Source organism: Haemaphysalis longicornis, unplaced genomic scaffold (genome assembly GCF_048455015.1).
Source record: "Haemaphysalis longicornis isolate Haplotype H1 unplaced genomic scaffold, Haemaphysalis longicornis Haplotype H1 scaffold_3, whole genome shotgun sequence".
In the NCBI taxonomy this organism is placed as follows: Eukaryota; Metazoa; Arthropoda; class Arachnida; order Ixodida; family Ixodidae; genus Haemaphysalis; species Haemaphysalis longicornis.
Window position 1 is genome coordinate 198,741,697 of NW_027526335.1, and position 144,179 is coordinate 198,885,875.

Here is a 144,179-nt window from a genome sequence, read left to right on the forward strand (position 1 = left end):
TGGGATCCGGGGTCACAACTTGGCCTAAGTAGATATATTCGCATACCTCTTACTCTGCTTTGCTCCCTATCTCAAACCGCTGTGCTGTCCCGAGGTTATTGAGCATTACTTTGGTTTTCTCCGTATTAATTTTCAGACCCCGGTTCTACTCTATTTGTCCAGTGCGGAAAGCATGCTTTGCCATTCATCCCCCGAGTTACTTAGCAAGGCAACCCCATCAGCAAATCTAGATTACTGAGGAACTCTCCATTAACCCTTACTCCCACCTGTTCCCAATCCAGCGTTCTGAATACTGTCACGACGCCGAAGACGACGCAGTGGTCTAAGGAAAGCAAGTTTATTGGAGCGAACTCGTGCTCCCCTAACAACTCAAAGAAGACACAGGCGGAGAAGCAGCAGTCAGTTGACTGAGGTACGCAAGCGAGCGTCGGCGATGGGAATCCCGCGGCGTCTGCTCTGCAGGCTTTTATGTTTCGGCGCGAGTGTTTCTCGAACCGTCGATCTACATCTGGAACGTCGTAGATCAAAGAAGATTATTCCAGGCTAGTGACATTACGGCGAAACGCTCTCCGTATCAGAGTAAGATAACCCGTGCGGCATAAAAATAAAGAATGGAACGCACGCTTCGCTTCCGACACAGATAACATAGCCTGGCGCGGCTGGGGAGGAAAAAAATTCCCGCATTTCCCCGAGGGGAAGAATGTGAAAGTGCGAATGCACGAGTTGAATTTGCGCGGTTCGGTAATGTTCGCGAAAGAGAGATCACACACACACACACAACTACAAAGAAAGAAAGATGCATTTATTCACAGACACCTATTTGTGTTGTCGTTGTACTTGATTGCTAGAGCGGATCTCAGCTTTGAAATTTCGTGTCAGTACTCCTTTAAGCAGGTGCATTAGCCCTTCTCACGCCCGATTCTTGGCCAATCCCCCACGTGGGTATGTGCCATGTCAGCGGCCAGGCAGAGCGCGCCCATCTCCCCCCGTTGCCAAGGAAGACGAGGAGATTCCTGGCCAATCCCCCACGTGGGTATGTGCTATGTCAGCGGCCAGGCTGCGCGCGCCCATCTCCACGTGCGCGGACATCGCCGGTGGATGCAGGTTCAGGGTCGCTTAAGAAGTGCATTGCACTTCAAACAAAACATAAACAAACAAACCCAATGCCTAATTCACCGCAATACTTCTAGTAAACACGCTGTGAATAACATTGGAGAGATCGTGTCTTCTTGTCTGACGGCCTTCCTTATAAGTATTTTACTGCTCTCCTTATGGACAATGATAATAGCCGATTATCCATTGTAGATATCCTCTAGTATTCTTACATAATGCTCATCTACCCCCCGGTTCCGTAATGCCTGCATGACTGCTGAGGTTTCGTCCGAATCATATGCTTTCTCATAATCTATGAAGGCTATATATAGGGGTTCAATATACTCAGCAGACTTCTCTTTCACGTGATTTACCGTGTGATTATGGTCCATTGTTGAATAGCCTTTACGGAACCCTGCTTGTTGTTTAGGCTGACGGAAATCTAAGGTTGCTGAAATTTTGTTAGCGATTACCTTGGTAAGAATCTTGCAGACGACTGACAGTAAGCTGATCGGCCTGTTTTTTCAAGTCCTTCATGTTGAATTTCTTATACATTAGGATGATTTTCGCGTTCTTCCAAAATCCTGGAACACTTGCGGTCATTAGGTATTGCGTATACAGGTTTACCAGTTTTTAAAGTACAATTTTTCCGCCATCCTTCAAGAGGTCTGCGCTGTTGTCATGGGGGAAAGAATACTCAGGAGAGGCCCCTAGCACCCCAATGCATTGCGAAAAGTGTGGAGGAAGTCACGTGAATTTTCTTGAGCCCATAGACAATGTTGCTTACTTGTTTACAACTGCGGCGGCCAAATTTTGGGCGAATAGAACGGACAAACTTTTAAGGCGCTTGGTATGACGCTGCCTCGCTACGCTTGCAAACCAACGCAGTCGCTACGACAAACGTTTTCAAATTAGGCCAGTTTGCAAACTCTGCCATCGGAGGAGTCTGCGTTCGCCATCCCGCGAGCCTGTTGTTGTGACGACGACAAACGCTACTTTGCCAGGCTTAAGAGCTGAAAAATCGTCCTTCTATCTCAAAAACGAAGGCCGTTTCTTGATTGAAACTTTAGGTGAGGGTTAGAGTGGGCAAATTGAAAGCGAAATCAATAGGTTAGAAGATGACATCGCACCGAGGAATTAGCGGCGAAGCTGTTTTCGCTTCGAAGCGGGAGGGCAGGGCGACGCCATGTTAGTCAAATGAAACCAGAGACAGCAAAGGATGATGGGATAGAGTGCTGGGCTCCGTGGGCTCAAGTCATGGCGGGACTCGGCTTCACAAATGTGACGTCAAGGCCTCTCCTAACCTTTTCTTTCCTCGATGGCTGTTGTCAACCTGTGTTCATTCTTACTGAGAATTAGGTTCCCGACCTAAACAAGATTGATGTAAGACAGCAAACTCCAAAATCATTCGTACACGTGATCTGCTTGCTTTTTCTCGACTTTTGCTTAATAGGTAACTTCTTGCATGCAGTTTTTTTCATATCAGCTGTGTTTACTGCTACCTATGCCAAGAAGCTTGGAGTTTCTTGAAAAAGCGCCCTCTGGCGACTACTTTTATGAATTGGTTATAACAACACCTCGTAAACATCTGGCCACAAGTGTTTATTCACTAGTGATTGCATATTATTTAGTTTAATTACCTCCCTAAATGACTAACTAAGACTGTGCAAAACTATTCACCCAATCACTGCAATGGTGTTACTCGTGGCGTATGTATCAGAACTCTGGTGAATACTAAATCATGTTATCGCATGAGTGCCTTTGAGGAATACACTAATATCACGAAAGGCGGTAATCTGTTGCCTAAATTGCGATATAAATCAACAGAACAATAAACAACTTTCTTCCCACATTTGTAAGCGAGACCGGTGCCACACACCTAGTTTTTTTTGGTAGAGTATGCTCACGTAGTTTCAGAGTTATGTGTAGGGTTCACGTGCAATAAAAAGGCCACGATGTCAAGGATTAACAAATAAAATCATTTTTATCTTACGCGAGAACTGCTAATTAGAGGCTATAAAATACGAATAATTACGAGCACCTTACAACTGCCACACACTGCACTCCAGATAGTACTCTTCACGTGAGTGTGTTACGGAATTCAAACCGGTTAAACACCAGTAATCAGAGGATCATGTTGCTACATCTGATTTGGCTCACTATAGAGAGCCAAGATTTGAACCAGGAAAAGTATAAGTCAGAGAACTCAACAGTCTCCGCATGGAAACGTCTCTGAGTTCAGTATAACTTGTAACCGTAGTGGGTGCTTCCTTCTTGTATTCCTTCCAAACACTTAAGAGCGGCTTCTTGGAGTCAATGGAGTTAGGTCTACGCGTAATAACCATTTATCGGCGTTCGTACCCGCACCACGTTTTGAGGTAACACTAGCGTACAGATAAAGTAAAACGTCGTTTCTGTCAGTAGTAACCGCAGTTAATTAGGCTTGCCCAGAAGACTGGTATAAATGATTAGGTGATGGTCAGTGGTGGGTGGTAGTAAAAACATTTATTTGAGCTTTAGGGGAGAGGGAAGGGGAAGTGGTCAGCCTCCCATGTCCAGGAGGCTGCGAGCCTGCGCCAATTCCAGAGCTCGTTTCACCAGGGCGAGTTGCTGCTAAGGTGCCGATCTGGTCAGAGCGGACACCCACTGCTCAAGGGGGGGGGGGAGTGAAGGGGGGTTGGGTGCTGCGGGCAGATGAAGACTAGCTAAAATGTGGTAAGAGGAAGGTCACATGCTTGGCAGTTATAGGGGAAGAGGGATTGGGAGATGTGTGAGAGAATCGTGTGATTATAGAAAGTTTCTGTCTGAAGGCGGCGATAGACATAGGTTTCATGTGGGGTAACGGATTGGTGAGGAGGAGGGTACCTTCTTCTGATTTTGTACAGTGGGAAAGGATGTAGCCAAAGGCAGAGTCCAGCGGTGTTAAGGGGTGCTTGCAGAATCTGGATGTCCTGTGGTATCTAGCCTTGGAGAGGGGAGTGCCCAGTTGTGGAAAGCGCAGGCTGCGGCATGGGCCGCTTCATTCCCAGCAAGACCAGAGTGGCTACGGTTCCAAACTACTGTTATATCTATTTCTTCGGGGGACACTGAAAAATGGGAAGAGCTCGAGGGGGTACTAGGCAAGCTTAATACCACCAGCATGCTTGCTGAGAATCGGTGATGATGGCCAGGTAGGACTGTTTTTGGTGGTGGTGGTCGCGTGAGCGACGGCGAGTGGCTCTGCTGTGGGAACTGGTAGCTGCTTGTAAGTGGCTGCAGTGGAGAGATGGCCAGTAGAGTCCAGCGTGACGAGGGTGGTGTGTGAACCGTTGGGAGTATGGGCGATATCCGTGTAGCCCGTTTGGGCGTCGGTTTCATATTGCCACTCTTCAGATCTACTGATGAGAAGTAACGAGCACACCGTAGTCGATCAAACGTGTCGTCCACACGGGGTAGAGGATACACATCTTTCTTAGTTACGCGGTTCAATCGCGTGTAATCGACACAGAATCGTAGTGTCCCGTCCTTCTTCCTCACCAGCACTACTGGCGCAGCCCAGGGGCTGTTTGAGGGCTGGATGATGTCATCTCGTAACATTTCTTGTACTTGTTTCTGTATAGCTTCTCGCTCCTTGAAAGATACCCTGTATGGCGATTGATGAATGGGATGCGTGGAATCTTCAGTGATTATTCTGTGCTTGGCAATGGCAGTTCGATTGACACCTTCTGTATTCGAAAAACAGTCTTGAAACTCATCTAGTAGCCTGGTCAAATCGTCTTTCTGTTGCGACGAAAGCATTGGGTTTACGTCGAGCCCCACGAGTCCAGTCGAGCTTGCTCCTGGTGAACCTGCCTCTCCTATCACTGGTGAAACGTCCGAGAAATCACTGATGTCTTCGACGTAGCCTATTGCCATACCTTTCGTGAGGTGCTGCGGTTCGTCCCGAAAGTTCGTCACAAGAACTGTGGCACGACCATCTTGCAGTTGTGTGACACCCCTTGCGATGCCAATGCCTTTTTCCAGGAGAAGCTGAGTATTGCATTCAACCAGGGCTTCGTGGCAAGTACTTGCATCAGTGCCAATAAGCAAGAAAACTCCCGAACGTGGAGGTACCCTCACATGGTCATCTAGAACTCGTGCCGTCGTGAATATCGGCCGCCGGTCTTCGGATGGCGCGGCAGGTTTTCGAAGCGTCAGGCTGCCCTCACCAAGATCGATTATAGCACCGTACTCACACAGAAAGTCCATTCCGAGTATGACGTCTCTAGAACAGTTCTGCAGAACGACGAAATTCACGGGGCATGCCTCGCCATTAATTATAACACGAGCGGTACACTTTCCGATAGGTGCTATGAGATGCCCCCCGGCAGTCCGTATTTCAGGGCCATCCCACACAGTCGTCACTTTCCTAAGACGGCGTGAGAAGCTCCCGCTAAGGACGGAATAATCTGCTCCAGTGTCGACGAGCGCAATGGCGTCGTAGCCGTCAATCATCACATTGAGGTTATTTGACACGGAAAAACGCATGCCGTGTTGAAGACCACCTTTACTTGACTCACTGCGTCCCAACGCCGCTGGAGGCTCTTCGCTAACTTTGCCGGCGGCAACCCCACCTCCCGGGGTTGCCGTGCCTAGTTTTCCCGCCGGGGCAGGGGAGAGGGGCTCTCACGGCGAAGTTGGCGAGCAGGAGACGCTGGGCGACGGGGTGACGGCGAACGGGATTCTCGGCGCTGAACCAGTGGCGGAGACGGCGGGCGGCGCAAATACTCGGCGATGTTCCGTGGATGCTGGCCGTATCTTGGACACGGGTCGTTCGGCCGATATCCGCGGAGTCCAAGTTCGCGGTAGGGGCAGTGGCGGTAGACATGATTGGCCTCTCCACAGTGGAAACACAAAGGTTGGTTGTCGGCCGTCCTCCACACGTCGCTTTTCCGGGGGCCGCGATGGGTTGTGGGTGCGTATTGTTGCGATGGAGGTTCCCGTCGTGTTGGAGCCAGGTATTGGCGAGGAATTGCGGGAGGCGAATTTTGGACTACGGCTGCATACGTCAAGGCTGGCTGCTCAGGGACAACCTGGACAGGGGGTTCTGGCACAAGGGAGCGTCGCACTTCCTGCCGAACGACTTCCGCGATGGAAACGGATGCTGCGCGTTCAGAGGATGGAAGCATCTTCGTCAATTCTTCCCGGATGATGTCGCGAATTGTGTCTCTAGTGCGTTCGGTGCCGCCAGTGGTCACGTCCAGTCGACTATCGGCCACGGAAGCCACGCAGGGGACGGCGGCGTTAAGTTCTTCCCGGATGATGCTACGAATAATGTCTCGAAGATTTCCGGGCTCGGCGGCAAGCGTTTCACGGTGGTTGTGCGCCAGTGTAGTGACACTAGGGCCGCCAGTGAGCCTGTGATAGTGGCTAGCTCTTGCCTGTAGCGCCCTTTCAATGTTTGTTGCCTCAGTAACAAACTCACTCACTGTCGTTGGGGGATTACGAATGAGGCCACCAAAGATGTCACTCTTCACACCTTTCATAAGAGTTTGCAATTTCTTTTCTTCGCTGGCCCGCGGGTCGGCGCGGACAATTAGGCGGAGCACTCCTTCCACGAAGCTGGTGACGGTTTCATTTGGACCTTGGACCCTTGTCTGAAGGAGATCCTCGGCACGCTGTCGTCGGTACGGGTTCGAAAATGCCCGCTTTAGGTCGTCTTTGCAGATTTCCCACGATGCAAGTGAAGTTTCGTGGTTTTCGTACCAAGACTTGGCAGTCTCTTCTAGTGAAAAGTAGACGTTCTCCAGGCATTGCTTCGGGGTCCATCCGTTGTGGCGGGCGACCCGTTCGTAATACTGGATCCAGTCTTCCACGTCTTCAAATGGCTCCCCACGGAAGGGCATCGGCGCCCGAGGGGCGATGGGCATGTAGATGATTTGCGGTGCACTGGCTTCCGTCTGCTGGCCTTGGGAAGTCATGACGAATTTGGCCTTCGTCCTCGTTCCGTCGTGCAAGAGTCCAAATTCGGGCGGTTGATTTTGTAGACGTCGGCTTGTACGTGGCTGGTCCTGATCCAGGAAGGCGCGCCGTCCGGGGCTCAGAATTGGGCTTGCTGCACGGCGTGTCGGAGGGGTACGCTGCATGGGTTGCGATTACCCCGCACCTCCACGCCACACGCTCCGACAAAGCGTTCCATTTTTAGTGAGAGCGGGGAGTGCCAGCGACCACCGGAACAGCGCCGCATCATGCGACCGCGTTCGAGAAGATTCTGCGCCGGGTAGGACGCGCAAGTGTGCCGAGTGGCGTCCAGCGCACAGCTCGCGGACGCACGTGGGGAGGACTCGACGAGGAACGCGTTCGCCGTGCAAGAGCGCTCTCTTTCTCGACGGCGGCCTCCCTGTTCGCGTTTCTTCAGTTCGGTGGGCACAAGTTCGCCTAATTAAAACAGTTGTTTTGCCTTACTCTATCCATCTGTCGTCTTGTCATCCGTGACAATATCACCTTGTGAGTGTTTTACACGAGCTTCTCGCCTTCCCCTATTTAACGTTGGATGCATATGTTTTGGGACTGGGCCGACCCTAAGCCGCTGGCGAATGTGAATAGCTATGCGTTGAAGTTCGTGGGTTGCATACGGGGTGGACCGGCCAATGGTGCGAAGCACGCTCCTGCCAGTGGGAGTAAGGGCCAACCGTTATAGCTGTAAGGTTCGTTGGGTTTCCACAATTTCGCTGACGGTATTACGCAGCCCACGTTGTAGTGGACGGTCATTAGAGGTAAATGTAGGGAGGCGCAAGACAGCCTTGTAAGTTTTGCGGAATAGGGCGTCCAGCTTGCTGCTTTCTTTGGGTCTGAGATTCACAAACGGGGATCCGTAGGTGAGATGGCTCACCATGAGGGCTTCGACAAGTAGGCAAGTGTCTGGCTCTTTTACACCGTACGCCGATCCCCGGATTCGGCGTATAAGGTGGATGAGCTGAGAGACTGTTCGGTGCAGTTGGGGGAGTAGGGTAGAGCCTGAACCCTCCCGGTGGAAGGGAACGCCTAATATCCTGAGCGTGGTAACTTGGAGGATAAAAGAGCCAGCTATGGTGACCTGTGGGTCAGGGGGGGCCTCTTTTGCCGGGCGGCCTCTTTTGCTGGCGCTGAGGACCAGTAGGGTGGACTAAGATGGCTAGCAGGTCAATCCTCTGGGTTGAAGGTAAGCAGTAGTGGTGTCGACTGCTTGCTGAAGGATGTCCTGTTGTTCACCGCTAGAGCCTTGGTGGTCCACAGAATGAGATCATCAGCGTAGAATACGTGGCGTAGGCCGGCAATGGCTAGCAGTGTGTCAAGGAGGTGAAGCAGAGCTATATAAAGAGAAGAGGCAAAATAACCGTTCCTTGTGGCGTGCCCTTTGCCGGGGTGTGGAAAGTAAGCAAGAGTTGTGGGCCGAGTCGCAGTGTATCTGTTCTTTTCTCAAGGAAGGCTTTTACAAAGCGAAAGGTATTTATACCGCAGTTCGTGGTACTGAAATTTTACAGTATGGCTTCGTGGGTGACGTTGTGGAATACACCCTTGACGTCGAGCGCTAAGATTGTTTTGAGAGAGGTGCGGCTCAGGTGGTCGACCACCTGTTGCTTGAGCTACAGGAGGACGTCTTGAGTAGATAGGTGTTGCCGAAAACCAAACATTGTGAAAGAGTAGAGGTTGTGGTCTTCTATGTGTGAGTCGGTGATGTACTAGGTGTCGGACGAGTTTACCGATGCAGGTATTTACGCCGCAGTTTGTGATACTGAGGTTTTCCAGTATGGCTTCATGGGTGACGTTATCAAATGACCTTTGACGTCGAGCGCTAAGATTGTTTTGGGAGAGGTGCAGCTCAGGTGGTCGACCACCTGTTGCTTGAGCTGCAGGGGGACGTCTTGAGTGGGTAGGTGTTTAGGTGTTGCCGAAAACCAAACATTGTGAAAGGGTAGAGGTTGTGGTCTTCCAGGTGTGAGGCACTGATGTACTAGGTGTTCGAAGAGTTTACCGATGTATGAGGCCAGCGAGCTTGGTCGAAGAGTAGTAGGCGTCAGTGGCTTGTTGGGTTTTGGGATCAGTATGATGTTCGAGTGTCGCCACTGTTCAGGTAGACTTCCCCCCTGCCAGTGATAATTGTAAAGTTCGAGGAGGTCTTGGAGTGTGTCCTCGTCGAGATTGTGGAGAGTGCGGTAGGTAATATGGTCCTTTCCTGGGGTGGTGTTGCGGGTGAGGCGGGCCAGGACAGCTTGAAGTTCAGTGAGGGTAACGGGGGCGTCTACTGCTTTGTTAGCTAGGCCCGTATAGCATGCATAGGGGATGGGTGGGTAGGTAGTAGGGTCGCCAAAAAGATGGTCACGGATCAACTTCAGGAGTTCTTTAGAGGGGAGAGCGCTGTTGCGGATTAGTTGATGTATTTGATAGTTTGTGTATCTCTTAGTATTGGTGTTGTCGAGAAGGGAACGGAGGAGATGCCACATTTTCTTTATGTGGACAGTGCATTGGAGCTGATTGCAGAAAGAGTGGCAATTTTGTCTCTGGAGATCGGCGGCATATGCTTGCGCCTGCTGGGTTAGGAGGGCTATGCGTTTTTTTAAGTTTACCTTTATGCTTTGTGGGGATCGCGACTTTCACACGCACCCCATTCTGGCTAGCTTCCCATCGGAACGGCGCACAACGCGCCTCGCTCGCGCGACGGGAATCATACGGGAGGGCGCCAATGACCGGACGGTTTGTTGTCGCCCTGGTGAAGGCGTTGACCCTTTGGTGGCGCTAGTATCGAGGAAGAACCAGTTCTTCCTCGATACTAGCGCCACCAAAAGGCGAAGTGTGGTGGGTTGTCGGATGACGTGAGGAAGGCCTCTTGTCTTGGGGATCCGGTAGCGTGCGGACGTTTCGGCGCGCTTGTCCTGACCTGGGGAACGCGCCACAACGGGACGCGTCCGGAAGAGCTGGGAGAATGCAACCGCGCTCGCACTCTGCCGCACTCCGCTGCTCCGGTATGCCATCGGTGAGTCGAACCATCTCGATCTCTAGCGTTGTTTAATGTCTCGCTCCCAGTGTTACCGTTATGGCCTACGAGTAGTCTGAATGCAGTATATTTGATTTGCACATTGCAATAAATGCTGCCATTGATGTTTTGCCCTCGCCGCCTCCTGCCTCTGTCTGTCTCCGCAAACAACGTACCCGTCCGCAGCCGGCGCTCGCAAGGCATGTTTGCTGAGCGCGGATGGCTGCGGGGTGGGAAATGACTAGTGTGTGAAATGTAGAATATGTAGAACTCTTACACAGACACACAAAAAGTCTGGACACGAATACGAAAACTAAAAGGACAACAGACACACAGCGTGCCCCTGGTTAGTACAACAGGGGACACACTGGAATCCCAGGCACAAACACTTTCATGAAACACAAAACATCTGTAGAAAAGAAGTCCCTGCGTGATCGCAACAAGTCGCACACTTCTTACAATTCTCCTTTTTCAATTCATGAGCTGAAGGTTGCTCTGAGCACATGTAAGCCATCAGCTCCAGGTGCAGACAAAATCACATACACCATGATACAACACCTACACCCAGACACTCTTGAAACACTCCTACATCTATACAACAACATATGAAAGAGTCTGGTGAAAGAGTCGGGTGAAAGAGTCTGGTGGCATGTCCTGCCACAGGCGGTTGCGAGTTGAGTGTCCATCGTGGCTGTGGAAGGCACCATGTGAATTCGTGTTCCTTGGTGGCGCCGGGCACCTACCGGAAAATAGGTACAAGCGACTCTCCGGTCTGGCGCTCGGCCCTTGTGTGGGACTACAACGCTTGGGAAGTTCACCCGGCTTGCACGGGAAATCGCCCCCATGGAAAGGGGCGGCTGCAAAAACGCAGGAACTTTTTAGGGACAACGACGGTGCGGACTACGGACGTCAACGCGGGTGACATCGTGAGTTACTGAAATGCTCTGCATTTAAAACAACGCGGCACTGCGAAATACACGAGAATTCATCCCTCACATTAAGCAATTGAGACATAAATGTCTAAAGGCTCTCAACATTCTTAAAATCATGTCACACCAGTCCTATGGAACCGATAAGCAACTCCTCTTACGTATTTTCACAAGCCTAGTCTGGTCCCGATTGGAGTATGGAAGCGTCAGTTATGGGTCGGCAACAAAAACGGCACTGAAAATGCTCGACCCAGTGCTGCATCTGGGTCGTCGCCTTGCATGTGGTGCTTTTCGCACTAGCCCAGTCGAGAGCCTCTACGCCTAGTGTGATAAATGGTCCCTATATCACCAGAGGATTTACATGGATTCGTTGTATGCCACGAAAATCATGGCCCTGATTAACCACCCTTTTAATTCCACCATTAATAATACATCCTCACAACAACTGTTCTTAAATCGTCCATCCATCTCTCTGCCCTTTTCACTTAGGGTAAGAGAGGAAGCCTCTGAGCATGAGGTACCCTTTTTAGACATTCACAAGACACCCATCACTGATTTTATACCACCATGAAATCTGCGCCCTGTGCTCTGTGACCTGTCTTTTACGCATCTTGATAAGAACAGGGCACCAAGAATTGCGATCCAGCAGCATTTCATGTATCTGCAGGATAAATACAGGGCTGCAGAGTTCTTCAATGATGCTTCCAAAACGTTCACTGCGGTGTCTTGTGTTGCTCATGGACCCAATTTTGAAGGAGGTAGAACCATGAATGCAAAGACAAGTATTTTTTCTGCAGAAGCATATAGCATCTTTCTGGCTGTAAATCAGTAACTCAGTTAGCCAAGCACCCGTGTCGGCCCCCTGGCTGCGACCCCAGGGTCAGCAAAAAACACATGTGTTCTTTACGAAAATAGCCTTAAACCTACCATATTCCTGCAACATAACTATTTGTAGTTCCGTAGTAAATGGTTCATAAGTGCTCAAACAAGAACCTACGCAGACCCTTCCTTGACGTCATTTTCTTTTCTCGTTTTGATCACTAACAAAAGCAAAAGTGTGCTTGTGAGGTTGTCCGAATGGCAAGATGCTATTCGCACAATAATAATAATAATAATAATAATAATAATAATAATAATGGAATAATAGGTTCAAAATCAGTAGAACCTAAACAACAATGACACAAAAAAGGTTTCGTCGTTGTTATTTATTTATTGCTGACCTCTAATATTACTCTTCAAATGGCGGCAACCGTAGCCGTTGATTTTGGACAGTTCCTCTTCCCCCTGTGTGAACGGTAGGGCCGGTGCGCCCCAATACGTCATTGTGCCATATCTAGTCAGTGCGATACGGTGGTTGAAATCTGGAAGAGTCGAGGATACAAATTTGAGAACTGTTACGAACAACTTTCGAAAGCAGCTTCATTTTGATTTCAACAGACCACAAAGACATCATAAAACTTTCTTCCCATGGTAAAACTGGCCCCTTGTAGTGGTACGTTTGGCAATTAGGTCGATTACGCTCTGTACAATTTTTAGTGTTGCCTGTAATTGCTTTAAAATCCATGGGGATAACACGTAGTCCAACTACAAGACGTGCTTTTCACGCACTAGGTAATGGTTTCCGCCGATTTATCCTTGTTTGCGAAGTTCAACGTTTGGAATATTGTATTTATTACTCAAACGAAAAATAATTTGTGCACTAGAAAGGAACGTAAACTTCGCAAATTGCGCCTGCAAGCGCGTGCTGATAAATAAATCGGAAGAGCACGCAAAAAGCGTGCCGGAATCTTCTAGTGCAATAGACCGCTCTTACAGAGCGATCGGATGTATGACGGGCTCATCTTTATGGTTGTTGGAAATTTGTCCGGTTGAGTAGTACCGGTCAAATCATCTACAGAAGCAGTTTCTATCTCAAGCTGCGGTGACGGTAGTTTTTATCAGGCTAAAATTGTGTGGCTTGAGAAACAACAAGCTATCATCACCATTCAAAAACTCTATTTTGGGTTGTCAAATAATCGAATCATTCCAACATTGAAATACGTGCTATCGCCAATTATATTCAGCAATTTTGAGTGATTCAGCTGCTATACGTTCAACATATACGTACGTCCTAAATGCTTCGGCGCTGTGTTTCTTACACGCCTACAGGGCAAAGCAACCGAACTACATAGTGTTGCATCAATGTAAGTGGTGTTGAGGTCATAGGCCACCATAGGATGCAATTGGAAGAGAAAACAAGCTTCAGGCAAATTGTTATTTCTGGGAAGCCGAAAGTACAAATTCTTCCGTCGTAAATCACGCTTTCTGTGACGGATGTGATAAGAAAATTGTAAAGAGACTATAAACTTTTTAAAATTTCCGCACTGTGCCCTGTGTTTATAGTTATAAAATCATAAAACTAGACATTACGTCAAAAGGTATCTGTATTTAGATAACCAATTTCTCCGAATGAATTCCTCGCAATTCTAAGAAACTCCATCCTCCACCCGGACTGCGCAGATGTAAAAGCCTCGCCCACAATACAGCGCTGCAACCGTCCACACTCTTCTGAGGTCTTCCTTCAGACCTGGTGCAATTCGTCTGATATATAGTGTCAACTATACTTAGGAAACGGCTCACCTGTAATTCAGCGTGCCTTGCTATATTGTTGAAACCAGTTTGCTGACATCCACGTGCTCTGCGAGCTCGTCACTCGTTTGAACCAAAATGACGGCGTAAGTGATAACGGAGCCAGCCATCTGCAAGCACGAATGCAGTGCGATTAGATCGGCCCGATTCTGGCCATACTACGCCAGCTTCTGATTACTGATCTTTCGTAGCGTTTACAAACCACGCGAACAATCTAGAAACAGATCTTGGCTAATTCCGCATGTTCTTCTATTTCAGCCGCACACATAATTTTGCGGCGTGGGTGGGCAGAGAGTCAGCTTTTAAAGGCTGGCGTCTTTTGGGATAGATATGATACAATAGAATAATTTATTATTTATAAACTTTACAAGGTTACTGGGAAAGAGAAGTAAAAAGTTGCACATAAGTAACTTGGCTAACGATAACAACCCGTACTAAAAATGGGATAGTATTTGGCTTCTCAGGAATCTGTTAGCGTCACTGGTCGAACTCAAGGTACAGTACCAGAACCTCGTTAATGCCACTGAACAATAGAATTCTTTTGGGTCCAGACCCTTAATTCGTGCTACCTGTTATAGTTTTGAGCGAGAACTAGGGCATTTTATTTTATTTCTCGCGAACTGATTCCGGCTCCTGGTTTGTGGATAAAATGTCCTCGATAGAATTTACCCCCTGTGCTTTCTAGCAATTCAAGAGCTTCACGACCACTCACCTAGCGTTTCTAGAGAGGTCATGGGGGCAAAATACAGCATAGCTAGAATCGGAATACTGGCGCAGTGATTTGCATGCATTGCTTCTACTGATCAATATTAACCTTAATACATAAAATACCGCCATTACTCCAACTCGGAGCACGTACATATTTGCGGGCTCGTTTATAAGAATTACCGGGGAGAGGAACACAATAATTTATCACTTCATGAACCAAATATGTATTATACCATCCTTGTACGAAAAATCCGGCAATTACTCCCTCTAGGAACAAATACTGCAAGGCTCGTTGAAGGGAATAAAGAGGATGGAATTAAATGTTTTGGTTGTACATGCGACAATACATTATTATAACCTGTTAACCGAAATAGGTACCTGTGTGACTTCACATTCTTTTCCCCTTTTCCTTAAACGTGAAATCCCAGTAGTTTTACAGCCCCATCAGCGCATCATCCATAATTCGGAACGCAGGCGGCCCAACGTTGTACTGTTAATCCCCTGTTGGGCTGCCTACTACACAAAGGAGGGAGACCTAAACATGACACGTCCCCAAGGTTTCGGGAGCGTGATTTGCGCTTTTTCTATACATGGAATAATAAAGCCACCCCCCCCCTCCGAAATGGTAACCGATACAGTAAAGCCCGCTTATATCGAACACGGATAAATCGAATTATTGCCTATATCGAACCCTTGTAGAATTATGAAAAATATTACAATCTTAAAGTTTTTATATCGAACGTGATTTTGCGAAAATTCAATATAGTATCGAACTCCCCCGCGCCGGATTTTTTGCTCTCCTTAGGCATGCGGTAAGCTTTTCCTCAATACAGCGGCGCGCAGCGGTGGCTCGGGTGTCGCTTGCGGCTCCCGCGCCACTCGCCACCCGCACTTGCTTCACCGTTTTTCGTTTGTATCCATGCTTGTCTGAGTTTGTCTCCGCTCTGTCGTGATGGCTGCCGTGGCCATCGTGAAAAAACGAGCGACACTGACGTTCGAAACCAAACTTGAAATTATTAGGCTAGTTGAGAAAGGGGAAAAGAAGTACAGTGTCGCCGATACGTACAAGATTTTGCGGGCAGCGGTCTTGTGCTTCTCGACTGTTTAGATACCGTGGAGCAAGCAGTCACAAGCAACACGTGCGATTCAAGAAGCAGGCTACACTCATGCAGTTTTTTCGCCCCAATAAATGATTGTTTTCTTTTCGAGGAAGTGTCGCATGGTTGGTGAACTGCAGGGTGGTAAGAGCTAAGCGTTAGCTCGTGACTCCGACGGCAGGATTGCTCTCAGGTAAGTTTTTTTGCCTCACTTTTTATATCGAATTTTCGCTATATCGAACTATTTTACAATCCTCGAGATGTTAGAAATAAGCTGGCTTTACTGTAGCTAAAGAACCAGAATACGACGTAAAGGCGTGCGAAAAATTTTACAACAGCGGGAGCTGCAACGTATAGCCGTAATTGGTTGAAGGCACTGAACGAAATAAACTGCGCCCGCGTAAAACCATCCCACGAGCGATTTACAGAAGAAAATGTGGTTTAATTGCAATATATATTAACACGCACTAGAGGAGTGCCTAGCAGCAAGGTTGCAATGGTTAGCAAAATATATTTCTGCTCAATTGTAGGTTCACACATGAGAAAAGGCTGCGCTCAGGGCCGCAGAAGACGGATTGTACAATGCGGTAGATTTGCTTAGGTATTATATTTACGTCTTTGTTTAACAAAGCTCTTTCCTTCGCCTGACATAGATGAATATGTGCCGGTACTTACGGATACCAAAAGAGCCTTGTTAAGACAGAAAAAACCTCCCCCACTCAAGCACATGATGTCCGGTTCAATGGTGTCGTGAAGGTACTGGATCTGTTTTGATATAAAAAGACACAGTCACTCAAGCTGACACAAATACATTGTCGCATGACGTTTTTTGTCACCTGTCTGTTGTAGACGTCAGCGGCTTCCATCATGTTGACAAATCTCACAGCGTCCTTCAACTTCTGGGCCTAAAAAAGAAGCACGTGTCCAAGTACGAAGCCCTAACAACACAAAACGTTGCCGTTTAGCGTCTTCCCTCCTGAATCATTGGCGTGAATTGGTTAAGCAAAATTTTTTCATTTTATATCTCTGTTATCGCAAACATGTGCTAGCACTCAGCCTATGGTTATGTTTTTCTCAGCGAATCAGCCGAATAAAATAACACAAGCAAAATTCGACAAAATCGTTCTTGCTTTTCTCGCTCGTATTTTTTTAGAACAAGGTGCTGCAGTCAGTAAATAATATTGCTGCAGACTATTAATCGTGTGGCAAGATTGCGTTTAAATGTAAACGTAAGGCCAGAGGGTTCAAAGTTGGGGGAGCACCTTTTTTTTTACATATATGTAGAATGTCGATGCCCGGCGATACCCGACCGTTATTATACAACGGGTATAAAACATGCTGACTTATCCGCAAATCGCGGAATTCGACCTAAATGAAAATTCGCCCCATTTTTTATTGTTCCCTAGAAATCTCAAATATACGGTAGACAACTGTAAGCCTAACATGCTTATGCAAAAAAACAGTTCGAGGTGTGCACGGCCCTACGAGGTAATTAAATTATGTTCCACGTATCCGGAAAATCTAACAGGAGAAAGAAAAAATATGAATCAGCTAGAAAATTCAAAAAGAGGGTATATTCGGGGCTGAAATAACGAAGATCGAAATAAATGACAAAAAAATGAAACATGCATAAAAAGTTTAAAAACAACAACCCAGTAGTGCCCTGCATTTGCGCCAAAATGCCCAATTGGCACAGGTAACAAATTTCATAATATACGATTGCGTAAACGGACACAATTGGTCAAAGTAACCCTCAAAAAGCAAAAGTTCAAAAAACTGTAAATGTGAACCAATTAAATAGAATATGGGTACCGTGTACACGGCCCTAACAAACCAACGGCAAAGTTAAAAGCACGAAAGAACAACTCCGATATGAATATAAAAATCGTTAAATCCGCCACCCGCGTTTGCACAAAACTGCGTAATTCGTGAAGTTAACTTATGCAGCCGCTATAATAGAGTAAATAAAGGTACTTTGTTGAAGCAATTTTTTTAAGAAGAATACCATCAAGGAAAACTATGAAATGAACTCACAACATTAAAAAAAGGTATTTGCTGCAGCTCCCTCAACCAGGGTTAAAAAAAAAATTGGCCGCGTATCTGCTCCTTTTGTTGCAAATGCCGTCAAAAGACGATAGTCTTTATCTGCTTTTGCGAAGTAAATGTGCTTTACCGCTGACCTGTCATGTTGTTCCTCTTGCGTCGCGCTCCTCCCAATGTAAAGACGCCAAATGTTTGCTGAAATCATTTTAAATTTCCCGCGTTCCACAGCTCCAAACCGGGTGTCTCGATGCGAACGCTGCCGTACGGCGAAGACGCGCGTTAATCGAGGCACCCTACTTCAACGTTTATAGAACCGCGTTTCCCTACTCCACGTGCGTTGCAAGCAGAACGTGGAAACTATCTAGTGGAGCCTTGCGTAACTGTTGGTGGTTGATTTCTTAAAATGGCACCAGAAGCTATAGTGGCGCGGGCGATAGCAGGCGACGGTGGAGTGAATTCTTTTTCTGCAGTTGATGAAGTATTTAATTTCGCAAAAGTCAAGCATGTTTAAATTTTTATAAAGGAACACTGCAAATATCACTTCTGTATTGATTTGTTGTTTCATATTTGCGTAATGTCTTGTTCTTCTTCAACAATGTTCACAAGTATGAACCTTACACCGGACATAGACGGGTAGATTTAGCTGTGACTTTATAAGACTATTGCGCAGGCATTGTTTTGCTTTGGCCGGGTGGCTAAATCGAGTCACAGACAGACATACAGACAGACCAAAATTTCTGGTTTTAAGTAGCCCAAGAAAGACTATCGTCTTTAATAAAAGCCGCTTTCTTAACAAACGGATAGTTAGAACACGAAACTGCTTCCCCGTGTCGTAATGGTACAATCGCATAGACGTCGACTTTACCACGCGGGGTCCCAGGTTACATGTAATTCGACCACGGGAAGCGTTTTTTAGGTGCGTGATCTTGCTTCGCTTATCATCATCTACCTTTTGTGAGAGTCATTGTGCAAAGTTTGCTTTCCTCAAGTTCATTCATTGAGGTGTAAGAAGCTTCGCTTTAAAAATTCCGGAACAACGAATTCCAGCTTTACTGCACTGCAGTGGCTACACACTACATTCTATATTACCTGAAGTGAAGGTGAAACTCACTAGGTCCACAAAAGCGGCAGAGAGGCAGGTGGCGCGCCGGGCTTTCAGCTAACGTCACCATTGCAACGTCGTCCTAGTTGGGAGGTCATCTCCCTCAACGTGGTCTCTTTGTCCTGCGCTCTTATGTGGTTGGCTCTGATGAAGTATCGGCGAGACTCCGCGGAGCCACGCATGCGTTATGCCGGCGTGCCCCATGCGTTGCACGTAGAATAAAATATGGGGTTATATCCAAGGTGATACTAATTCAAGCTGGTTTCAATTCATTTCTTTGTACTGGGATGCCCATTCGAACAGCGCGCACAAAAAAACATCGTTTAATTTGAGCTCTATCAACCATCGGACTAAGCTGGACGTACCAGGTTCGGGTATAAAAAATTACCCTTAAAATAAATCAGTCTAGCGACAAAAATATTGTGCGGCGCCAAAAATGTTCACACTGGTGATTTATACACGCGCGCAATCGGGGGGATAACGCACATATCCGGCATAATAAACTTCGAATAATGTTGTGCTTAGGTTTTATTTTTTTATTTATTTATTCAGTACTGCAGGCTTGACAGCCCAAGCAGGAGTGGACAAGAAACTACAAAATACAAGAATACTTGAGTCACAATTGCAAGGAACAATACAAGGTATAAAGATAAAAACAAAAAAAAAATACAAGAAAGAACAATGCAATTAACAAGGGTAAGGCATGAGCTCAGCACAGTGGCATTTACGCTAAAATAAGCTTCGAGGGATTCAACAGTAGAAAGTGCAGAAACGGGTAACGAATTCTATTCTTCAATAGTTCGGGGAAAAAATGAAAATTTGAAAATGTTAGTCCTAGCAAAAAATGGGGTTAGAGATTTGTCATGGGTGTGACGGGATCTGGTTGAGAGTGGATTCACATACAAACTACTATCTAATCCGAGCTTTTTATTAACCAGTTGGTCTGAGCTTTTTATTAACCAGTTGGACAGTAGGTTACCTGTGAGTAGAGACATGCTCTGTAATAATTTGTGCCTCCTGCCATTTCCTCTGTGTAATTCCCAGAAATCATTCCATGTGTGTCACAAATTCCACGCACATACCTAGATAACATGCAGCAGAGAAAGAGAAATATGCAATGAACCACTCCCCGCCATTATATTGTGCTATATTCCAAGGCTTCACAAAATAGTTACACTTTTTACTTACAAAATGTCTCCCCTAGAAACTGGAGAGACGAAGTAGTGTGGGGACGCACCGAATGTAAAATGCTTTCCTCGAAAGAAATGTTTTTTGAAAAACAATATGCCGGTTTGCCTCCAAAGAACATAATCCGTACGTTCTTCCCAATATCTTCTAGCTCAACCTTCTGCACTTCTTGGCCCCTCTAAATGGTGCCCTTGAAAGCAAAGATTTGTGTTGATATATTAGGGTATGCAGATTGGCGATTTTGGTTTTCAGCGCCCCATTTGAGCAAGTTCGTTCAAAGGAAGACTGTGCTTTCACAGTCTGGGCTAATCCAGGGCTAATGTGAGTTCCGGCTTGTATGAAAATTTTGAAAAGGTTGGTGAGCGCTTTATGCTGACAGCGGCTCTGGTAAAAATGCGTTTTCCACCATTTTAGCATTGCTTATTCAAAACTCGAAGTAACGAATCGTGAGTGTAACCATTCGGGAATCTCTGAGTAAAGTGTGACACGGCGGACTTGATTTACATGTGAAAAGAGCATCGAAGGACTCGACAGCTATGGGCGGTTAGCGCACAACTACGGACCAGAAATCGCCTGCGGAAAAACGAAACGGCGACAACACCTCGGGAGACGACTCTCCGGTGGTGAAGAATAGAAGGACAGTAGGCGGTGGGCGTCAAATTTCGCTCAATAGAGTGGAATATTGAATGAACAGGAAACGCAACCTACGTGCTGTGTCGTACCGCCGAACCCGCGACAAAAAACGTATTTTGGAAGCTGAAGACTGCTCGCAAACGTTGCAAAATGGTTGAATGAGGAATTGTGGAGCTCGAAGACAGTCGTTGGATGATTTTTGCAAGAAAAACTGTCTCAGAAATTGAGAAAGAACCCCAAAAATTGGCATGCGTGCTTGACAGAAAAAAAACAAATAAACGCAGCTATTTTTTGGAAACAGCGTAGTTAGACCAGAAATGCGGTTCCTCCAAATTTGGTCGAAAAAGTAAAAAAAACGACTTAAGAAGACAGCAATAAACGCAGCAGTATGAAACAAGGAAGGTTTTGCAAAATGAAAAGAAACAAAAGAAAAAAGGAAAAGCAAGACAGCCAAGAAAGCGAAGAAAAAACGATCCCAACAGACGTAGATTACGAGGACGGGAACGGTGAGTCTATTCTACCATACGTCGACAACCCAAGCAAGATCAACAAACGCACACAGTCTGAAAGGCAGAATGACAACAAATATAAACGAACTGCCCCCATGCGCTACGGCCACGGCCCAGGGCCAGCAGGACCAGGAAGGTGAAAAGAACACGGCAGAGGACTACCCACGCTTGCACTGCTCAGGAGGATGTGAGTAGGTTTCCACTATAAAGAAGCGACTTGAAGAAGTAGAAAGGGGAGTCATGAAGAAATTCGTTGAACATGGGTCTAGAGCAACAAAAAAACAAAGATGTCGTCGTTAACAGATTCTTATTAGACGACTTCCTCAGCGTCAAAAAGATGTGTCTCGACATGGTTGAGAAGAACTGTCGATTTTGAGGAAAAACGGAAGGACGTACAGAGACTCTGGCAATGAAAGGTCGAAGACACACTACGGAATACAGGAAGGCCTTACGGAAGCCCCCGCAGTCGAAAACTTCAAAACAGAGAAAACGGCAGAAGAGCAACCCATGGGGGCACTCATTCTAACTGGTCCCAACTTTAAACGGGCTGCACTAGGGAACTTGAATAAAAGGACCGTCGACCCTTGTCAGATTGGTCTCAGTAATGTGAAGCTCTGACAGAGCAAGGAAACAATGATTGGGTCCTGCACATCAGCAGAAGGGCCGAAACGACTTGAAGGGCACATAACCAAAGACGAGAACTTAAGAGACGTAGCAGCAAGAAAGCCACGGATGCAACAACCGAATTCAAGATCGTGGGAATCGAAGCGAACATCGAAGACCAAGATATCGTCGAAAGGATAGTGGGATAAAATAACATCGATGCTGCAACAGAGAACATCAAACTCATAAAACCGTGGAAGCAAAAGCCGGATAAACAGCGGCGATCAAAACCGGAAAGAAAGCATACGAGTAAATGAAAGAAAGGAAACATATCAACATCAGTGGGACATGCTGTTCGGTCTGCGATAATACGTTTGAACCAAGGTGTGTGAAGTGTGCAAGGATCAGACACACGGTAATCCACTACCCGGCCGACAAGGCAGACTTTCACTGTGTGCGGTGCGCAAGGAGACAATACTATAGACACTGCAACGCAGCGGAAGAGTGCTCCTGCCTTGAGCTGCCGGACGTGACCGAGGAGGACGCCTACAATACCACGTCTTTCCACTCCCCGGTGTACCCCAAGAAGAAGAAAGCGAGTCTTCAGCGTATTTTGGTTCAAATGGACCACCCAATGCGGAGACCCGACTACAACTAGCCGCGTAACCCGCTTTAAGTCTCATGTTCACCTGTGGCACACCTACCTACAGGAATCGTCTACGTGCGTTGCAGTGCTTGAAAATGTTTGTTTCGTTACAATGCGATCCTTCTAAAGTTGAATTGTTCTGGCATTCTAACTGTTTTCCAAGTATGTCTGTCCCTAATGATGTCCTACAGTAATACTAGTGTCTTTAATACGTACAATTCTTGAGTCCAAAATTACTTACCTGCAACAATTAGGTAGTGACGTGCATATTACAAGCTAAGAATCTGATTCCACAATCCGGTAGCACAAGCTAAAAAACCGGTAACTATGAGAACATAAATGGTTTCAACGCATAATTTTCGAACTATAACTCGTTGGCTGGTATGCACATCAATATGATCAATATGACAAGTCTTAGAATTATTGTAGAGGAATTGAATATGTTATCACAATAAATTACATGTGAATTCGGCACCTTATTTCTTGTTGAAGTTTGGTTGACTGGGGGTGACCCAATACTCGACGGATACCGTTCATGCACTTGAGAAGGGAAAACAAAAGAAGCGTAAGTGTTAGTGCATACATAAAGTACACCGTTAGTTTAACGGGTATTGAAGAATTTTCGGAAATTACCCGTGATTCCGAATGCGTAGCTTTTCACGTACGGAAAATGACTATCTGTGTTATCAATAGACGTCCTACGTGTAACGAAGGAACATTTTACACCTTCTTATAGCTATTATTGACATATGCTTGTTTGCGCAATAAACCATGCTATATAACGGGTGATTTAAACATTGACAAGAACTTGGTAGAAGGAGGGTCTCTTGAGCTGAAAACCTTGTTTATCTGGTCATGGTTGTGTGAATCACATAATGCTGCTAACTAGAATTGACACAAACAGTGCCGCATTTTTGCATGTCTGTGATATATATACATGAGTTCTTACTGTGGGTATCAGTCAATATTTGTCAGTTATCTATTTACCGAGACTTATTCTGCTATATATGAGCTTTCCCCTCAACAGTGGTTCCTCCGCTAGGTCAACAACCGCACAATTGAACATTTTCGAGAAATAGTACAATTGTTTGATTGGGAAATCATCTATCGAGTGGGCTAAGTGAATGCCGCTTGTAATGGTTTCCTGCAATCTATAGGAGAATGCTACGATGTAGCCTTTCCTCCCCAACTTGCAAATAAAAGAACCAAAAATGTGCACAAACTCTCGGTGTATCGATATCGGTATGAAGTATAAAAAAGAAGAATTCTAAATTACACAATTTCATAAAAGCCAAAGTCTCCGGAAAAACGGAAGGCGTACAAAAAGTTTAAAAACACTGCACAGAGTGATTTAAAGAGAGCGCAAAGAAAACATTGCGAACGGCTTTTGTTTCACATACGAGGCCAGCAGAAGAAAATATGGGACACTGCAAACAAAATAACAAGTAGAAAAACCGTAGCACGGCCGCAATTCACGCATTAATATGGAGAACCGGTAGAGAGCCTTCAGTGAGGCAACTGTATGAGTACTCATCTTATCCATGCCGGTGCGCACACACACAAACTGATAATTGTTGCCATGGCGCGACTGGCAATCCCAGATTTCCCAGTTCTATTTCTTTGGAACCTACGAACGATGCCAGAGTACGGGACCTTATCGGAAAAATGAATAATGAAGCAGTGGCAAGAGCTGACGGGTTTTCATGGAGTATGATTAAGTGCGTGGCACTAGACGTACGTTACGTCTTAGCGCACATTATAAAAATGTCTCTCCCCCCGTGTTTTTCGAGAAGAAGAAGAAACTGCTGCAGTGACGCCGATTCAGAAAGGTGGAGGACATGACAATGTATCACATTACACGCCAATATCTGCCCTGAGAGTTCTTTTCCAAGGTATTTGAGGGAGTAATCGGTAATCAACTTTCGACTTTCTTTCTTGAACACAATGTAACCTCAAAATATCAATCTGGTTTCCGAAAATCTAAATCAACAGATCAAGCATTTTTATATATAAAATATAAAATAATTGCAAACATCGAAAGGAGGAAGTTCACAATTGGACTGTTTTTGGCCCTTAAAAAGCATTTGATTCGATCGCTCATAATATTTGGTAAATAAATTGGAGAGACATGGAATACATGGTATGGCAGGTAACCTTTTAAAAATCTATTTGAATCAGAGAACACGGTTTGTTAAATTAAACTCCATTGGGTAAGATATATATTAAAGTTAAAACAAGGTGTTCCACAAAGCTCCAACTTAGGTCTGTTATTGCTTATAGTTTGTTGGCACGGCATTACGAATATATGTGGACCGCAAGAGCTTGTAATGTATGGGGATTACACTAACATTTTCTTCACTTCAGTTATTATAATTAATCTTCACTCAACAGTAAATATTTACTTGGAACAATTATGAAACTGGTTATTTGATAACCAATTGCAACATAACGCTACAAAGACCACTTACATGATATTGAAGACGTGCTACATAAACGTCGAGAAAAAACTCCGGATTGTATTTACGGAACCAAGTTAAACCGAGTGACCCAAAGTTCTTAGGTGTTCGGTTTGAAGAACGATTTTCGTGGAATACGCATATTGCTCACCTGTCCACCGAAATTTAGTGTTTGAAGTATATGTCGATATGTTCCCCTAAAGGAAGAAGCGAAGAACATTTACAGACTAAAATAAATTATTACGTAGTTGTGACGTAGAAGTGCTACTGTTCGATGTTAATGCGTACCGATTGCTGCGTTTATCTGTACATCATTTCTTTCAGTGCATTTTAGACTTATGCTTTGCATAATAAATTATAAATATAATAATGACTTCGCTTTCGTGTTATTTTTCTGTTACGATTGTGCTGTTATGTTTAAATTTGTGGAGAGCCCTTTTATTACGTACACTGCGAATCGGGGACAGACGCTGTTAGTCCCAGCCTCCCTTTGCTTTGCCAATAACAAAAAAAAAATAAATGACATCCAAAAATAAATCAAATATTCACAGGTAGGTATAGAAGGACAACACCTCACCTCGTCTTGCATCGCTTGGCTCCCGACAGCAAGGTCCAGGAAACTCGCCGACGAGCACAAAGAGTACGCCAGAGAAAGCCAAGCATCGGGCTGTCCGAATCCGTCGTCGAAGACAGTGTAAAGAGTTACGCACAGGACGAGCATCAAACATGCCGACGATGAAGCCATGGCTGGATGCCACATTTGCTCCATGAGTAGTTTCAGATTATTTATCTTCGACAGGTTAAGCCTAATCTGTTCAAATTGGTTGGCGGAGTGGAGCTCACAGTTCGCCGGCTGTGCTTTCATGCACGTTGTGAAAGACACCAGTTGATGGTGCACGTACTCCGTCAGAACATCTGAGGAGCAACTCAAGACGGCGTACAGCGTAGTATCGTGCAGGACGTAAACGAAGAGAGAAACGAAGCCTATGATTTTGAGGATAGGGTTGGAGACTTCCTTATTACCACTCGCCATAAGGGATGTGAAGAGGTGAGCACAGGCTGCATAACAAAGAACCCAGGCGACGACAATTACCAACCTCCGAAACCGCCGTAACCATCCGTTCCTGCTGATTTTTGGGTCCTTGTTTGGCACGAAGGACGTCGATTTTTCGTAGGCCTCCGACTCCCGGAGAAACTTCAGCAATGTGGAGGAACCCGTAACCATGCATAAAAAAGTTAGAAAAATTTTGACCGTTACGACGGTGTGTACAATGAAAATTAGCGATTTTGTCAAAGAATGCGATAACCCCGATCGCATGAATGCTCCCCCGATTATAAAAGCGGCTTGATACCCCATGCCCACCCCAAACCACAATACGGAGTAAAAAATATATGGAGCAACTTTCACTTTGGCCATCCTTACAGATCCCTTCCGAATGCCCGAAATGAAAAGGCAGCCGAAGAAGCGATAAAGCAGGGCGAATTTCCAGAATCGCTTCACCATGTGGCAGCACTGCTCTTGGTTAGTTGGTAGAGCTCTTTGACGAGGTTGAACCACGAAGACGGTGTCATATACCTTATACTGTTTCCCTGAAAAAGAAAAAAAAAACAAAGTTTTGCTTTTCTTCTATCAACACCAACGGTAAGATATTTTAGCTCGAGTCTTTTGTCTGTGTCAGGATACTGTGGTGCTGTTTAAATTAAATGCCCACAACCCTAACTAGGCAACTATTTCCCTTTACAAAGACAAAGGCAAGATTATTTCGTCCGAATGACGTACCCAGAGAGATATTTCATGGCAAATTATTGAACATATGTTGCCACTACATCAACGAGCCAGGGATTAGGATACGTACCGATGTCATATGGTGAGCTTCGCACCCACAATTTTGAACAGATCATCCTTGATTGAATAACATTTTAGAAGCCCCTTTTTGAAACAAATAATATACAGCACAATGGCTTGCACTCTCCAGCAGCTATACTTGTTATGGCACATGTGACCGGAGACCTTCAATGATTTTCTGGTTACAAAACTGCTCCCGAACTGTATAGACGAGCTTCAGATGCTGCTGTCAGCTGCCGCCGCCGAGGCGCCACCATCTGTTTAAGGGCAATCTTCTGGCGGCACTGCGGTGGCCACAGCAACGGCATGCGCTATTCTGTGATTGGTGCGCAAAGGATGTGCAGCGAGCTTATCACTTTATTTATAACTAGGCGACATATTGCGTGCAAAAGACAAGGCCACAGGCATGTTTTGTTTCGAGCTGGTGTCATCTGTACGTCAAAAAAAATCAAAACATCCCCCTCGCGAGGGGCACGATCAAATGCAGAGCATTTCCGCGGGGGGCGTGCCTGCAAGTCTTATGGATTACGTATTGGTTGTTGTTGTTGTAATTGTTGTCTTCCAGCGTAGACATTGTCGATGAAGTCGATGGTGAAACGTGAAACGTGCCGTGAACCCCCTGCCGCGGCTATTACGCAACGTGGAGAGGCTACGACGCAACGTGGCGCGGCTATGACGCAGCACAATCCAACACAATCCACTTTAATCCAACCCAATCCAAATCCAAGCCAAGCCAAGCCAATCCAATCCAATCCAATGCCCTTCGCAAGAGAGTGTTATAGCGCCGAAATCGCGCCACCACATGAACGCGAACCGAACGCGGCGAGAGAGGGTGTTGCGAGCGGAGAGAAGGCGAGGAGGACGCGGGGGAGAGGGCGCACCGGTGGCCGACGGTTGAAGGGTTGAATGAGTCAAGGATATAAGGTGCGTGCGTAACGTTCCATTCTGTGTCGGCTCCGTGGAGCAGTCGGTAAAGTGCCGTGTACCTTGCGTTCCGCCCGCAGAGTCGTGGGATCGAAACCTGGTGCCGGAAGGTATTATTTCTTTATATAGTGTAGGGTGCGGACTACGTAGTGATGCGGACTACGGACGCCAACGCGGGTGACATCGTGAGTTACTAAAATGCTCTGCATTTAAAAAAGGGTCATGGCTGTGTTCACCCAGCGACAACAGCAGCTTCAGAAATAGAAGGCGGCCATGGCAGGAACCTGGCGACTCTTGCTTCGACTGCAAGAATTTGTGCGCATGCTAGAAGCACTTTTAAGCTTGAACCCCATGGCACTTTCTTGCACGCGATTCGTGCGCGTCAGCGTTGCGCATGCAATTTCGCTCGCCCGCGTCGACGATACCGCGCGTGCGGCAATTTCTGCCTCGCTCTGAAAATGATGCGCGTCGCGCGCGACAGACGGGAGGAGCCTGACGGGTGGCCCCAAAGTAGAGTTCCTGTATATAGCTCCCCTAGGGGAGCGATATACAGGAACTCTACCCCAAAGGGGAGGCGCGCGCCTCATGGCGGCAGTTTCAGAGCGCCAGAGACGGCCTGCTGGCTCCGCTAGAGATGTTTACACTTACCACTCCGGCAGGTATTGCCTGGCCGCTTTCCCTAGCGGCGAGGATGATGTTTTATAGTAGCATTTTCAACCACGTTATAAGCTCCTTTACAGCACAAGCAATTTCGTGTGTGCCTTGAGCGGCATTTTAGAGAGCGCTTAGAAGCGGTTGCTCGAGCTCCCCACACCATTTCGCGGCCGAAGCCGCCGCCATGTTGCCGCCACTGCCCGCGCCGCGCGCAGCCTGCTGGTCGTTTCGCGGCGGCGTCAGAACGCCTGTGGCGTGCTCGGTGCGTTTTCGCGAGCAGAAAACGTTCCATGCGGTTCACGCTTAACGCCACTGACATCATTCCCGCCGAATAATGTACTGTCGGAGGCAATGAGGTGTTGCTGCAGGCAGTGCCACGAGCCGGTTGCGAGACCTGACGCCATCCGAATCGGCTTTTCTGGCTCTTTAAAAGAAAATGAAATCCTTGTTCACGTACGCTTAACACACCACTAGTGAAACAATGTCGACGAGCCTGCTCGAAATCCTCGAAGAGCACGCTACACAAGTTACAGCAAACGAAAACTGCGTGTTCTCGTGTTTACAAGACCATTGTTGAACAGGTTTTTCTCTATAGTCGTGCATTTTCAGCTGCTATCGTTGTTTCCACACACTCGTGCGAGCATCTATAAAAAGGTTCACTTTCTTTCGTCAATGCCCGCTGAATTTCTTCGCTGGAGAAAAAAAAAAGTAATAGCGTATGACAAAGAGAGCAACATGCGCATCAGGTAGAGCGGTAAAATCGAGCTGACGAGCGGGAATCAAACACAACGCACCCTTTTGCGAGACTCCTGGATATATCCCTGGAGAACAGTCCCTGAACCTAAAGCCTCATTTTGCCACTCAGCAGCAAATTACAAACTGATGTTTAATTACCTAGATACAAATTTGCACAATCTGTACTCAGTCTGCTACGAAAACCAGCTTTTTAAGGTTGCATTTGGGCTATTTATTTATTTATTTATTTATTTAGTTATTTATTTATTTATTTATTTATTTATTTATTTATTTATTTATTTATTTGTTTGTTTGTTTGTTTGGTTGTTTGTTTGTTTGTTTGTTTGTTTGTTTAGCACCCACAGCCCCTTGCACTATTACTGTGGCGTGGACGGATACATACACGTTCAGAACAAACACAACGAGTGCTCCAAAACGACATAGAATTCAATGTAGACGTAATAGCGAACTGAACACAACCAAATACAAAACTATCAAATGCAATAGTTGTCTGAAATCTATAATTTTTTAAAAACACAGCAAAAAGTGCTGATAAAAACTGGAAAGCGAACTGTTCAATATATACAGATATGCCTGACATACACGCATGTACGTACATTCTATGCATATACATACACAGTAAAAGCGCGTAAAATAGAAGCGCAATGGGGCGCCATCTCACTTCGAATTATTGAAATTGATATATCTCGTCACTTGCTGACCTCCCGCCGCAGCACCCCATGAACCTTGACAGCATCAGGTCAGCGTCGGTTGCGCATTGGGTAGGTTATACTACTGTGAAGAATAACATTTTTTTTTTTTGGCCCATTGCTGTTAAAATGTGATCATTGTTTCTCTCAGTATGCTTATCTGCTTTATACGGGGTAAGTGCAGTGCAATACGCATATAACGAAGTGACGTGTATAACTAAACATTATTTTGGTCTCACATGCTTCGTTATACAGCCGTTTGACTGCAGTGGAAAGAAACCTGAATGAATTACTGTATACTCATATGTCATGGCAAAAAAAGTTACGAGACTTACGATAAAACCGATCCATTTCTGAGTCACGGCTGAGATCGCTAAACTTCTTCTTCACCCGCTAAAGTCAATAGTTTTCTTCGGAGTTGGAAGCGGCAGGAGCGTCTGGCAAAGGGGTCACATTGACTGCAATAGTGCTAATAACCTGAGAGCGTACGAACAGGTTTGCCGTAAACTACGTGGCTTCGCGGCCTTTGTCTCATTTCGCCCGCTGCCAGTGTGAAACCTCAGCACTTATTGGACGACGGCCCATTAGGCAACTTGTCGCTACGGCAACTACCAATGGCCTACCGTCCCCGGTTTCAGGACGCCTATCCAGGTGTTTGGGTTCCACCGCAAACAAAATATGCAAAGAGAAAACGGTATTTTACTATTTTTCCGAAAGATAGTCCTGCAAGACAAAGCGTTGTATGTCGAGGCTATTAAACGCACCTGCGGGGCACAGCGCTCTCTGTGGGAGCTAGAGAATGGCACGTACAAGCAATGACTGTTGCTGAAAAATGGCTGCTGAAAGTTGGACGTACCCATTCCCGCAAGTCGTGGCGAGAAGCAGGTGGTTACCTTATGAGAAATGCAAGAGGTCAACGCGTGACCCCTTGTCGCACGCACTACGAGATCCTCTGAACACATTATTTGTTCTCGTATGTCGCCTTCGCTGCAGAAGAAACCACAAGCGTTCGCGTGTCCGTGGGTTATCGCGACAGTCATCACAGTGCGGTGCGGTCCGCCCGTACGACGTACTTATCTACCTGCATATCTCGCAAGAATAGCAGCCGCGCTTTCCCGTTTCAAGCAGTCGAGCGGAAATGAAACGCCGCGTAGTCATCCGGAACACGCGGAATAAATATAGCCGATCGTCGCTTACTGTTTTCGTTTGTTTTTATGTGGATCAATACTCGTTGTTGCAACGTTCTTTGAATCAGCAGGCGTCGTGACAATTGTACGCATGTCTTGCGTCTGTATTAAAAAAAAAACACTGTTCTCTGCATTACCAAAATATTTTATTTGTGACAATACATCACACATTTGTTAGTGTGCCTTCTCCCTCACTAACTACAAGTGAACCTAAATTTCCCCCTGGTTTCCCTCTACGTACAGAATACCTAATTCCTAAAAAAATTCTCGATCCACTCGCGTCCTGAGATACGCTATGTTTTCTGGCCTGTACTGCGTGAGTGGTGAAAATGTGCAGGCCCATATTTCACACCAGTAGCATTGAATCTGGCGCATCCCATGTATATTGTTTTTTTACACAACATAGAGGGAATAAGGCGCATGTCCAACAATTCTCCGTGCGTCTTCACACAGAATTTGTCGAATATAACTTGTATTTGCTTCCCTAAATCGACGACTTCGTTCAAAAAACAAAATAATTTATCAAGCAAGTTGGCAATCGATCTATCCTGCGCAGACTTCTCGAAGATAGCAGGAACTGGTCATGCACGCAAAAGTTGCAAGTGACATCTACGTTTAGGTCTTAGGATGTATGACGCGCTAGGGTCACTCCGTCGTCGATTGATCGTTTTGAGACGGAGTTGCTGAATGTAATGTACAATTTGTGCTATCCAAGTACTAAAGTTCAGTGATGAACTCTAGTCTACCCGCAATGGTTTTAATCATCGGGGCACAGGAAACTCGGAGGACATCTGCGCTTGCGTGGCTATAGATATGGGCGTGAATAATCGCGGCTGCGGGGGGTTGGTCAGTTCGAGAGAGAAAGACAGCGCCAAAGTTTAAAAGTCGTTATTGTTTGGCTATGTTTTAACAATTTTGGTTTTTTGTGAGACTGACTAAAGGACGTACGGAGGGAGGAAGGAAGGTGGGAGGGAGGGAGGAGGGAGGGAGGGAAAGAGGGAGGGAGGAAGTGAAACATATTTGTTGAATACGATTTATGGAAATTCGGGAAAAGTTGACAAAGAGATAGCAGACCCTGTTATGTGAAAGAGAATTCCAAGGCCCGAGAATCAGCCTCCCGCTAATTTTCAGGTGACAATCTGGTCAGAGCAGCCTGTCGTGTTGGATATGTGATGTTCGAGTTGTTGGATATGTTGCTAGATATTAGTTGGATATGTGATGTTCGAGTGGTTCAGCCCTGAGAACATCCTTAGATTTGACCAGGTCTCACTGAAGAGAGTGCGTTTTTCGCCGTCTTTAAGATAATGTCGGACATTTCCTACCAAACATCTTGGCCAACCTAGATTTTTGAACATATGTGTTGGTTTCCATCCTGAGTAGACTTTGCGATTCTAAGCAATGAGGTCCCCGTCTGCCAGGGGCAGGATGGCGTTCCTAGGCGTAGGATGAGGAAACGTTTTCCATATTTTTTTGAGCAGGAGAGTGTGTTAGTCGGTGTCAACAGGAAGCGCGGTATGCGAGTTGCAGTGGGCGTTCATGGGCTGTGCAAGTCCCTTTGAGACGCGTGTTCGTGTGTTAATGCACTGTGAACTTTCATAATTGTAAATTAGAGAATCTTTCCCAGGCACTTAGGTACTCTGCCTGTAGCCAAGAGACTCGTGGCTGATTGAGTGTGTCTAATAATGTTTAACCATCTATTCGATACTTCTGTTACCAGGGTAGCGGAGGGGACCACAAAAAATATTCAATTCGCCTGTGTTGGAAGGTAATAGAGTTCCACCGATTGCTACGGTTTTTTCCTCCGTCAATTGTTGCCTTCATACTCTAGAACGTCCCGGCGTTAGCATATACTGTCTTCTTCGTGATTTTGGAACTTTCCTCAAAGGGATTTGATCCTGGTTTGTAGCGTGTCTTCGGGTAGGTTTGGATCAGTTTTCAAGAGAGCTTCTATGGAAAGTCGCTGGATCGGTGATATATTCATCATGGCCTCCAGCCTTTATTCCTGGAGGTGTGACTACATTTTATACGATGACCGGTCCCCATTTTGTTTCCCCGGACGCTCCTTTTGTGCTGGATGAATGGCCTCTCTGATTAAGTCAATGGTATTAAAAGACAGAACTTTTTTTTAAACATATTTGCAGTGATTGTGAAAATCCGGCGGTTAAGGGTTGCCCTCTATGCTCACCTCATAATGGCGTTTATTTGGCCTTGTTCAGTGATCTTAAGTGGTGTTTGGTACTAGTCTTTGCTATACGCGTCACATGTTCAGTGCCTGCACAAGCTTCATCATTTTTCTGTCATTCCAGCCGTTACACTGTACAGGCGCTTTCGAAGGTGGGCTAAATGGTCAAAGATTTCTTGCATTTTGGCGATTGTGAGATCCGTTTTTCCCTTCTTTTTTTAGGGCCAAGCAATGGATTTTTACGTGACTTTTTTCGGGGATGACGTGCTGCCCAATTGTTAGGTCTTCTTTTTTAATTTCCCGCGTAGCGCCATTCATCGCTTGCCGGTCGAGAGCTTCCGGAGGTGACACAACAGCAAAATGTTTTAAGGTATTTTAAGATTCGTGTAATTAGAAGCGAGGTACTCGGTTTTGCTTCCAATTTGGGCATATTTTAGTTCACTTCTGGTTAGAATGTAGGGTTCCCTTGGTTTTCTAGAGCCTGGTGTTCATCTTCTGCCACCTGTTTATTAAGCTAGGTAACGGAATGTTGGCGCCGGCATCAATTTAGGTCGTCGGAGAGGCGCTTTAGTGGTGACGTAGGTTGAGGGACGGCTGGCGACCGTGACAGTGTCTGCTCAGCATGCGAGTACACAAAGCGTGTAGCACGAACTTCAGTGCCTAGGCGGGGTTCCAGCTCAAATCGCGTATATTAACTGGTGTCTCGGCCTTAGTATCGTTGTCCTTCTTTCGACAGCGTAGTTCACGCTGCTGGACATTTCTGATACCGCTGCGCCCCGCATCTGGCTCATATCTGGCTCCCTCAGTTGTTAGCACCGATAACGTATTTGCGTGGACGCTTGATGAGCACGGTGGTATCGGACGGCTAGGAGGCACGGAAAAATAGAAAAATGAGCCTAATTACGCTAGCGCGTTAAAAAAAAGTCAGGACCAGCGTCGTAGCTCGGCTGCAGCAACAATGCTAACAGGGTTTGTTTTGTTGTTAAACCACTGGTCGGTGACTTTGGCTAGTTTCGGTTTCGAAAATTGGGGCGATTCTAGCGGAAGGGTGCTGCAACATGGCCCTCCTTTCTCTTTGCCTCAGCGTTTCTTTCTTTCCACACTGTCCATGCTTCTGCGCCTCCTGACGCGTGCGCTACAGCTCACCGGTGCCGATCTTTTTTTTTAGATGCAAAGCATCTCTTGCTTGGGGATATGCCCGTCCGTCAGCGTCCATCCGCACCTTTCCACCTCTCCCCACCAGCTGTGCGATAACGCCGCTCTCCTCCGCTACCCTCTCCCCACCAGCTGTGCCATAGCGCGCGCGCTGCTCCTCTTTTCCTCTTCTCCGCTCGCCGCTCCCTCAGTTGCTGCTTCTCCGATGAACTGAATGGACGCCAACAATTCTGTCAGCCAACTGGCGAAAGTGAAGCCGCTTCAAAACGCCAGCGTCGAGCAGCGGATGCCACACTGCGAGAAAGCGAAGCCGCTTCGGCACGCCAACGCCGCCAAGGGGATCCGGATGCGGTTCACCAACGAGAAGCCGCTTCGAAACGCTAGCGTCCCCATGCGGATCCGGATGCCGCTCGCAAACGCGACCGCGCCGCGAAAGCTGCCGCGAAAGCGACGGGGGGGTTGGAAACTCCGAGATACTTTGCATCACCAAATAGTTCCCTTCGGGGAGATGGTGTAATTTTTTTTTCGTTCTCTCTGCGTGGACGGCGGGCCACTTCGGTGCGTCCGTGAGCCAGCCGCCGTGCGAAGGGTTGGGTGGGTTGCCTGAACGTATCCGGGGGCCTAAAGTTTCGCTGCATTATAAAATATATTCAAATGCTTTCTAAACGTGGGCCGCGGAGGAAAGAGCGTCGCCAGTCCTGCGCGGCGAAACAGTTTGTCCAAGTTTTTCCCTTCCCCAAAGGTGACAGGTAAGCAAATTAGCTTTGTACAAGTTATAGTGAATACAAACAAAAGCCGACCGACGGCAATTATATGTTTTAAAAATACTTCGCGCATGTAACGTGAAGGCAATCTGACGTCAGTTTTCTTGCAGTGGAAACTAATGTGCAAATATATCCCAGCTATTGCAGGTGCGCGAACTTTTACAAAAAAGAACATGCCTTTGGCCCCCTGTTGTTTGTAAAGTGAATTGGTGTGCGGCATTGTCGCTTTATGATTGCCTTACTAACTGCTTAAACGTCGATTTACGTTTCTTATCAATGTATTTTTCTTTATTTCATGGAGCATGTTTGAGGCTTGGTTAGGGCCCCAAGTTGAGGACGGTTCCATACTTCATTCGACGTTTTGTCCGGTGACTCTCCTGAATACCTCCAAAGTCATCACAGCCCACCTGCTTCCAAAGCAGGCAAGCCCAGCTGTACGCGCTTCTTGGCGTTAACTGCGTACAGACGCGGGTGATTTGAAGGTAACCGCGTGAGCTTCGACCGATTAAGACGATAACACCCCCACGCGGCATTTTCGGTGCGCCTTGGATCTATTTTATGCCTTCTCCTCTCCCTCGGTCGCCGTTCCTTCAAACAGTCATCAGTCCCGCGGCTAGTAAACCACCCTTTCCGCTTTGCGGCGATTTTGTGTGGTTGTTAACGTGTGCGCTTTCTGTTTCATTATCGTGAGAAGCGATACCACCCATTGTTATGAATGCCCAGTATGTACAGTCGCGGCCACAGATACAGGGAACACGGCATGCGTGGTCGTGCTTGTCGGACCACCAACCGGGTGCTGCGCGAAATATTGCGGCGCAAGCGCAATCAGACCCAGAGGCGGAGCCAGGCTGCGCGTCGTCTGCTATGGCTCCTCCCACTTCGCCGCTCGCGAGGTTTGTGTAGTCCAACGCGCGTGCACGATCTAGGTTTTGTTGCTCGCGGAGAAGTGGGAGGAGCCAGAAGAGAAGTCACAGCAGGGCTAGAGCGGTGGCGCGCGCTCTGCTGATATGGCTTTCGCAGTGGCGGCAGGAACAATTCCGACCAGTCTCGACGCTCTACGCGTTTGGGCTGCGGAAGCTTACCCTTGCATGGTCCTTGCGCGCTTGCAATTGAAGGCCGTTTTACGCGTGTGCGGGCTTTTTCACCGTTCGTGCTTATGTGATTTAACAGAGATCATATCGGAGCTGAATTTCGGAGCTCCGTTATATTATTGCTGCGAAACCTGCATGCTGGACGCCGGCCTTCGACGAAATTTTTGTCAGGGCCAGAGAACGCCGGACAACGAACGATATTGACCGCTTGCTCGCCATCAGCGGCGAATTTGTCGGTGCACCCGACAAAGGTGGGAGGATTGTAGGGTTTACGATGGTATTCCACTAGGAGAAAATAGTAATATTAATATTAATACTAATTATTTCTTATTAAATAGTTTTCTAGCGCTCCGTGGGATTGCCAATGGGCCTTTCTGGCCGCCGCCGAAAGATGGTTAATACTTACTATTATTACAACTGTTATGCACATTATTGTATTATTATATTGTAATAAATAAGGCTTGACGTTGATTAGAAATTTTATTTCGATTGGTTGAAAAATGTATTCTTTAACCAATTAGTCGCAGGTGTTCATTTAAAAATGGCTTAGAAAGGGTCCATTTTTAATGGTTGTTTCTATTGAATTGTCGGTGCTACTTAATACCGATCATTTTATGCGATCAATGGTTACTCGTCCATGCACTTGCAGAGGGAGAAAAATTCGTTGACCATTCGATCCGACAGCAGGGTGTTTCTTGTTGACAGTCATCCCGGCTGTGCTCATCAGCATAGCACGCAAGCGTGTGTTCAACACATGCTCGCGTTGAGGACCGGAAGTAAATGGGATTAAAAATGGCGTTGAGGTCAGCGGAACGCACAGCAGCCTTTTTTACAACGGGTGTTAGTTCCAGAAAGGAGAGATTTCTGCGCATGGCACCCTTCCAAGGGATCCAGATGTTCGTTGGCGCTTGGCTCGCCTGGACTTCAACCCATTAACGGATCTAAAAAAATAATAGCGGCTAAAACATTAATCTATTAATTAGGGTTACTCGACCAATCGCCCACCTCTAGTAGTAAGAAAGCCTTTACTACTACTTATAATGTACAAAAGTACCTGTTAAGTTCGGGCTCCGCATGCAATTAATGAAGGCCGCCGGTGGGCCATGTATTTTCGTCGCCTCCACTGGTAGCTACGATCCTGTGTCCCTTTCATGTAGCCGCGCGGACGCCAAGTTCGGAGCCGCGGAGAGCGTGTGTTGTGCCCGTCCTTTTGTGCGTCAAAGGACAGGGGTGCTTAGCCTGAGTACCTCTGTCGCGCCGGAGGTGGCTGGGTCATTCGGCATGACAAGCTGACGGGAAGCTGAATGACGGTGTGTCTCATAGTGTCGTAAAGGCGCGCGGTGTAAGTTTCTGAGAATTTGCGAGGCCGGCTGCCGGCGCCGGGCGCTCTTCGTCTACGGGTCGTTCGCCTCGACGGTGGTCGCCTCGGCTGGCAGCGTCACTTCCCGTGGTCTGTTCAGGTGGGCGGCGGCGCCCCTTTAGTCTGGGAGGGGATTAGCAACGACTCCCTCTTTTTCCCGGCGCGCGCGCAGACGAGGACGCGGGAAGAGGTTAGCCGCGCGAAGACCGCTCCAAGCCGTCGGCTTGGCTTTTGAGCTGAACGTAATGGTGGGTCCACTTTAGGCCGCAGATGTCCTGTATTTGCTGGTCGGGTGCAACAGCGTGCGTGGGAAACGCACTATGAGTGCATAAGAGAGAGGGTTGGGTCACGTGACCGCAGGTGGGGATATATGTGTGATTGGCTGATTCCTGTGGCCAATCAATGGTTTGTATTAATTGTTTTGAAAGGTTTTTCTCTCTTTCTTGTACGCCCCCTTCTTGGAGGTGGGGTTTTTGGTATCAAAAGCGGAGTGTTGGGTTTTGTCAAGGGTCGGTCGAGAGGGGATCTAGTTCAGTATAGATCTCGGCCGTACAGGCCACTGATGTCAGAGTGACAATGTAACCGTCACTCTGACCTGATGTAAAGTTGGAGTAATGTAAATAATGTAAATAAACGTAATATCCAGCAAGGAAGGCAGTCCTCATCCCTCACCCGCTGCAAGCATCGGTCGTCGGTCATCGGAGCGAGTCGAGATCGTCCTCTCGGCTCGCGCATCAAAAGAACGTCACTATTTCGTCTCCATCAGTTCGCCAAGAAGTTGGAGAGGCGAAATTTAACTGTACCCAACATTCGGGGACATGTCTACGAAAGCAAAGAGTGAAAGCGCGTAGCCACTGCTTCTGTCCGTCAAACGAGATGGGCGAAATTTTAGAAGTTATACGCAATTCACGATAGCACGTATACAACAAATTTAGCACAAGAATAATCAAACGGCTTTTATACCAAACGATCATAGTTTCAGACAGCCAATCAGAAGGATGTAATTTTCACGTGTTGCTTCCAGTCGCTGCATGGACCTGAATTGGTCGTCAGAATTAACACACTTGACGGAGCATAGCTTCAAGCATGCAGTCGGCGCTGCGGGGTACCAGAATGCCTCCACGCCAGAGGATGACGATGCACCTTCCTCTTTGTGCTGCTCATACTTGCCTTAAGCTGAGGGTTAAATCGCGAAGATGATAGCTGGCTTGGGTTGTGAACCTTACGCCCCAAATAAACTGTCCGAATAAACTCGTTTCCAGTCTGCCTCGTGCCCTTCAGCTTCAAAGGTTGTAATCCACCAATGCTTTTTCTCCTGCATGGCATCGGAACAGCCGCTGTGCCACTTTTAATAAGTAAACTATGACAATTACAGTATTCGTTAAGCAATGTACTCTCAACCCGCATATGAACCCGAAACATTCAAACTAGCAAAGACGAATTTGTTACGAGCTGAGAGCAAGATTAGTAAAATTTTGCTGCGAATAATCTGTTGCACTCAGTGGCGGGTGCCCAGAACAGCTAAGTACTCAGGATTTCAGTTCGGGGGGAGGGGGGACCTCAAGGACCACAAAAGTAAATAAAACAGAACAAGCGAAGGAAAATTTAACTGCTGCATTGAGGTGGATGTCAAATTTTTCTTCCCAGAAACTTACTAAGCCTTGGGGTTTTCCCCTAAATGTGGCCAATTAAAATAAAAGAAGACAACAGAAAGAGCTCAAGGTAACAATTTACACGGGTGATACCCAACTATGTCTCAATTTTCAATTATTTCAATATTTTTTAGAGATATTGATATACATACATCGAAGCCACGTATGGCTGGTCCGTAGCGTGCGACACAAATATAATTATGGGAAGTCATTATTCGTTGATGAGCATGGAGTTGTCTACGTCGCTTTCTTCCTACCCCGTCCCTCTTCCCCCTCTTTTGCGTAGGCCCGTGCCAGGATTGCAGCGAAAAAAAAAAAGAAAACAAGAGCAGCATGGGCAAATAGCTTACCCGCGGAGTGGGAGAATCGCGCATCAGCGGAGTGGGCTCGCCGCGCCGCCTCCTCGCAGCGGCCGAAGGCAGGAACTAGGCCCCTTGCGAAGGCCGTACCAAGGCGCGCACGCCGCCGCTTTAGCCCGGCCGTGGCTCAGCTAGCTCCGCCGCTGGCCCTGATTCCGCTTGCGCTGCAATACTTCTTGTGGCGCTCCGCGGAGCGCGGCCAGCCGCTCCGTGTTCCCTGTATCAGTGGCCGCGACTGTACGGGTGGGGACGTATTATTCCAGACAACGCGAGCGCGTAGAAAAAGCCACCGATGCGCACTCTGGAGCCCTGGAGCCTGTTTTCGAGACCGGCGCTTTTTTTTATTCCTTTTCCCCGTCCTTTTTTATTTGCAGGCACGCTGATTTTCTCGCTTCCTGCAGCGGTGTTACGAGGTTCACTGAAGCACCGCAGAGCGACGCCTTCGTAGCATTCCTTTCATCCTTACGGCGAATTTGCAGCCTAATGTGATGGTTGCGCCGGCTTTGGCGCAAGTGCTCCCCGCGTCCTGATGAATACTTGCGCGGAATGTTTTGTGGTTTATTTTTCTACTTTATCGTTCATACACGATGAGGCTAACGGCTTGCGAGCGGTGCCGCAGAATTTAACGTGTATGAAGCACAATCACAGGGTGCCCGGCTATCGACCACCAAATGCCAGCGAGATGAATCGCGAGCCTATATTCATCCTGGTTATTTTGTATCTACTTCACCACTAAACTTACGTTTCAGCTCGCTTTCCACAGCCGATAAAGTACTCTATTTGCAAAGTTCATAAAAGAATTCACCTCGTTTTTTTTTCTCTCTACGTCCTTCAGGCGAATTTTTTTTGTGCACCTCAAAATTACGTCAGGCACTCCTAGCGAAGTACCGAATTGCAACCGAAGATGGAGCCCGACCTACCTGACAGTCCCCATGCCGCGTGTCTTCAGACGAGCGGGAAGCCATCTGGACACAGGTCGAGGACATGCTCAGCGACGACATTTTACAGCCATCGAAAAGCCCCTGGGCTGCTCCGGTCGTACCCGTGAAGAAAAAAGACGGTACATTGAGGTTCTGCGTTGACTATCGGCGACTCAACAAAATCACCAAAAAGAACGTTTACCCCTTGCCATGAATCGACGACGCCCTCGACCACCTCCGGCAGGCGAATCACTCCTCATCAATGGATCTGAAGACAGGCTACTGGCAAATTGAAATGGACGAGAGAGATCGAGAGAAGACGGCATTCATAACCCCGGACAGCCTATACGAGTTCAAGGTGATGCCGTTGTACTATGCACGGTGCCAGCAACGTTTGAAAGAGTCATGGAGATTGTGCTAGCGGACCTGAAGTTGCACACCTGCCTGGTATACCTCGAATACGTTGTGGTATTCGCCCGGACTTTCGACGAACACCTTGCAAGGTTAGAGTCTGTACTGGAAGCTATCAATACGTGGGGGGTAACACCGAAGACTGAAAAGTTCCCCTTCGCGTACGAGGAAGTGAAGTTTTTGGGCCACGTCGTCAACACCGCGGATGTGCTGCCTGACCCGGCGAGAACTTCCGCCATAGCGAACTTCGCTAGACCGAAAAACAAGAAGGGCTTGCGAAGATTTCTCGGACTGTGCGCCTACTACCGGCGCTTCGTCGCAAACTTCGCACGCATTGCAGAGCCACTTGCACGCCTGACGAAAGATAGCACACCTTTGAGTTGCGAACGTGCCCCAGAGGAAGCATTCTACGAACAGGAACCATGCCTGCAAAGCCCGCTCGTGCTCGCTCATTTCTACGAAAATTCCAAAGCGGAAATGCACACGGACGCCAGTGATATAGCCTTGGGAGCCGTCCTCGTCCAAAAGCAAATCGGTTGCGAAAAGGTAATTGCCAATGCCAGCCGTAGTCTGTCGAAGGAGGAGAAAAACTACTCTGCCTCCGACAAAGAGTGCCTGGCTATCATATCGGCCATTTCAAAATTTCGCCCATATGTGTATGGTAGACCGTTCAACGTTGTGACAGACCATCATGCGTGGTGTGGGCTCGCAATTTTGAAGGACCCCTCTGGCCGTCTTGGGCGATGGAGCTTGCGCCTACAAGAATTCGACGTCAAAATCGTCTATTATTCCGGCAGAAAACACTCCGACGCCAACTGTCTGTCCCGTACCCTCGTCGACCCACCTCCTCAAGACTCCGATGCAGACAGCGCGTTCTTCGGAGTCGTGTCGTAGAGGGACGTAGCCGGCCAGCAGCGTGCCGACCCCGAGTTGCGCGTCATGATCGACTGCCTAGAAGGACGCAGTGTTGCCGCGCCTACAGCCTTCAAACGCAACTTATCAGCATTCAGACTGAAATACTCCGTCCTCGTGAAGAAAAATCTCCACCCCGGAATGAGAACAAATTTTCTTCTTGTAATCGCTGCAGAACTTCGAGAAGGAATTTTGGAAGCGTGCAACGACGATCCGTCGTCCCGAAATCTTGGCACAGCATGCACTATTGGAAAAATCAAGGCCAAGCACTACTGGCTCCTCCTTACGACCGATGTGTCCCACTACGTACAGACCTGCTGTGACTGCCAGCGACAAAGAGCTTGCTCTTAAGCTCCCCTAATGATTACAGTCACGCACAATTATAAACAACCCCGATAGAGCGAATATATATATCGAGCAAAAAGAAATCAGTTACAAAAATATACACGCGAGACATATTCCTTATAACAAAGTTCACATCAAATACAACGAACTCGGCGAACCTAGGAACTCCTCCGAAACGCATGGTCTCACAGCAGTAATTGAGAAGTTGATTGGCCGCGGTTAAGGTATTGAGCATCACGTGGGATGACCTGACGCCGGACACTTTCCGTAACTGCAGGAGAGTGGGAAGCCGGGCTAGTTGAAATCGTTTCGCGACTGATATTCCGCACAACAAAACGGGACCACAGAATTCCTTCGGGGATTTCCTGACTGCCGTCGACGACCAGGTTGCCGTCACTGTGAGCCCCTCTAAAGCCTGTTCTACATGGTACGTTTCTCGTCTGAGAATTCGGTGGAGCGAACATTCGCACTTGCGAAGTTCCCAATGCCTCGAAAGGTCGTCTACATGGCCTACGAACGTCGCGAGTTTTGCATTTCAGAGGCACGTTGTTTGCAGACTCTCAGAGAGCAAATCTTGTTGTGAAAAAAAAAGGTTTTGTTTTATTTCCTGGACAAATCTCTTTAGTCTGCACTGCAGTAAATGTGACTTTATTTGCGGTTGCGTACAACAATCGCCTATTATTTAGCAATATACGCACGCATAGCAGAGAAGACAAGCGCAGAAAGCCACCCTGGGTTGGGTTTTTGTGCGTGCCTAACACACCTCGGTTTACCTCGGACAGTTCTTCTTGAGTTCTTCTGTACTTCTTCACTGCTGTGATGTCGGCCACATGCACGGGCACCGATTAAGAATTCATTAAAAACGGCGCGCGACCATGGAGGAAGAAAAATGTTAGGAGGGAGCATGACGTCAGGCGGCCCAGCTTCGGCACGCCAACGTCCTGTGAAGCCGCTTTCTCCTCTCGTCGGGCTCCTCCCGCGCAATGCATTATGGAAAATCCACCACGCTCAGGCCCGCGGTAGCATGTAGTGGCTCCGGCTGGCTGCCGGTGGAGGTGGAGGCGAGCGCCGTCGCCGAAGGCGCCGTACAAGATTGTTCACCTGCGTTGCGCTCCAAGCTTCGTATCGTGGAAGTACTGCCGCTGTCGCTGTTCAAAGCAAGGCGAGACTTCGATCGCATTCTTACGAAGCACCCTCACGAGCTGCAAGCCGAATTTCACTTCTGACGTTGAATCGCTCCAACGCGTCGCCGTAAACATTCACAAGCATGGAGCGGCCTACAGTTGCGCGGTGTTTGCCAGGTGTGCTGTGACGGTTGCGGTTGGCATTCTGCTGAGTTATCGCGCGTAACGAGTGTCGTGTCGGCGGGGAGGTGGTGCGACTAGCTTTGGTTTCGCTCGCGCGCGCTTTTGCATACGTTCGCCTTTTCGGTGCTCTGGCATGGTGGTACGTTTTTATCTACTTCAGGGCACTGGAAAACAAAGGGTTCAGAACCCTCATGTTGGGTGTCACCACCTCGCGTCGCAAGCAGTACGCCGGATGTTTGTCCGCTGAGGACCGCACGATGGGTGCGATACGTATATAAAAAAAAAAGAAGCACGAATGCTAGATTACGCCGGGGAGGGGACTGACTGCGCCTTGGAAATAAATGGTTGATCACCTAGAATGCCGGATCTTTTCAACTTTGCCTTAGCGGCAAAGTTGAAAAGATCATCTCCACTTCTGCACGCCGCGGCGGCACACAACTCTCCGACGGCGTCGTGTACTTCGACGGGTTCGAAACTCAGTAAACAAAGATGTTTTCCGCCTCTCCCTTCCGACCACTTTGTCCGCGCGATCAGGACGCTGCGCATTTCGGGTTGCAGGCAGAGCTGCGCGCAACGACACGTCGCCGAAACTCGAATACGTGGACGGCCCGGCAACCAAACAGATAGACGCACGCACGCAGCGTCTGCGAAGGGCCAAAGGAGCCGCAAAAAACTACCGCTTGCCTGTCACGTGAGAGTGGAACGCCCATAAGTTTTTCCTTTTTTATTTTTTATGATTAGGCTTCACGATTGTCACGTGACGCTCCCTCGTAAACTTTTCTTTCCTCCATGCGCGCGACATTGTGTTGCGAACGCGCGTGAGTTTGTTTTGGTCGTTCTCGTGCTCCCGCGCTTACTCCGCGCTTTGACAAGCGACGCCATCTGGTTACTCAGAGTGCAACCAGAGATGCCGTGACGTTCACCGAGCTGTGTTGTTATTGGCCGCAGGTCCGGCCCCTCAACGCCGCACGAGCCGCAGGAGTGGTGTTCACGGGGGATGCTCGTCTGTTGTAAACATTTGGCACTTTGCCCCAGCAAAGAAAATGGTCGCTTTGCCGTACGAGCGGCTCCACATCTGCGAATTCGCAGGGAAAATCGCACCATGTAGAACGGGCTTGACGCAGACACCGTCGCCGATGCCATAGCAGCTGGCGCTGCTGAAGCACCGAAGAGACAGAGGATATCCCGGGTGAAAGCCCTCCGCCACTTAATGAACCGCTTTCGGCAGTTGATATGCTCCTCCATTATTGCTTCGATATTGCAGGACACGGCCACGAATGCTGTGCTAGTTGATGCCGCCAAAATGAAAGTAAAAACAAGAATCACCACTTTTTTGCGAAGTAGGCAATTGAGGCGGAATGTAGCCTTATTGCTTGCATTAAATGGATTGTTTTGTGTATGGTAACGACATTCTTAATTATGTTGGTTTCCGCATGCGGGGTTGGGGTGTCCCGCGTATTGCGAACCCGTAACAAAAAACTCGTTATCGGCAGATTTTGTTATATTGAACTACTGGATATGTCGAACTGATCGGGCCGCATATTGCAGTTTCCTGTAACCGAGTTTGACTGTATTTCAATTTGAGACTAATGCAAAAATCGATATTTCCTTTCCGCAAGATGGTGATTATGTTTAGGTCATAACACACACACAAACACCCTAAACGCACGCACCCACACAGAGACACACACAGACACCCACAGAAGCGTGTAACACACACGCACGCACACATACATACACTCACGCACGCACACACAAACACACTCACACGCACGCACAGACACACATACACACGCACACAAGCGGGCGTGCACACTCTCACACAAACGTACACATGCACGCTCGCACGCACACCCGCACACACCCACACACACGGGCGCGCACGCACACACGCACACACACGCGCGCGCCCACACATGTACGCACACACAAGCGCATACACACACACGCACGGGCGCGCACGCACACACGCACACACGCGCGCGCGCCCACACATGTACGCACACACAAGCGCATACACACACGCACGCAAACATAGACGCACACACACAAGCGCGCGCACGCACACACGCAAACACACATGTCTGTGCCTGTACGCGTGTTTGCGAGCACGTAAGCACGTGCACGCAAACACGCGTACAGGCACGGACACAGACTTATACACGCACACACACGCATTGCACGCGCAAATGCGCACACGCACACACACAAACGCATACACACACGTGCGCAGGCACACACGTGCACGCACACACACACATGCACATACACACATGCACACACACAAGCACACACACATGCACACACCCATACACACGCACACATCCACAGGCGCACGCACACACGCACATGCACGGCCACACACACGCACACACACGCACGCACACACACACACACACACACACGCGCGCGCACACACACGTATGCACACACAGACGCATACACACACGCACGCACACACAAACGCATACACACACACGCGCAGACACACACACGCATACACATACACACACACGCACACCCACCCACACACACGCACATACACACACACACACACACGCACACACACGCGCACACGCACACAGGCGCACGCACACGCGCACGCCCAAACACACACGCGCAAGCACACACGCACGCACACAACGCACACACGCGCACACACATAGGCTCGCACACACACACGCACCCGCAGGCACCCACGCACACGCACAAAACAGACAGCTTGGCGAGTTGGTTTACCCTCATTTGAAGGGGCGCAAACGCACAATTGTGACGACAAGCTTAGGTCATGGGCTGTGATGGGGTGGTTGCTGCAACGGCGATCGGGAGTGGCAGGTATCTGAAGAAATAACTTAAGAGCGACGTTGGAATCTCGCTGGGCTAGACTTTCCGAGAAGACCTCACGCAGGGCGTGGGGTAGTCAGTTTAAGAACTATCATACTTGGTGATAGAGAACCCGCAGGAAGACTGAAATGTTTGCTAAGCAAGCCTACCAAGGTTGCCTTCGAGCTGATGTTCGAACCTCGGCGGAATGCGTCGCAATGTAGAAAAGTATAGCGGAGTATCAGTATACACATGAGATGCAAAGGGCGCTGTGATTGTTTGGCCCAGAACCTATACCCGTGTTTCTTCTCATTGTCAAGAGAGATTGAATAAAACGCTCCTTGGTTTAGTCTTTTAGGGGTTCGTCCAATTTGTGAAGATTACCATTCCGAAACCAACGAAGGTGCATTCGTTTTAAATATAGAATGATGGCACCCGCTCTCTTTTATAGTAACCTATATCTAAGGAGAAAATCTGGCAAGTCACAACGCCTATAAATGGCAGCAAAAAAGCCCTAGGGTTATGCAATGGTGACGCATTTATCCACCAAGCAAGTAAAATACGTGTAAGTTTTGTTTTTTCGCTACTTTAATGGCCGTCTGTTCAACTTGGGTGACGCAAAACCCTTTTGTCCCAGGAATAAGTATACGCGATAAGAGCTCTCCCAACTTTGTAGAGCCTTGGTTGAATACTTGGGCCAAATTATTAAATTCCAAGTCTGTGTACGGGCGCGCATGCACCAGGTACGATCCAGGAGTTCCATGCCAAGCAACATGCAATGCGTACATGGCTACAAAGACTGTAGAACATACACCATCACTGGGACGCAGTAAACGTACTTACCGGGCACCAGGACTGTTCACCGCTATCGCTGTAAGAAAATGACACTTGTAAAAGACGTTGCTCAAGTTTAACGAGTCAAAAACGAAAGGAAAAGCTTTCGTCAAGTTATATTGCGCAAAAACATACTTCGCTAAAATCAAAGATGTTTGAGCTATGCACCTTGGAGCCGCAGAACTCGAATACAGTAGCCGAGCAGAATCCAGAGCTCTCTTCCAACGATAGCAGAAATGCTAGTATTGCGTGTTCAGTATTCACAAGGAACTTGCGTAAAATATTTTTACCAGCAGGATGGACAGCTCACTAATATCCCTTAGAAATGTTTATTCGTCTTTTCTATCACTATCAGTGCAAGCAGAATAATGTTGAGTGTATGTAGTATAACATGTCTAGCATCACAAACAATCTACTGTTTATTATCATGCGGTCGCATGTATTCGAAGAACAGATAGACACCGCAGCTACAGCATTATTTCTTGGAAGCTTCGAGTCTTCGCAAATATGCCTCTCTCAGCACGCGCCGGAGTTCCTTTCCGGTGCCAGTTTCAGGAATGCTATCGACGAACTCGATGCCCCCATGTAAGTGCTTGTGGTGCGATAGCTTCTCTGTAACAAAACAAACAAACACATTTACAAATCTCTTACAGCAGAGTATTTGTTTAAAAATACGCATAAAATTGTTTCGAATACATCTTGCGAACTGGCGCATGCAATGATGAATAGGCGCACTGATGCTTCTCATGCATTTGTGCCAAAGCAAACTACACTTTTTGCTATAGTCCCAACTGCAAAAAAGCATGGACAAAGTTGTATGGCCAGCATTAAACACTGACTTTATTGGGGTTATCATATATAAAGAGGTAATTACACTCAGAGTTCGAAAAGCAAACATTGAACGTTTTCGTGTTTCGTGACGGGAAAAAAATCCCTCTCCAGGAAACAAAAATAGGAAGGGACGATAAAGACTTCGCTCTGCGGATCTCTAACTGGCCCGAAGTAAGTACGAGCAGCAGGAGTATTTTTAATCACGTGCTTGTTTTTAGCGTACTCAGAAATAGGGGAAGAAGAAAGAGAGAATACTTCATTTCTAATAACAAGGGAAGGGGAAACGGGGTGGCGGGCGAAGCTAAGGACAACCTCGTTTCAGGCAGCTGCTGGTGGCCTTCATGATGAAGTCCGCCAGGCTCCTCTGCGCCTCCAACTTTGTTGCTTTGGTACTTCGCCTTCACGAAAAGTACCGTGGCGTCGGAGGGAAAGAACCCGAATTTTTGGGCTCACCAGTCGTGGATTTTAATTATTGCGAAAAATGGTTTAACCACTGCATTTTAACCACTGTACGAAAAAAGTTTCCTCTTGTCTGGCTTTCAATTCCATGCGCTCATCTTTGTAAAAACTGAACGCCACTTATCTGGCGATCTTGACATCACCAAGAGAAAAGGAAACTGCAGACACGAAGGGCTACTGGCTTGTAAATACCGGCCCTACGGTATACTACGATAAAGTAGAATACAGTAGAAATACTGTCGTGATCTACAGTTAGCCGTACTTGATGTGTTGGCTGTGTTAGTTGCGTTGTCCGGGTTTCGTGACGAGGCCTTATTGTGCGCTCACTTAAAACGCGGGGAAGCTCACTCACAAAGCCGGTGTAATAAGGACTGTTTCGGATTCACAGGAAGTGCAAAATATTGCGAGACCTGCATGTGACGTGATGCGTGTACACAGCGGTTGCATATTTTTTGAATAGATATTATCACGTCGGAATATACAGTGACGTTCACTACCAACGTGTCTTGAATATACTTTTGTGAGAGAAGCAGTTGTCACTGCTTTCAGATTGTGGTCAGACGTGTACATCAGGTTATATCATTTTCGCGCATTGCGTTGTTCGTGCACTCTGCTATGAATTCGTTTATTCACACGTTTATTTCCGTTGTTCACATCTGCATGTGCAAACCGGCTGCGGTGCTTACGGCAGATGCGGTCATGCGGCAGACCATACGAGGGAGTCTGTTATGTCAGTTGTGGGTCGGTTAAGCGTGAGCACAGAAGCTGCCAGTTTTGTTTCACTGCTACATGTGCAACATGTAATCCACTACTACAGTACCAATGCTCCAGAGATGAGTCGTGCACCTATGTCTCTACAGAAAAGCTTTGAGGTGGCCAAGTTGCCGGAAACGGCCGAAATGCCGCGGGTTCAGTATAGGGAAAGGTGCACATAAGACAATGCGGAAATGGACGTACATCCTTTGTAAAAATTTTGTGGGCCAATCCTAAGCGTTCTCGACCACAAAGAATTCTAATAATCGGCTTCACTTTTATATGTAGCAAAATATTTTAGCGCAGTAAGAAAGAAACGTGTTTTCTCTAGCTTTCCTGCATGAACAGAGTCAGCGTTGCTCGGGACGTAAGCTTGTACATTGAATTTTTTGCAGCATGTGCGTTTCCGGCTTGGCCCACAAAATTTTGAAAAAGACCGTACATTCCTGCATGAGCCTGAAGTGAAGACGGTACCATTTTCACGTCTAATTCTAACTCCATTGCCACACTTTCATTTTATACATGTAATAAGCACTATAAGATAAAAGATAACTGCTCCAAAAGACAGGAGCTTAGCGAAATGTGAGGGCTGTCACTGCACCACGTACCGTAATGCTTTCGTCAAGCTATCCAACTGCTCCCGCGACCTAACTCTCAGAATAGATTTTTTGACAGACAACGCTGCCTTTACTGATCTGCTGGCAAACCAGATAATCTTGCTGGCTGATCACGCAACGAAATCGACACCAAGCCCCGAGCAACATGTTGCTGTAAGGATTACCAATGAACACATTGCCCCTCGTCCCTATAAAAAATGGAAATCGTGGTATACTGCTTCGGCGCTGATACTGACACCGACGCTTTCATGGGAAGCGACTAGAACCTGCTTCTCGAGCGCGGTTATCCGTGGGAAGCATTGTGCGCCTTAAGAAAAGAAATTCGGAAGTTCTCAGCACCAATTTCCTCAAGGAACACCACCAAACAAACATTGGTGCTGCTGTTGCCAGTACTCGAAAAGACGCACGGAGCATGTGACATTATCGCGGCCGTCTACTTTGAATGCGAACCAGAAAACGTCTTTCAGCCTCAACTTTTCTTAGATGGAAATCCCTCCCCTCGCCCCCCGCAACATAAAAAATGGGAAGAGTTATTAGCTTTGGTACGCCATTCTAAAGAGTATCTTTTCTCTACTGCAAAGGTATAATGCAACAAAATGAAAACTTAGGCAAGTTGGTTCTATCTGCACTACGAGCCAAAATGCCAACTTTCTCGTAGAATTCTGGGAATGGGAACCATTATAGTGTCGTAGGGTGTGTGTTGTGCTTTCTCCTGTTCGCCGTTTTAGTATATTGTGCGCCGCCTTCAGGAGGCGGGGTTGTGGTGACCATGTCTTTGTATTGCTCAGAGCTAGTAGGCCGGCACCGCCGGCGTGCCTGTCGCCGTCCACGGCAAAAATGCGCCGAATCTCACGGCCTCTCGCACCAGACGTGACGTGCCCTCCTCCGCCAGCCGACCCGCTGGCTTGCCCCATTAGCCCAAGAGCACCCTCCCTCTCTCTGGGAGTCCTTTCTCTCCCCAAAGGGATATAACTGCGTGCGAGGCCTTCCCCGAGGCCGTCCTATCCACGCACGGTCGAACCGCCCGGTCGCAACCAGGAACCATCCGTTCCCCAACCACGAGGCAAGTCGAGTCTCCCCTCAGGAGACGAACCAAGCCGGCGGCCTACGACGGCTTACCGAACTCGTGCGGACTCCGTCCTCCGTCCAAGCTTGGGACTGCCGCTTTCTTTTACCTAGTGTACATTTGGCCGACTGTTGACTAAAGCATACTTCCTCGAATTCGCCTTCGTCGGAGCTCGTCTTTGGCACCTTCCGTTGAGCCGATTGCACAAACAGCGGCATTTACGCGACGCCACGTGAAGGATTCCGACTCCGGTGCTTGTGTTCTGGCTGCCTAGCAAGGTGATACAGCCCATTATAGCCGCCAACCCCACAGTATTCATGATGAAACGTAACAGCGCAATAAACGACGAGGGACAGAGATGAAATTTACAAAACGGGCGCTGACTCGAAACTAGTGTTTTATTACTGCTAAGCAGTGTTGTACGGAACGGCGTTACAAGGAACGACGTTCCTGGAACTAGTTACTTTTTGGAGGAACGGAGGAACGCCACCGTTCCATTAAGAGTCGGCGGAACTGTAACGGTAACTCGTTACGTTTTTGAAGGAACGGCAGGAACGGCGTTCCTGCCGTTACATCGCTAGGATTTGGCTGTTTTTGGTGCCAATGCTCGAGTACAGAAATCCGCAAGTCGCTACTGCGTTTCTCTTCCCGCCCTTCAGCCGTAAGTGCTTCCTCGAAGGTCAAAGGCAGAAGAATAATAACGCAGAAGGCAGCAGCTTGTGCTTGCTTTCATGCTGGTTGAACTTACGCGGCGTTCGACGGGTGAATTGCGTTGCCCCGAGAATGCTTTTCACATTTCATCGTTTGCCTGGGGATGCCAGGACGCGCGTCTGGCCGATAGAATTGATCCGTGGCGGGGAAAGATTGTTTAATACGGGATCCGGAGATTTCGGTGTCGGACATTTACGCGCAGGACGTTGCGGTGCGGACGTTTCTGTGCACGGACATTTTGGTGCATGACGTCTTGGTCCAGACATTTTGAGTCACGGGATGTCCCAGGCATTCTTTGAACAATTTAGATTTAATATTGTAATTTCGTGACTTGTATGATTCTACATTCGAAATTTGTGCTTCCGCCACCGTGTGTGGAAACGAACGCTAAACACTGGCTGAGCATTGCCACGTAAACCCAATGTCTGTAGTAGATGGTAAAAATTAACTTGTTAATTTGCATCCGTTCAACCTTCTTTTGATTTTAACATTCATGTGAACAACCGTACTACTTTAAGTGTTTCCAAAGCGCTTTGCTTTCACTTCAGCCAACGGTGCAAGACGCTGCTTCTTTTAGTCCATCCTGCCCCCCCCCCCCTGCAAAACATCCGCAAGAAAAAAAAACAGAAAAACGAGGTAGATTAAGCGCGTGCGCATTCCGTTTTTACTATTTTCTCAATCAATCTCGTATTCGTTGCATTCGGTGTCGGTTCTACTTAAAACTAACCAACCAACGATCGCACTTACGTTGGCGTTACTTAGGGGAGGGGAAGGCTGAGCCCCGCCGGCTACAAACCCCCTTGGTAGAGAGAGAGGGGTGTCACTTGTGGTTCACCATTCTGTCAACTGGACTTCGAAAACTTGAAGACGACTGTTGCTGCTCTCGTCACACTAGCCTATTCAATTTTTTTGCTCCTTATAATGGGAGAAAGCAATGTATGCCTGGTGTGTCCATGATATGCGTGACTTGAAGAATTAATTCCCAATGGGGAGACTGAAGGCGAAGAAAGAGCGATTCCTGGAGTGGGGGCGCCATCGGTATGACCGGGACACGCGGAAGGGCGTAGCCAGCAAACGATAGTGGTCCTTGTGTTCTCAGCGGCTTTTAGGGGCGAAGCTCCTAAAGCCATGGGTCTGTCCATCCCTTGTGTCTCGTGGTACGTGACCGCCGCATGCTTTCGGAGATGTCGCAAAGTGGGCCGCGTTGCACGCGCAAGAACCGGCTGCAACCGGCAGCGCAAACTCGGCACCGGGAGTGCGAGCTTGTCTGTGTTCGCCAACGGAGGCGCGAGCGCACGTGCACTGCGAGGGGGAGATCACGCAAGAGATCACGCCACGAACGCAGGCAGTCGTTCACGGAGATCGAACGAGACGCAAGGACCTTTGCTCGTTTCCTCTCGTCTTGTTCGGGCACAAGTTCGCCCTAAATAAAAGTTCTTTCTTCAAATACGCACTCAGATGTATCCATATGAACCCTACCAAGATCCGAGGAACGTGTATAGACTTGGTGTTTGCAAACTTCCCATTGCAGCCAGTACAAGAACCTCTCTCGCTTCATTTCACAGATCATAAAGCCGTCGTAATGAAGGGACCTCGCAATCCAGTCATGACAACGACGAAATGAAAAGAACAAACGAAGAAACGAAACAACAAACGAACAAGAACAAAATAAAAGAACAAAATAAAAGTTGATTTGTACAATGTACGCACACAGTCTTACGTCTTTCTTAATGATGTAATGGGCGAACTTTCACGGGAGAGTTACGGTTACCGATGATCTCCCCCTCTCGAGCTTCGCCCCACTTATCATCATTCATTCCGTGGATATGGCGTGATTTTTTTGGGTGGCTTTTTGTGTCACATTATAGAGGTGAGCTCCTGGTGAATGTAAAGCTTTTTCCTGTATCACTGCGGTGATGCTTCGGAGACCGTGAACTCCGCCACGCCTGTAGGACTTTCAGGGGAAACCGAAAATAATATGACTCAAAAAGAAATGTGGTCGAGATTAGAGCGTGTAGGCGCGGATGGGGAGGGTGGGGGGGGGGCGCTAGGACAAAGAATTCAAATGTGGTGAATGTAGGCATGTAAACATAAAACGAAGGTTGGTTTTCCCGAAGAGGATGGGTGCAATTTGAACAACCCGTATGGGTGCACAACCCGTACGCGCTTAATCAACATTTAGGACATTAGAAGCTGCTGCTGTTTTCAAAAAAGACCCGTTCTTCCTCCACGACAATATCCTAGACCAGTGTTCGCAAATTCATTTTAGCAAGTAAGCCCAGCCGACGCAATACCTTTCATAAGGTTTTCTGCATTCTGGGGGGCTAGCTAATTATTGTTACGTTTTGGATATTGAGTGTGTGCATGTAATATATGTAATTTGAGGCTCTGTAATTAAAAAAAATACAAAAAGGCGTCAGACCATCCTAAACACTCGTTAATTGTCTTAGCTAAAAAGAGATAATATAAATTAACCATCTGTCGTAAATAAAAAAAAAACGTGTGCTAAAGAATTCAATGGGCTGCAAAACAGGTGTCCCCAGGAATAGGAATTAAACAAAAATATATAAATGTAGAATTTCTAAAAAAAAAAAAAAAAATTCACTGCCCCAGATTGTTGCCCATAACCCACGTTAAGCGGAAATAAAAATATAACGGCTGTCGCAAACAGGCAAGCACCGGATAATTTGGTCGCTGAAACGTTTGCGCACCGAAATGTCCGTACACCGAAATGTCCATGCACCGAAACGCCCGTACACCGATATGTCCGTACACCGATATGTCCGTACACCGAAATTTCCGCACCGAAACATCCTGCATCGAAATGTCCCAGAGCCGCCTGGAGTTTGTCCTGTGCTCCCTGAAAAAATTCGCCTAGGAGATTTTCTTTTGATTATTCTTATCACCAGATAATCTGCTGCCGGCGGTGTTAATATTCGTATAATATACGTAGTTCGATGTGAGTTTTAAATTTCTCAATTAATTTCACCCCAAGATTATCCGACACTATATTTTCATTTAAAAACCTAATTGTAACGTCAATGTAACGACACGTTCCAATTTTCGAAGTGGAACTGGAACGCGTTTCTTTCGCTATAAAGGAACTTGTAACGGGAACTCGTTTCAAAATTAGGAAGTAACGAGGAACGAGCTTTCGTTCCTATTTTAGAGGAACGTGTACAACACTGCTGCTAAGCTATGTCTAGGATCCAGGCGATAGTCTCTAGGAATAGAGCGATGTAGACAAGATTCGCTAGCGAGAGTAGCGCCACGTTTCGGAGCCCACTTAAATCCCTGGGATCGCAAACTGCGCGCCACACCCCGGGCGCATGCAAAAAATTATACGAAATTAAAAAAGGCACAAGGGCCTTCATAATGTAACACAAGAGGGCTTATATTTCCTTTAAAATATTCCCTGGCGATTACAATACTGCCTCATGCTATACTTGGGGGCAGCTGTTCGGACAGCTCGTTTAGAAGCAGAGGCAGACGATGCAGTTCCACCAGTTGCGTCGCTCATTGCTCAGTAAGAACGGGCTAAGAGCTCGTGTGCACGTTCCACAACAGCCACTGCAGATGCGGACGACCGGTTGCGTCACTCGCAGTTCAGCACTCACTCCTGATGGCTGCTGTTTGCTGGGGCAGCACTCACTCGTGGGCACGGAGCAAGAATTACTGAGGAGGCGCAACAGGGCTTGCTCCGGCGGCGCGATAAAGTCACGGTGCCGGGCACGGCACCGACGCGCCCTCTGTCGCGAGGCGCCAAAGGGAAAAGGCTCGCCCGTTCAAGGTCAGTCAAGGCATAGCCGGCTGTCGCCGTGGGCAGACGACGCCGACGAATCCCCCGCGCGACTGGACTTTCATTGGAGTCTCCTTGCAGCGGAAGAAATCATCACGTTTCAAACATTTTTCGTAGGACGACGGGACTTTAATTTTTTTTGAACACGAGCCCACAATAAGAAAAACTTATGATTGAGAATCTATGTATGATTACATCCAGTGAATAATTGTTCGTATCCTCTATGGTATTAGTTCATATTTAGATTGTCCTAACTTCCCTGCCGGGCCGATGCAACATGAAAAGCGCGCGCAAATATGAGAAGCCGCCCGCGAGAGGCGATAGCAGCGAGAGTGAACCACTCGTGTCAGGAAGGCGGCGTCCGCAGACGTCGTCTGCTCCGGGATTCCTTCTAGTGTATCTTTTCACCTGCCGTACGGCTCAAACTAATGGTCGTATTTGTTAATAACTGCTGCTAAAACGTCCAGGACTTCTATTTACCTATTTTACAGAAAGAAATCGGGCAATTTTCACAATATTCTTCGATGATATTACGATTTCTGTGCGTCGCGCCCGTAGAGGAACACGTAAACTATGGCAACGCGCTTGACGCGCCACCTGTTGTGCTGCTCCGTAAGCTGTATTTCCTCCTCGCCAGACAGTGACATTAACGTACCGCCCACCCGCTCTGTCCCAGCCAGGAGATTCCCGTCCTCAAATACTTCTTTCTGCGTGTTCGTGGGATCTCTCGACGGCGAGCTTCTGCGGCGGCGGCGGCGCGAAGTGCGTCTTAGGCCGGGTTCAGACTGTTATCGCAACTGTCGTAATACCTTTAAACAATGAAGTCCGCTGACGTCCCAGCCAAAGGAACTGCAGGAAACGCTGTTTTTGTACGTCCATGGCGCAAGATACGGCTGTTACGTCGGTAGTCTGAACGTAGCATTAATCGAACGCACATCATTGTCACGCGAACGCCCCCTTGACGTTTTCACTAAAAGTCGAGCGCCTTCTGCAGGCACAACATACTGCCCTTGCCCTCCCCCACAGCACACTTGATAAAAGCGCTGGCTCGCGCAGCCACGGTGAACCGCCCTCCCCTTTCAATTTCGCGACGTTCTCCTCCTTTGCGTTCTTTCACTCGTCGTGGAGAAGCGTGGACACTATCCTGCGCAACGTGCACCCCGAATACAATGAAGGCAGACGCAAGGCGAGGGTCAAGGCGCTGGCGGACCCGCACGCCGGCAACGCGGGCGCCCGTTAAGTGGATGCTGCCGAATATGCGAGCAGAAGAGGATTCCCCGTGGTTGTCATCGATGCTGGGGGCAACATCAGAGCGGCGGCCAGCACGGCGAGCAGTACATCCGAAGAGGCCGAAAAGGTGGCCATCGCACTGGCCAACAAAGACTCGGGCTGCCGCACTGTCCTCAGCGATTCGCGGCAGGCAATCAGGAACTTTGCCCAAGGCAAAGTCTCTGCTGCTGTGACGAAGATTTTAAACGAGATACCGAGACACCGTGAAAGGGCAAGAATAAGGTGGTTTCCGGCACACGCAGGGGAAGTGTCGGACACCAACGCCAACCATAACAAAACCGCACACACCCGTGCGCGCGAACTAACGGAACGCGCCAGGTAAAGCGGTGATCACTTGTGGTTCACTACAAGAGACCAAATGACCAGCTTCAACGAGATAACCAAGGCCTATTGGCTCGCCAGACACGCGCTCCCGCCGCCCTGTAAAGGGCTGAGCAGGGAGCAGGCAGTCATATATGGGCAGCTCCAAACACGAACGGTCATGAGCCCGGCCTTCATGCACAAGATTTTCCCGGAGGCACACCCCGACGGTACGTGCAGGGTGTGTCGCAACGCCCCCGCGATCCTTGAGCACATCGTCTGGGAGTGTTTGAACTTCCCAGAAGATTCTAAATCAGGAAGACTTCCGCCCGCCTTTGAAGAGGCTAAGCGATTTGGCAACCAAGACCCCCAACTCGAGGCCGTCCAGCGGGTCATCGTGGCGTTGGCCAGGCAGGAGACTTCGCAGCCCGGTAACGGGCGGGGGCACTCTAACCCTGGTGGCGACAGCGACGACGACACTGGCCAAGTCTGAAATTTTAACTTGGACTTCAACCGCAGGCACAATAAATGTTTTAAAGCAAAGATTTCAAAGCAAAGCTTTTAAGTGCGAATGCACTTTATAAGCGACCCCAAACCATCCACCGCCGGCGGCGGCGGCGGCGTCGGCGGCGTCCACAGTGCTCCTCTATATTTAAAAAAGAAGCAGCATCCGGCGCCAGGTTTCGATCCGAGGACTTTGCGGCCGCAGCGCGACGCTCTACCGACTAAGCCACGGACGCCACGCTGATATCAGTGTGAGTAACGCGCCTTATATCTTTAACGCATTCAGACTACGTCGTCAGCGGCGTGCGTTGGCGACTCAGCGGCGTTATAGCGGCTTGATAACTGCGTGGTGTACACGTGATACTACAAACTCGATGGAAGAGATGGAAGAGAAGGCGGCGAGGCGGTGGGCTGCGGGGGCCGAGCGCAAGCGCCGCAAGCGGGCCGACAACCGTGCATTCGCACTTTCACATTCTCCCCCTCGGGGAAATGCGGGGGGAATTTTTTACCTCTACCCCCCAAGGGTTCTCTCGCGACCGTTGGTGTCAAACTCCAGCGAACAAATAAAATAATTTACTGGCACCGCTGGGAATCGAACCTAGAACTAATGGACTAACAAAGCGAGAGCCCGTTGTCTTACCGATTTAGCTACGAGCCCACGCGAAGACGGGGAAGACAGGTGGTGTACTCACCAAGCACATCTACGGGTTTACCCCCTGCGTTCTCGCTGAATGCCACGTGAAAGCGTCACGCCACCACTCACGCCCGTCGAGCGGCCCTGTGCGCATCTTGCTCATGTGCTAAGAGTTACAAAAATTAAAGGAAGCTCACACCAATGCGTGGCATCTCACTTCTAGTACGCCAATGTGCTAAAGCCTGTGGCCTCAAGTATTCACGTAAAAAGTTACCGATTCTTGTCGTCTGTCCTCAAGCCAAATCAAGGAATACATTCAAATACTCCTTGATGGCCTGGCCTTCACTCCAATGCGCAGCATAAAAATCCTGGGCCTACATCTCGCGGCTAACACCAAGAGTGACGCCTCCTTGCACTGCCTCAAAAACAGCATTTAATCAAATCATACACATGATCAGGCGAGTTGCCACCAAGAAGCGAGGCCTAAAGGAATCCGGTACCTTTCAATTAATTGAAGCTTTTGTCCTCCGGAGAGTCACTTACGTAAACCCTCTGTCTTCTTCTCGACAAGGAACCAACCTCCTTGCGTGTACCTCTCTTAGGACCCAAGAAATGACGACAGCAGAAGAGGCAGCCATCACCTTGGCTCTCACTTAACCAGGGGTTCGGAGGGTAGTCACCGATTCCCAGTAAGCCTACTGGAATTACAAGTCGGGTTGGGTGTCCTGACCTGCACGGCACGTGCTAAAAACCCACTCCCCAAACGGTTCCATTCAGCTCATCTGGAGACCCCCTCACGCTTCAATGGAGGGCAACAAATACGCCCACACAACAAGCCTGTGCTTTTACCTCCCGTGCTATGGAGCTGCACGAGTACAGTCACCGGCTTGTAACGTTCAGGGAGATAACCCACCATTATCGCCTACTGAGACTGGCCGTACCTTCGCCTTACCCTGACCTTTCAAGAGAACAACTACCCTACGGCTCATACAATCCGGGATTCTTCTACAGCGTGCGCGTCTTCACTTAATTCATCCGAATCACTTGGACGCTGAATGTAAATTTTGCTCAGAAGTAGGAACACTCCGCCCCGTAATCGGGGTGTGCGACCTTAGTCCTGAGCACCCTCCTTTCTTTCCGTCAACTACCCAACAACAGCAATGGGAGATGCTGCTGTCCAGGCCCTCTCTACCTACCCAGCATAAGTGGGTGGACAGAACACAGGCCGCGCGGACTGCATATGGGCACACAGAAGAAGGAATCACTCCCCAAGGCTGCACTCTGGGCCGTTCAGAAATGTGACCAGAAGTATTTCTTCCTCCATCTCCTCCTCCTCTGCCGCAAATCTCGTCACATCCGTCCGCGGCGCGGAGACGAAGAAGTCAGAACGTCTACCACCGGGTTGGAGCTTACTTTAATTTTATAAAAAAAGTTTCCACTTTTGTGCTACACCCATACAACTCAACAAAAAACCGTTCATGCATCATGCATTGATTTAACCTTACCAAGAATATCTCTTTGAAGTAATAAATGGTGTGGTTAAGTGCATTTCACTTCTCTCTGGGTTTACTATTTGTAGAGTGATGTGAGTGAATATAAGGGACGTCTCATGGGTAATCGTTGTGGGTGCCGTTTACAACTTTGCTTTCTAACCACATTCACGGGGTGGATTGGCGCGATTTTTTCCCAATCCAATCACTCGTCGGTCTTCCCCGCGTTCGCTCGGTCACGACGACGCTCACACGGCTGAGCGCCACAAACTGGTGCCAAAGGGCGCCGCCCTAAAATGTCTCCCCAGCAATTCATTTGTGTTAAAAGGTGAAGCAGGCTTCCAGGGGATTATTGTAAGCTTTATATTTGTAAGATGGCTTCGCCACATTGAGGGTCACACACTGAATCACGTCAAGCTTCGCAGGGAATACTATAACAGAAAGTGGCAGTAATGCTTGTTTTATTGAAACTATACCGAAACAAATTATACGACAATTTGCCGCTACCACGACTCGAACACAACGGCGGGTTTTATATAGTTTTCAAGATTACATGTTTCACAGTGAAGTTGTAAATATTGTAGAACTCTTATCCGCTGTCAATACATATCGGATTCAATGGGAGGGAAGCGGATGGCCCAATGTTTTTCCACCGGAACAAAACTCTACTTTGTGAAAAGTTCATTCAATTAATTAACTAGGTACTATGCGAAATTACAAATTACAAACAAACGTGTTTGCTTCGTGCACCCCTTGTACTACGACCCCGTAAAAGCTCACGTTGAGGCCTGGCACCGCAGCTTTCCTTGTCATCCTTCTTCACAGACTGGAAGGGCACTAACTTGTTTGGAAACGAAGAGAAATTTATAGCCAACACGTACACTCTGATATAGTGAAAACAAACAAATTGTCAAACCTCTGATAAAACCTCGTAAAGGCCTGATAACCGCTCACAGAGTTAGGTGGCATCCAAAAAAGCTTTTCCTTTCTCGTACAGCGTCAGAAAAGGCTGGTTTACACATCAGGCTCACCTCTTGTTGATATGATAGGCTTCAACAACTCCTCGGGTCAGCTGGTCCTTATGAGTAAACAAACTGTCTCATTCATCAAAATGCGGCTTGCAGTAAATTTTGTTTGTTTTCACCATATCATATCGTACGTGTCGCCTATAAATTTCTGTTCCTTTCCAATAAAGTACTAGTCGCGAGTCAGCGCCCGTCTTGTGAATTTCTTCTGTGTACCTCGTCGTTTATTGCGCTGTTACATTTCATCATGTCTTCAGAGATATGAAAGACGCCCCTTGTAGAGCACCTTGTTATCATCACAGTTGACGCCCGACCTAGACGACAGTCACATTTCCGCTTCATTTTAGAAGAGCGCGAGCCAATCCGGTATAAAGTTACATACACGCTTTGCGACGACAACCGTTGAAACACCCCTGGGCTATCCCGGTTATGTTTGTGAAGAAAAAAACACGGCACGCTGCGATGCTGGGATGAATGACGACGACTGTGCGAGATCACCAAAATGGACCCCCTACCACAAATGAACAACGCCCTAAACCCCCTCTGCCGCGTGAAATACTTCTCTTAGATGAATTTGTATGCCGGCTACTGGAAAATGTATTGGACGCAAGTCATCGAGAGGGCCATGCGTTTATAACTCCGTCCTAGTGCGGCAGTTCAAAGGTGATGCCGTTTTGGCTTTGCTGAACACCTTGAACGCTTACTTAAGACAAGGACAGTGTGCTAGGTTACCTAAATTTTTCCATCTTCCTCGTCTTCCTCGGCGACGTTGTCGCATGTGTTTAGAGTTTCGACAAACAAATTTCAATGTAATAATAGGTGCTTGATTCAATCCAAAGTTTCGGGGGACCCTGGAACCTGAAAGTCCTGCTTGGCGTAAGAGGAACTCGATTGTTGGGGCCACGCCGTCAAGGAGGAAGGAGTCGTCCCAGGCTCCACCCCCGTAAACTGCAGTCAAAACCAACTTCCCCATGCCAGAGGGCAACAAAGGCGTAAGATTGGTTCTCGAACTGTCCGCGTAGCGAGGGCGATTCGTTGCAAACTACGCACACATAGTACATCTACTCATGCGTTGGAGGAAGACCTCACTCCTTTTCTCTGTGACGGAAGCTCAAAAGAAAGCATTCCTTTAGCTGCTACAACGCCTGTAAAGCGTTCAAGTGCAGGTTCCATTTCACGAAAGAGAGAAAACAAAAAAGTGGCTAGCGATTACGCTACTCCGTAATGTGATATTTGGGCGGAGCAACAGTTCGCTGAGGCAGCCCTCACTCGCGGGTTACTTCGACAGCAGCGATGATGAGCCTCTGCGTCGGCGGCGCGACCTGAGTCTCAGGAACGGACCGCAATCTGCGTCTTAAGCGAACGGATATTATGTCGCCCGCATGCCCCCTCCCGTTTTCGCCAAGGTCGCACCGGCGAGCGCCTCGTGCAGGCACAACATACTGCCCCCTCTCCTTCCCCAACCACACACTTTCGGAGAGCGCGGTGTTGCGCCGCCACGGCGAACCACCCTCTCCTCCCAATTTCGCGACACACTCCTCTTTTGGTTTCTTACATCGCTTTTTTTTAGTTGCCAACGTTCACTCTGTTACGCCGACAACGCGCCTCAGCCCAGAGACGGCCGCCAAAGGGCTGCGCCCTAAACACAATCAGATGCGGTGATTTATGGCTGGGTGCCGTCCTCGTCCGTAAAGCGGCCGTGAAAAAGTAATCGCTTATGTAGGTCACGGTCTGCAACAGAAAATAAAATACTACTCAGCATGTGAGGAAAGGTGTCTGGTGTTTATATTTGCCATTTGTAAATTTCGCTCAAACATGGATCGCACACCATTCAATGTGGAACAGACCATCGTGCATGGTTTTTGCTCACCAATTTGAAGGAACCGTCTGGACGTATTGGACGTTGGAGCCTGCGCCTCCAAATATTCGTCGTTAAAATCATCTACAGTTCCGAAGCTAACATTCGGACACCAACTAGCAATCGAGCCCACGCGCAGACGCACCGCCACGGGACTCAGATGACGGCGGAGCGCATTTCCGCATCGCCCTGGCAATCTGCCTAGCCGCCCAGCAGCGCACCGGCCATGCGTTGCGCGTCATAATCGGCTATTTTGAAGGGTGCACCGTCCTGCTCTCGAGGGCTTCGAATCAAAATTGCTTCAGCTGTACTCGCAAAGAAAAGCTTACATTCGGAACGAGAATTTCCCCGCCATGCCTGCAGGACTTAGGGACTGAATTTGGAAGCATGCCACGGCGAAGAGCTTCCCGGTCAGCTCGGCAGAGAACGTAAGAGCGAAAATATCAAGTAAGAATTCTATACGCCCGCTTCACACCCCATGTCTCCCACTGCGCTAGGAGCTGTCGTGACTCTCAGTTGCGTAAAATGCCGTTGACGGGAACAGCCGGATTTTGCCAGCATGTACCCGCCCCCCCCCCCCCCCCAATCAAGGCGCTTCCACTAGATCGAGATGGACTTTACGAGCCCCTTTATATTATGAGCGTAGATGAAGTTGATTGTAAGAGGGACAGACCACGTGACGCCTTAAGCAGAGACCGCCGATATTCCCCAAAGGATTGCGCAAGAAGTCGCCAATTTTTTATTCGCCAAATTGGGCTGCGACATAGAGTCCCTGAAATACTAATCACGCTCCGGAAAATGGTCTTGAAAGGAGAGATGATGCAAGGAATCTTGTGCTAAAGCAGCATGGATCAGCGATAAACCAAAAATGTACCACACCCAAACGAAGACGATTGCGGGTCGCTTCGGAACATAAGACGTCGGACGAAGCCTCCCTTGTGTCAGTTTTGCGTACAAGACAGGCGCCCAGGAAAGTACAGAGACGATTCCGTTCGCGTGAGATGAGAAATGCCGCTAACAATGCACGACGCCATGCTGCCGCACTTATAAGATGACGACCTCAACGTCGACGTCCAAGACTACCTGAGAAATGGCACGAGTTCGTACAAAAGGCCAGCAGGGCCTGCAGGCCGGACACTAGAACGATTGACGACGAGGCTCCTAATGAGTATTTGTAGTCAGTATCACCGACTACAGTCAGGAGCGTGCAGTCAGGATAACAAAAATCACTCTAGTCATGCTATGTTGGTTTGAACCCGAACCTGACCATTAGGCCGCAGGAAGACGCGTTTGCCGTGGTATTTCAGATTATAGGTGGTATTCATTGAAAAGTTTCGCAGTCAACTTCTTCGCTTGGAAACACCCAAAACGGCCACAGACATGGCCGATGCTCCACTTACATGGCGCGGCTTGTGCCAGTGCGCTCGCGCGCCTCAGAAAAAAAACACCGGTGTACCTCGCCTGCACCGTTTCAGGCCGATTCTCAACGATGGTGTCGACAGAGATGTTATTAATCGCACTGGCATTGGAGTCGAGGACTTACTTTACGTTCGATGGGGTAGATTTTCAAATGTCCAACACAAATCATGTGCTTAGTACGGACAAGTACCGCTACCCCGCGAAGCCAGACGTAACCAGTAATGGCGCACTGACATGGTTGCCTACATGAGTGCCTCGCGAGTGAATACAAGCTATACGGAAATAAATAACATGGTTGCCAACGTGGCTATCAGGTAAAACAGAAGATAGGGCGAGTCGCTTCATCATTCAAGGATAACGGGAGAAAAACTACGCCACACGAGTAGAAGGTTACAAGCAAACACAGCGGTGAACACATATCTCTGAGAGTTCACCGTTGTATCTTTTAGATGCGACTGCATCTCATTCACTCGCCTTGTCCCTCCATACGGCGTTGTTGTCCGTCCGCACCAAACCCCCTACACTATAAAAAAAATAATAGTTAGCGGCGCCCGATTTCGATCCCACGACCCTGTGGGCGAAACGCGAGGTAGATGGTGCTCTTCCCACTGCGCCACAAAACCGACAGAATCAAATGCTACGAACGCGCCTTATATCCTTGACTCATTCAAACTACGTCAAGATGCTACTGATACAACGCATGATGGGGCAATGATTAACACTTGCCATAAAAGAAAAGAAGCTCCCACTTACAGCAACAATGATGGAGTAAATGTCGTTGCGACAGCGAAGCCCCAAGCATACCACTTTGAGAGATTGGCCAAGATTGGCCAAGATTGGCCAATAAAACATAATAATCATAAAAAATCATATTCACACGCGTTCCCGACAAGTGTCACGCGATTTCAGAATCAATCCAACGGAAACACCAAGTGAACCCCACGACGCGTCGCACATACACAGGGTTCCCCTCGCGGGGAGGTGGGCGCAATTTCTTTCCCAACGGTGGCAGGGAGAAATGAATACGGCGCATGCTGCGGCTGGCTGTCCATGCAGTTCGCCTCAGGCACTTTTCGCCAGAGGACGGATACGGTTACTAATATTTTGTTATCAGCGGCTGGCCGCGACTGGCTTCGTATCTCTGGTCATGAGAGAGGCGAATGTTTCCCCTTTTCTATGGCATGCTTAACGTCCTAATGATCTTACTTCGCGGTCCCTCTCCTGCAGTGTCCAGTGGAGTCGAAAATGTTGTCGATAACCATCAATGTATCCTGAAACGACGGCACTCTAAAAAATATATTCTGAGCAAACGCCATGTCATTCGACTTGCCGACACCCGACTGTGCGCATCAATTTGTTGAATGCGTCTTCGACGCTGAGGCGGTTTTGTTTTTTGTGGAGCTCAGGTTCACTCCAATAAATGTAAACACCTACAAGTACTTTGATTCATTCTTCACTGCGTAAAAAATACATACAAGGTGTCCCAGCTAGCGTGCACCCAGATTTAAAAAAACAGGAATGGTGTTACTCGAAGAAAACCTAGTGCATAATGTTTGCAGCACTGTGAAGAAGCGAACAGTATTCTTTTCATAATGGTACATAAATAAATAATTGTAATTGTTTGTCTAACCCGAGAAGTGCTCTCAAAATCATTAAAGTGTCAATTAAGCACTTGTAGGTACCCACGAGAGGAATTTAATCTGCGGTATTTTCAGCGATGAGCTAATTGCGTGCTCATTTATTATGATAGAGAACTGCCGCCAAATTTTAAAAATATCACGGTGCGGTGCTCCCGCCCGCGTCATACAGCTGCGCCCCCAAATAAGCCTATTGAGAGCAACGTCTTCACCTGTCACCCGCCTAAAGAGACCGGGCATCAGCTTGATAATGGCATGTGAGGAAGCAGCAGCAACAGCTAGTTTCGCGGTGCGCGATAGGCAGATAAGGCTCAAACTAGGTCACGATTTCTCCTTTGTTACTTGTGTTTTACATTCTGCATAACTGAGAGGCAGCCTGCTCGAAGGCATTGATTTATGAGGAGGGCATGAGCGGCGTCACGGGGTATTTTCCATTTTTTGAGGTTTTTTATCAATCGGAATGAATGAGTACGCAAATAGTTCGTCGCTGAAAGTACCGCAGTTACATGCCTCTCGTTGGTATCCACCAGTCCCTCAATGACACTTCGAAAATTACGGGAGTACTTCTAGAGTTACTTAATTTATTATAATTATTGAGTCTCATTATCGAAGAAATTACTGTCCGCTACATTATGCACTGGGTTTTCGTCGAGTAACGCTATTGCTCCTGTTTAAAGTATTGGTGCATGATAGTAAGGGCCCTGTAAATGCAAATGAATATATATACACTCTTAGGCAAAAAGGACTAAAAGTTCGTCCTTCGGGGGACTAACGGCCTTTGCCACAATCATTGGTCCCTTTGGGGACTAAATTTGAGGGGACGAACGGTTAGTCCGCCACTCGGTTGGTCCGTTCCGATACTTTCCAAGGACGAACTGCCGAGAGTCGCAGAAAAAAAAATTCTGTCCACCTGTAGGGATCGAACAACCCACGCCCGAAATTGTACGCAAGGAACCCGGCACGCTACCACGACACCACGCCGCCGGACGGATGGACAGGCAGATACGTTTCAAGTGTAGAGCGTGTAGTGCTGTGCCAGGTAATGGTTTTATTGCAACTGGTCCCGATATTCCTATCCGTTGAAGCGACCGTGACCGCTATTTGCGCTTTGCGCTTAGCGCTTTGCTAACTTGATGGACCTTTGCTCATTTCGATTCGAAGTACAGCCTCACAATCAGTTTTTTCACGTAAACAGCAATCAACTCGTCACCTGTTGAGATAGATGGCTGGGTGATCGGACGACTGATTTGTTTCCGCATAAACTAGCGCAAGCTAAGTGTATTCTTAGTGCTCGATACATGCTTTAAGTGCTCTAGGTATCGTGTGTGAAATGGTCGTCTGTGCGAGTGTCACAATAAGGAAAGAGACCATAATTTCCTGCATCGGCGAAATCCAATTCGGTGTTGCTTAGCCAGAATTCTTCAAGTTAGTGTCGCTAGACGATCGGAACTGGGAGATGCAACTGCGTTTTACAGCAGTTGCAGCATTGTCATAGCTTTGGTGCACAAGGCAATTATGTACCGAGTGTAAAAGATAACTTCAAGACGCTTACCTGTAGCGAACAATTTTATTTTGCAGTTGTCATCAGCAACTAATACTTTTTTTCTCGTCTGTGAAACATACATATTCATTACGCTTGGGGATCAACATTTGCCATTCTCACTAATATTTGTGCTATTGTTGACGGGCTTGAAATCTTTTATTAGCCGTTATTACCTCACCTGAATAGGATGCAACACAGCGTATCAACATATATCCTCGCCGAGAAGCGTCTGTCGATAACCCATCGCCGCTCCTTGCCATTACCCGCCGCTCTATTTACCCTAGGCGCTTTTCTTATAATTAACATCGAGATTTTTTCTAGTGCACCATGTAAAGGACCCACTGACTGGAATGACTTGTGTTTTGAAAATCTGAAACTGTGCACAGACATATACGTGAATTGGCAACGACGATGCCATTAAGGGATTAACGACACAGCCAACAGGCTAAATGCATGCGTTTCGTCTTCCCGTTAGTCCTTATAGATCGGTGGGGACGAACAGTTAGTCCGCATTTGTGCACACGGCACACACTCTGCTACAGATACTCCCATTTTGCCCGCGAAGACTAACAGCTGTATTTTAGTCCCTGTTTTAGTCCTTTTTGCCTAAGAGTGTATATATATACATATATTTACATGTTCGTGTTTGTGTGTGTGTGTGTGTGTGTGTGTGTGTGTGTGTGTGTGTGTGTGTGTGTGTGTGTGTGTGTATAACTGTGAACATAAGTTATAAGATATATCAACTTATAGACTGGCGTCGACAATTATGATCAGCTGATAAACGCCGGACTAATTAGATTACAGCTAATTTCTTAAACTCCCGCTTCTGTGGTCTCGCGACACTGCGCCTCCTCGATGTAAGCGAGCGAACGAAGAAGACACCAATGTAGACGAGATAGGGGGCAGGTAATGAAGGAGGCGAGTACATCGAAAGTGTCAGGGTGTGGGCAGTATGCCGTGGCCGCGCTAGACATATGCGAAAACCGCGCCTATGTGTGTAGTAAGGCCCGAGAAGGAACACGCAAAACAATGCACCCATAAAAGCAAGCGCGTTCTTCTTTCAAGTTCACAAAAAGCGCGATTGCACGTTCATCCGTTTTTCGGCGTCCTCCTTGTTGCGTCGCTCTTCCCAACCACGTGACATTTGCGCTGGAGGTTAAAACACGATTTACAACAGCATGCTCTGCGGTGACAACGCCGTGGGAGATAACGGCATACAAGCGCGCGCCGTCGTCTGTTCGATGATCGCGCGTTATCTTCCTGGGACGCAGAAGCTATATGCCGTAACGGAGAAGCCTGAGTTGGCGCTGCGCTCAAATTTCCCATTATAGGGTATCATAATCGTCACACACGTTTTTTTTTGTTAGAAGGGCACACGGTGTACAAAAGCTCAGAGTTTTTTCAACCACAAAAAAAAAGTCACCTCCCGAACATTTTTACTGAGCAAAAACAAAATGAAACGCGCTTTAAAAGCGAAAACTATGCATCAAAGTCGACATCAACTTTAATATCCTGATGCATGTCCTGTTCTTCGCAAGAAAGTCGCACAATACTTTCTGAAGTCCGTTTTAGGCGCTGAGGGCACACCGCCTAAATTACTAAATTAATCAACATTTTTCTTGGAAATGTAGAGGGGCCATGGAGATAAAATGAAATTTTTGAAATTTGCAAAGATAGCTTTTGGTAACTCAGCCTGGTCCGTTGCCGCAGCGGAAAACTTTTTCTAACCAAACTATCAGGCCCCCTTTCTAACAGAAGGATGGCTAAAACGCAGAGCTTTCTCCCATACAACTTGATTCAAAGTCCGAAATTCGAACTGTCTCAACAGTGTCGTTATGGCGCAATTGGACCGACTTCGACTTCATTACGCGAGAGACCCATTCCAATGCGACTGCGGCAAGCGTTTTTTTTTTTCGTAAGGCGCTTGAAGTATCACCCTTTGCTTAACATCACCGTACTTATGTGAAACCAAATATTTAAAATTGTATTTCCAGTGGAGAGTTCGGTGACGGAGCGGTCACCATCATTGAGGCGTAGAAAGCTTCCATTTAAAAGGCAAGGAATATAGAAACTTTTTCGAATAACGTGTTGCAGTGGCGTAATATGAGCAGGAGTGACGTAATACGGGCCGGCACTATAACACAGCTATCAGTGTGTGTAACTACACGTTAAATATCCAGTGATGCAAACAAGCAGAGCTAGAGAGCCTTTGCCAGAGCCCAGTGATGGTTCATGATGGTGGCTTAGCTCGAAAGCCGCCAATCCCAGACACAATATTCCATGATTTCATGAAGTAATCACCGATAAGTGGCCGGGGAGTCGTCACTGCTTCACAAGCTTTCCTTAACATCTGGATTTTCTAAAGATAACGGTAAAATTGGTATTGCCTTTATAGGGGCAAAGCAACCTTTTTTTAGAAAAAAGCTAAACTTATATTTTGTAATTATAGTTCCATTAGGGCCGAAGTAGAAGTGTAACAATCCGCTCAGGTTGGTTCGTTTCCCTGTCTACTTCTTTTACAGAAGCAGCGCACCAATGCTGGGAAAGCCGTTCTGATTTGGAAGCGAAAAAAAATACACTTAACCAGTGCAATAAAGAGTGTGTCGTAACCATAACGGTACGCTCAAATGCATTATTTATAACCCTGTAGCAGGATCTCACGGAATGCACTTCTGACTTTTTACTTCAAGCATTTAAAATGCGTGCTGCGAAAATGCTAGCTAAGGTATGAAAATGGCCTGACACGGACCGTAGGGCTGTCATTAGTTTTCAGGGATCACAAATCCCCAAAGTGGTAAAGAATCCCTCGGCTTGTTTTTCGCGAAAAGCGTCCCTAAGTTGTTGATATTCCAACTCTCTGCAGAAATACCTCCAACAGTATATTTTGTGCACACGTACGTACGTCCGGAAACTGATTCCTAGAACAGTTTTAGTATTCGAAGGAGTTTACAATAACTCTAGGTACGTGAAATAAAGCCCTTTCTGTCCCCTGCGTGATGAAGGCCTCTCGTACTGCAAATTTGACGCGACATTATTTTGAGCAGAATTTTCCCAGTTGATTCTTCGATCTAATCTTTTGTCTTTCCCTTCTTCTTAACACGAAAGTGTTTTATTCTCGGATACGCAAATATTTCACTGCGCCATATCCGTCACGGAATGACGCCAGTATCACGAAGGAAGTGGCATGTAAAGGGTGCACCCCAGCACATACCATCTTCTTGAGGGGAAGCAACGTTTAGTACTAAAGTGCATGTTATACCTTTGCATGTTCGTTTTTCGGGTTTTATATTTTAACACGAAAGTGTTTAGTGCTGGTATACTCCAAGATTTCAGTGACGTCATATCCGTCACGGAAATGACGCCAGTACAACGAAGCAAGCGGCCTTTAAAGGGTGCACCCCTGCACATGCAATCTTCTTGCGGGGAAACAACGTTTAGTACTAAAGTGTATGTTATTCCTTTGGATGTTAGTTTGTCGGGTTTTATATTTTAACAGGAAAGCGTTTGATGCTGGTATACTCCAAGATTTCACTGACGTCATATCCGTCACGGGAATGACACCAGTACATCTTGCGGCAGTGACCCGCCAGCAGGAAATCGCTCGCTAAACACACCCACAAGACATCCGGCAACCCGCAAATCATGCTCAGCTTCAGATTTCGCTGCACATTTCGCTTTCGTACTTTACCGATTTCTATGACAGAGAAATCAACCACAGTTTTTTTACCATCCCCTGCAAACCATTCCGTTAAGCACCTCGTTCAGCTGTTACCCTTATCAGCATTTTACGACCCGACCAAACACATTTCTTTCGCCTAATATGAACTGGAAAATCTTCCACACAAGTTAGTTGTCGAATTAAGGCTGTGGTTTCTATATCTCTGAGCATTGCAACTATCAATTTTTTTTGCACGGCTTGTTTAATTGATATAAGTTTGCCTTCAAGACGCTTAGTAAGCCGCAAGTTTTCACATTAGAGGATATGTCGTGTTTAGTCTGAGAAGGTCTCCACCACAGTTTACTGTGTTGTAGCTATATGTGAAGCCGGCACGTTGTTTTCAACAATTCTGGACCAGCAGCGTCAACATGTGTGAACTTACCAACAAGTGACGCAAGCCTTGCTGCTTCGCTTTTCATGAAAGTTTCCCTGTCCCTCGACGGAAGGGGTTTTTTGAGGACGACGAACGCGCGAGCGGCCTCTCGGAACGCAGGATGCGGCACTCCGACCACGACGACGTGTCGCACTGCTGGGTCACCGGCAAGAATATCTTCGAGCTCCGCTGGTATAACTTGCTGGTCCATGCACTTTATCAGATCCTTCAGCCGACCAGTTACGAAGAAGCTGCCCTCAGAGTCGTAGTAGCCCATGTCACCTGCGATCATGAGGTGAAGTTACCGGGTTCAGCAAGTGAAGCGCCCTTTTCGGTGCTCAGTAGAAATGTGGAACCGCGAGAAATTTATTCCACCCAAGCATCCTGATGCTGCTAAACTTGGAAAAAAAAATGCAGCATAAAAAACGTAACAATGCCTAAGTTAATAATACAAACAGAAAGTTTCATAATCTTCCCGCCCTTTGAGTTTCCGTTGCGGTTAACAATTTGCAGTGGTTCTCTCAGCGGCTATAAAGCTCAAAATGTTTTTGTGCATCATGCTGGCACTTAAATCAAAGTAAAACTATTACATCAGTGCACGCGAGAGTTTTGCCGCAGCAAAATATTATCTAACAGTTATATTCCCCCATTGTAGTATCTGCTCATTGCTTCCAAACCTCCCGGCCTTTCCTTTCTTTTTTCTCTTCTTCTTCTTTGGTTTTACGACCGATTTCACCATTATTACATTTTTTATATGTAAAAGCGTTGTAAAATGAAAGTTTTAAAATTAATTTTGCTTTCTTGCGTCTAAAACCAGTGACGATGGTTTGGAGATAAAATTGTCTACCATCACTCTGTTTGCATCTATCGCCGTGGGTGCGTGCCTATAGTGGTTTGAATATTGAAAACATTTTTAAAGAAATCCATGTTATATTACAGGTCTTTTACTTGCTGCCTCAGCGGCTATTGTAAGCACGTGTACGAAAAATTGAATGCTCTATAACGTAGACAATGTACTCCCGCCTAGAAATTTGCTTAATTTAATCGCGGTAATATTCCTAACTAGTATTCTTCAGTCGGCAGTTGTATGTAACGCGATGATTTTAGCTACTCGGAAATTTTAGTCAGGTCGCGATCACAGAGAAGAAATTGTCTAACACAGTGTGTCACACGGATGCAGATTGTGGCTTTCGTGGCAGCGGGCACCATGGTTTCAGAAAATCACGCAATAAATGAGTAGAATGATGTTCCTTAGTTCCTAATTGTTTCGTGAAGCCGAGAACGGAACGGTACAATTGCTGGCGTCTGCTTGCTCCATTTAAAATATCCTCAATTAGATATTCTTTTAGGGGCGAAACACCTTAAGGCCGAGGCTTCTCCGTCCGGCGTCCGGCGTCCGTGCTCACGGCACGGCATCGTGTAAATCGAAACATCTGTGAACAAAAGGCTCAGAAAAAGTTAACAAGAACAAATTAAAAGGTTCACAAAAGGTTAGAGAGAAACAGAGAGAGAGAGAGAGAGAGAGAGAGAGAGAGAGAGAGAGAGAGAGAAAGAGAGAGAGACGCACATCATCATGTAAATCGAAACAGCTATGACCAAAAGGTTGAGAAAATGTTAACAAGAACAAAATAAGAGATTCACAAAAGGCCACAGATAGAGACAGCTAGAGAGAGACAGAGAGAGAGAGAGACAGAGAGAGAGAGACGCACAGCAACGTGTAAATCGAAACATCTTTAAACAAAGGGTTAACAAAAGGTTATTAAGGACAAAATAAAGGTTTACAAAAGGTTAGAGAGAGAAAGAGAAAGGAATGGAGGGAAGAGAGAGAGAGGAAGGGAGGGAGGGAGGGAGGGACAGAGGGAGAGGGAGAGTGCTCCTGGAGAGCCGTGCTGCGCTCGCGTGAGGAGCATTGGATTGGATTGGAATGGGTTGAATTGGATTTGGATTGGAATGAATTGTAATAGATTGGTTTGCAATAAATTGAATTGCATTACATTGCATTGGATTGGAAATCGTTTTAGCAGCAGTGCACTCTCACGGGTAATTTACGGTAAGAACGATCCCCAGTGCTTTGCCCACTCGTCACGATTCACTTCGTGGAGATGGGTGAATGTTTTTTTCTACATCTACCACGTAAGCCCCACACATGACGCTCCCAACCTCCACGCTCTTCCTCTCCTCTCTCTTTCTCCATTTAGGATGAATTCCCTAGAAAATATTCAAGGCGATTCAATTTTTCATGTTTCGCACTGCTGGCGTGCCATCTATTGAGACAGAGCGCATATTTTCTATATAGGGTGTTCCGGGTTCTAGAATAGACAGCATGACCTCAAGTTCTGTTTTTTTATGTTTACTTTTATATCACGTTCAGTTTTGTTTTCTACGCGGGGCTTTCTTGCATTGCTATCGTAAAAACCAACCGAACGTGTATTCCTAATAAACAGGCGTAGTATCGGTTACGTGCTCGTATTTTGCCTGAAAGGTGCGTTAGATTTCCTTTAGGCTAACTGACCTGGACATGTGTGATCAATTCCAGTAAGTTTAATAGGTTGGAGCATTTCTGATTGTGTATAGGCAGAAATATGCAGGATTAAATTGTTAACGCTTTCTCACCAGGAATTGTTCACTGTAGACTGGCGGCTGTATCGATAGCCAGAAAAAAAGAAACATTTGCGCATTTATATGTAGCCTAAAATGACTATTCGTGTTTAGCACAAAACCAAAGGAAATATTGCCAATGTATTGTTATATGTATTGTAAGCGCAGAAGAATTTGCAACATTCTCAGGAGCATTGAGAGAACTTTTGGTGATCGGTCGACTTGCGGTTCATTCAAACGCTGCACAGCTCAGCACGTTCTCGCGCTGAACGTCGAGGTGCTGCGTCATGTCCGCACAATCGCGGGTTGTCTATTTTGGTGGGTGGGATGTTTTAAAAATATATTGTTTTAATGTTGTGTGCACCTTTTGGGATGCTTCAAGCAAGGCTGCAAAATAGCCCAAGCGAGCTAACAATTTTACCCCAAAAGTACAAAATCAAGTAGGACAGATTGGCTATTCATAGCTCGACCTAACACCTCTATGCGGACACGTCTCACGTTGTCACGTGTTCTAAGCACCTTTCTTTTAAGAAAGAGCTTCGATTTTTTCTTTATTATCTGCATGCCGCCAAGTAAAACTTGTGTGACGTACGTTTTAGTGCAAGGCTGTATTCGCAAACAATTTTAACTTACGCTGTAAAACTGCTGGCTTTGTACGAACATTTGAAGTTCGATTGACCCCTTCTGTGACCGCATTATTTGATGCAATTATTGGACGAGAACGTATAAAGAGAAACTAACCGGTGAGCAGGAAGCCGTCGTGCATGGTAGCCGCGGTTTCCTCTGGTCTTCCGTGGTAACCTTTGAATACCATGGCTCCCTTGACGCATATTTCTCCTACTGCATGTGGTCCGAGAGTTTGACGGGTCTCTGTGTCGACGACCTAGACAAGTAGCGAAAATGGGCGCTGAGATAATACCTTCATTTCTTCAAAACGCGCTTCAATTGGAGTATCAGAAACATCAGGTAAAGAACAAAATAAAAACTTCAACAATTACGCTGATTGCCTAAGGAAGCATATACCATAACAATTACCTTTGAATAGAAATTTGAAATAATAGAGGATCGCAGTAGTCAAGTGCAGCAAATCTTTAATTATATCCGCATTAGATAGGAAGCCGTAAGGCATCTGAGGAAACATTGAGTTAAATGAAAAGTTTAGGCTGGGTGCTTTCGAGTACGCATGGCGTACACACAATTGAACCATTTGGGCTATCTGCACACATTTTGTCTGTGAAGAGCTAAAATCTTTGTTGCGCATATTTTTGCATTATATTTAAGGCTCGTTGAGGTGTCAAACTAGCTTTTGCTCATATAGGTAACAATTACCAATATCTACAACGTGATTTAGGTGTTCATTGTAGACCACACATAACGGGGCCATTCTGAATTCGGGCCAGATTACGAATTTTTACGGACGTCTTAGTATCTGTTGTCCCCGCTATTCTACTGTAATACCATGACATTACATGACACTATGAATAATAGGCACCGTTCAGGGCGACGAACCTTCAAAAAATAGCTTGAAGCTCGCTAAGGCTGTGCAATTTTCTAGCAGACTTTGTTTTGCAAGGTATTTCTCGCAGCATTTGGTAGGATGCTAATTGCTTATGTAAGGCTTGATGATATTTTCAAACAAGATGAGTAACTTTCACCACAGATCATATGAGTTTTTCTGAAAGGTTGGTATCTCAAAAACATTCAGCGATCCTAGCCAGTAAATTACAGCATTTTTTAGTAAATGCTTAATATGGTTCTTTTGAGGGATGCATGCGAAGAGCAAGATTTATAACAAATTTCTGCCTGATAATCTTGTTTAGAGTGCCGAAATGCCTCTCTTCTAAATGCCTGCCTTCTCTTTCCCGCTCACCTGTCATGATGTACCTCTCCCGTCTTGTTCCTCCGAAGACAACACGGTAGAGGTTTCTCAAGTCAATTTAAATATACCGCGTTATCTACTCCAACGCGAGTGCCGCGATGCCAGCGCTGCCGCACGGCGGAGAAAGGCGTGAATCGTGGCACCCTTCTACGACGTTTGTAGAACCGCGTTGCCCTACTCCGTGAGCGTTCGAAGCGGAGCGCGAACCAATCTACTTGAACCTTTTATTTATTTATTTATTTAGGTACCCTCAGGGCCAGAGGCATTAGAGAGGGGAGTGGGTTACAATAGTTACAAACATATTATAAAACAGAGCAGAAAAAAAAACAATAAACAGAACAAAACCAGGAAAATACAATGTACTTCAATGCTTCCGATTATACAATGTTAGCTAAAGCAGTTTTAAAAAGTTGGTGGTCAGAAATTGTTGCCGTCAGTGCGGGTAGGTGGTTCCATTCTTGTGATGTACGCGGTATGAATGACTGGGAAAAGGAGTTAGTTCTGCAGGACGGCAAGCCGACTTTATGGACATGATTTATGCGAGCTGAAATGTACCGAGAAGGCAGAATGAGTTCGTCGCGTAGATGGCTGTGATGAAAAAGCTTATGAAAAAGACAAAGGCGAAGGATTTTTCTACGAGATGATAAAGAAGGTAACCTGAGGCTGGATTTCATAGTGCTTATACTAGCAGTCCGGTTGTAGTTAGAAAGTATGAAACGAACAGAGTTATTTTGGACCATTTCAAGCGAGTGTGTTAGATTTTCTAGGTTAGGATCCCAAACTGATGCAGCATATTCCAGTTTGGAACGTATAAGCGTTTTGTAAAGAGTCAGTTTTAGTGTAGAGGGAGCCTGTGAGAAATTTCGACGTACGTAGCCGAGCATGCGATTAGCGTTATTAATTCCGTACGCTGTATGCAAAGACCAAGTGAGGTCGTTAGTAATATGTATTCCGAGATATTTGTAAGTGCTGACAGATTCCAAAGGAGCATCGTTCAGATAGTAAGTGGGCAATAAATGGTTAGTTCTAGATACGCGAAGAAACTTGCATTTGCTAGTGTTAAGTTCCATTACCCATGTTTTGCACCACACTGAAATTGCGTTAAGATCGGATTGAAGGGCTAATAGGTCATTGTCATTAGATATTTCACGAAAGAGGACGCAATCATCGGCAAACAAGTGAATGTGAGATGTAACAGATAAAGGTAAGTCGTTAATGTAAATAAGAAATAGCAGGGGAGCCAGGACAGATCCTTGAGGGACTCCAGAAAAGACGTTCGTTCGGGGTGAGACGTTATCATTAGCTAAAACAAACTGAGAGCGGTTAAAAAGAGAACATTCAAGCCAAAATAAAAGTTTGCGATCAAGATTAAGATTTTGTAGTTTGTGAAGTAACAACTTGTGACATACTTTATCAAACGCTTTCGAAAAGTCTAAAAAAATGCAATCAGCGATAGATGAACGATCAAGAATGGTGTGTAGTCCATGGGTGAAAGATGCAAGCTGAGTTTCGCATGAATAATTTTTCCTAAAACCGTGTTGGCACTTAGAAAAAAACGAGTTAGATTCAAGAAAACCTGCCAGGTTGGAATATATTATGTGTTCTAATATTTTACAGGGTATGCTGGTTAGCGAGATGGGCCTTTGTTGCTGTTGCCATTTTATTTTAGATACGAAGCATCTCATGCTCGGAGCTGTGTCCCTCTCTTCCTTGTTGTTGTTGTCCGCCGTCCACACTCTACTGCGCATGCGCGCCTCTTCAGCCCCGTCAGCGTTTGGCCTGACGTCAGTGCAGTCCACTGCACAAAAACGAAATAGGCGGCGCCCGGTTTCGAACCCATTATTCTCTGGCCGCAACGGGAGGTACGTGGCGCTCTTCCCACTGCGCTACAAACTGAGACGGGAGCATGTGCTACGAAGGCGCCTTAGGTCCTTCACTCATTCAAACTACGTCAAGAAGCTACTGATACAACGAAGGCATAAGAAGCTGAACGTCAACGGAAACGACGAACTGGAAACTTTAGAGGAGGATGTTGAATTTCCCGTGGGAAAGCACTGGTGGGAAGCGCCACACGCCTTGCAGCTCAAACAGAGAAGAGGACAAAGAAGGCGGGCAGCGGGGTAGGAGCGTGAGCACGCAATAAAGAAAGATAAGAACCAGGAGGTGTTCGATCAGGTAACGCGGCTGTGGGTCTCTTCCCTGTCTGTACATTTCTCTACATTTCTCTACATTTGTGTTTCTCTACATAGGGGTTCACACTACGTTTCCAGTCTTGCTCCGATAAATGCAACAACATAACCGAACACAATGGAACCTACACGGAACCCCCATGGTGCTTCCTCTCCTCCTCAAGGTTCCTCACGGGAAGATGGCGAATTTTTTTAAACGCCACCAGTTGGCGCGGGCAACAACAGGCGACGGGTTTCTGGAGTTGATGTAGTATTTAATTTTCAATCGCAAAAAGCAAGCCTCCGCCAATTTTTTTATAAAGGAACACTTCAAAGATCACTGATGTATTCATTTTCTGCCTCATATTTGCGTAATGTCTTCTTCCTATTCAAAAATGTTGACAAGTGTGAACATTATCACTGAACTTAGATGTTGTACTGAACTAAGACGTCTGTGGGCAATAGGGCTATTGCGAAGTTTGTTTCACTTTAGGTCGGGGGCAGAATCGAGTCACATACATACAGACAGACATGCAGACAGAACAAAATGTCCGTGCTTAAGTAGCCTAAGAAATACTATCGTTGTTAATAGTGGGGAGTATATTCAGTAGCAAGACGAACAATACCAGGCGAGTTCTGCGTTGCAAAACCCGGCTTTTCATTGGGAGTTTAAATCTGCCAAAAAGTGTATATTGCGGCTTCTTCCTCGTATTTGTGGTTACATTAGTATTGGCGTTAACTTGCTTCTTCACGTTTCCCATCACAAATATTTTAGTAGCAATCTCGTTTTCCTCTTCCGAAGCAAAAGCAATTACTAGGACAAAAATTTCGTACCTTCATTTGCATAAATGCCAGAGGTTGCCCAATTTTGCGGAAATCTTCCAGTGTTGGAGGAGAAATACAGATTCCTCCAAGCGTCTCCGTCATTCCGTATCCTGCCACAGTATAATAACATAAATAAACCTCTGTAAGGGAGGGGGTTGTTTTCATAATTGCGCCTCCGTAGCAGCTAGGTGCATTACTGAAGAAACTAATATTCTGTGAATTGATACCTGCGTGTTAAACTTCCCGTTATGTGGTCATTGGTAATGTTGGAACTTTCGACTGATGACAAAATAAGTCGGCTGGGGCGATATACATGGTAGGTTATGTTGTAGCTAAAGTTTTTATTTACAGGTTTTCTACGTTTTGTATGTAGTTTGGTTCAGCAGTCTTGTATATTTATTAAACTCCTTTCCCCGTATCTTCCCCGCTCTATTTTTAAATATTATGTCCAGCCAACATGGCGGAATAGCCATTTTTGCTGCGCCTTCTTTTACTATACTACCAAAACAAGTAAATGCGAAATTGAACCAGATGTTCATATTCTTCCCCTGGTAAAAGGTGACAATGGCCACTGCAGGAGAAGTCGGAATAACTAGAGTTACTTGATACAGCAGTTGCGAAGCTATCTATAGGCCTCATGCATCAAAAAGTTGCCCTACAATTGGTCCACTGTTTTGGATCTTGTTTTACAGTGGCCCCATCTTTTCAAGGCGAAATTGACTATACAACTTGCTTCTCCGCTCGACGACCTGGTCGAAAAAAGGTATTTGAGTGCAAACGTAAATTTGTTGTGCCAAAGGAGCCAAATGTGCACAACTATGCAAGTGGTTTATATACGTACGAAGCAAACCTAGTGAAAAGAAATGCTACCATAGGGTCAACCGTTGCTTGCGTACTGTCGTCTGCTGCGCGTCCTCTTCAGTCGTCGGGCGGAAAAAAAAATAAATAAGTTGCTTCGATGGCTTTATGCAAGCTGAAACTGATTATTTAGAGCCGTTTGATCGGCTACTAGAATAGTATTCGCATACAATGAGCTGTAGGCCAAAGGATAACTGCACATTTAGTACTTAAGTTCCGACCTATGTTTTTCGTGGACGCAGAAACAATCGCAACCTAAAAACCGGAGTTAAGGTAGCAATTAATAGCTTACAAAAGCACAAAAATAACAATTATGCGTTTTAAAACAAAATGTGTCTTTAAATTGACAATTTGAATTGTTTTTTTTAATAGTGCATGCTGCAGCCGCCGTAGCGCCACGGTACGCACGATTTAAAGCAGGGGGGGTTCAGGTGCGGGCAGTTTTTTGAGCCGGAGTTCCGCAACTGACAACATCCTAAAGCTCTGGGAATAACGTATCATGTTGGGGTTACCTTGAATGCGACGAGGCAGTTGTCCTAATCTCAGCTGCAACATTATTATGTATAAGGTTACTCTTCTTGTAATAGATATCAAAACATTACACTACGCCCTAAACAACGAACACAAGGCATCCCATAAAAGTTTTTTTGCGTTAGATACCCATTTGAGATTTTGTTTCTCATGCTCCCTTCGATTCGTTTAAAAAGTTTTGAGAGATTGCTCAGGTGTGTGATGGTCTAGGGCAGTGAGTTATAGAGACGAATTTACTCTTTTGCCCTTGCTTAAAGGTGGTATCCAATAATCATGCTTCGTTATTACAATTATCATCATCGTTGGGGTTGTCATAGTCGTCACAATCGTCGTCATGACGAAAGGACCAAAGGGTCTCACCAAGACCTGCTGCCTTTTCGATCTAGTGCTACCTGAGTCCTTGGTTCCTCGTACTGACGGAATGGGAATTTCTAGGCGTTAAAGCTCTCACCGCATAAACAACAAAACAGTTTAACCAAATTTTAAATTCGCTTCAGCGTTACCATGATTGGAACTGTTGCATATAAACAACCGGTCATAAACAACCAAAGCACAAAATAAACGCAAAAAGTAGGACGAGTAAGATACCGCGCGCAACGCCTCCTGTTCCAAGCTTTTCGGCGATGGTTATGAGAACTGGCGCCTGAACTGTCCCGCCACCAGTGATCACTTTTCTAACGGTCTTGAGACGGCCGTTCAGAAGAAGCGGATGCTGAGAGACCTGTACAGCAGCCGCCGGGTGCAGAATGATCGATGTAGCCTGTTGGGAATAAAATTATGAAGTACAATATAGTAGAGAAAAAAGAAGGCTGGTTGTAGGATGTCACATGCAAGAAAAGAAAACGAGTATGTGTTAAGAGGGCATAATATTTTACCAGGAGGGCTCGATATTGGCCAGAAAATGATGAATTGATTGGCACTTTGTTTGAAACGGGATCCCTTATGATGCTAGAATAAACCCCACTTCTTAAAGACTTTTCAAGTGAGAAACAGTGTTTCTTGTATTTATGATTAGTTCGTGAATTGTGCGGTGTTTCTAATCTAGTTTTCTAGGGTTCTATGTGTCGTGTGGTGAAATTCTTTAAGCGAATGTCCCAAATGGAATAATAGGATTTCAAAATAGGTCGCGTGCTTCAACAAGTGGGTTTTATCACCGGTGATGCTATGATATTTATCCGAAATATTTAGTCTTCCACCGGAAATGGTTGGACAGTAACCTATGCGTTGTTTTCTTTTATAATCTACCTTTGACTCGGATAGGGAAGTTATCGTACGGTTTGGCACAAAACAGAAATGTGCTTTGTATGCACATAAGTATCAGCGAACAAAATAAACCGAAGTAAGAATACCTTTTTGTAATATTTTGACCGATAGCTTGACCCCAAAGATGTCTTGTGTGCCGAGATATACTACAGTATAACGTCCACTAGACTGACTCAAAAATTCATCCCGAACTTAAGCCTGCTTACGTGGTTTATTCCGAAGCCTACCTGCCATCCGATTTCTTCGCTACACCATCGTGTTGATGGTTTTTCGTTCTCTTTCCTGTACTTTTGGCATGAATAACTCCGACAACCAACCACACTGCTTAAACGTTACTAGGAGAGATTCTAGTAATGTTAGACTGGCCGAGCTTAACGAAGCCGGTTCCTAACATTAAGCACTTTCTATCCGCGTGCAGCCGTTCCACGCACGTGCCGCCACGTGAACTTTAACATCATGCTCTTCTTGTTATATTCTGCCAGGGTGCGTCGTTATCACTGCGGTTAGGACAATTCAGTGCTGCTCATACGACCAGGGTTTCTAACCACGTGACCCAAATAATGTCCTCTTCACAGTGCCTGCCATTTAGCTACCATTCGTGCTGAGGCCGTCAACGACGACCACCGGAAGTTTTGGCATTTAATGTGATGACACCTTGGGCTTTCGCCTAAAAAGGTCTAAATAATCCATCAAGGCCGTAAAATATTTTTCACGTTTTTCTTTATTAGTGCTCTCTGGGTTGCTGTGAAATTAAGTTTCTTCGTAGCGTCCGCATTGATGTCGCAAAGTGCCGTGTTGAGAACAAATTTCAGGGTTAGTATGTAACCTCCCGCATCTAAAACCAACTCATGCATTACAGATACTACCATCATTAGTTTGATCGAAGATACGAAGGAGAAACCAGCATTTAAAACACTTATATGCCATTTAAATGCACTACTGTATTACCAAATCCGACATTAAGTTGCGCCCACAGTGCCCAGAAATTAACGGTTGGCGAATAGGCGGACGAATAACTGCTGACTTTTTTTTCCTCCTCGTGTGTGTGTGTCTGTTTCCTTCTGCTTTTTTCATGTGGCTATTTTTAATACCCCTTTGTACTCTCTCCTTCCTTTATCTCTTATCTTTCTCACACTGATATCCCCTCCACGGCCCACAACAGCAGGGCTGGCATTCTGCTGTCGACACCTATGTGTCATAAAAAACCCTGTTGGTACACCATCCTTTGAAGTTCTCTTGCAATAAATCCATTCACTTACTCATAAGCAGTTGCAGTATTATTGCTAGTTTGCACAGTTTAGCTTAGTTAAATGACTATCACATAGCACGCGTCACCAGCGACGAGTACTTTTAACATAGTCTTCCTGTTTTTACGACAGTTAACCTTTTTTTCCACAGAACTCTAAACTGCCTGAGCATACGTTGAATGCACGGTACGAATTGGTAGTCTTATATGTTTTAGTCTTTTCGCTCCCTCAAGCGGCCATTTGTGAAGACCAATACGTGGGCCAACTTCCAATGCCTACGTGTCCTTGCTGCGTTGCACTGTACTGCGGAACCTTGAGACGTATGTGACCAGCGAAAAGCGAAAGTTGTCTGCCTAAATAAAGAGCTCCACGCAGTAAAGCGCAATTCATATATCAGAATTTTTAACAATTGAAGAAAAAGGAAAATATGTAGTAGTTAAGATGAGAACCAGTGATCAATTTATTATTACAAATCAAAATAAAACATATCTAGAAAAAATGAAAAATGAAAACAGCAAGTTGAGATGCAGAGTTTTCCATTGCAGGATTAATAAAAAATAAATAAATGTTTACGACAATCAAACCTTCACTTCACATAGATGGTGGTTAAAAAAAGTGCGACATTCAATTCAGGGCGAGCATCAAGGACCGCCTTCCCTTCTGACGTAGCGCAATCACATGGAGCGTTTTCGCGCCCTTTATCCGACGGCGCTGGAACCCTCGCGTACGTCACCTAAGAAGCACCCTTTTCAAAAGAAAACAAAAAGGAAGGCTGGAACGGAGAGTTATGCATTACCAGGTGACCGAATATTTGTCGTTCTCAGCCTTTTAATACTAAACATTTTAGGTTACACAGTGCACTACAACGCAAATAATAAACCATGAGCACTTCATTTACCTTCACGAAAGCAAAATTTTGAACATGAACCTAGTTCTGCGCATTTGAAAAGAGAGGTTAAGTTCATGTAAAGTGGTGCCCAAAACCTTAGGTAAACCGCGTGCGGGCACTATCGGCCAACAGTCGTTACTGGTAGGCGAAGCGAAGGGAGACACGTAAACGTGGTTCCTCTTCAGTGCTAAGAAATAAACAAGCGCCAAAAACATCGCAAGTGCGTCACCATATGCTTATTACCAGACTCTATCTTCTATTTGGGTCACCGGGCCGTACTTTCACAGAAGGGATAGGCATCGTTCAAACTTATATTAAACGTATGTGCGCACAGCACTGGCTGCCTTTTAGTTATTGTAAAAATGTACCTTTAGGCCTTTAAATTCGCAAATCGGCGCCGTATTAGGAAGTCCAAAATTCATTTCTGTGAGCAGGCCACATACCGTAGAGTAATATCTCACTGGCTAGGAGAACAAGGGGGGTGGGGGTATACTAATTCAGATTACTCGCGTTATATATGCCATAACTTGCACGTGTCATTAAAAACGCTTATCACTGCTGAGGGAAGTCGAAATGGGCGTATTTTATGCACTGATCACAGAAGGTTTAGAGATGGACTTGTTCGGCTAATGTTATTGCTCTGCAGGACACAAATAACAACTTGTTATCACTCAAACCTCTACGCAAAACTTCTCTCGGGTTCATTTTGTTGATATTGCTTTGCTGAAAATATTTTCACTCTGAAGTCGCTAAGAATAATAGGGACAATTTCAAAGCGGTAAGCTTACGTTGTATTTCTCGGCAGCAGAAAGCAACGCCGAAATGTCAGTTGAGCGGACAAGTATCACAGGGCAGCCCTGGGCTAGGTAACTGAAGAGCAACCACAATCCGCTGACATGCATGACGGGAACGCACTGGAGAAAGTGGTCGTTCCGGTCGAGTACTGAAGGGTCATTGTACCTGCGAAGTGAGCACTTTTGAGTTATCTGCAACATAAAGGCTACCCATGGCTGGTGGCTCAACAGGCAGCTTCTTTGGGATGTAGACCACCGTACTAATGTTCGCCCTTCTAGCGCACTTTGTTGAAAAAAGTGGGGCTGTACAGAAAATGCAATGCGAACCTGTGCGCCCATTTCGAACTTACCAGGACTAGGCTACTTTTTCCCAATATGACCGGACTGGGGCAGCCGGAAAGGGTGTCTTGCTAGGGTGCATTCCGCGTATTGCTGACCGTGTGCTCCGACGTGGTAGTGGATTGTTATTACAGATAATGTGTCAGTACCGGTACCTCTTCATGCGAGCAACCAAACAGTCTCTACCAAATGGTCTCCAAGTTTGTATGGCTACACAAGTGCAGGTGGCTGCAGGTTAAAAAAAATTCTCTTTAGCCATAATACATGCGATAAAAGGCTAACGTTTGCCATAGCACACGATCTACACAATCAGTGCACCACTACTTCGGATTTTGATACAAATAAAGCGCCAAAAATTTCTGTGTAGCCAGAATTTACCTCTTGCGTATTTTGCAACATTCCATATCCATTGGGGCAACTTGAATGCTGTAGTGTGTACCTCATCTTTAAGGAAGTTCCTTATCATGTTAGAGGTTGTAGTTGTGTTTAAAAGCACTGTCTTCTCTACTTGGCGGAAAAAAAACGGCGCTCATACTTGTTTGCTAATGATGCAAGCTACGGCCGTTTTTACCAAGATTATCTCAACTGCAGGTCGAATGACATGTTAATAATTATCTGAGCATAAAATCGATAAAGGCATTAAAGTCATCAACTACGTAAGCGTATCTACTTTAGAATAAATCGGGTCCATCTTCTCTGCAACTAAGATTCTTGTAAATTCTATCAGAGAGGAATGTTCGTACCGACACACCGAGGCGGAACCGTGAAAAGAGTTGCCTTGAAATTTTTGCTTCACGGCAACGATTTTAACACTTGCCCAAAATACAAACACAATCTTACTTGCCAGCAGGTTCGCGGCAGTGAACCAGGTTGAAATTACCCTTCCTGTGAGAACAGCGTATTTTGCAGTATACTACAATATACTGCTTTACCGGTTCACGGTAGCGTTCAGATCAAGACTATTTCATTGTGAGCAATAAAAAGTGGTTGGACGCTTTATTTTTCTGCCAGCCCGTACGAGCGCCCGCATAGGGTGATTAGAGTGCAGTGCGCGCGTGGAACAGCGATAGTGACGTCAGTGCTTCATGTGCCCGTGCGCGCGTGCATGATGAAGGGTGAGCCTGAACAAATACGTGGAGTGCGCATACAACCCGGAACATGGGCGAAACCCACGGAGTGGCGTAAAAGCGGCGCTCACAAGAGCAGGAGAGGGAGTGCGCACCAGGGTACAAGCGAGAGCGGCTGCTTCCGCGGACTGCGAATGGGACCGACGGGCGGCGAACCGCAGCCATTATGCCCAGACAGCGAGGAGCAACCAGCGCCCGCGGTGGACGCTCTTCACCTGTCGTCGGCCCAAGTGACTGAAAACGTCGTCGTGAGTCTCCAGGAGAGCACCAGGCCGTAGCTTTCCGGACAAACAGCGCTTCAACTACCTCAATTTGTCTTTACGCGCTTTACGCGCTCGCTGGCTGTACTGTCGCAACAGTGCCTCCCAAGTTGCTTTCTTTGTTTTTTTCCTTCCTTTGTTCTCCCGAAATAAACCGGTGACTTGTTCTCATGTGGATTGGCGTTACTTCGTCGGGCGGGTTTGGGCTTGCGATCCCTTTACGCTCGAAGGGTGTTCCTTCACTGTTTTGCGGTAATTTACAGAGAGTGCTTGCTCTCCATGGCTCGTGAATACCGCACCCGATAGGGCACTGCGAACTCATACTTGTTAAGCCTCGAGCCCTACACAGGGCCGGTCGGCAAACATTTGCGCCATCGATCCGTCGGCAGCAAGCGAATATGCAACAGAACGACGAAGTTCGCGTGGCGAGGAGTCGCGTCAATAAAAACTGCGGCAGCACCTCGGTTGTGGCGCTCCGTTCACATTGCTGCCGGCAGCAGCGGCGGTGACTCTCAACTGGTATTCTGCGAGACGAACGGGCACGGGTGGGCGACGAAGCAATGGTGACCTTAAAGGGGCACTGACACAAACATTTTGCATCTTGTTTTTTTTTTTGTTGCGATAAGTAGCTAGTGACCTACTTATAACCTGTAGAAACCTCATTTGCTTCAGCGTGCGACGGTTGTTTAATTAGAGGCATTTTCAATGCGGCCAGTCGCAGTTTCGGTTTCAGCGAGTGCCGCAAAACGATGGATTTTGTGGATTTTGTGTGAACAAAGTTGTCCATGTGACCCTCGGAGGGATATCACAGAGCAGAGCCGCCGTTGCACTGTCGAATCCGCATCGACGGCAGTTTCTGCGAATGCCCCCAGGTACTGATCTCGTGAGGAGCTTAATTAAAAAGCGACCGTGGATGTGACGCAGGCGCTGCGAGTGCAAAAGCTACCGCGGCTAAAGAACGACGCGCGACGCTCGAGACGGTGGGTGGCAAGACGCCCGCTGGGAGCAGCCTGCCGGTCTGCCGACATGTCCGCCTACAGATGTGTTCGGCTTAGCACTGCGGCGGATATTCGAATGCCGCTCTCGTAAGCGGTGCAGGTGACAATTTTTAATGCAACCCGCCATCGCTTCATTAACTCCTTATCATGTAAGCCACCATGGTCGGGACTAGGGGACAATTTCGTGCAGCGGTAATAAGCTATCACTCGAGCTACCTGCGCCGGCCTGGGCCACTTCGCGGCCGTGGCCGCCGCCTGCACAGCGACCGTGCGGCTCGCTCAGTGAGCTTTTCGTGTCTACGGCGCGTTTTTGCGTCCAATGTAAATAAAAAGTAATAGAAACAGAGTGCCTGGAATCGCTGTAAAACTTTGGTCGCGGCCAGCTGCCCGATGAGCTGACGAAATCACGGCGCCTCCGCTGCCGACCATCGGGTCGTTCGTTCTCGAGAGCAGAAGCTCCGCCCTCCGGCCCTTCGATTGGAGCGGCGAGCCGGGCGAGCCAGCGAAAAACGCCGGCAGTGCAGAAGCGGCAAACATAAACTCGTGACGTGTTTGGATGTTGTTTATTTACACAATCTCCTCGGGATGCCGATTGCGCGTGGTCCTGTGCTGGCTGCTCGGTTGCGTTTCGCACACTTTAAAATTGATTTTAAATATGTTCTAGGTTGTATGCGCCGCTGATATTTTGCAGATGATGTATATGTGTTCCCACCAATCTATCTCCGAAGTTATCTCGCTTTCAAAATTTTTTGTCAGTGCCCCTTTAAAGTGCATAGATTGAAAGCTATTCAGGTTTTGTTAAGCTATTCAGGTTACGCTACTCAGATGCTCTTAGAAGTGCAACCTAAGTTTTTGTGCTTGCTATCGCACAGCTTCATGTATTGTTTACTTTTTACTGCTTAAACGCTCCTTTAGGGTATGGTGGTAAAAAAAAGTGCGCCCATTTTTGGTGGGAATTTTTAAATAAATATTTTATCTCACAGCACTGCCAAATTGGACCACGAATCGTTGTTAAACCCTTATTACTTTCAAAATATTATACCGTCTCCCACGTAATCACCAGCAACGTATTTAAACTTATTGAAAATGAATTTTCTTCCCTGTTTTTTTTAAAGCCGCCATTTTGAGCCACAACATTACTGGCCGTTTTCCTATATTTTTGCTTGACGGCAAATTCTTCACCACACCTAATAAACTGCGTGCGGAATTTTTATATATTCTCAATACTCCGCACTCTTAGAGAGTGCTTGAGGGGAACGGATTGTATACGGGGTGAGTGAACCCAACTGAGCTAAAGACCAATATAGGGAAAACGTTTTCTGAAGTCTGTTTCAGTGTTTTCCAATTAAGACGTTTTTAATTTGCAGAAATGCTGGAAACCTTCGGGAAATAAAGATTCTTGAAGCCTATAAAAACACAGGACCAATTTTGGAAGATATTGGTTGTGTATAAATTCTCTAGAGCACGCCAATCTCTCAAGAAGTATAGAAATGTTGCTTTATACATTCCGGGTATAAAAAAGAAAATTGCTCTGATCTATTAGGCTGCACAGAGGAACCCACTGTAAGGGTTTGAAAAGTACTCAACCACGTACTTAATAGTGCATATGATGCTGTGAATCGGCTATAAACGGATGAAACGTCAGGGCTATGAATTAGCTAATACATGGAGCGACTTCGTTCTACCAGTTGGTGATGGTCCTACGAGGGGATACGACAGAAAGTGTGTGATTCACTGAATGAACCCTATCATATTTGAGAGCAGGTTTGTGACAATGATATTATAGCTAGAGGCGTGACTGTTAGCAATTGTAGAGCCGAGGCGCCGACGATATTCAAATGAAACCTGCGACATACATCGTTGGTATACTAGCGCCTTGCGTCCCCCAAATTTTAAATATGTGCTGTTGGTAATTGAACTATGCTTTCGAAGCAGGTATATATGCTCTTGTCGCACTACGTTCTGTAGTGCGCGAGCCAAACCATAAGCTTATATTTTAGTTGATTTTTCCGGCAACTGCATGTAATAAAAGGTAAGAAAGGTCTGCTCGACAGCATCTTACTAGAATATTATAGTCATTTTTATTCCTAAAGGAGGAAAGAGGGCGTTTGAATAGCGATAGTACACAATTTGGTTCAGCGTAAAATCTATCCCTGTCCTTTGGAATGTATTGATTTTCTTGCGTAGCAATCAAAATGTGGTCCTAATCTATGTCGTACGTGTCTGAAGCAGTCCCATAGCATCGCGTGTTTATTTTTAGTTTTGTGCTTTCTTCTACGACTGGTCTTTTGTATTACGCTCGCATTTATTTTTCTGCGATAAGATTTTTGATTTTCATACGAATGCATAAACCACTTACCCCATGGCAATAATTTGAGCGATTAGATTCCGGTGGGTAATTTCTACGCCCTTCGGTAGTCCTGTGGTTCCACTTGAGTAGAGTATAGCGAGCACAGAGTCGCAGCTGGGTTTCGGCAGTTTTCGCGGTGGTGTCGAAGCGGTGCTCATTAGTTGACGAAAACCTATGGCGCCGCCAATTTCCCCATATGTAACAACAACACCCTGGAAGAAATACATTTCACGTTCAACGCAATTATTTGGAGCTAAATACTGCCGCCTTATGAGAATAAGAAAACGTCATACAACAAAAAGTTTGCGTGTGCTCGAGCCGGCAATTTTAGCTATGTAGTACACATATAAAGAAAGACGCCGAAATACTCAACATTCGCATCTCGGTGCATACCAAGAAAAGCTCTCACGAGCATCGAAAATATTTTATCGCAAATTGTGCCGGAGTGTTTTTTGTAGTTCCTGTGATCACTGATTGGATGTTGGATGACCTGCAGAAAGCTTAAAGCACGTTTCCGTTAATGCACGTACGAAGATCTGCTTGAGGTTGCGCGACGAATTATCCACATGCGAAAATCAGCCATCGCGGGTAAACACGTTCCAGTACAAAGGGGCTGTTATGCGTCAACTGTCTCTTAGCTAAGCCGTAAAGGTGTCTCTCAACAGATATATCAGACAATGGGCAACCAGGAGTAAACACGTTTCAGTACGAGGGGGCCGTTATGCGCCAACTAGCTTTTCGTTAAACCGTAAGGGTGTCTCTCGAAGGATATATCACAACACGTTCGCGATAAAAAAACTACCTGGTTATTTTTACAGCTACCCACGCGCCATATCTGAGCGTGCAGTACCTATACCCTCTCAAAACAAGTGCTTCTCATAAACTGCGCTGCAAGGGAAAGCATATGCTGTTGCGTTTAGAATGCAAGCAGATGGTTCTCTATTCGAGGGTTCCTGGCTATTTGACCGTCCTTGCACGTCATAGGCGCTCTCGGCACGGTCCAGAGAAAAAAAGAAGGTATGCGTATGCCATAGGGTGGTTTTGTCACATCTTATTCTCGCCTTTGTCAACATCTGACAGCCTGCTTAGTTCTTGAGCATTTTTGGGGTCTACTGAAGGAATCAACCCGAACCCAGTTCTTCTTTGAGCGTTGACTAAAACGCTGTAGGTACCAGAAATTTGCCGCATAGCCCAGTTCTCTAGAAAAACACTCAGGCTGAATTTTACTGTGCGCGAAACTATTACAGAATGGGCCAGTTGAATTAACTCCAAGCTGATCCCGCTTTTGAAGAAAGATCTCACAACAAAGGATGGGAAATATCCCGTCCTTTTCGCGTGTTCGATTCCAGGCCGCGGCGGCTGCTTTTCTGATGGAGGCGAAAAGCAAAAACGCCCGTGTGTACGAGATTTCGGCGGACCTTAAAGATCCTCAGGTAGTCAAAATTAATCCGGAGCCATCCACTATGGCGCGCGTCATCGCCTGGGTTGCGTCGGTGCGTTAAACCCTACAATCAATCAATCAATCCCGTCCTTTACGAATTTTTCCGCGGCAAGATTTCAGCTCAGCTGCCCACCTAATAAGGTCCAAACATTCCATAGAATGTTGGCTACTTTCAGGAAAAAGCCCTTACTTCACTAGAACCATTTCCTTCCGTAAAAGTATGGTGGCAATGGTATGGCGCTGCTTTTTGTTCAACTTGCCTCGTGTTTTTAACGGATGATCACCCCTCTAGAGCTATCGTGTCAGTATTACTCTGCTGATCATTTGCCTCTTCATTTTCATTCGCTCCTATCCACCAGGAAAATAATAAGCCACCTTTGGGCTTTATGAATGAGGTATTTGACACCTTCATGTTCCTCAGTTGCGTTTTTCCGGCATAGTACGATACGAAATTTCCAGGGAGTGTTTCATGCGGGAATAATTTCAACGACCCGCCGCGGCGGCTCAGTGGCTAAGGCGTTGCGCTGGGGAGCAGGAGGTCGCGCGTTCCATTCCCGGCCCCGGCGGCTGCTTTTTTGATAAAGGCAAAAAGCAACAACGCCTATGTGTACGAGATTTCGGCGCACGTTAAAGAGCCACAGGTGGTCAAAATTCATCCGGAGCCCTCCACTACGGCGCGCGTCATCGCCTGGGTTGTGTCGGCGCGTTAAAGCCTACAATCAATCAATCAATAATTTCAAGGTTTATTCTTTGTTCCCATTTAGAATCAACCAAATACAAATGTTTTAGACGGTAGTGTGTTGCAGCGTGTCACCCGCATGTGCATGGTGCGCTACAAGAGTGATATTGAAGCTTGTAGGGCAGTATGAGGAGACCCATTTTCAAATAAAAACGGATGAGAAAGTGGTTTTTAAACCAATGCATTCTTGGTGTCGCTAATGGCGGTGCCGTAACCAAACGCACTGCAGGAAAGCCGACTTCGGACAATGGTAGGGAACGTGACTATAATGATGACGAAAACAGAAAGAAGCTGTGGTTGACTCATCTGTTATCGGAATCGGTAAAATACAAAAGTGGAATCTGCACCAAAATCTCAAGCTGGGCATGGTTTGCGTCTCGGCAGCTGTCTTGTGGGTGTACTTGGCGAGTGACGTCCTGCTGCCGGGTCGCTTCGGCAAAGGTGTACTGCCGTCGTTTCCGTGACGGATATGACGTCAGTAAAATCTTGGTGCATCCCGACATAAAACCATTTCATGTTAAAATACAAAACCCGAAAACCAACAACCCGAAGTATAAGGTTCTTCTCAGTAATAGAGGTTGCTTCCCCGCAAGAATACCCTCTGTCCAGGGGTGCAGCTTTTACAGGCCGCTTGCCTCGTTGCACTGGTGGCACTTCCGTGACGGATATGGCGTTAGGAAAATCTTCCTTAATCCCGGAATAAAACAGGTTCATATCAAAAAACTCTCCCCGTTATCGGAATGAAACCTGGGTCGCTTCAGCTATGAAGCCGACGTCTACGCGACTGCGCCATCCTGATATGGTGTAAGCGCTTTGGATTTTCTACTTTGACTGAGCATCGAAACGAGTTTCGCGCTTTAACCGTCTTTCTCTTAAGAAGCGGGCTGTACTATTTGTTCCTTAACCCGTTACAGCGACGGCCATTTTCTTGACCGGGTAACAACGACGGTTCTTCACAGAATGACGACTTTGCGGATTCCGCGTTGACACGTTACCTTGGCCGGTTCGGCCTTGAACTTTGTGACGTCTGTCATGCGAAGACGGTATGGTGAACCATGAGGAATGTACCGTTAAGGTTCTTGTGTTTTGCAGTAATAACTCGCTTCTTATTTTCAATGCGGAGACGGGATAGGAGCCATGTTACTTGCGACGGCCCTTCGCAAAGCCTAACGTAACTTTGTCGGAGGAAAGTAATTAGCTCTTACACAGGTCGGCGTTCTATGAACATGCCATTGCTGGGAACTTCATGAGGCCTACCGTTAGGTTACCAATTATTAAGCGTAAAATAAACGTGTGTAGTAACCTTAAATTTTGATATCTGACCTTATGAAGCGATAGCCATTTCTAGAGGTACTCATTATATAGCAAGATGCGGCTACTGGTTGGCGTACCCGCAGTTTGCTATAGATCCGACAGTTGATGCTGCGGTTTTTTAGTAAAGGGAAGCACGCCCACAAAATATCATACGCAGTTGAACCTCGTTATAACGACCCAGACAGCAAATTATTTCGATATAAGCAATGTTCGTTGTAACAGTAGCGGTAAGAACCAGCTATAACTAATCGATCATCTTTCTCGCGCAAAAATACTTCATACAAAACTGCATTTTTAAAGGATTCTAACTCGCTATAGCAAGGTCAGCCTTACCCATCTCCTTGTTGCATTTAATGCTCAATGAACCAGAACATGAGTTTGTGAAATTACAAGACAACAAATTTTGGTTGAAACAACAGGTCTGCGTATTTATTTTTTTGGTTAAGCATGTTATCTTCGTCTGGTGGTTACTCACAACACTGGGCAGGATAAAGTTTTCTACAGTGTCTACGAACAAAAGGGCCTTTATACTTCTGCAGTTTCGGACTACGGGGGTTTTTCCAGGTGGCTTCTCAGACCCCTGGTCAAACATTTCTTCGCTATATATGATATCTGGAGAGGATTGCACTGGTTCAGTTTCGTTATAAAATTATGTCTCATTGAAATGAGCGTGAGCCACCGAAGTTCATATTTTATTCGCTATAGCCGACAATTCGCCATGTCAGCGTTCGTTATAACAACGTTCAACTGTACAGGGAATTACCAACGCTTAGACGGTTCTTGCTGAGCCATGCACCAAGAAAAAAGTTTATTCGTTCAGTCAATTATCTACAGCCCATTCACTACCAAGTTCGGCTGTGAAAGCGCTGCCCAGGTGTATGCGTATTCTAGGCCAAACAAACTAATACAGTACCACATTGGGCACATATCCGCTATGTGGTATTTGCACTACGCTTGATAACACAGAATGTGCGACACTCTAGAGTTAGTTTACCTCCTACTGCAGCCGCTTTTCTGGTGGAGGCGACAAGTGAATACACCCGTGTACTCGAGATTTGGGCCCACGTAAAGATTCCCCCGTAGGAAACATTAATCCTGAGCCCACCACTATGTCGCACCTCATTGCCTGCACAGTGTCGCCGCGTCAAACGTCGTTACTAATCCAAATAAATTGTTCCTTTCAGACGGTATTCTGGTGTTACGGCAGCCAAGCGGCTTATAATTTTTATTGAAATACATGTTGCACTCCAGACTTAAATTTTGCGACACCGATCTCTGGAAAGACAAATCAATAACCCTTGACAGTATCGACGTGCCCATATAAGCATCCAATCACTGCTGAAATAATGACTATTGTTTTCACAGAATGTTACCTTCACAGGCGAAATCTCTTGGCAAGCCGCTCTGACTTTATTGTATTTGTCAAAGTCGCAAAATACCACCACTGGGCTGGTGCTTCTGAACTGGTAGTAGACCTCATCTGTAAAAAAAGTATTATGCACTTTATTAGAGCTGAATACATTCATTCACTTTTTAGTATGCCAGTCAGTTTATTTTCCATTTTAAAAAGGAGTTACAACTTATAAACTGATTTGATGTATATAAAGGAGGCAATGCTACATAGTCTCAATATGCAAAACAATACCGTAAGGGCACGTTCAGGCCAAAAATTGGTTCTTTTGACAGCTATTCGAAGATATTCATGCGGTGCGCTCGTTGAGGGATGCTCCCTTGTATGCACGAAGGAGACGTTTGCCCTTTCCTCCAGAAACAATTACTTAGAAAAGGAGAATTCCGAGAGTGCAGTTGTGTCTGGCGGCATACAATATTTAACAAAATGGTAAACATTCACCAATTCAAAGCGTTTTTACTGGGAGTTTGGGCACACAGCACCAAAACGGACGAAAAGCAGCGATGGATTATCCTATTTATTTATTCTCAACACATGCGGAGGTCCATGAGCCTGAGAAAAAATATTTTATAAGTCCTGATACAAGATTACCTGAGAATTGCACTGTTTGTCGTGGAAAAGCGTGTGTCGATTTTCCGCAATGACTTGTCTCCGAGACACAGGCGACCAGCATTGCCACCATTCTGCCGTTTCACTTTAACGAAGTCCTGCGCGAAAGTCGTACTATGAGAGCAACCCGTTCGGCCCCCGTTGGAAAGGAGTGCATGAGGCCCCTGCGTCTTGGCCGTGAAAGGTGCCTACGTGATTCGCGGAGGGAGCGGCTGTGTTGCGTTCGACACCACAAAACCATCTGCCGCTTGCACTGCTTCTCCCTTGTCACCTCTTCCTGACTGCGTCGCTCTAAAGCCACGCCCAGTACCGGTGCACTCCACAGAGTTACCTGTTTTCTGTCCCCACGATGCCCTGCTCCGAAGAAGAAGGGTATCGCTAATGTATGCACTCGCAGCCGCCACACTGCAGAAATAGTTGCGCTCGCACTTTTGAGCCTCACCATACTGTCTTCATTGCCACCAAAATGTTTTCTAAGAAATAGAAAATCGCCACGATCTGCTCCTTTCGCTGCTAATGTCGACAAATGACGATAGTCGACTGGCGCCCCTGACAAGATAAATCTCCCTTCTCTTGCCCGCTGACCTCTCATGCTGTTTCTCTACCTTCTCGTTCCTCCGAAGATAACACGCTAGACGTTGCTTCACGTCAATTTAAATTTACCGCGTTCCACTGCTCCAAGTCGGGTGCCTCGATGGCAGCGCTGCCGTACTGCGGAAACATGCCTGAATCGATGCACTTTACTACAACGTTTATAGAACCACGTTGCCCTACTCCACAAGCGTTTCAAGTGAAACGTGGAACCTATATAGTGAACTTTGCGTTGCTGTTGCCGTTTGATTTCTCAAATGCTGCCAGGAGTACGAATAACAGCGGGCGACGGTTTTCTGCAGCTGGTGTAGCATTTCATTTCCTATCGCAAAACAAAACATCCATAACAAAACATTTGCGTAATCTCGTGTTATTGTTCACGAGTGTTGACAAGTATGAAAATTGCCACCGGACTTAGACGTTTAAATTTGGCTGTGGGTATTTAAGACTATTGCGCAGGTACTGTTTCACCTTGGGTAGGTGACTGAATAGAGTCACCGACAGGCAGACAGACACACAGACAGACCAAGATTTCTGCGTTCCAGTATTCTAAGAAAAACTATCGTCTTTAAAACAACTAACTTGACGCTGTGCAGCTGTGGCCTCCTCTCGTGATTTTTTGCTGCGTGCTCTGCCCCTTAACTCGTCTCTCCCAGATTCAGGAGACATCAATTTCCTACATGCCCCGTGTCTTTTTTTAATTAGAAGCGCCCTGGCAAGGGTTGTGTGAGATGGTGTTTACAGGCCCCTTCCCAAGACATAACCCATCATCTAAACTGAGTCCCATTCACGACTGAGTGAAGGTCACCTCTTTCTCGTCTTCCCTTCTACCCCTCCCCAAATATGGCCGTGTGCTCTTCCTCGCTCTTAATTTCGGGCTCATGCTGACTATCTGAGTACGTTGGGAGTTTCGCAAAGATATATGCCAAAGAAAACTAAACCAATACCAAGTAAACCTGGGCTTTATGTGACTGTGTGATTTTCGAATATATTTCCAGCAGACATTGCTTCAAGACATAGGTTTACTTTTTAAAGGGACACTGAAGTGATATGTAAACATTGCGGGATTACTTGCGCAAATTGTAGTTCGGAGTCCCCAGGCCATGTTACGACCACTCTGGGCGCGTTTACGCGATTTTATTTAGTCGAAAAATTAATTCGAAAATGCTATCCTCCTCTCTTTACGCTCGCCCATTTTCTGCGGCGTTTTCGTGTGACGTCGAGAGGAGCCGAGCTCGCAATTGGCTGCGCTACTGCACGGCTCCCCGGCCTTCAGACAGAGTCAGTCGGCCCAGCGTTTCGTCCGCCGGCCGCCGACGGGTCGTCGCAATTCGTTCACTCAGCTGAAACGAAGCCAGGACACGTTTGTGAATGGAAAGATGGGCCTTTCTTTACTTGGTTAGTTTGTACACTGTATCTAGCTCCAAGTCAAGGTCGCTTCACACAAGCGCTGCACAAGCGCACATGCGGCGCTTCGCTGACTGGTACGCCAGTAGGAAAATATAAGGCCTCTTGAAGGCGGGAGAAGAGTCAGCGAAGTCAATATAGGTACTAAGGAAATAAAATCAACTGATATGTTTACCGTACACAGTAAAAATAGGTTGCGGGGAGCACGTTTTTGCGCTGGGCGAACAAGCACAGCGGTCAGCAGCACGACTACGCATCTGCGAACGCTTTTCCGTCTACGAAATACAATTGGTAGACGTGAGCTATTGTGGAAACTCGGGGGACGCTTACTGCACGAGCGCAATACAAGAAATAGTCACCTAAGCTGTTTGAAATGCCAAAACGAAATAAAAGTGTAAACTTGTTGTACAATATATACCTTATATTACCACAGTCGGCGGAGCGCGTCCCGTGGCCGAGCGGTCTGGGACGCTAGGTGTGTTGCGGCAAGTGTTTTGCAAGTCACGAGTTCGAGTCCCCGCGGGTACGTGCTTTTTTTTTAAGTTAACTTTCCCCTTTTCTGCCGATGTTTTCTACATTGAGTTCACCTTTTCTTGGGCCGAAACGTTCGTGGCTCCACGAACTAGTTCACAGAAGGCGCGCAGGCTGGCACTGGCGCGCTAGCGAGTTCTCGTTGGCTTGCTGTTGCCATAAGCACCGACTGCTTGCGGGCAGTGGGCACAGGCCAGAATCAACAGACCCTTGGCCTAGTGCGACCACGCTTTTTACGGTACAGGCATGAGTGAGGCAAGCTCCAAATATGGGGGAAAAGCGCATGACATTTGGGCGTCTGCGGGTATGCTGAGGGCGTCCATGCACTGCGTAGGCCTCGGCTAGTGAATGCTACGATTCCAAGCCGTCCTGGGAGGCTTATCTTTATGCATTTTTACAGCTGAAAACATGGCAGAAGCGTGGTACGATGATTACTGACTTATTGAGAATGCCCATCCAACAACGCCACCGGTTGTGTTTTACAGAACAGAAACCGAAACAAAAAACTTGTTTGGTTGCTCACCTTGGGCATAGTTCAATCACGGTGCCCGCTCCTCCTAACGTCACTGCTTTAGTTGGTGCGGCCGCCGCAAACCGCGCATGGTAGTTTTTCTTCTTTCGCGCTTTGTAAAATAATTACCGATTTGTCAACCGGATAAACGATGAAAAGTGTGCTAATTTGAGCCAGTCTACGCAGTGCAAGCAAAAACGGGAGCTTGACAAATTCACTCCAGTGTCCCTTTAAGTTACGAACACCAGATACCGGATTAGGAGGTGTAACAAGTTCATCCTGGACATATAGAAACTTCTAGGTAGGTTTGCGCATCAAGAAAAATCGGCAGTTTTTTGGGTTATTTCTAGTTCAGCGATTAACCACCGGAACAACCACTACATTGCCAGATGACAAATCCTGTTAGTATGTATTTTTGCCCTTGTAGAAATTGACAATCTATTCAGTGCAACACGTTAAGGTCCGGAGTACCACAAGGGCAAGCGTATGGAAATGGTTCGAAGAAATCTTTTTGTAGTTAGTGGTTCTGCGTGCTTTCACAAAAACACATCGGCCTATGAAAAGATGATTAAAAAAATCGATATAAAGTTAAGATACCTGCGGTAAGGTTGGTCTTGGCGAAGACGGCGGTACCACCGGCAAGGAAACTTCCACACAGCGCAACCACAAGCTCAGTGCCATTGGAACAGTGGAAGCCGACGCTATCACCCGGCCGCACACCAAGCTCAATGAGCCCTCCAGCCACTTGCCTGAAGGCATCGCAGAGCTCGCCGAATGTGCACTTTTCATCGGTATAAGCGTCCACCTGAAATATTACGACCGCATGCAGGTCCTCAAGAGTGCGGTTACACGTATTCGTCTTATGTCCCAAGATACAATTGTGTTTACATGTTTGTATGCTTGTTCAACTTTAGTGTTTACTCCTACGCTTGGTTGGGAAACAAAGATTCGGAAGCAAATAACTTGTCAAGTGCGCAAATGAGGACACCATTTGCACACCACGCCTTCGGTACTCTCAATAAAAAAAATTAAAAAATTTCACCATCTTTCCGCAGGAGAACAATGAGTAGTATGCGAAGCAGCCATGAGGTCGACATAAGTTCCCATTGGTAGTTCCATCGCGCGGCTGCGGGAGGAGAATGAGGGGAGCGGAGCACGCGCGCGCGTCATTTATACCACGGAGCTACAGTCGCGCCCCCAGCGTAGTATGCAGCGGCTACCGTCGCTTGTCTAACCCTAAGCTGCTTCCTATTATAGCGCGTGGAGCGGCAGCTGTTTCCATTCGCTGTGCAATCGCAGAGCTTCGGAGAGGAGAGGAGGCATGCATTGCAGACTATTCAGGGTTCTCCTACGGGAAGATGACGGCGGTGGTTGAACGTGCAGCTCTCTCGTGATGGATTCTGTGGTTGGCCAATCCCTAGGGGAATCCTGCCACAATCATCATCAGCGGTGTCTGGCCAGGCATGCGCATTGGGGTGTTAACGCCGCACAATGGCGCCCACACAACGGCGGAGGGAACATGCTCGACCGTAAGCTGCTTCGCATCTAAAATCAGACGTTGTGTTCACAGTGCAGTTAAAACGGCAAGGAACCCCGGTGCTTTATCTTTCTATTCGGACGGCAGAAGAAAGACAGGGCCTTGTACACGCAAGGGTACATTTTGAAAACGACCATCCCGTCTGAGCTCAACCTGTTCCACTAAAACCCGTACTTAAGCGTGCTCAATTCTAAAACAAAAGTCTCCTTCTAAAGCGCTCTATGCAAATGTTAGAGTTTGTACCCCCTAATTTGGTTGCGTGGCCGCGCTTTATATAAAAAGCTGTTGGCGTGAGTCATTTTGATGCTCTAGCTGCTATAATTTGAATTTACTTTTTAGATGCTGCGTGGCTGCTAAAAAGTTGTTATTTATTGTTGCCTTATGTGAAGCACGTGTAATTAGAGTAATAATTTTTTATAATTACCTTGGCCACTACTGCGAAACCTACCCGGAGAGCCATTACGTGGCCAACTGCCAGCGATGCAAGATTTGCCGAAGACTAATGGGTCAAAGTGAACATCCTACATCCTTCCTACAACCTCTCACTTTTTCGTAGTGTGGCGAAATTTCAAGATTGAACGGGAACTTTCATTTCAAATTTTCACAGCTGAGAACTCTTCCAGAGAAGGTTTTGCGTTTTCGTCCATTGCATTTCTAGTAATAGCGCAGTTTTGGACTCGCTAGGAACTACACAAAACTGTGTGAACACGCAGACATAAACACAATGAAATTGAACTGAAATCTAAAGCACCGGACAAACTTAAATAATATTTGAAGATTCAAAGAGAGAATTCCTACATCAGCGCCATATGGCGCAGGTACTGCTGCGCGTTTAAGTCATAGGCCCAAGACCCGCGTCAGAAGAACGTCAATTTTACTCGGCAACATGTTGTTCAAGCCATAGTACTATCTGATACCTGAATGGGGTTTTGGGCGTTTCCGGTTCCTGTATGGCGCAACTCCCAGACACAGTACTCTACAAAGCGGATTTTTTGAGGGGAAGCAAAACTATCAGGGATAATTTTGGACGTGGAGGCGGCGAAATGTTTTCACCTCCTAACTGCCTGCAACAAATAATCTATAAAAGCACAAACGACTGTTGGGACAGATATGTCAAACCTTCACCACCACCACTGCCTCATAGACTTGGTCTGCTCCTTTGCATGTCACTGCGCCTTATAATGCTCGTGCAGTCTTTAGTGCCAGCACGATTTCACTGCAACAAATACCCCTAGCATAATGCCCAGTTCACTGGAGCATTATGTAATTTGTGGGTTGTGTCTGGGGGCCGAAACCCTACGAAGATTTGCTCTAACCATTTCACAAAATTTTGCCTCGTGTGCTGATTGATAGCCGACCAAAGAAGCATTTTGAGAGAACAGCCGGTAAATGTTACTTTCCCCTCAAGTGAATGAAAGCTTCAAATAGCCCTGTCGACGTTCTGCGAAGTTCCAAACCAAAAACATTCTTTTAAACCATTCTCACGTACAGACGCGCGCAAGCTGTAAAAACGAAGTGAGCTAGGATGCTTCAATTGGAACACTGATAGTTTTCTATCCCGACCGGTAACAGCACGTAGACTAAAAGTGCTGGTTGATATACAAACGTGTCTTCAAATATTACGTGGCGCGAACATTGAATTTTTATGCTAATTGCGAGGCTGTCTTTGATACTTTTTTCAATCATGTCCATTTGGGCCTACGCGTGCCTCCAGTTATTGATTGACCCATCCCGGTGGCTCAGTGGCTAAGACGTATCGCTGCTGAGCACGAGGACGCGGGTTTGATTTGGCCGCGGCGGTCGCCTTATGGAGGCGAAAAGCAAAAACGCCCATGGGTGCAAAATTTAAGAGCACTTTAAAGATCCCCAAGTTGTCAAAATTAATCCGGAGTCTTCCGCTACGGCACGCCTCATCGCCTGCGTTGCATCGGTGCGTTAAACCTACAATCAATCAGTTATTGATTAAAAAATGCGAACTGGTGTTCAAAAACAAACATTTATTGGGTTTTATCGCACCGAAGTTACAACCGGGGTACGAGCGAGTCACAGTTGAATGCTCCGTACAAATATCGACCAACTCAAGATCCTCGAGGTGCACCGAAATCTCGGCACATGGGTGTTTGCGCTTTTCGCCCCTATCATACGAGCAGCCGCCGCGGCCGAGATGAACCCCGCGCTCTTTGGCTCAGCAGTATACCGCCCTAGCTACTGAACCACCGCAGAGGGTTTACATTTTAAGTTCAACTACAGTTTTACAAAGAATCTTGCTCTTTGTAGGACAAGGACATCAAATCTGGCTAGCAGGAGGTCCGCAGGAGGCGAGGGGCTAGATGCTTGGCGGGTCTCGAATTCTGAATGCCAGTATCTGACGTGCAGACTACCTGTTAGGGCATGTCATAAAAGTGAACTTGACGTGAATATAACCCAAAAACATGCTGGCCACAAGTATGTAACAGCCCCCGACTAAGCCACCTGTACAACGCCAACGATAATGAGATGATCCGACTGGGGACTTATAACACGCGCCGAGAGGCGAATGGTTTGGTGCGCGGCGAGGACATTCATTTGCACTGGCGAGGTACATATCCGCTAAAGGTGGCGCAAAAGCGGTGGCGTATTCTACACGTATGAGGAGTATACCGGCTTCTGAAGCCCGCATAACACAAAAGCGGTCGCTATGCCACCATGTCGCGTAAGCTTAGCAGGAAACAGTTGTAAGTACGCCCCAGATTCCGAGAGAACGCGAATTACATGTAAATTTCTGTCGGAAAGTTTCGTTAGCTGCAGATGAAGCGGTGCAGATTGGCACTCAATAGAAGCTGCAGAAGATCAATTGTTTGCACAAGAAGATCGCGGATCTGAAGGAGCTCTGCTTGTGCAGATAAACGCCTATTTGTCGCTATGCTCGTGTTTCCTGCAAGTGATTCTGTCGCTATACTCCAAGATGACTGAGCGGTGCAGAGAGCATTCGATGCGCTGACTCGGGAGAAGACCCGTATAAACCCACGACCTGGTTGGTACAGCTAAATAGGGATTGCTGAAGTGACAATTCGTAAATGGATACAAGTACCAGTAACCTGAGGGCTCCGAATTATGTGTTACCTGGTTGGAACAGCCACAGTGCCGCGGTGCTGTATTAGGTAGATGGGATGGGAGAGGGGGCTAATTCATTCAGGATGCACACTGGAAGATTGATGACATCTGGGTCTAGGGCTTATTTAGGGAGGCAGTATGGACACCGGCGATGAAATAAGTATCCACAATTTCTCAGCTGTGACTCCTACTTAAGGATATAGGATGAGAGTGAGTTGGGGGGTGTGCTTATATTTTACTGAGGCACGTGGTAATTTAGGTTAAAGAGTGCGTACTCTACCTTCCAGAGAATGCAATTACTAACCTTCCTTATTAAGTATTGGCGGGTAAAGAATTACCTAAACAAGAGAGCGGCTCATATTAGGCAGCAAACCGCCGGCTTTCAGATGTACTATACAGTTGGCAATAAAGCAGTTGTAAAAACCTGTTCCAATTTAAATTGGAAACGTGATTTCTTTCTCTGATTTCTAACAACGTAAAGGTTTTGTTCAATTCGTTCATCACGGTGTACCATACCCCGAGATATATTACGTTGCCTGAAATAATCCTAGAATGATTGGCGGTTTATCCAAGGCACTGCTGCGGAGCAGCATGTCTGAATAGAATCATTTTCCCACGTTAAGAGTGTACCCCTGCCACTCGGCGCCACGAAATGTATATTTAACTGAGCAAATTGGGCACTTACGGTTTATTCAGGTTAATTGTTTATTTTGAACAAAGACACCCGAGTGGTTTTATTTATACGCAGCACTGCACTACGGCACGCCTTCTTGCCACGCGCAGCCTCCTCACGTAAAACACAAAAATCGCTTTTGTTTTATAACCATCAACTCGGTGGAAATAGGAAGCTACTTCAGATTTCTAACTGCGGGGGATAATCCCGAGCTAAGTTCGAACACTCGCCTGTAAATAAAGATGTCCAATATAGACTAGCGGTCCAAGCAATCGCAGAATGATCTGATGTAGGTATTTTAGGCTCCCTAACAAAAGGCTGAAACTTGTGGATAGACATAAACCGAATACGTTCTATTACAAAATGGAAGACGTTTCCTTCTGTACCGATTGCAGTTGTGTACGCACAAAGACGGATTTCCAAGTACGGTTTTTTTACAAAACACCGATTGGACGATTGACGCAAAAATCTATAAAAACTCTGTTTTGAACCATTCCAGAAACTTTCCCTGTTGATGTAACAATGTGAGTAACACAACTTGTTGACACGACCGGTTTTTTAACGAAACACAGTTTTCAATGCATCTTTTTATTTCAATCGCAAAATCAAGCAGTCATGTATTTTCAATTAAACAACACTGCAGGTACTATATATGCATTCATATTTTGGCTCGAGTATGACTGACATTTTTTTTTTGCTGAACAATGTTGAGGAGTACGAACAATTTTTGCAGATTTAGTGTTGGTTAAGGTTTATTTATTCATTTATTCACAGTACCCCTTAAGGCCCTCTAGGGGAAGGTATTACGTAAGGGGGAAGGGGCAAGCCATCATGCAAAAATATCGACAAAAATACCAGACACATATTAACCAGTAATTAGCTGTAACTAAGGGAAGAAACCCCAAATACAAACTACAGCCATGCCGCGTTGAGCGATCGTAAACAATCAGATAAATTGTGAACATAGCGTGCAAGAGCTCATGAATTTGCTTGACACTTTTTCGACCATAATATTGGCTGAAAAAGAAAACAGTATCACGTAAAAACAAAGAAAAGAGAACATAACAAGGGGCAGCGTATCCAGAAATGGCCTGCAGCAAGAGCAAGAACAACGTACGCAAGCTACTAAAACAATTTCTAGAATAGGTAAAAACTAGAGAAAAAAATTCTAATTAGTGACAGTAGTGTGCAAGAGCTGCATGAATTTATTTGGATTTTTTTCGGTGGCAATATGTGCTGGCAAGTCATTCCACTCAACATTCGTGGCGGTAAGAATGATTGTGCGAAAATAAGGGAATGAGATTGTGGGCTCTTAACTTTGGTAAAGTGATCGCGCCGTGGAAAAAGAGCAGATGGGCTTTCAAAAAACTTCACGCAGTCATTGGTGATTATGACGCTTGTGAAAAAGCGATAAACGCGCATGTTTCTGGCGAAGGGCCAAATCCACTCATTGAGCAAGGCTTTTCAAGTTAGTGACAGTGGAAAAGAAAGAATAATCAGAGCAAATAAACCGAGCAGCACGGTTTTGCGAGCATTCAATGTTTGATATGATGTAGGCTTGATGAGGGTCCAGAATGCCGCTAGCTTACTCTAATTTAGGGCGAATTAAATTGAATAAAAAATCTTTTTAACTGTGATTGAGCCGGTTCTAAATTACGTTTTAGCAACCCAAGCGAACGGTTTGCCTATTCTCAATTCTCCTTTAAGTATTATGGTAGACTTTTGCCGGGTGGCAAAGCCTAGGAAAGACAAACAGACAGGTAAAACGTTTGGGGTGTTTGGGTGTCCCGAAAAGACTACGGCCTTCAAGCATAATTAGTAGGAACTGTAGCAGCTGCTATAAATTTTACTCTAACTTTATATAGCACCGCGCATTGGTAAGGCATTGGCACCATGAGCGAAGCAAGATAAGTTATTACAGAGTTTGTAGATTTCCACCAATACTTAAACAAAATAGAAGCTCATTTCTATAGGCATAATTAGAACTGTCCGTCTAACTTACTAGCTGACTGACTGATTGACTCCTCAACGCCCAGCCAAAATTGCTAGACCTACAGTCTTGAAATTGCGAGAGTACGTTTGTGTCATAGCGTAGGGGCTCACTAAAGCGCTATTTTTCGAAATTCAGCTTTCAACCGAGGGAAAGGCGCAAGTTGTGCTTCTGTCTATCCGTGATTATTTTGCTCACTCCTTCCCACACCGAAGCGCTTTTTCCTGACATGTGTAGCCCTTACAATATCTGAAAACTACTTTTAAGATAAGGCCCTAACCAAAACTACTTAACGATTCTGCATTTCGCGATGAAATCGGTGTTGCTAAAGATGCCCCCAAAATATTTTACTGATGTTATAAATAAATCAGTTTTTGCTAGTAAAAGTTACTAATCAAATGCAGAAAACTAATTTTAAATATTTCACCCTGCGACGCCGGTAAAAAGGGCAAAACACTTTTTTTGAAATGACACGTCTGACGGCACCCCAAGGCCTTGCTGGTTACGTCAGTGCCTACCCACTTCGTGTTAAAACAGCTTCAAAATTCATGAGCAAATTTTTAATAGGGTTGAGAAGCCTATTATTAATAAACTTTTTAAAAATTACAGCACGGAGAGAGTGAAAAGCGGTGAAATATTTTTTTCAGAAATTTATTTTTTTTATTGGAGGGAATTTGAGATATTCACCTTCTATTTATTGCTATCTGTAACGTACTCACATATCTAAGCACTGTTCTACAACAATTTTTTATGACACCCACGTGATAGGGACAATCAGGATCTCGGAAAACTGCTTGGTATGATGGAGACGATTCAGTCATTTTGCTCCCGCTGTGAAGCCTCCACCTGGCACGTCGTTTTTCCAGTGCTCAATGTTCATTTTTCCTTGTTCTTCTCATCGCTGCTAGCCTTAATTATGCAGCCCATTGATACATCCAATTCGTTTTTGCTTGAAAATGCTGCCCGCACAGTTCTCGAAAAACCAACTTAACGATTTTGTCCTAACACGGGTACAAAGCTGCCAAAGGGAGCTTTTATGTTACAACTTTCTGGACGTGGAATACAGTTAAATTTCCCGCTTTCGCATAGGGTTTGCCAGCTGTTGGGACTTTGTGCAACCTTGCGCCTCCCGTAAGAGCCCGTGTTATTTCAGAAAACCATGACTACTGAGTGTCGTTCATACATACTGAGATAACACTTCCCACGTTTAAGCACTCGTTTGATACAATTTGTTCTTTGTACAATTTGTTTCGTGATGGTTACAATAAACACCAGATCCACGTGTTGCAAATTACCACACGCCTCCTTTAAGAGCCTATGTATTGACAGCAGGTGAGACTTCCCAATAGTGGCCAGCTTCACGCGAACTGCCGAACTGTGAAAAGTAAGAAGTTATACCCATTTATGTCATAAGTATACTGGCCCAAACGGAAATCGCCAGATAATACCGCTAGTATCGAATAAATGGGATTTGTAGCTCACCAGTGCCACGTTGTCTTCATATTTTTCACAGATGTCGGTGAAGAAGGTAGCGAAGTCTGTGTCCGGAATGATGTTGTCCTCGATGCAGGACTTCACAATGCAGTTTTCTACCTCAACGGACATTGTGCTGTGACTAACCGAACCTTTACAAGTTATAAGCAACACCGCTGTTTTTAAAATACAAAACGACCGCAAACGTACTTGCTTGAACAAAAACCAGGTGCTTGTTTTTTGTACATCTATGAATCATTCCAGAAAAAAAAAATGTTGCCGCTAACAATGACGTCACGAATGCTTTCGAAAGAGCTGCAGCGATGTTGGAAACCCGTCTGCCATTTTTATTTTTAATGTGACCACGTGAATATACGTAAAGGCGAATGAAAGGTAAATAGAAATACTTGTGGCTAAATGTAGAGCAACTAGTTTCTGCATTTTTGCACTCATCTCGGCTCCATCCAATTGGCCTTTGAACTACCCATTTGCGCGTTTTTCTACGGCGCTTAAAATCTGCCAGCATGGACAGGAACGCTTTATCATGCTAGCAACCATGAGAAGAACAAGCAAAAACGTAATCCAGGAAAAAAAACGAAGATCCAGCTGGAGGCTTCACAGCGGGAACGAAATCACTGAACCATCCCCGTCATGACAAATCACCTGCCTGTGTGTGGGGTATGTAGCCGCCGCGAAATATTTCCTATGTCGGTTGGGCGCGCTTGTATGGGCGCAGGTGAACAAATTCCTCTTCTGGCTAAACCACAAGGTGTTCGACGGGGATGCGCAGTTTTGAAAAAAAAAAGCAGCTGTGCATAGACGGGCCGCCGCTGTGAGCCCCATTCTCTCAAAGGTGTAATTTTCTGCAAAAATATCTCCCGCCTAATTACGAATCAACCTACGTGAATGTGTGACCAACGTACAGAATTTTCTCACTCCCGCTGACCTTTACCACCAGTGTCTATTCACAGAAATACCTATACCATTTCCCGAAAATAATAAGTGACGTAACAGCACCGCTATACCAATATGGATATAAGACGTGTCGTGTGCTACTGCCCACAATTTAGTACACAATCCGGAATTGAGAAAAGAGCAATTCTATGGCTACTCGAGGAAACACCCCAGAACTCGGTTCTTGAACTGAGGTGCAATGACAATGAGGGCGCGTAAGGACAGAGGCTTTGTAGAAATTTTTATTGAAGATGGTTTAAGGCGAAGAAGTAGGAGCAATAAACATTTTATTGTTGCAAAAATTGTAATGAAGTTTTGAGGTAGTGGAGTCTAAAGACCGGGATTCCAGATGTCCGGCAATAGCGCTAACCAGGCGAAGCATGGTTGTGGGGCATGAACTCGACAGGGCACGCCTCCAGAGATTAGAAGAGTTGTAGGGATTCGGCGTGCAGAGGTGGTGTGCTACCCCTCCCCACACCTATTATGTGGGAGGGGTGGCAAGGCAGAAGGGTTGGCTAGGGGATGTTATTTGTGCGGCGAGGTGGCAGACCCTTCCAGGGTGGGGAAAAGGGTTCGTTTGCAGGGTACGGCAGTAGTGTGGTGTGCCTGCGAGACCAGTATGTGTTGGTGGGGTAATGCAGGGGGGTATCCGCACCATATGATCCGGAAAAAATGGTCTCTGACAATTTGGTCTCGGCCAACATGGTCCCCAGGTGAAACCCGAACAATATCTTCCCAACGAGAAACACGGACGAAGTAGTCGCAAGTCAGATTGAAGCGTGCAAGGCCTTCCGCAGATGTTTATGCGGTTAATCAGTTCACCCACGTTTGTTGGCAGCTTATGCCGTATTTTCTCGTATTTATTCTTTTGTATAATTATAATAACTATTTTGTTTATTTGTGCTAGCCGCCCAGCCGGGATGCGGCTCCCTGTTTGTCGCATTACGTTTTGGCACAGGCCTGGTGGTGTGAAGGGTTAGCGAAAAAAAGACAAAGCAAGTGGAGTAAGCGAAAGCGAAGGAAATGACGGCGCAGAAGAGGGTGGGGTTATCACAGAGTAAACGTCCAGGAAGAGGTATGAGGATTAGCCCCTTTTCTTGTCTGTTTAGGCCGGAGGATTTCTTTGTGGCTCATATCAAGACATTCTAACTTTAATTTAGCATGACAAAGGACTGCGCTGTATAAAAAAGTGGTGATTTTGTACGTGATGTTGCTCTTAATTTTGAGGGCGAGTTGATAACCACCAACAGAAGCGGTGCTAAGCTTTTAGACAACAGTTATTTCTGCACTCCTATTCATGTTGCGCCTGCAGGGAATGGAAAGTTCACAAGACCAACGTTACAATTTTGACTAATAAACATTTTTAACGTGTAATCATCAGCCATTGCGCGTTTATTGATGAGTTGTTCAAAAATAATTAAAGCGACTGCAGTAGCCGTTATTGAAATACATATTTTCCGCAGCAATAGTACATGCTAGCACAGAAGAGCCGATAATCAGTGATGTGGGAACGCGGCTAATTGTACCTCACTGAAAACGTTATTCTGACCACTTAAAACAAAAGCAATAACAATAACCAGGAAAAAATTCTTTCTGCCACCCTATGACAAAGTTTCCTATGTGAATGATGTTTTGTGACCGAATGACCTATTACAAACTGGCCCTTGACACGACGACCTGCGAAGACGAGGCTACACCCGCACAAAAACTCTCAATATGCGTGTGATGAATGCCTTGCAAGTTTGCTGCCGCTTCATTTACAACTTTGGAACTTAAAAAATAATGCTTAAACATGTGAACTATTACTGTATTACTATCGCACACCATATAAGTAATCGCAACAGATATCGACGACATTAAGCAAATCTGTTGGGCAAGTTGCTGCATTAGGATTTGATTTAAAAAATAGACCGCGATTTCGACAACGACGGCAAAGAAGGACGACGGAAGAGCGCTTGTCCTGTCGTCCTTCTTTACCGTCGTTGTCCAAGTCGCGCTCTATTTTTTGAAAGATGTCGACCACTTCTTACGGAATCGAACGATTGACTTGGGACGATTTTGTCCGGATGTCCAGTTCAGACGATATTTCATAGCACCTTATTGTCCGTCACCATATCGTCTAGGACCAAATTTTGCGTGACCATTTTGTGCCAGACCATATTTTCTAAAAGACGGGGGAAGGGTGCATTGGACCAGACGAAGATGTTGGGTGATTTCGGCGCGTGTGAAGACAACAGTAATTTTGCCCGGGGCAGCGTTTTCTTTGCTCCAGAGGTGGTGCGCCATTTCACGCACGAGACCTTTCTGCCGTCTGAATGAAGTACCTGCATGCTGTTGGCTGTCAGTCACTACGGTAGTAGCCGGGGTAGAGCAGACGGCAAGGGCGATTGCCGCCTCTTCAGCTTGAACTGGCGACAGTATTTTGACAGAGGCAGTGATAGCCTCTCCTTTGATGTTCGCTTCTTTCCCCGCAAAGGTGTTCTCTAAAAAGACATACTCACTGAGGAAGATAACGAAGTACTCCTCCTGTCCTTAAATTGGTAATAAAAGTAATAAACTGTTTTTATGGGTAGCTTTTTATTGCTCAAGCATCCCGCACTCATTATTTCCCTGAAGTTGCCGCATCATGCCGTGTTAGATTCGCCTGGTTGGTGGTCATCCAATAAGACTTATTGGCGTAGGCACTCTTAGTGCGGTGCACATTTCTCTGGCTCTTTCCTAGTCCTGCGAGAATTGTCTAAGCAACATATCATATGTGTGGATTTCCTTACCGATATGGCACGGTTACTAACCCAAGGAAGTCACGGGTCAAGTTCTTCACACACAGATCTGCTGAAAACGAAGCACCACGCACCGTAACATTCAACGTAGGCAACCAGCACCTAACGCTTTTACCACTTTTACCCCGAGCCAGAAGGTTTGTCTCTGTATGGTGTTAGCGCCACGCCCCCTGAGAGATAGCCGAATTCAACATGTCTCTGTTACTCTAGCGACAAATTTACGTAACTGGAGGGCATCTTGAGCTCCGCAATCGCCGTTTTGATCATGAACTCCAGTAACGAACATAGGGCTGAGGGGAAAAAACTGATGTAGCCCAATTGACGAAGTGTGTGACTTACTGAACAAATATTCGCTTTGTTTGCGATGCAGACGAATGCTCATTCCTCAGCCATTGCAACCTCTCTAGCCGTTTCCCACTCAGCCATAAAGGCCCTAACCAGAAAGCAAGAGCACCCACACCAGAGCCTGATCTATTCTTTCGGGGGTGATATTTCGGCTCCCACCAAAGACCAGGGAGGCGGAAGTTACAAATCACGCAATGTTATTGATGAAGGCGAAACTAATTTGTCACATTTCATACAGCATATCACCGAAAAACCTTGCTGCAATTCGTTGCCACGTGGATAAAATGGTGCACGAAGCTCCACAAGGCGGTAAGTGTATCCAGCTGAATTAGTTGCAAACAAACCACACACTTTGAAAACTAAACAAAATTGCGAAGAAAGTGGTGTCTCTTTTGCCTCAAAATGACGACTCATTGGATAGTCTGCATCCTGCCTCGTGCGTAGTCTCACGCAGAGGCTATTGGCAGATCGAAGTGGCTGAACGCGACCGGGAGAGAAAGTAAAAGTTTTATTGCGCAAGAAATGTGGGAGGCGTCCGCAGTTCAGGAGGCCGCGTATTTCCGGGTATCAGGCGTCCGTGGTCCTCCTGGTGCAAGCTGGTCTGTGATGTTCTATGTTATAGGTGTATTTCTCTACGTAGGTGTTTTCAATAGCCCTGCTCTGAAGAGTTTCAAACGCGAGGCAGGGTCGTGTTTGTGGCAATATATACAGCAATATCAAAGAACTTTAAGAATTACACTTATATACCGCCCTCAGACTTGCACAAGAATCATGCCTGCACATTCAATATATTTAAAGCATTGCAGCGAACGTGGGACCCCAGCATTGAGCGACAAACAGTGCGCTAATTGTCCAAACCACTATATCACTACATGGTCAAAAGGACGTTCCTGGAGAATTATATAGGAAAAAAAACTCTCAGGACACCATTTTCCTTGCGATATTTGACTGTGTGAAATATTTTAGGGTGTTTAATGCGCATTATATCAATTAGCTTGTAACCAAGCGGAACTTTTAACAACGCGTGTTTTCTTAAATGGGTTGTGTACTCACAAATTTTCAAGAGCGACACATTTACAAAACCTTTGTGTGCGTGTGTTCGGAAAGGCTTTATTTTCGAAAGTGAGCTGGGTTTTTAAAAAATAGCGTGGTATTTTAAGTAAGAACTCCTGCCAGGACGGGAGAGTCATTTCTTAGGTGCTCCGAGCCTTCGCACGTAAGCTTCCCTCACCACGCGGTGGAGTATTTTTCCGGTGCCAGTTTCCGGGATGCTATCGACGAACTCTACCCCACCATGTAAGTGCTTGTGGAACGATAGCTTGCCTGAAAGAAAAGAGGAGACAGAAAATGCCAAATATCACAAACTATACTTGTTTTTAAAAAGACACAGGCATGGCGGAAATACTTCATTGGAAAGAGACGCATGTGGCTCATAGAGAACATTAGACTTTACTACAATATTTTTAGGTGCACAAGCAAAGGCAAAATATGCAGTGCTTTGGCCGTAAAATTGCGCTCATTTCCCTTTTAAAAGTACAAAGCATTTCTTCAAATTAGGGACTTGTGCATTCGCACTGGTGTTAAAAATAACCGCTCAAAATTTTGCAATATCCTCAGCAAGAAAACAACTACGAAAAGGATGAGAAATAGACCGCATTGGTTTTGCTTTCAAATTTTAAACTCTTTCAGCTCCTGCTTTTTGTTTATCGAAACGCGACCGCTGTGAAATGTTTGCGCGCTACAATAAATCGCCGGATTCCTGACCTCAAGAGGAATCGATGGATACCGAATTTATCCACTCAGGACGAACGGTAGACACAGCTTGTCTTTTTACGCGACGTACCACGCCGACGTCGCCGCTCCTATTGAGAGAGGCCGCCATGTAGCTGCGACCGCGCCATATACACGTCTCTAAGCTCTTCCGAATTAGCAAGTTGATATGCTGCATTTGTCAACGGACTCGCTCGCACCGCGTACCCTAACTACCAACAATGCCGCTCAAAATGTAAGAGATCGTTCTATATTAAAAGCACCCATCAACGGTATCGCTCAAGCACGCCAGGACTTTCCGACTAACTACCAAGAAATCCACGAACTCTGCGGCCGGACCCTTCCACCACCCAAATCTTTTAGCTACAAGCCATCGCCCCGATTACGCGACAGAAGCACGACAGCAAGCATTCGAACTCAACCAGTACCCCAACAGCACCCTGCATTATCGCGCTTTTTAACACTGCCGCGCTTTTACCCGAACTACGATGGCATGCTCTTCCGAAAACTTGCTCAAGCCCTCACTCACTCCAAACGGATCATAATCATCATAATAATCATAATCATCATCACCACCACAGCCTATCTACGCCCACTGCAGGGCAAACGCCTCTCCCATTATTCTCCAATTACCCCAATCCAGTACCGGGACGGGACCGCTGCTGATACGGTCAGCCAGATCGCATAACACCAATACCGAACGCTTGTTTATCCTACAAATGCAACCGACTAACAATATCTTCGTCGTCGGGACACCCGATTTATACGTCGGTGACTGGCTTTCTCAGCTTACCGCTCTCTGTCTTCCAGCCATATGCAAGAAAATTTCTGCCTACACGAAGCTACCACCGGGAAACTCCCGAGGAGTAATACTCGGCCTGCCGGGCAAGATCACCCCGCTGTAGCTCCGAGAGAATATCGAGACTAACCGACCCGACCTCATCCACTCCAGTATTACGGGGTGGACTATGTCGACTGTCCTGAGTTTTAATAGTACGTCTACTATATAAAAAGAGAAGTGTTTACTTGTTCGATGCCGGCATTATCAGCGAACTGTTCAAAGTTTCAAATGGTGTGGCGATATCAGTTACCGACAAGACAGATGCCCGACATGTTTCACGGCCCCAGCTGTGGCATCTCCAACCCAACAACAGGACCACCTCTGCACGTTTTGCTGCATACTCTCCGACAGGCCTCACCTGACTGCAGAAAAAAAACGACTGCCCAGGCGTCACCTCTCAACACCTGCCCCTAACAAGGCCCCACAAGTCTCAGGCCACATAAAAGTGCAGAAGCAGCCGCCTCTTCAGGACCACGAATTTGCTGCCCAACCAACCGTCACCTCTGCCAACGGGACCAACGGCCCAGCGACCAAGCCATCCAGGTGAGCTAATCAGCCGCAGTACGCAATTCTCCAACAGCTTCTGTGTCTAGCCTACCCCATCTTCACCTCCGGCACCAAACACCTACCCATCGTACGCGGACACCATCGATTAACCCAAAAACAAAAGGAGTTTGAACGCCCACTGTCAGAAGTCACGAAGCAAATCTACGACATAGTCGCATCGCCAATTCCATGCTTCCGTCCGGAAACACTCATACCTGACCAAATTCAAGCACTCATCCCCTAAAAACTCCGGCAAATGATCAAGAAAGTTTTAAAATCACATGCAGCAAACATTGTTCCCTGCAAGGGCCTTGAAACTCTTACCGGTCGTGAAAGCAACCAACAGCGCTCCATGAAGAATATATTCGATAGCCTCCACACAGCCTTCGAAAAACAAAAGCGCCAACATCCTGACCGACGCCAGCGGAAGCACACTCACTCTTTTCCAATGGAGCTCCTGGTCATTCAAGAAAAAACGAAAGCCAACTAATCGTTCTTATTGAACACGCACCTCCTGCCGTACTCGCACTTAGGGAGACACACACCAACTCCTGGACATCCTCATTAAACTAAACTTACACAGTGTTCACAGCATCAAACCACTATATTCATTCTCAATGCACACCCTCCGCTGGCACGCAGGCTTCTTCAGGCAACCTCGAATGCTTTTGTGTAGCAGATATCCACACAGCCCTCTTGGTCTAGCACCTACATTATGAGAATGTACAACCCTCCTTATGTAAAAATTCAAGGAATGGACGCACTGCTGCATGAGGCCGCACTGAAGACAAAAGGTTCGGCTCTATTTTGTCTTGGCGATTTTAAATCCCAGTTTCCTGCATAGGGCTACAATCACGCCTCAAAAGACATCGCTCTACTCCGTGCAACGCAAAATCATATTGCGAATTGGCAACAGCGTCAGCAGACATAGTATTCCCGACATCACTTTCAGGAAGAGCAGTCACAATTTGCAGGGAACCTGCTTTACAAGAACACTAGGTAGTGACCACCATTATATTAAAATCCCGTCACTAACTAACCATGGAGCAATTAACCGAGTGAAAGGTTCTTTTTCAATGCGAAATTATCTAAGTAGCACGGCTTTGATCAAGTAGTACTGGACATTTACCTAGTGTGTATGGCCACGTTCGGTGTAACCAAGTAAATTTAGACGTTTTTTCCCGACCAATGATTCCTTCTTTGCGCCAGGTTTGGTAGAGGGTACTATAGAAAGATAAACATAATGACGTAAACGGAGTGGAGTAGGCATTCGTTAGATCTGTACACAGATTCGGCACAAAGCTGCTCAAGCTGATTTTACTGGCATAGCAGAAATGCCCCATACTGTAAAAAAAATTCCCCCGCATTTCCCCGAGCGGGAGAATGTGAAAGTGCGAATGCACGGTTGTCGGCCCGCTTGCGGCGCTTGCGCTCGGCCCCCGCAGCCCACCGCCTCGCCGCCTTCTCTTCCATCTCTTCCATCGGGTTTGTAGTATCACGTGTACACCACGCAGTTATCAAGCAGCTATAACGCCGCGGAGTCGCCAACGCACGCCGCTGACGACGTAGTTTGAATGCGTTAAAGATATAAGGCGCGTCACTAACACTGATATCAGCGTCACGTCCGTGGCTTGGTCGGTAGAGCGTCGCGCTGCGGCCGCAAAGTCCTCGGATTGAAACCTGGCGCCGGATGCTGTTTCTTTTTTAAATATAGAGGAGCACTGCGGACGCCACCGCCACCGCCGCCGCCGGCGGTGGATGGTTTGGGGTCGCTTATAAAGTGCATTCGCACTTAAAATTCGGAGCTCGGCCTGACCCATCACAGAATAGGCGAATGTGCAGACCCTCTTTCATGTCGGTGAAAAAAAGCTGAGCTTCTGATAACTGCGTTTAGGTGAACACAATAAACGTCGCACTTAGAAAGCACGAGAACACCAGTGCATCAATATGTTTACAACAGCCAATTATTGTGTTCCATTTTAAAGTTGGTGCAGGAATTTAAACTACGCTGCTATTTCAAAATTAGTTGTTTGAGTCGTTTAATGTTAAGACATGAACTCGCCATAATGCGCGAAGAATCGCATATGGCGCAGCAACAATGTTAATGACAACGGGGTTATCCTCCTAGTAACCCTTTATTGTTGCCCAATAAACTTCAAATTCGAAGTCAAAGGAAACCAGGCCAGAAAAATAGCCAGGTGTGTACATTTTTGAAACAAATAGGCGTTAAGCTTGTGATATGAATCAAGGTGCCTGAAATACAATAATAGTAAACTTAAAATTAATATTCATTACTGGTCACAGATCCAAATCGTATCCGAATAACACTTATGTGTACGCCTCAATACTTCACACTGCGTGACGTAAAATTAGAGCTCAAATATGGGAAGGGCGAAATACGGCCCTTACAGAGATGACAAGTGCGGGGCTAGCAAACAATCCCCCTGGTTTCCCTCGGTCACTTTGGAACCTGCGCGATCCTCTTCGCTGAAGTTTCTGAACTGGATTCCCCACGTGTTGAACTTTATACTAAACTCACAAAGTCCCTATAGCTCGGACTTCGGGCACCCCGGGTTACGGATGAGATCTGGGGAAATAACCGATTGGGGTTGTAATGAGCCGAAGATGTATGATGCGCGGAGTAGTGAAGAGCTACACACACGGGCATTTTCACTTTTTGCCTCCATGAGGAAAGCAGACGCCACCTGCGGGATCGCAGCCGGGTCCTCTGGATCAGCAGCAGAACTCCTTAGCCACGGGAAAATCGATTAAGACGTTTTAGAAGGTTCCTTGCAGGGTACGAGGAAGTCTTAGCTTAACGTCAGCGTACCGGAACTAGCGCTTAGTCACCTGTACGGGTAAGCGATAATGTCAGCGCATCCTCGTTTACTGAACCGCCGCCAGATGTAGAAAACCAGAGCGTGAGGGTATTTATATAGAGCTAATTACTGTGTTCCATTTTAAAGTTGGTGCAGGAATTTAATTTACGCTGCTAATTCAAAATTTGTTGTTTGCGTTGTTTCTATTGTTTAAGTCTTCAAGGAGCAGAATCGTCTTTCCGTATGGACTTACCAGACACAAGAGCCGCTAGCCTTGCCGCTTCACCTTCCATCCAGGTTCGTTCGTCGCTGGACTGCAAGCACTGCTTCAGCACCACGAACGCGCGAGCGGCCTCTCGGAATACCGGATGAGGCACACCAACAACGATGACGTGTCTCACTGCTGGGTCCCCCGCCAAAATATCCTCAATCTCCGCTGGTGCAACTTGCTGGTCCATGCACTTTATCAGGTCTTTCAGCCGCCCAGTTATGAAGAAGTTACCTTCAGAATCGTAGAAGCCCATGTCTCCTGCGATTACAAAGTTTAAATACCTGGCTCAAGAACGAAAGGAAGTTGTTCTTCGCTGAGGAGCAGCTGAAACGATGAAATGTAGTTTGTACCGAAGATTCTACCTCTTGCTATGCTTTTAGAGCAAACACATCGCATTTATGCGCAAGAAATAGTACAATTCTTCAACGACCGCCGCTGGTTTCGCAGAACAAACGCATCGCATCTTTAAATTCAAGTTATTACTTGCAGTTTGGTGCAAGGTACAGGATGAAAAAATTCAGGCAGTAGATTCAGGCCAAAATTAAGTAGTAGTGCTCACCAGTTTTTTGTTGTTTAATACAACCTGGGGCCGAGCTTCTAGACCAGCTCACAGTATTTGACATGATGTACTTCTATGTTTCACTGCTTCGCCGGTGTTTCAGTAGCGGTAATGTTAGTAATATAAGCGCCGATAAAATTACCAATGTTTATACATTCTTTTGTTGAAAGCACAAAAATTCAAGTCAGATCAAAGTGTCTGCTACCAGGCCGGTGACTCTTGGGCGAGGATTTCATTTCAACATAGACACTCCTCAGGTGTGAAATGACTTTAAACGACCGAACCCATCTTAAAAGTCATGTGCGTGGTGTTTGCGAGAACACCCCTTCAGAGTTTATGGAAAATAAAATGCCCCACGTTCGCACCGCAATCTATCCTGCAGAATTATTCCTGATGTAAGGGTGGCGGTCTAAGTGTATTTATCAGCAGAAAGTTGCATGGATGAATAAACCCTTTGAAATATTTGCTTAATAATATTTGCAAGTATTAGTTGATTTTTACAATTCAACAATTCATTTTTATACTCGAAGTTTTCCCAAACTTGGTCAGACATTTACGAGTACAGATGTATGGTTTTTCGTTAAATAAATTTGACAGCATATCTGCTCCCTTTGCTGCAGGTGTCGAAATACGATAGTCGATGTCCACGCCTGCGGCGTAACTGCCTCTGCTCTCTCCACGACATTTCAGAATGTCGTTTTCCTGACTCATTCCGTACAGATTGTCCTATTACTCCCACACGAAACTGGGGGTTTTGCCTACCCGCTGAAGGTGTAAAATACTTTTTAAACTGCGTGGTCCAGCTGCATTAGGCCCTGATTCACAGTCATGAGACAGTCGTCGACATACCTACAAATGGTAAGGTCAAGCGATTGATCTAGGGACATGTTCACACGCTTGTCAAAGGCAGTCAAAAATACGCCAGGCAAAAGGTGGGAAATAAAGGAACCAACGGATAAGGAACTTTGTTGCATATAAAACTCTTCCTCCAAATTGAAAGCTTGTAAAATCCTCTTTTTGGATTTGCAGCTTTGGTTCACAGGAGGCACACATGCACATTTGCAGTACAATCAGAGAGAAAAAAAAACAGAAAAAAACAATACAATCAGAGAAAAAAAAAGTAGGCCGCTCTTTCCGCAACGACATTAGGGGGCTCAGCCACGAAGCATGTTTTTGTTATTTATTGTCACAGAGTGTAAACCCTTTCCCGGAAGATCAGCCGAAAAGAACGCCACAGCGAACACGAAAAATCGAGGAAGGAGCAGCAGGTGCACGCCATGCCCTATTTCCACAATCTGGCACAACGTGAAGTGGGGCAAAGGCACGGTGCCAATGTGGTTTCCAGTGCTCCTCTCAGCTGTAAAACATTTGCTCTCTGGTTAAGAAAGATACAACAAAGTGCAGGCTTGCGCGAAAAAGCACTCGGTTCACTAAACAGACTGCAGCATGGGGTTGTGTATATAATTATCTCGAGTTGAAAAAAGTTTAGATGGGGCTAACTGGAAGGTGCTTTAAGGAGAGGGCGAGGGAGCACAATCATCCAGTAACAAACAACGCGGGTGGTAGTTTTTCTAAACATTGTAGAAAAATGCGAGTGCACCCACCGGCCAGATCGCACAAAGTTTTTCGGAAGCCATAAGCTTGAACGTGAAATTTTTGAAGCTCTGTACATCAGGAAGTCGGGGGTCAATTGCGTGTTTACTCCGTCCCCATCGCTTTAACATAAAGATTTAGCCTTTTTTACGATTGTGACGTACTTCATGTCACACTGTTCTCCGTTTTTTGTGTATATAAGCAGCGTAATGTTTTCAAAAGTTTCCGAAGGAATCTAAGTTCAAGTATTATTACGCACGACGATACGGCGTTACTTAGATGTTGATGAGGCGTTTGGATTAAAGTTGGATCGTTTAAAACCTACGCTTTCCAAACACTGATGGCCAGGCAAGAGACAAAACCAGGTGCATCGGTTTTTCTTTGCCGCGGCGCAGGAAAGACGCAGGCTATTTGCGCTTGCGCAGCTTAAAATGCCGGCGTGAAAGGTTGCGGTTGCGGGATGTTGGTCAAGAAGGCAACAGTGGCAGTGTTTCAATGTTTAATTCTCCTGCGCGTGGCCTGCCTGAACTTTTCTTTTTTTTTTCGCTCAGAGGAAGGGAGACACTGAGAACACCTTTTTTGAGTTAGATACAGTGGGAGGCAGGACAACTCGGTAAAAAGATGATAGAGAGCTAAATGGTGAAAACCTCGAAGTGCAGTGCCCCAGATTCAGCGGCTCTTTTCCTTCCTCTCTGAATACTCTCGCGCTGATCATCTGGTTACCAGGTGTTTAGGGTTACTCCCATGTTTCAACAGAAGTGGAGTATTTTGTGATCAAGTTACTATCGCATGAGCAGGTCGTAAAATATAGCCAGGTTGAATTGAAGAGGTTCGTGTTTCCCTTCATTTACCATTTTCATGGTAACGGGTAACGTCGGGCGATTCCTTGAAACCGTCTTCGGCCACCTATATGTGTGGTTATATGTGTCAGTTTGTGTTCTGCGCATATGTGGCAATACTTCGGTGCAGATTGCCCTCTTTTGCGCGGGGAAGAATGGTCCACCAAGGCGTAGGATAAGGAAAGATAGAACGAGGAAGAAACTTCGTTGGCCGGGGAAATGACCAAAGAGAATCGAAGTGCTGATGTGGTGAGGGGCAAAGGCCTGAACGCGCCCTTCCAACTAGGCGTCTTCTCCTTGAATTAGGCTGGCGACCCCATATGCGGCGACCATGCCTATAGGGGAGTGAAGTGTTGTACTGGTGGTTGCCGTAAGGTGGTATTCGTTGCGGCCATGCTTCGTGTACGACTGCGCCATTAGGTTTGAGGCCGTCGTCTCCGGGTGTCAACGTGATGTGAACCGTAATCATTGCAGATTGAAGACTATTTCCCAAACGCTTAGGTATTCTGCCTCCCGGCAAACGTATAACGGCATTTTGAGAGCGAGCTCGATATTTAGGCGGATATCTGGTTGTTCCGATGGGCGGATGGCCGAACTTTGCAGCGATCGCGAGAAGTGGGAAGTTGAGGGATGCCTCCCACGCTACCCTCATAAAGGTGTTTGTTTCATTTTATGGAGTGCTGGTAAATATCTGGAATGGTAGGCTACACAATACCCGTCTCGTGATCAGTGCCCGCATATCTTGTTTCTTCCGCTCTCTCCTAGCTTTTACCTGGGCTAAGTGTATTGAAATATTCAGCGAAATGGGTGAAGATTTTTCAATTATTGCAGATTGTGAGATCGCCTCTGGCGCTTCTCTATTTGGCCATGCTGGCGACCCTTGCGTCACTGTCCTGTCGGACAATATCCTGGCCACTTAAAGGTTGATTTTTAAAATAGCCTCGTGGCGCCAGCCACCATTTTCCGCAGAGAGCACAGGGTCGCGAAAATTATTAGGTGCGGAGTACCTTGGTACCACACAATGTCCGTCCGCGTCCATGCGCATAGAATTACAACCACAAAAAATCGCACAGGCACCGGCAGGATTCGAGCGTGTGTCTGGTAGACCAGACAGCGTTACTGTCATTTGTCTTACCCATTAGGCTGCGACAGTGAGTTAGCACTAGAGAGTCAAACGGCTTACTTCATCACGTGTAATACGGCGGAGTACCTAAGGAACTCCCAATGTCCATCCACGTCCATCGGTGCGCACAGCACCATCAAGAGAAAATGAAGCGAAGTTTGATTTGAGTAGTGAGTTGCAGTTTTGTTTAGGAATAATGAAGGTGCAACTCGCGCCTCAAATAGAATGACAGTCGGGGCGCAAATGGGATCTCACTCGGGGCGCAATTTGGATGCCAGTTCGAGACCCCGACTCCGCACCCTCGCAATCATCCAAGGAATGGAGATGCTGCCAGTTTTATTATTTACGAGTTGACTAATTAGATTCCGTATGCCTGATTTTATTGTTTAGTAGGAGGCATTTTAGTTAGTTTCTTGTAATTAGTCTAGGCCATGGTCTAGGCCTTCTGTGGTTTTTGTGAGGCTGGATGAACTTTTTTGCCCGCGGCTGTGTTTACGTGAAATCATGTTGGCGCCGGCATCAATTTTGGTTGCAGGGGTGCTTTGTTGTAATGACAAATGTTGCGGAAGCGGCTGGACACAGTATGTGCCGAGGATGAGACTGCTGTGGTGAAGGTGCTCTACTGAGCGTGCTGCCAGTGCTGCGCAAAGCTAAGCGATGAAGCAATGGAGGTGACGGTGAGGTAGTTGAGCATGTATATACAAATTTGACAAGGGTGTTGCATAGTTGGCTCGCACAAAGACGAGAGTACTTCTCAGCTGCGTGTCTCCGTCGCTCGCACCCCGTCGCTCACGTCCTTCCGCCTCACGAGGCTCCGGCATTTTATAGCCCCTTGGAGTCCGTTTCGCCAGCAAGCAAATGAAATTCCTCCAATCAGGAGAATTAGCCGGACGCTGGATGATTTCGTCGAGTGGGAATGAAGGTGTTGCATCAGACAACCCGCCAAAGAGGGGAAGAGAGAGTATCCTCATCGGTGCCCACGGCATGACTGGGCACGCTTGCCGCAAGCCGTTGTACAGCGGGGGAATATTTAGCTCAGCCAGTGAGCGCGGTGTGCGGCCTCACCAGCCAAGCAAACTTGTGCCGGGTGCTCTGGCGCCATGCTACCGATGAGGTGTAGGACAAATATTACTGCGAAGGCGCAGTGCCCGGTCAAATTGCGTATGTTTTCTTTCATGTCCGCTATAGTAATATTGTACCCTACTCGCCATTTCAGTTGCCGCTCTACCGTATTCGAGGTTCCGCGAGCGCCTACGTGTCTGGGTGCACCGGTAGTAATTTCCGGTTGGCAGCGATGACGTACGTCCGCGGATGCTTAATGAGCACGGCTGATACTGGACGGCTAGCAGACACGGGGAAATCGAAACATGACCCTAATAATGCCATCGAGTTAGTAAAAAGGTGCAAGTTAGGCACTGTGTTGTGTGTGATTTTTTCATTTTTCGTGAGCTGTAGCAATAGTCAAGCGTAATGTACAAAGTCGCCCATATCAAGGTTTTGTCACTCTACAAAATTACATTCGCCAGCACAAGTGCTTCATCTCTTTAGCTGTGGGCACTGACGCGTCAAAGCACCCTGTCATTTATCAACGTCCGCATCCCTCAATAAGAAAGAGACGAGGTCCTGCCTTCGGAAGACTACGACTAGCAGGTGTTGTATCCAGGCTAGCCAGTTGGCAGTATCGCTCGTTAACAATGGTTAGGGCAACTATGTTCCGTGTTATGCCTAAATTCTTCCGCGAGCGGCACGGAAACATCAATTGGCGCTTCCGCTTTAAACTTCGTGGTGCACTGAAGCAACTAATAAAATGAACGCCTTCTTAGTGGGACCGATGGCGTTCCGTCAGAAAAGTAATGCATTTCACCATAGACACAGTTGGTAGACCGAAAAGCTCCTATAAGACTCCTGGACACACGGCGCGTGCGTAAAAGTGGTGTTCCAGTGTGTCAAACGGGTTATATGAAAATCGCGAAAAAGGAACTTTCCTAGATAAGACATTACACGCATCGATAGTGTAGAACGAGTAAAATCGTATACCTCGTAAACCACGTAACGGCTTACATGTAGACCGTCGGTCGACGCCTTTACTTTCTGTTCGAAAAATGTTCGCATGGGTTCGCTTTCGTTAGCGATTTGGTTCTTGTAGGGGTTTACAATCGACTGAACGGCAATTTCAGCGAAGGTTGGACGCACCTTCAGCAAAGGTTCGTGGCACTTTCAGCGACGGTTTGGGGCATGCTTGGCGTAGTTTTGATGTGAGAAAGCTTTCGTTCTTAAGTATTTTAAGGACGGGGCGGTAGTTTTTCTTCCAACCACTCAAAGTAAGGGCATTCGCGGGTACACCGAGCAACGCGGCACCCTCTGAGGCAGCTCCAAGCCCCAGGAACAGTACGCGCCAGCAACCCTTCTGCCATCGCTCATTTCCTTTCAATTTCGCTAAGCCTCTTTAGTTCGTGGTCAGCACCTGGGCGCGTACCCACAGAGCACTGGCTCACCATTGCTGGGTAATTTGAACATAACCGCTGAAATTTTTACGTGTAGGTCGCCAAAATTTCTGTAGATATACATTTATATACATATAAATATATATATTATTACACACACACACACACACATATATATATATATATATGTATATATATACACATATACATACATACATATATATTTACATATATATACATACATATATATTTATATATATATATATAAATCAATAAATGTCGAAAGAAACCTCTCGAGAAGGCACTGTCACGGCGTTGCCAACGTTTTGGCTTCACAACGTTCCAATGTGTTTGGAAGAAGACTCCTTTATGTCACGGTAAGTCTTTGTGAAACGTGGCCGACGGAATCCGTCCGCTACCATACACAAAGTTTTCTTTTTATATTATGTCACTGTTTATGTTCACATTGAGGTAATAATACACGGCTGTGTATAACTAGTTAAAAGGGAGGTTCGAGATGCGATGGTCTTTATTGGCGATTAAATTGGTGATTCGCCGCAAATCAGAGCGTGAGGCGGGCACCACGCAGGTAGTAGCACATAATTGAACCTCCAGCTAAAAGATGAAAGCTTATTTCCAGGGGTTTTGCATGGCCGAGTTACACTTGGGGCTTCAGGCGTGCCGACGTGGAGAGATCCAGATTCACTTTGATTATTTGAGGATTAATAGCGGCGCCGAAATCTCGATACAAGGGGTCTTTAGTTTTCGTGTGTATTATTAAAAATACTCCGGCGGACTAATCCAACCCCGCGTCCCTTGGTTCTATTAACCAACGCCTTCGCCACTAAGCAAGTGTAATGGGCACCTCCACCTTCAGTTGTAACCTCTAGGTTTATGTCAGTCTTTAAATTTTTCTCCCCCGGGCTTTGCAAGGTGATGTTCATCGTAACAATTTTTTTGGTTAATACAAAACTCTTTTGTTCACTAAAAATTATAATGTTCGAATGAAAATACGTCTCAGACTTTAACTCGTGAAAAACAACGGAAATATAGTTCGTGTTTAAAATGACGCCTTAATATTCTTCAAGCATCATACGCGATGGTTCTTTCTTCATTAGCAAGGGAAATAGAATCTGATGGGGCTAGAGGACCTCTTCATGTATTGTTTTCACGCACAAATGCCGTTTCCGACTGGGGCGCGCAATAAATTGCACGGATATGCCAGACTCTTAAATTGTAAAGAGGTAATCGCACATCGTACGCATGAACTGGAAACATGGGAGCTTAGACATGTGAGAAGCTCAGAAAAATATCGTTTTAACACACAAATGGCGTTTCCGATTGGGCGCACTAAATTACACGGATATGCCAGACAGAAATTGTCAAGAAGCAATCAGACGTCTGACGCACGAACTGGAGACATGTGTGCTTAGACAAATCAGAAAAATCATCTTCGAGTAAACGGTAATGCAGAAGTATTGACAGACAAAATACGCATAAATGGCGAGAGTTCATACTTGCCAAAGCAGTTGTCAATAAATATAAATATTTTTCCAACAGGAACAACTTTTTTCATAGTTGATAGTAAAGCTTCAGGATTCATCTTAGGCATTAAAATGTTAATATTTTGTAGAGGAGCAATATAAATCGCCGATCAGTTACTATACATGACGACGTGCCTGGTACAAGGAAAGCTGTTAGAGAAAATTCGGGATAAAAGAGTGTTGAAAGCGAGGATGAAAGAACACGGGGAGCTTGCTTCTCGGTTTCAGTTCGCAGCCAGAAGCGTACAACCCAAGTAGTTGACGCCGTAAAAAACTATTTGGCAGAAGACTCACTGTCACCACGCAGACAAAAGTTTCATATAGGGGATCAGTTGAGCAGTTGAAATGGCTGCTGCCGGTAACCAAGAAAAAAAGGTAGCGAGAACATCGCAAAGACAGGGACAGTAAAATTACAAATGGGAGGGCGACTTGTTTTTGACCGACCCCGTCTTCGGACTGACTTACCTACATTAGGCTGTAAACAACTAGCTGAACTTAATACGTTAGCAGTGAACAACACATAAACCGCAATAGCACGCAAATGCGCCAGGGCAGAATAGGGCCTGAATGGAAGATAATTAGAGGTGAGGTGATATTGTTAAGCGCAAATAAACCCTTATGCTTACAGCATTTGTTAAATGACCATTTCGCAAAAGAGTTTCCATAGGAAGAGAAGCTGCCGAAGGAGCGTAGTGTTTTCAGGGTTAAACCTAGTATTCCCTAGTATTCTGAATGCTGCTCCACTCGAGCCTGCAGTCGAGGAGGTCCTTGTAAGCGATATTTGCGTGTAAAAGCACTGCGGTAGCTTCCGCTCAGTCGCGCGAAGGGAGCGCATGGAATATTGTATACACTGCGAATACGGGCATACGTCTTTCGTGGTGAAGTCGAGAAGAAAATATTGTCAAGTTGTAGAAAGAAATTCCCTGCACTTGGGCGGCATCACTTCGGCTGCCTACTCTATGTAGCTCCATTACTCAGTTAACTTACAAGCGCCTGCTCGTACATCGGTTCTCGCTAATCGGGATACATTCGTGACCCTACATAACGTCAAACCTGTGGGAGCCGAAAAGTACCCTGCCATACACGCAAAATTAAGGAAGACAATATTCAACGAAAGCTTTACATCACACACCAAGAGACAGAGGCATACGTTCTGCAGAGAAAAAATTATGGACACATTTAGAAAAAAGTTCCCATGATAAACGCAACGCACTACATGATACTAACTCAGTGAAAAGGTCCGCACGTAAGAATACTGCAGTAGTGATCAAGTGGAACTGACTAAGGGTCAAGGAAGATGTCTTTTAGTGCAGGCAGCCGGATTTACATTGTGCTTTAGATATCCGTCGATGCGTTGAGAAGTAATATTTGAGAGAATAACTCTTGATTTCGATTACATAACAGAAGAAGCGCAGTGGTCATTCACCCATTCTCTTGCTTTGGGTGGAGGCATACAGAAGGCTTCGAAATTCACTAACTATATGAAAGAAGGTACCAATATTTTCGAACCAGTTTTCTCTCGCTAGAGAATTCACCATTTTGTAGACAGTTGCATAAGCCCAGGAATCGAAAGTGCAAATTCTGTGGTGGCCTTCGTCGTAACAATTTCTCTGGAGGGGACGAAACTCTCCGGGTCGGTTACAAATTCCGAAAATGGCAACGTTTGAGTAAGGAGGCCTGCACGACATTATTTCTGCAAGAACAACACAAGTTCTACAAAACTTGTGAAAACATATTTCACAGTTTAGAAATGAGAGAAGACACGAGACTGCCCAGAATAAGTCGGAAGCGCACTGTTGTTGGTAGGCCAACTTGTTCAACAAAGTGCAAGTTATAGGGCCATGCGACACATCGCATCATACCCTCCTATTAGGTTGCGCGCTCGAAGGCTGAAGCCGGAAATGTCAGCGCGCTACGTCAGCAAGTGACACAATGACTAAATTTCAATAATAGTGCATGACACGCTGACGGCTGTGCACATGCCCGGTGATGGGCACACCTATCCCTGGAGGCCCTGGCAGCAGCAGGAAGTATAGGTGGCACGCAGTAGGGGTACAGTGATGGGGCGGAGGGGGCTGTAGAGATGTTTATTTGTCTGCAGTCTTCGTAGGGTGGTGGTTTGATCTTTGGATACCCTTGGGTCGTGTTGCTGGGTATTATCTTCTGCCGAACGACGAATGGACAAGAATGCCAGCATGGTTGATCAGTCGTTCGGTCTTGGGGGCACCAAGTTAGGTAGTTTCTTCTTCGCTAATGACCCGGTGTGAATGCACGCAAGCAACAGCATAGGCCACCTCATTACAATGGAAGGATTTATGTGCGAATATTCGCAGGAGGTATAATTTGGGAAGCCGGGAGCTGAACCGGATGACGAAAATCGCTGCTTAAGAGAAGCGTTCGTGTAGTAATTACGGCAGGCTGCCGCTGCATCTCTGAGCGATCGTACGGTAGAGAACAACGCCGTTGTTCCTGTCACTGTCGCAGCTTTAAATTACATAGTACACATGGGTCTAGTCGTCCACATGGGTTTATTGCCTTCAATCGCAACTTATCATTGTTTTTCCTTCTCTTCGACCACAATGGGAAACAAAGTGTCAAGACAATCGCCGTAATTAAAATATGTGGACGATGAAAAAAATTAATTTTGATGCGTTCTCTATGTTCATGTGTCCATTACCAATACACTCCTAAGAAGGGTCATGAAGGCAAAATACAAGTTTGGGTCAATAAAATAATGGTTTGTGCGGTTCACAGTGATACTATTTTTATTGGGAACTTCTAATAAAGACCATAAATATTACGTAAAACATAGGAAGTTGCGACTGGGGTGCCACTCTGTGGCGACACCACTGTGGCAAAATAGCACCACAGAATCTTGTTCGAAATTTCCAGCTCCCTGCCAAAGTCACCGCAAAGGAATATGCCTGGGCGTTTGTTTTTCGGTCTCTACTTTCACTTGATAGTGTCACTTGCGTGTTAACGTGAAGATAACGCACTGATGGTCATCTCTTTAGGGTTGGCGTTGATTGCGTCTCACCTGTACGTAATACAGCCATCTAGCATAGACCTTGGATATTTTTAGCATTTATGCACATTCTCATTTAGAAAACGCTGTTTTTGTGGCTTGACCAGAGCTGAGTGATATACCAAAACCTAGTGTTTTTAACTAACCCTAGTCGTGATTTGGCTTCAGGCTCCTTTTAAAAGCACACAGTGATTTCCTGTCTCCACACTTTTATGCGCGCGCTTGATTGTGGAAGACTGCTGCCTACCTTGATACATACACGCCACAGGCGAATGCACTTAGGGTTTTATTAGAATGGGCAAGAAGGTTGTATTTAAAGACTTTTAATGCAGACTTGCATTATTTTAATTGAACACTTTTGCTCTAAATCATGAACAGCGTACAGCAATGGCTTCCTGATAAATTAACACCATTTTAATCTTTCAGTGTTGGTATACGTCAACCTACAGGTTTAGGAGAAGGAGTAGCGTCCTTGGTAATGCGTGCCTGTTGAGCACACCGCAAACATCCTGAGAGACAAAATATGGAGCGGCGCACAAAATATTGCGGATGTCCTAGGCAAGATTCTCTTTTTCTCTTTGGTATACATTCTTATCGTTGAAAGCACAGCTGAAGTTCGGTTGCTGTGTGTTTTAAACATTTTATAATTTAGACAATACGAGAAAGGATCGAGACAAGTGAAACCAACCTGTGAGAAGGAATCCCGCGTGCATAGTTGCCCTAGTTTCCTTTGGTCTTTGGTGGTACCCCTTGAATAACATGGCCCCCTTGATGCATATCTCTCCCTCGTTGTACGGTCCGAGAATTTCACGCGTCTCTGTGTCGACAACCTACATAGTAAACAAAAAGTGCCACCCAAGTAATTGATTGTTCTTCTTCACCGTCAAAACAGGCTGCTAACTTTCGTAGGAGAAACATGCTGCAATGTTCAAGATTAATATTTAAATAACAATATTTTTTCTCACTGTTTATAGAACAAAGGTATTCAAAAGTAGTCAACTTGGAGCCAAATAAAAATCAGGTTTTCCGTGTCTAAGGCACCTTGATTTTAGCCAGTAATATGAGTAATGATGTTAACCATTTTTTACGCTTTCACCGTCATTGAGTGCTAAGAAAATGTTTTTCAATATCCAACATATTTTTACATTTGTTTAACAAGATTTTTTTTGTACCACAAAATTTATACATTTAACATCAAATATACGCATAACTTCTTTTTTCATTCAAGCATAAGACAGCGTCGGAGAGCAACGTACAGTAAATTTATCTTTACGTTTGAGCGCCGACTTTCGCGCAAAGGTACGTCCCATACCTATCAGTGAGGTGCGTATAGTGCGTAAAAGGCGTCGGTGCCTTTTGCAACAAATTCGTATGTTTAGAAACGAATTATACAAGTTTTAGGGAAAATTATACTCTGAAAAACAGTTTGCTAGACTAGCTAACGCTGTTGTACCCCAACAAGAGTAATAGCTCGATAGGATTTTTTTCTGTAGCCAAGAAAGAGTATTTCCGAAAGTAGTGCTTTCAACTATGCCAGTACCCCGAAAATTATGTATTTACACAACCGATATCAGTCCTTTCCGTGTGAAGGGCACACTGCAAGAGAAGTAGGTTATCACAATTACGATACGCGATTGAGATAAGTGATGGAGATCCATATCAGAATATCGATCAACAAATGTGGAATTTTGTCTCTCTTTTGCACAATTAGGACATAAACTATTGCCATATCGAGGAATGCAATGTCTGAAAAATAATATTTCTGCAGTCGGTGCCATTTTTATGGCAGGGCATATGTTGCGCCGAGTAAAAAGTAATCGAACTTCGACAAAAAGCGTCGAAGATTTAGCGGGAAGTCTGGCGGGCATTTTATATTATACTCTGTTGCTCCTCTATCCACAGATAACAAAAAACGCATATTCGTTTATTCTAGGGAATGTCCTGCAAAAACATTATTCAATAAAATTCATTTTTAATTCAAAGTGGTCATGAAAGCATTAGTAAATAACGTGGATATTGTGGTATGCCTGGTGGTGAGAAGCGAGACCATTTAAATACGCAAGCAAAGAACAGCATTTAAGAAATTGTTTATTGTTCTGGCGTGTTCTATGTGAACTTTTATTTCCATAAGCTCAGAAATCCCACATGCATAGTTGGAACAATACATTCTATACGCTAATTTTTCTTTCCTTCTATTAGATATGATTTTTAATGGCGTATTTAGGACAGCTTTCCCACCTCTATATCCTTCGTGATTAGAAGGCATACAAAACCTTTCGACGGCTTTCACGAATATACGCTATATCAACAATAAGAACTGCGTTCCAAAAAACAAATTTTTTTTTGCGTACAATTCCTAATATTTATTTTATTTCGTATTGCGTTGCACGTCTGATGGAATTGTCACGAGCACTTAGGAAAAAATAAGGAATATGATTCGTCACACTTAACATCTTAAAAATACAATTGTGGTTGCACCCTGTTACGAGCTGTCCCCGCCTTATTACACTAGCTAGTACCTAGTAGCCCGTAACATCGAACCCAGGCTGCATGCATGGAAGTCGTAGAGATTCTGACGTAACTTTTGAAAACCTAATGCCTCCGAAATACTGTAAACCACCGCGTGCAACATTTTTCACATTTACTACAAAAGTTTAGAGTATTTATGTTGGGGAATAACCGGGTTGTTTTCGGTGCCTGAAAAGATTTTTGAATAGGCCAAAGAGTGTTCATGGCTGCGGGAATGAATTATCCAACGTACTTTCCTTCAGAATCGGGGCAGAACCAAAAGTGCCCACGGAGTTTTATGTGAACTATTTTCTGCCGTTTCGCCAGCAATAGATGGCCGCAACACAACGGAGCTGCAAGTCTGCCTTTAACGGGAACAATTTACAGGGTGGTTGACCCCGCAGTTCGCGTAGACTGCAATTTATACTCAGAATACCCTAAAGAGTGTGTCTAAAGCGAACTGTCGTAATACTTGTCATGCATTTCTTAATACCTATACCAATGCACCACTAGTTTATATTGTGATATCTTTCCTCCTGAGAATACATTTGGTACACACATTGTTGATTTATCTTGTTATGTCAGGGCTATTTTATTGGTAGGAATAATGGGGAACATTATGCAGAGAGAAGAAGATAAGAGGCAAAGGCGTTTACATTAACAAAACACATTTTCTTCTCGGATTTTTAGTGGCTGCCGAAGCAACTATTTGCCGTGCTTCTTCTTTGTACTATTCAGCTATATTTACCTTTTTACGTAACTTTCTCTAAAACGGGACAGGTCACAAATATTCCCCGCTGTTATCCTGATGTCTAGTCTCTTCAGCCTGACAAGCACAGATACAAGAGGAGGGTAAAATAACTACCTTCATTTGCATAAACGCCACTGGTTTCCCAATTTTTCGGAAGTCTTCGAGTGTTGGTGGTGCAATACATATGCCTCCCAGCGTCTCGGACAGTCCGTATCCTGCAAAAATACATAAATGTTGCTCATGTTCCCGGTGAAGAATGGCCTATGTCACAAAATGTCATGAGGACGGAGGAACGGAGGCTAACTAGGCTTTTCTTAGGTGAAAGTAATGTTGTCTTCATTGTGCTGCTTGCTTTCATAACGATGTTTTGTATATTCGCTGCTTTATTCTTGCTTTCAACGTTTAGGCTTTTATGCCGTTTTAAAATGTGCTTCCAAATATTCATTACAGTAAAATGGTTTTTCTTTTCTTTATTATATTCGCAGGTTGTTACGTCCCCATGGTGAATCACTGTGTGTCGCAATAAATAGCTGACCCTAATAAATGACCCGAAACGGTATCACGGTGATGTGGCAGTATGAAGATTTCAACGAGCTTGTTTCCATGAAGCGCTGTCGTGAAAGCGTGGTGCATTATAACGTTTTAGCGCAACGCAGATGACGCGAGGTTTTATGCAGTCCGCCAAACTTGAACTTGGAATGTAATATAATATCTAAGACAAAAATTGGCCATCTCACTAGGGGACGGCCGTCTGCAATACGTTTTGCCACCTCCTAGTCAATCTCAGTAGTAGTAAAATAAAAATGCACATGCACTAAAAATGGCTGTATTATGTGTACAAGTTTTAGGCTGGATCGTTTAACCCGCGTATGGCGGGATAGTTGGAGGTTAATGGGACAGAACTTTGCCCTGCAGTGGGCTTAGCTAGGCTGCTGCTGATGATGCTCATAAGGACCGAATGCAGTATAGCGAGGTTTTGCAGACAGTTGAACTAATTCAACCGGTTTAATTTGGGAAGATCTGCCTGTGAACTGAGACTGTATGAGAAATAATGGTTGTGGTCTACCCAACATCGACAACCAACAGCTGTCTCTCAACAAAACGAGGTTGATTTGGAAATGAGCCATGCAGGTTAGAATTCCCCCTTTTGGCTTTATTAAGACATGCAACAAATAGTCGGTTACAATTCAGCCGGAAAAAGTAAATTGCCCTGCTATCTTAGTGCTTCCAAACATCCTCGAAGTTGTTTACAAAACGTAGAATAGAAATTAATTCTTCTTTTTACTTTATTTGTTTATTTCTTGAGAACACGAAATAACACAAGAGTAATCCTCTTGAGCACCGTTGCGCTCACTGGTATTAGCTCTGCCGAATGTTCGGTCAAAGCGCTAGTGAACAGAATTTAAGCAGAACCTCAACTTGTCGAAAAGTAGGTTTAAGCGTTACTTATTGTTACGGGACTCACGTGGGCAACGCCTCAAAGCACCTGAGCCCAGAAAAAGGACAACGATGACAAAGGGCATGGGGCACACCTTGTGCGCTCTTTTATCTGTTCAATCAGACCTAAACCTTATCTTCGTGTCTGGACACGTAAAGGTTGACCAAGACATTTGCTGGACATCCGACCTAGGAGGAGAATTTCTCACAGTGCGAGAAGCTTTATCCACGCCACCATAAGAATGCAGGCATCAAGTTAAACCGGAGCTTTACGATGAATGTTTCTACAGGGAGTCTGTTCGACATATAACGTCTCTTCCTGAAGATTTGCAAGTGCAAGTCTCGCTTTTAATATGCTACACCTAATGCTCGACAGTTTCTGATGTCACGGTTGCTCTCCAATCGTTGTTGCAACATGCACCGGTAGGAGCGTTGTGTATTTCTTTCTTACGGCACATCATGCCGAATGCTTAATACAGGTTTTTAAACGGAAACTCTGAACTAATTTGCAACATAACACCAGACCGCTGTTTCTTGGTTACCAGGGGAGATGGAATTTGATGTGTATAGTAGGGCCTCAGGAAATATAGTTTTAACGCACTAGCATTCTTTCCTACACACCTCAAGAATTATGCGGACATACTAGCTCCTTTGATAATGTGAACCGGTTACCAAACGTCTGACTCTTAGAATCGCAGTAATCGTTTATACATGTTAGAAAAATCAACTTAGAGAAAACCTTAAAGCACTGCAGTTTAAACAAAATATGCCGAAAAATTGCATGAGCTTATAACTTGCCAAGGCAGTTGTCAATCAAAATAAAATTTGTCCACAGAAGGCACTTTTCTTACGTTTGTTAGTGCAGTTTCAGTATTCACGATAGGTATTCAAATAAATGGGTCATTTAGAGGAACAATGGAAATCGCTGAGCAGTTACTGTTGACAAGTCGTACCTGCTACAGTGAAAGCTATTAGTGATAATACTGTGCAGCGAAGTTTTAATAAATACGACTGAAACAGAACCGGGAGCTCGCTTCTCTGTTTGTGTTGGTGGTAGACTTCGTGAACCTAAAATAGTTGTCACCGTAAAAACATATTTGACAGATGTTTCAGTGTCACCACGAAACAACACTTAGGTGTAGGTGATTCAGTTGATAAAGAAACAAATCTCCAAACAAAAACGTGCAATGGCCAAAAAAATCGAAAAACATCACCAAGACCAGGACAGTGAACATAGAGACATGAACGCGGTTTTTGCCTAACTAAGTATGGTTGTCCAACCTGGTAGGTTGGTAATCAAGAACATATTGACTGTGCTAGTCCACAAATACACCCGGAGAAACTAAAGCCCCACCGAGGAATGCAGTTGAGGACATGAGATGAGATTTTTTACCGCCAACCAATACTTTTGATGACTGTATTTGCTCAATAATCATTTCTAAAAAAAAAAAAACTCGTAGAAGATACAGGGCGCTGTTCTAAGCGTAATGTTTTCTGGATAATAATTACACCACAGCTGTTCCACCCTAACTCTCGTATTCGGAATCACCTCCTTCACTGAAGCCTGCAGTCGAGGAGATCCTTGAAAGCTTTTTTCGAATTTAAAAGCAATGCGGTATCCTACGATCAGTCGAGTCGAGGGAACACATGAAGGGCAGGACAGACTCAGGCTACGGCGATAAAGGTCGTTCGTGATACAGTTAAGAAGAAAATAATGTGATGTACCAGCACCAAATTCTTCATGCGTGGGGTGGCGCTATTGCGGCTGCTAGTTGTACTATGTGCACAAAAACGTTCACTTTCAAACGCCTGCTGGCCCATCGGAGGTCGCTAATCTGGGTTTATTCTGGAACGTGGATAGCATCAAATATGTGGCAGCTAGAACGCATTCGCCTATACTACCCAAAATAATGACAGCAAGATGTAACAAAAGCGTTACATTATACTACAAGGAACGAAGGGATAAGTTCTATAAAGCGAAATTATGTATAGCTTCTCAAAAAATTGAATAAGATCGATGCAACGTGCTACCTCACAATTTCTCAGAGTAACGGTCCGTGCGAAGAATTCTGCAGAACGGATGAAGGCGAAAAGATTAGGGTAAAGACAAAGGAATACAAACGATGTATGTAAGCGTTGGCATCAGCTTGTCACTATCTTCAGATATTCGCAAATATGTTGATACCTAATTTTTTAGGAAATAACTCCGCGTTTAGGGCACGCAGTGGAAGAAGCGCAGTTGCTCTTTCACCCATGCTTATTTTAAACACGCATTCGTCGTGAGTTGATTAGGGGCGTTCGTAAGTGTTTTGGCTTCATTATTCTCTTCTATGACCGCACAAAATACCGTTACTTGGAAACAATTTTCTCTGGCTAAAGCATCAGCGTCGCGCAGACAGTTGCATGTTGACAGCACACAAATCAAAATTATAATTTAAACTAAAAAAAACTATTACGATACCGCGTGTGACACCACCCAGGCCAAGCTTTTCGGAGATGGTCTTCATAACTGAAGCCGGCGCTGTCCCCCCTCCGATGATCACTCTTTTCAGGCTCTTTAAATCGCCGTGTTGAAGAAGCGGATGTTGCGCCACCTGCACAGCTGTCGCTGCGTGAAGTATGGTTGATGTAGCCTGTTTTAAATAAAACAATGCGTTGGAAGTTATTAGCGCACCAGACGACCCATTATAGGATATCACTTGCACCACAAGAAACATAGTTTTTATAACGAATGTTTTCAGTACTATAACAACGCGAAACCTGCCGAATGACAAAATTCCCCGCATTTCTTCAGTAACTACAGAGAAAGTACCCGTTGGAAGGCTCCAAAGTTCCTAACTGGGTCATAAACGCCACAAAACAGTAATGAAGCCAAACAGGAGTATAAAACAGTTTTTATACTCCTTTTATTGTTGCAATAGAAAGGCGTTCTAACTGGTGCCGGCTTTTATGTATTAGACTGTGGGGACCTAGCAGTTTGGGGAGTTGTAGCCAACCCAATAAATCAAAGATAGATTTACGCGTTTTGCACGCAAACATTTGTAGCTTTCAGGTGAATTCAAACAAGAAACAGCTTTGCTTAATATGCATATGATAATTTGTTAATGGGTATTGATACACCAGTCGGAAAGCTTTTCGATGTTCTAACAGCCTTTTTTGGTAAATGTGCCGTCTCTCATGAATAGTATCATCCGTATTCTTCTTAAATGTAACGGATATCGCCGAGTTGCTCCGCAATTGGTACAAGTAAACTGAAAGATATAAATCAACAATTCATGGAAAATCCCGTCGTTGGTCTTGTTCTCTGTATCAGTTAGCGGATCCTAGATCACCCGTCTTTGAAGACCTATATAGCGTGAGAAGTTTTATAGCACACGTTTTAACTAGTGCGGAGGAAACGTAGTCAGGTACGCTAGTGTACGGCGAGTTGCGCACATACCAGTACGCGTAGAATAATTAGGCAGCGCAACAATGCAGACAAGCGAATTAGCGGGCCCGGAGCTATATTCACCACAGCCGTGCAGGCCCTCAATACAACGTGACGCTAGGAAGCCGCGACGCTAACTGAAGGCATACGAAACCGTAAGTCAAAATGAACCACGAAGAACAATGTTTCAAGAAGCAGCTGAAGGAAGCCCTTCGAGAAGGCAGGGCAGAAGGCAAGCGTCGCAGGTGTTCCATTCCGTAATAAGGCTTTTACTTTCGCTATCAGTGGAAAAAGCCTAGTTGTTCGCACACCTTTAACAACGTTACTGTTTATGCTGGAGTTCTATCCGCGTCGGCGTCGCTCAAATCTGGGCGCCGCAGAGTGCACAGAAGGAAAATGCCTGGCCAGAAGTTTGCGGGAAAGTGCCCAGGAAGCATGGAGTCAACGAAAAGGTGTGGGGAAAGAAAGAAACGCTTCAAGTGATCGGTATCGATCCTCGATTCCTCGCGTTATGAAATGGGAGTCTACCCGATTGCGCTATCATCGCATTCTGGCCACTCAGCATTTTCTTTGGGTTCGTAGCGTGGGTGCTGTCCTCGGACATTGTAACTTTAGATTTTGGACTTAACGGGCATAGATTGCGGATTTTGGTTTGACTCAGTTTGCACGGAGGAAGCTGCGCCTAGTGGTGACGTAAGCCTTGACATGCAGGTGTTCCCCTCTTTGAGAAAGATGGCATGCGCATGATGGCATCTGTGTTCGATCTTCCGATAAGAGCGGCAGACTTAAGAAAAGCAAAGTTAAAGCTGGTGAATACCACCATGTCCGCTGTTTCCCATGTCTTGACATATCAATTGCGAAGTTGACCGCATATTTTAGTCAGTGTCGGACGTTTTTTTCGCATTAGCGTTTTTTCGGAAAGCTGTTCAGAGATAGGTTTTAACGCTTGCATTACCCGCCTGTACTAAAGCGGTGCTTTTTACCAATCAGTGCCTGCAAATGCATCAGGGTTAACCTGCTTAGGCGGTTTTTAAAGCGAAGCTTTTTATGCCCCACTTGTGCCGTGGATCGTAACACAAAAACGCACTGTAAGAAGCCAACTTTAGAGAATGGGTTTCCGCAATCGCACACGTGACGCGCAGTGCCTCAAGAAACAAACGCTTCCAGTGATCGAAATCGAACCTCTGTCCCGCACGTTATGAAGCCGACGTATATGCGACTGGGCCATTCCGCCCCAGTTTGCACTACGACTTTGAATTAAGGTGCACAGGAGAAGCCGCGTTTTAACCATCGTTCTTTCAAATAAGAGGATTTGGTTTGTTAGGACAAACCACAGGAGTTAACTTTCGTGCGTAATAATTGTTGAAGTACTGCACAATCCGTGGAAAAAGCAACTCGCCGTAATGAAAAAAGTCGCAGTTGCTAGTGAACCAAATACTTCGATAACGGTTGCCTCCATTTTAACGAGAAGGTAGGCACAGTAGAACCTTATTCATACGTTTTAAAAGAAAAAAAAAGGGATAGAGAAACGTACTATCCACGAAGACGTATAATCCGCCGCGGTTAGCAAAAGCAATCGAGAGACGAACATGGGTACTTAATGGCCTGTGTCACTTGTACAGGTCTGTCAACGTCTGCTGGCGCATGCTGGGGCCCTTTGAGAGCAAGAGTTCCTTTTCTAATCATTGTGAACCTTTGTCCGCACTGCCATCGTCCTACGCGCTTCCAAGCCGACTTTAGAGTGAGCATATATGGCCGCCGCAAACGCCAGCTCTGCCTCCCAATCGTCTCCGCCATCTTTCTATGAGTATTCGGTCAGCGCGTGCGCTGCTTCATGGCGGGATTAGGCCACTATTTCCTCCAAGGTTAGTTTTTCGCAAGTTGGGAAGTCGTTATACCAGCGACGTTGGCTAAAAGCTGCGGCGTTATCAATGACTCCGGAAAGCCCAGCAGTACGGGAAATCGCCACAGTGACCCAGGAGGCCCTACAGCGGCTAGGCGCCTGCTTATTGCGTCGCGCGCGCTGAGGCTCGGTGCGCATGCACCACACCTCATTTTTTGTTCACCGTAAAACGTATCTTCCGGCCCCAGTGAGATAAAAATTTTAAGAACTTCACCGTACCCTCAGGGGACATCCGGTTATACCAGAACGTATTAACGAAAAAGAACACCTTAACGCTATGGGGCATTTTTAGCCTTTCCAATTGAGAGTGTAGTAACCGGACAACTGTACGAACCGGGAGCGTGTCAACTTATTTCAACTGTATTTTTTTTGCAGTCTGCAGTGCTTGTGACACGCAGAAAAGCACAAAAGTCGGCTTGTAAGGAATTAGAGCAGATAGAAATGCTAAACTTGCTGAAAAAAACGACAACAAAAAATTTAAAGGTATAACGTACACGCGCCTAGCGTACAAGAAATTAATTCAGGTGTATGACGAAAGAACCTTCATTAGGCCGAACCACAAGGCGTGTTGGCGGAGGCTGTAGCCATTGCCCGAACCGCTACCGTGACGACAGCTGTTATGCGTAACCACAAGCCACGACACCAAAACAAAGTCGGCGGTGACGTTTCACTACGACTAAACGACCTATCAATTGGTGTACCCTGCCCTATTAAGGAACACGTTACATACCTGTCAAAAACGACAGGACATAATTGCTGCTTTAGGAAGGAATTTTCAGTGAAAGCCCGCGACAGCATGATAAGGCGATTGTATGCTTTTCCGGAAGGATGTCACAAAATGTTGATTTAACGATGTGCAGGCACAGCAGCTAACAGCAGCTGCCACGAAGCGGAGCTGTTCCAAACACACACATTCGACCATTCGGCAATACCGGCTACAAAACGCATGTCCCGATGTATCTTACGTGCGCGCTGTAAGATATTTGTGGGAGATGTGGCATTCCATTTGAAACGTTTACGACGAAGCTCTTTGTGTCAACAAATCCCCGCTTGCAAAGAAAGCACCCACACTGCGGCTTTGTGAAAGCGCACTGATATATGGTCTCACGCCAACGCCACAGATTTTATTTCGGCTCGGTAACGCTACATGATAAAAGTTTCCCAATAACGGCGCAATATTTGCATGCCTCGCTGCAAACAAAGTCTGAAAACGCTACACTACGCCATCCTTGCCACGTGACCCGTTCCCCACTCTAACCTGTCCCTCCTCCACTCTTACTGTCATTTATTGCTCTTCTCATGATTCCAGTGGAGGTTTTTACAAACAAATATATTGCACCACAGTCCAACAGGTAGCGAGTCATTTTTTGCTACTGCGCGTGTATTTTCTTTTACGTCTGTGTCATCTACTCGGAGCAGCATCAGGCGAAATCAATATTTTCGTTGGTTCCTATATCTTTCCTCGCCGTGGCGCCATTTTTACAGCGTAGATTCGCAATCGTATCAATTATGCAACGTTTATTCCTAAGTAATTACCTTAATATCACTGGTACTGAACTTATATACGCGTGCGTCTTTATTGGCACTGAGTAACATGCGCTGCCCACAGCCATGCCAGCACTCTTAGTAGTTTAGAAAGGTCTTCCATACACAAATGTTGTGTTCAAGAATTTTTCAAGAGTATAATTTCTTGGGCTACAATAAAGAGCAAATTTTGATGAGCCTCCCTGCAGTTCTGTATATCGGAATAAATTTCAGTATATTCAGCCACGCAGCCAAAGAGAAACATCGCTTGAACACTAAGTATATGCAAGTCCAAACGTTCGAAACTACTAAAACTTTGGTAAAGGTTTACATTTGTCCACATGATGCAGTGCAATGACAACCTAAGACGTATTTGAGGTAAAATGTAAGTTCTTATCTTCAAGTTCCGGCCTTTATTTCTTTTGGATTATTTGTTGACTTGGTTTTTAAGACTACAAAAAAAATGACCGAATCTCACCCTAATCCGTAAGATTTGAAGGAATCGAAGCTGCACGAAACCTTCACGACCATCACGAAGGTTTAATCCAACGACTGCTGCCAGTTTGCTTCTTTCTCGCAGCCGCCACGACCTTTACTTCATAATTGTTGCTGGAAGTGTGAGCTTCTTTCATTTTTTAGAAGCTTTAACCATTGAATATCACATTGGAAGGGTGTAAGTTAAAACATGTCTTTCTTGTTCCGAGCAAGTTTGGCGACTATTAGGCGAGCGCTCGAGTTTTTGTTTTTTTGGCCAATCTTGGCCAATCACCTTAAATGATAGGCTTCGCGTTACAAACATGCCCCGGGGAAGCTGGGTGGTAGCCGCGAGGCAAGCACCTGTGAGCGCTCGGCTTTTTCTTGGTTTTCTTGGTCGCCACAATCTTGGCCAATCTCTCTAAGTGGGTATGCGAGGCTTGACAACCGTGCGCAAGGGACGATGGGCACTCGTCGTATACGCTCAAGCCTCCCCTCAAGGCAATGTCACTTCAGCGGATCCCTCTTCTTGTTTTGACGGGGGCCGTGAGGACGGTGCGTACTGAGGCCTTGAATGCGTTGACGGGCATTCCGCCTTTGGCCGAGGTTTTGGCGGCCCAGAGGGTGCAATTTTTGCTAGTTTCCCTGCGCCGCGAAGTAACTTACGGCCACCTCTCGCTGTCCCCGGACCGCGTACAGCGTACTTTTGATCCTTGGCGGCGGCACCCCGCATCTCGCGTCGTCTGTCCATTCCGTCGATTGGAGACGCCACAGGCACTCGCTTATGCTAGGTTACCGGGGTTGCATGTTTACACGGATGGTGCATTCTCTAATTCCTTGGCGGGTGCCGCCTTTGTAGTGTACACGCACACGGGTCGTTTAGTGGAAGCCAGGCGTTTTAAAATTTCGTCGGCGGATAGTGCTTTCGCGGCGGAATTGATCGCCCTCAGGGAGGCCCTCGTGTATCTAACCGGTTGCACGACGGAACGGCCTGTACGGGTCTACACAGATTGCTTGTCGCTGTTGACAGCGCTAGCCTCTTTGCGCACGCGTAACGAGGGCATAGAGGACATCCGCGCCCTTTTTTCAGTTCTTTCTACGCGCATGCGTCTTTTCCTTTTCCACGTGCGGGGCCACGCACGCATACCTGGAAACGAGATCGCGGATCATCTTGAGGTTAGGGCACGCACTGTGGGTGAGCCCAGGGAGTCAGCTTTATCGGTTCGGGTGGTAAGGTCGATGCTCGATGCAGAGGTATGGCGTGCGTGGTCGGTACAGTGGGCCACGGTTCATACGGATACGGAATTGTTTCGCTGGATACCGGTAGTTAGTTCCCTCCCCCCTAATTTCCCGCCCCATCGAAGGGGGATTTTCTTTATCACGGGGCACGGCCGCTTTCCTTTCTATCTGTATTACCTATCTCTCGTTCCTCATCCTCTTTGTTTCTGTGGGTCCGAGTGCTGGAACATTGAACATTATATGTCTGATTATAGCGAAACTGCCCAATTTCGCCAACGATTGCAAGATTTGCTTCACACTGACCTTACGCCCCTACTTTATCCCGCGCTATTGCGTAACCAGGGCGCTCTAGATATAATTATGGAAATGGTTGAATTCATTAATCTCTACACGCCCTCAACAGACTGACGTGATTGGACCGCCGGGTGCGGCCTGAGAGAGTCGCCCTTTTTGTATGTCTGTTGGTATTCTGCGCTTTTGCTCTCACTGTGCAGGTCCCGAGACGCCCTGGTGTTCTGTTCCGGGCTCCAGCGTGGGACCCGGGAGTTTGAGTTGGCTGCTCGGGCTCCTGCTCTCGGTTCCTGCGTGGACCCGGTCTGCCTGCGGCTCGTCATCACCGTCCCCTTAAATTTTGGTCGGATTGGTTGAGACCAGTCCCATCATCATGGAGGGTGTTTTTTAGTCCAGCCAGGAGAAGGAGGCATGGTTTTTCACCCTCCAGGGATGGGCTAGTTTATCCCTTTCGCGGTCCGCTTAATGTTTGGTCAGGAGAGGACGAGACCAGTCCCATCACGATGGGGGGTGTTTTTAGTCCAGCCAGGAGAAGGAGGCAAGGTTTTTCACCCCCCACGGATGGGCTAGTGCACCCCTTTTACATTGGCTTTCAATAAATGCCGCTGTTTGCCGGTTACCTCCCGAGGCTGTGGTTAGCGATGATGGATCAGGGAGTTAGTGGAGGGGAGATCCTTTCCCCAATGAATCCCCAACTGTCCGAGATGTCCTGCGAGCGACCATCTCCGGGACCATGACAGTCCTCGACGCCTTGCTGCGGAGCCAGGCAGCAACGGCCCTTGACAGACAAAATGTCCTTGACCTCATCTTGCATGACCAGGTGAGCCTTCACATACTCGACGCTCAAGTTCAGGAGAACCTGAAGAATGAAGAATTTGATGCCGACGTTTTGGAAGCGATCGATTACGACGAGCGTATCTGCGCCCTGCGAACGCGCGTACGCTTCTCTGCGAGCGAAGACTCTAACGCCAGCCCCATCCTTCAAACTCAGGCGGCCCTGTTTACTACCCGCACCGCAACGTCGACTATTTTTTCGATCCCCAATGAGGCCCGGCGGGCATTGGTCCCGGGTGACGTGCCGCCCGTCCGGGCAATGGCTGTTGCGCGGGTAGTAGTACAGGAAAGAGACGATGGAGGCGCTGCGGCCTTTCCGGACGTCAAGCAAGACCCCGAGGTGCTCAGTCAGGGAGAGAGGCTCCGGCTACTGCGCACCCCTGCTGCTTCCATGACTGCCCTTTTGGAGAAGTCTCAAGGACCCTCCCGGTACCTCGGCGTCGCTGACGCGACTATCGTCTCGGAGTCGGCTCAGCGACCCTGCCTTGAATCTAGCCTCGACAACGAGACTTCTGCTTTGGAGATGTCTAAGTGGCCCCAGACAGACGCTGGCATCACAGACGCGATTCTTGCTTCAGAGACGTCGCTACAGCCCTTCCGCAACTTTCGCATCGACGAATTGACTTCCGCTCGGGACACGTCTGTCCCGTTATGCCACGACCCTAGCGCCGATGATGCGACTGTTGTTTTGGATATATCCGAGCTTCCCTGTTGCGACCATTACGTCGGCGGCGAATCTCTCGTTTCGCAAGCAGTTCAGCAACCCGGTTTCGATTCGAAGATATTTTCATTGGGTCCAGCAACAAAAACACTATTCGTGCAGAAGGTGAAATCCCTTCAGGGGATGACGAAGCGCCTGCTTCTCCGACGCTCTGTGAGCGAGCTTCGGCGCCGGAAGCGAGCTTCGACCGCGCTAGTCCAGGCCCGGTGGGGAGGCATCCTCAACAAGAGCTTCGATGGTGACTACCCCTTCAACAAGAGCAAGTCGATGCTGGATGCGCCTTTGTACAGTGTTTATAGGTCCGAAGAGAGCGAAGTCCCGTGGTTCGCAGAGAAACCGGGTGTGCTTCTGGAACACACCGATTACTTCACGGAACGCCTATCAGATGTGGGCGATACGACAGTGCCACTACTCTCGCCGCAGGATCTCTGCAAATGTGACCGACCGCAGCAGCTGTTCCCATTCGATCCCGGTGGCCACCTTGAAAAAGCTGTTTACAGAAATCGATTGCACCGAGATGCCCAACCAAATGCTCCACTGTTTCCCCAAGCCAGCCTGCAAGCATCACTGCTGTGAAATCATGCGCCGCTATGGAAATCGAAAAACTAGTCGTAGTGGGGCCCGGACTTCGCCACTAACCGTGCCGCTGCCAGCTAGCTCCTAACGAACTTGGCGGTGGAGGGAGTGTGTTGAGAAATAAAGAAGCGCAGGCAGGGGGCGACGGTAGTCGAAGAGGAAGAGGAGGATCGGGGCGCTCGCTGCCTAGACAATCGACTCCATCACCGTATCGGAAGCCAGACGCAGCCAGATCTGTAGTTCTTGTACGCAGCTTGTGAGTCCGTAACGACCTTGGTGACGTTAGGTTGCAGGAGTGCGAGGGCTATCGCCACTACTTCTGCTTCCTCTGAAGATGGAGTGTTGATCGATGCGCAGGTGACCAGCTTGTCCAACCCGGTGACCGCGACCGTTGCCCTTGTGGAGTGTTTGGGCAGGGAGGCGTCTGTGTAGAGGACAGTGTCGTCTTCCTCCAGGGTCCTGGAGAGGGCTCTGGCCCGGGCGTCGCGCCGTCCGGCGTGCCTTGTGGGGTTCATGTTGCGCGGTAATGGTTTGCTTTCCATCTTCTCAGTCCACTCTTCGGGTAATTGGCCGTGACAGGTATAGTGGGATTGCTGCCATCCAATCTTGCGGAGGACGCTTCTGCCCGCCTTGGTATGGCTAAGGCGGACCCTTTGATTGGACAGGTGGGCTTCTATAAGCTCGGCTACTGTGTTGTGGACTGCCATTTGTAGTAATTTTGTTGTGGACGAGTTTGTGGGAATACCCAGGGCCTGCTTTGTGGCTTTCCTGATTATTGTGTCAAGTTGTGTT

The 144,179-nt window shown here is 46.3% G+C and overlaps 4 protein-coding genes across 5 annotated transcripts; all 4 read right to left on the reverse strand.

The window, feature by feature from the left end:
* Positions 1 to 5,702: 5,702 nt before the first annotated feature.
* LOC144175635 (uncharacterized) lies at positions 5,703 to 7,196 on the reverse strand. The gene is made up of 2 exons (XM_077704687.1): positions 6,452 to 7,196; positions 5,703 to 6,361 (listed from the first exon to the last, which is right to left on the reverse strand). Exons 1-2 carry the CDS (start codon positions 7,194 to 7,196, stop codon positions 5,703 to 5,705), a joined length of 1,404 nt encoding a protein of 467 aa, XP_077560813.1.
* A 5,032-nt stretch (positions 7,197 to 12,228) lies between these two features.
* Positions 12,229 to 26,184, reverse strand: LOC144173647 (uncharacterized). 2 transcript variants are annotated; one of them, XM_077701982.1, is made up of 5 exons: positions 25,183 to 26,184; positions 16,262 to 16,330; positions 16,101 to 16,190; positions 13,612 to 13,730; positions 12,229 to 12,353 (listed from the first exon to the last, which is right to left on the reverse strand). In XM_077701982.1, the coding sequence occupies exons 1-4, from the start codon at positions 26,107 to 26,109 to the stop codon at positions 13,632 to 13,634; spliced, it is 1,185 nt and encodes a 394-aa protein (XP_077558108.1). In that variant the 5' UTR covers positions 26,110 to 26,184; the 3' UTR covers positions 12,229 to 12,353; positions 13,612 to 13,631. The 2 variants fall into 2 exon arrangements, with proteins under 2 accessions (XP_077558108.1, XP_077558109.1); XM_077701983.1 differs by lacking the exon at positions 25,183 to 26,184 and having other exon boundaries at positions 16,262 to 16,969.
* Positions 26,185 to 47,228: 21,044 nt separating this feature from the next.
* On the reverse strand, positions 47,229 to 89,137 carry LOC144173648 (luciferin 4-monooxygenase-like). Its single transcript, XM_077701984.1, has 7 exons — positions 88,939 to 89,137; positions 83,850 to 84,021; positions 80,251 to 80,422; positions 78,283 to 78,383; positions 74,143 to 74,284; positions 70,813 to 71,085; positions 47,229 to 47,388 (listed from the first exon to the last, which is right to left on the reverse strand). The coding sequence occupies exons 1-7, from the start codon at positions 89,085 to 89,087 to the stop codon at positions 47,252 to 47,254; spliced, it is 1,146 nt and encodes a 381-aa protein (XP_077558110.1). The 5' UTR covers positions 89,088 to 89,137; the 3' UTR covers positions 47,229 to 47,251.
* Positions 89,138 to 89,805: 668 nt separating this feature from the next.
* On the reverse strand, positions 89,806 to 106,436 carry LOC144175637 (uncharacterized protein Rv1549-like). The gene is made up of 4 exons (XM_077704688.1): positions 106,259 to 106,436; positions 98,081 to 98,288; positions 93,797 to 93,903; positions 89,806 to 89,817 (listed from the first exon to the last, which is right to left on the reverse strand). The coding sequence occupies exons 1-4, from the start codon at positions 106,379 to 106,381 to the stop codon at positions 89,806 to 89,808; spliced, it is 450 nt and encodes a 149-aa protein (XP_077560814.1). The 5' UTR covers positions 106,382 to 106,436.
* Between the last annotated feature and the right edge of the window lie 37,743 nt (positions 106,437 to 144,179).

Coding starts and splice junctions, on each gene's coding strand:
- LOC144173647 (XM_077701982.1), bottom strand. CDS start 26,109: ATGGTGAAGCGATTCTGGAAATTCGCCCTGCTTTATCGCTTCTTCGGC. Junction 16,331..25,182: donor GCCAAGCGATGCAAGACGAG/GTGAGGTGTTGT, acceptor CTTCTTTTTTAG/GCCCAGAAGTTGAAGGACGC. Junction 13,731..16,100: donor ACAAGGCTCTTTTGGTATCC/GTAAGTACCGGC, acceptor TCGTGCTTGCAG/ATGGCTGGCTCCGTTATCAC.
- LOC144175635 (XM_077704687.1), bottom strand. CDS start 7,196: ATGCAGCGTACCCCTCCGACACGCCGTGCAGCAAGCCCAATTCTGAGC. Junction 6,362..6,451: donor CAGGCTCACTGGCGGCCCTA/GTGTCACTACAC, acceptor TCATCCGGGAAG/AACTTAACGCCGCCGTCCCC.
- LOC144175637 (XM_077704688.1), bottom strand. CDS start 106,381: ATGTCCGTTGAGGTAGAAAACTGCATTGTGAAGTCCTGCATCGAGGAC. Junction 98,289..106,258: donor ATGAAGACAACGTGGCACTG/GTGAGCTACAAA, acceptor GTAATATTTCAG/GTGGACGCTTATACCGATGA. Junction 93,904..98,080: donor CAAGACCAACCTTACCGCAG/GTATCTTAACTT, acceptor CTTTTTTTACAG/ATGAGGTCTACTACCAGTTC.
- LOC144173648 (XM_077701984.1), bottom strand. CDS start 89,087: ATGAGCACCGCTTCGACACCACCGCGAAAACTGCCGAAACCCAGCTGC. Junction 80,423..83,849: donor CTGCTGCCGAGAAATACAAC/GTAAGCTTACCG, acceptor TATTCCCAACAG/GCTACATCGATCATTCTGCA. Junction 47,389..70,812: donor AAGGCTTGCGTCACTTGTTG/GTAAGTTCACAC, acceptor GTTTTGTTACAG/AGAAGCTATCGCACCACAAG.